This window comes from Stigmatopora argus, chromosome 13 (assembly GCF_051989625.1).
Source record: "Stigmatopora argus isolate UIUO_Sarg chromosome 13, RoL_Sarg_1.0, whole genome shotgun sequence".
NCBI lineage: Eukaryota > Metazoa > Chordata > Actinopteri > Syngnathiformes > Syngnathidae > Stigmatopora > Stigmatopora argus.
In genome coordinates, this window is record NC_135399.1 from 927947 (window position 1) to 1072125 (window position 144179).

At 42.2% G+C, this 144179-nt stretch overlaps 2 protein-coding genes, 2 long non-coding RNA genes and 1 pseudogene across 6 annotated transcripts in view; 1 reads left to right on the forward strand and 4 right to left on the reverse strand.

Annotated features, from left to right (window-relative positions):
• Positions 1 to 30104: 30104 nt before the first annotated feature.
• LOC144087188 (ileal sodium/bile acid cotransporter-like) lies at positions 30105 to 56750 on the forward strand. Its single transcript, XM_077617552.1, has 6 exons — positions 30105 to 30579; positions 30803 to 30921; positions 31317 to 31405; positions 31851 to 32026; positions 33153 to 33310; positions 56214 to 56750. The coding sequence occupies exons 1-6, from the start codon at positions 30185 to 30187 to the stop codon at positions 56405 to 56407; spliced, it is 1131 nt and encodes a 376-aa protein (XP_077473678.1). The 5' UTR covers positions 30105 to 30184; the 3' UTR covers positions 56408 to 56750.
• On the reverse strand, positions 40142 to 41624 carry LOC144086733 (uncharacterized; annotated as a pseudogene).
• LOC144087190 (uncharacterized) lies at positions 42986 to 58350 on the reverse strand. The gene is made up of 3 exons (XR_013304655.1): positions 57425 to 58350; positions 53072 to 53272; positions 42986 to 45946 (listed from the first exon to the last, which is right to left on the reverse strand). It is a non-coding gene; the product is annotated as an uncharacterized LOC144087190 (long non-coding RNA).
• A 10191-nt stretch (positions 58351 to 68541) lies between these two features.
• LOC144086978 (uncharacterized) lies at positions 68542 to 86172 on the reverse strand. 2 transcript variants are annotated; one of them, XR_013304619.1, is made up of 5 exons: positions 85715 to 86172; positions 85552 to 85614; positions 77222 to 77443; positions 74231 to 75064; positions 68542 to 70187 (listed from the first exon to the last, which is right to left on the reverse strand). It is a non-coding gene; the product is annotated as an uncharacterized LOC144086978 (long non-coding RNA). The 2 variants fall into 2 exon arrangements; XR_013304618.1 differs by having other exon boundaries at positions 85552 to 86172.
• A 29600-nt stretch (positions 86173 to 115772) lies between these two features.
• Positions 115773 to 144179, reverse strand: part of efnb2a (ephrin-B2a) — a 60365-nt gene continuing 31958 nt past the window's right edge. Inside the window, exons 3-6 of one of the 2 annotated variants that reach the window (XM_077617784.1) lie at positions 142393 to 142676; positions 135931 to 136023; positions 123722 to 123832; positions 115773 to 120184 (exon numbers count right to left, since the gene is read on the reverse strand). In XM_077617784.1, the coding sequence (XP_077473910.1) occupies positions 119778 to 120184; positions 123722 to 123832; positions 135931 to 136023; positions 142393 to 142676 (895 nt within the window). In that variant the 3' untranslated portion in view covers positions 115773 to 119777. The remainder of the gene's footprint in view (positions 120185 to 123721; positions 123833 to 135930; positions 136024 to 142392; positions 142677 to 144179) is intronic. The other variant, XM_077617782.1, reaches the window with a different exon arrangement.

The window sequence follows — 144179 nt, forward strand, 5'->3', positions numbered from 1 at the left end:
TCAAAAACACAAAAAGACATACAAACAACCATTCATGCTCACACTAATTTTCAGACATCAGTGGTCTGCAATTTTTTTTATCACTCGTGGAGAGCGCCATCTCACGTCTGGGCTTCTTGGCAGCTTACCTCCATTTTGCTGTCCTATCAGCCTAATCATTCTCAAAAGAAATAGGTTAACGTCATTTGGTTGACATCAATTGTTCGATGCTTATGCAATCCGTATATCATTAATATTCTAATAGTCATTAATATGACCCACGCCAAAGCATATTTCATCTGCTGATGGGCAAAACAAGATACATATCCCGTGCACTGAACATGTATGATACTTTAATCCATCTCAGAGAAATCATGCCTATCCTAAATTAATTATTTTATCTAAACTTGCCTAATAATTTGGATAAATGCCATTTCTGCATTGTCTTCATGTTTGATATCATTAATAATTTGGATGATTCCTAATACCGTAATTACTCGAATATAACGCACACTCGAAAATAACACGCAGGTAATTTTGGGCCAAAATAATCTGGAAAAACGCAGTACTCGAATATAGTGCGCACCTAAAATTTCCCGCTGACGAAAATCAGAAATCTTCGTTTCACGATTGTTTTGTTCAAAACCGGATAGAGAAATCTTCAGGTACGAGCGTGTCGAGTGTCGTGCAGTTGGTGGTGTTATGCGTTTGAATTTTAGGGCAATAGATGATACACAGAGTGGACAAACATATCATGTAGACAAGTTATGTTGCAATACCTTTTAGACTTCCTTGAACATTGACTACATTTCAATTGACAATACCATGTTTTAATTCAAATATCTATTGTCATTCTCAAACAAGAAAAGGAACATACAAATTGAATAAATAAATGATTTGAAGATATGCACAATGGAAAAGACTATCACATGCAACAAGGGAATGTACTGCCCCCGCTGGACATATTTCTAAATACAAGTACGTACTACACTACAATGTAGTATTCTACTTTCCAGCTTATTAATGCAGGATTGTGATGTTTGTGAGGCTTGACGGTCTTTAATATGCGTGTATTTTGAATTCAAAGTTGGAAATTGCACAATTTATTTTAGTTATTGATTATAACACGCACCCCCAACTATTGGAATTAATTATATAGCAAAAATATGCGTGTTATATTCGAGTAATTACGGTACTTAAGTCTAAATCGCAAATCACTCTCTTTTTGCTAAAATAGCTAATTGCACTTGTTGAATTGCTATTCTGCTCCAAGCTTGTTTATTTAATATAAGAGCCATTTTTGTAGCTCACTCTTACCACAATTAAAATTTAGAGAAAGTAACCTTCCGCTTAGCCATTTCCTAATTATAAATTTCAGTGTCTAATAGAGGACCCATAATTTGTCACTAATATATCCCAATACTGTCAACTATCTCTCTCTACATCTCTCTATTTCTCCCCCTCCCTGTTTGCGCAGAGGGAGGGGGCCTTGGGCTGGGCTGGTGGGGGCTCTCTCTCCCCTGGCTCCAGGTGATAAAGGAACAGTAAGCGCTATGGGCGACCCCCCCTCCTTTTGTTTGAACAGGGTGTGCTTAGCTTTGGGTGTGGGGTGTCCGCATCTGTGAAGGGGTCGTGACCATTGGACCGAGCCGGCGAGCTTCATGACCAGGAGACATAGCCAAAGAAATGTGTGGGTCGGCTGTGTCCGACGTTTTGTACCACACCTTTTCGATTCTTTCAACTGCCAGGGTGTTCCAAGAACCTTCTGAAAACAGTAAAACAAAGTACAATGAAAATCATCCATGGGTGGATGGTAAGGCCGGAGTGAGTCAATGAATGATTTCCACCGGTGATATACAGACCACAGTCCCCCAGTGGCCGGAGTTTCAGGCTCAAGACGTGACCTATAGATTGTCCCCCACTGTCCACATGTTCGTATTGGTTGTGAACACGGAATCCTTGCACCATTTGGTAAAGTCACTGAGTCCATCCAGTCCACATAAGATGGTAGCTCCATTAGACATCAACAAGTCTCTTCCCATCAAATTCATAGGAGCCTCTCGGGCACCTCTATTCGGAGTGTGGAGGATCCCATGGACCGTAATAATCATCTCCGCCCTGGTAATATTGTCCAGGTGACTGGGCCGGCTGCTGTGGGCCGCCATGGTCCGCCAGTGCCTCGTCCTCCTCCGCGCGTAGGCTGCTGTTGCTGTAGTGGGCCATACTGCTGTGCTTGGGTTGCCGTGGGAACGGTTGTTGCGGTTGCTGCTGTAGACTGGGACAATCACGTGCCCCGTGTCCAATACCGCCACACACAAAACAGTTGCCTTGTTGGCCTTGTCCTGAGTACCTTCTTCCCCGGCCACCGGAGAAACCACGCCCATGACCACAGTGTCCACCATGCATCTGGACCACCTCGGGCCCCACCATAGCTTGGAACATCTGGACGGATTGCTCTATCTTTTCCTGTTTAGAATTTTTCTTTGACCTTCTCGTCATCATACATAGGTTCCGGAAGACCCTCGACAATAGCTGCTCCAATCATTCGTACCTGATGTCTCATGTCAAGCGCGCAGCTCTGTCCACTGATCCAGGCCAAAAGCCCCATCAGCCATGGACTTCCTCCCCTCGCCAGAAGGGGGGGGGGTTATTTAGTGCCACATTTCTAAGAAGGATCATATATCACGCCTCCTCCCTGAGGGCAAAGGGGAAAGGTACCTCCTCTCTCTGTCCAACTACTCACTCCCTCATTTCACTTTTTTTTTAGTTCTGCCTTAGCTGTGACTTCACGCTCCTTTTTCCCTTTTTTTTTTCTTTTTTCTCAATGCTACGGACAAACGCTTTTGACCCGTAAAATGTAAATTTCCTTTCAACGTACAAAATTGTTTATCCAACTCACGTCTAATTTTAGCTTGTCTTTAAAAACCTGTGCTTCTACATCTCCGTACAAACTCATCAATTAATTCCATTCTCCTTCAGCTCACTTCCAAAAATCCTTTCTATTCACTTACAAAACTCTTTTCTATTCACAATTCCCTTTCTATGTTCATCGAACCTTCATCAAACCTTCATCAAACCTTCATCAAACCTTCATCAAGCCTTCCTTATCCTTCATCAAACCTTCCACATCCTTCAAATCGGGACAGAAACCATGCCTCTCCACCCATCGCGGCAGACACAGGCAACCCCCACATCACCAACCCTTCGATCTCCATTCTGCATTCCATTCGTCTGAAGTGCCACAACCTGAGAGGGACCCGAGGCCACTATCACACTTCTTCTCATCCGCCATCTTGAAATCCACCCGTGCGTGTCCCAACCACTTTTTACGCAGAACAATTTTAGTTTTTTAATTTTAGTTTTTACAATTACACCGCTTCCACACTGATACGTAAATCCCAGATTTTAAACCGTATCGAACCACGAGTAGTTCCACATTATTGTAGTTGGTAAATCCCAGATTTTATACCCTACTAATGGACTACTCTTAGTAGGTAAATCCCAGATTTTATACCCTACTAATGGACTACTCTTAGTAGGTAAATCCCAGATTTTATACCCTACTAATGTCCACACTTACACTTTTAAGCCGTTCCGCTCCTCCTTCCTCTTATAATTTAGCGTTGTCAATGTGCAGAATTTGAAAAGGAATCTGCTTACCTTGTTTCACTGTGCACCCAAGAGGAAAGACGGTCGGACGTGTGGCTCCTCTATCAGGTCGTCACCTGGTGTGGACGTGGGTCCCAGACCCGAGTCCCAGACTCTTGTGGTTCTTCTACCTCTTTTGCATCACGTCAGGGTCACCATAAATTGTTGGGAATTTTCTCTATAATTATATTAAAGTTAAGTTAGTAATCTGACTCCAATTTGTGACCTTACCCAACTGCCACTCATCCAACAATTTGCGCGCTCGTTCTGCAATAGAAAGGTATCAGGAAGCTAGCAGTTTCACACACGAGTGGATTTATTCCTAACACACAAATCTAATACATACGACTGGGTCTCAGGTCCCTCTCAGTACAGCTCTATACGTCTCTGTTGCCACCAGTCGACATAGTTCTTCTTCTGAGTTGCCCAGCAAATTAGTTATACTACACAATATGTAAATGACACAACAACAAAGGCATCCTGGCATCATTCTATTGGCTGTGTACACTGCAGTTAACTTTAGCTTGCTCATTGGTCTTTATTCCCCGCAGAATCTCCCCGCCGGTTCCGCCCAGTTGAATTTTTCCTCTTCACCAACTGCCTCTGTTTTATCTCGTCTCGGCACCTGCAAACAGTCCACTCCAACCCCCCCACATCCTGTCCCGTGACCTTCGCATTCCACAGGATGTAGGGACATCTAATGAACTACTTTAAGCTCAAACTGTTATATTCCTTTAGCATCTAAGACCCTTTGCAGGCTGGAATTACGCTGAGCACCTGGGTTCCCGATGGTTGAAGACTAATCCTAAAAGAGTTGAAGATATCTCTGGTAAATCCACATGAATGTTTTAATTCAATGTGAGGAGTTTCCGAATGTGGGGGAAGCATTCATGTGAAGGTCCATTTGTGAGAGAAAGCCAAATCGATAAGATCACGTCCGGGGGACTGCGACAGTAAAACCCTGTAAGTAAATACTAGTCACTAACAGGTGAAGAAACAGAGCGTATTGTAAATAGTAGACCTGCAGGACAAAATTCGGACTTAACGAAGGGGTGATCTATATAAAATGGAGAAAGATGGATATGATGATACCAATTATTGGTTTTTGATGGCAACAAAAAAGGTGCGATAGAAATGCAAAGAAAGTTGAGCGGAGTGGGAATGAGCAAGTTGATAAGAGCGAGGCGGCTGGAAAAACAGAACATGCTATTTTGTTCCAAAGAAATGAGGATGATGAGACAGGTCCAATGGGTCAAAAAGGGGCCTGAAAAGGAAAAAGGTTGAGGGGAAATTATCGGCGAATACAGCAGAGACACAATTGTATCCGTCGTTGCCCCCTCCAACATATGCACCTGGCCATTTAACCAGGTCAGGGGGGCCTGTAGGAGAATGGTCAAAAGCATGGGGAAAAACGTTATCCCCTAGCCTAGTGTGCCACAATCAAGTGACATTTTTGCTGAACAATATCCCATGATCGAGGTTCCTAACCCTAATGTGGATGTTGAGCAGCCCCCTATTATCTTGGTTCATTGAACTTGGACACAGGACGATGTGAAAAATGCTGTAGATGGCGTCACATCGCATAAAGTTAATGTGGCGGAATTTGTCCTACAAATGGAAGACACCAGATGATCTTATCATCTAAACGGGGTGGAAACACAGCTAGTTTGGATTGCCGCGTTAAAGGGTAAGTGGAACACTATTAGGGGGATTGGAATTCAAATACTGATCTTGCCCCATTAGATCATGACAGCCGTGAACTGAGCTTAAGAGTGCGTGACATGATTGAACGGGCAATGAAGAAATTTAAGACAAGAGAAAATTATACCGCTATTGACAGAGCTATGCAAAAAGATGGTGAACCTTTTGAAGAATATAGAATCAGGATGTCGCCGTGTTTTAAGGCCAACAGCGGCATCACAGAAGATCACACTGTGGGTGGTCTTTATCAGGAGCAGCTTAAAAATGTCCTCCATGCTCATTCAAATTATATACAGACGCTCCCCTACTTACGAACATTCAACTTACGAACAACGGTACATACGAACATGTCTGCAAATTGCGTTTAAGTCCAAAAATGTTCGCAAGTCCAATTTTGTATTTCGCGTCTTTTTCGGAGTAGTACTTCTTTCCGCCGCTAATACCGACGCCTGGCGCTGTGAGAGCTCAGCTCACCCAGCATCTACCTTCTTCGTTGCAATGCGGAAGTGCGTGAATGTATCTCCAGTGTGCAAAGAACCTTTTTCATTTGTATCATTAAATATCTCATGCATCCAATATTGAATATGGTTGGTAAAAAGCTAAAGGCTTCTATTGAGGGAGTTGCAAGGAAGAGGCAAGCCATTTCATTTGAAACGAGTGGCAATAATAACGAAGCTTGATGCGCGTCAGAAAGTGGTGAGCGTTGCACATTCAGTACCATTTATAAACAGAAAGATCGAGCAGCAGGACCCAAATATTGAACGTTGCACAAAGTTTGCAAATCAATTGAATGATGCCATACAGTGCTACTGCATCATTTATGATGAAAAAAAAGAAGAAAACTGTGCAATCGTCATTAGGTCGCTTCTTTTGGCCAGTTTCTAATACATAAATCTATCTCTCTCTCTACAGTACTGTACATATTCTCTCCATTTTATTAAATTTTTTTTTTCAGTACAAACCAATGCGTGTTACTTATACAAGCCTTAAACATACAAATGCACTTATATAAACCTTAAATATACTTATATAGGCCTTAAACATAAATTATAATACAAAATATAGCACTAAATCAACTTACAAACAAATTCAACTTATGAACAATCGCTCGGAACCAATTGCGTTCGTAAGTTGAGGAGTGTCTGTACTTAGGCAATGACTGAGAAACATTGGGTGGATAAACCTACGGGTACGCTTGACCAATAAATAAATCAAGCATTGCATGCTGAAAGGGTTCTGAAACAGAAAGGGAAAAAGAATAGGAGGCCCTCCTTGACTGAAGGAGAACATTTGTACCAAGATAGGTGGCAATGGGCATAGGAATGTTACCTAAAAGAATGGGAGAAAAGAAACGAGGAGGTTAAACACAAGAAGGCCTCTAAAAACGTGGCCCAATCTGAGCAAGCATTTGTATTAATGAAGGAACAGCTGGCAGCCTCCAGTCTCATGACTTTCCAGGACCGCAAAGCTGTTGATATGCTTCTGACGGTTGATATGCTCATGGTGGAGTAGGGGGCGTGTGCAATGTTTGGAAATGTGGAACTCAACAACACGACAACCAATGGGTCCCTAACTAGAGCCGTTGAAGGCCTGAAGACCCTGAACCGGAAATGTAGAGGTATTCTGGAGTGGAACTGTCCGCCTGGGCAGACTGGTGGGTTAAGACCTTCGGCAAGTGTAAAAAAATTGTCCTTCTCCGTGGTTATATCAATGGCTGTTTTGCTACTACTTTGACAATGTGTGGGTGTTGTCTTATCCCCTGGTTACGCTCTTTGCTAAAACGATTTATGGTCATCTGTGATCATCCATATCAGGAATACAATTTCTCCCTCAGTTGACCCTCACCAGTTTGCTTATAGAGCTAACAGGTCCACTAAGGATGCTATCACCATTGCTCTACATACAGCATTGAGCCACCTGGAACACCATGGGAATTACGTGAGGATGCTTTTCATTGACTATAGCTCAGCCTTCAACACCATGAAACCGGACATTCTGACTGACAAACTCTCCCACCTTGGACTATCCTCCTCCATCTGCTGTTGGATAAAGAACTTCCTAACCAACCGACCACAAACTGTTAGACTTGGTTCCCACCTTTCTTCCTCCATTACACTGAGCACTGGCTCCCCTCAAGGCTGTGTACTGAGTCCTCTTCTGTACTCCCTGTACACTTATGACTGTACACCAACCCACCAGTCTAACTACATCATCAAATTTGCTGATGACACCACTGTGGTCGGACTCATCTCAGAAGGGGATCAGGCGGCCTATAGAGACGAGGTCAACAAACTGTCTTCGTGGTGCTCAATGAACAACCTCACACTGAACAACACAAAAACTAAAGAAATAATCCTGGACTTCCGCAAACAGAGCACAGATCTGGCCCCACTCCTCATAAATGGAGTTCGTGTAGACAGGGTCCAGTCCTTTAAATTCCTGGGGTCCACGTCACGGACAAGCTCTCCTGGTCCACAAACACCACGGCAGTAGTGAAGAAGGCCCAGAAATGACTCAATTTCCTGAGGGTACTCAGGAGGAACAACTTGGAAACTAAGCTTCAGGTAACTTTCTATAAAGCCACTGTGGAGAGCATCCTGGCACACGGCATCACAGTGTGGTACGCTGGAAGCACGGCAGCAGACAAAAAGGCCATGCAGAGAGTGATTAACACTGCCCAGAGGATCGTCGGCTGCTCTCTGCCCTCACTGGAAGATATTGCCAGCCCTCGTTACCTCAGCAGAACCGGGAACATTGTTGGGGACCCGGACCACCCTGGTCACAACCTGTTCCAGCTGCTTCCCACTGGCAGGCGCTACCGGTCTCACAAAGAATGGACAAAGAGGCTTAAGGACAGCTTCTTTCTCACAGCCATCAGGACTCTGAATTTGCAGTAGCACGACACACAATCCCCTCTGTGTAACAACTTCGGGGTGAGGAAACATGAAGGACGTTGGGCGGTGATCTGCCTCCTGCTGGCTGACTGAAGGCAAGTAAGCAGACAGTGGGAGGTAAGTGATCCATTTTTTTCTTTGTTGGCATCCGTGAGGCAAACCTTTTCGCAGTCGCCGGGAGTGGGTTGCGCTCGGGAGGTGATGCGATGTATCCATCACGGCAGAGTGCCAGTAAGATTGAAGCTACCGTAATTACTCGAATATAACACGCAGATTTTTGCTATATAATTAATTCCAATAGTTGGGGGTGCGTGTTATAATCAATAACTAAAATAAATTACAAATTTTCGATCGAAAAAAGCATTGTCAAACTCACTTTGACGCACGGATTTTACGTCATCTCGTACAGCCGACGCACGGATTTTACGTCATCTCGTAAAGCCAATCGGATGATGTGTTGTGGGAGGAAGAGGAAGTTGACGCATACCGGCTGTAGCCAATCCAATGATTGCTTTCGTTTCCTGTATTTAAGTAGCGACGCGTCATCACACGTCGCCGGATCGTTCACTATCGTTGACTATCATTGACTGTTGTTAGCGGTTGCTAGCGGTCGCTAGCTGTCGTTATTCTGTTGCCTCTGTCCGTATGCGCGCCGCATGCGGCCACGTTTGTTTCCACGCCTTGGTTGATTCATTAAAGGACTCCGTATCACGCTGAATGCCTCGTCCTCTCCTGCTTCCTGCACCACGGTCGCGTCGCACAACGCGGCGCGACCGTAACAGATGCCCCCGATCGCGCTGCGACGACCCAGCGACGCGGCGCGATCATATCAAAACAATCGTGAAATGAAGAAAAAAGGTAAGATTTCTGATTTTCGTCAGCGGGAAATTTTAGGTGCGCACTATATTCGATTACTGCGTTTTTCCAGATATTTTTGGCCCAAAATTACCTGCGTGTTATTTTCGAGTGCGCGTTATATTCGAGTAATTACGGTATTACTTGGTTGGGCTCTTGCTTGGGAAAAGCGCACTTTGTGGAGAAGCACTTTCAATTTTGTCATACGCAGCTGGGTATGATGACAATTAAGCTTTTGTCTAGTCAATGATGATGACAAGCCTAAGTCTGATTTTTTTTATTTTAAATGTTGCAGAGATAACGATTGGCAAGAACAAGCTTGGATAAGTGGGAAATTTAACAATTCTCCAAGTTCCAAAATCTGGCTTAGAAACACATTATGTTTTTCCCTTTGGGTTTGACAAAATGCGTTGGCGCATGAGTTCTTGATGCCCAAAATCTGGTGGGGCCGTTCATGCTATGAAACAAGTGCTGGAATTATGTTCAAAAATAGCACCTCCAAATTATAAAATATCGACCTTTGAGTAATGCTTTAAGTAGATGGGTTGTCTAGGAATAAATGGAATGTGCAAAACTCGAACAGAATACGAGATACTTAATGGCTACCAAAACAAACTTTAGAGGCGGAACTATTGCCACCTCAATTCTGCGTACAAACAGCTAAACTGATAGCATTAATGGAGTTGTATATCTAAATGCAAAACATGGAGGTAAAATGTTTACGAATGGTTGATATACTTGTTTGGGTGTGTGTGTTTCAATGTGTCACACCTTTTCCATTATTGCATTATTGGCAAACAGATAGTTAATCACAGCCACTCTTATGGCAGTCGCTCATGCTGACTGACTAGGGCAACGAACGGCGGCAATTGAACTTCCAAAACAAATTTCTATTTGTAGATGTGTGGCACGTGAATATAATGCATTAATTACCTAGTTACCTCTGGAATGATTATTGCTGATAGGGCAGCAAAGGGGTGAACTACCAAGAAGCCCAACCCGGGATGGTGGTTTACACCTGTGATGAAAATTTACGAGCCACTGAGGTATGGGTAAATGGCCCAAATAGAAAGACTAGTGAGTAGCGCATCAACCTTATGGTTCTAAGATCTACTAATGAAAGCCGGGTGGATCCAGACCTTCCAGAATGTGGAGTATTCCGGGTGTCCTCGAGAATTCGTGGGTTTTCTCCGGGTACTCCAGTTTACTCCCACAAACCAAAATTATGGATGCTAGACTGGTTGAACACTATATTCCCCTGATTAGGAGTGTGAGTGTGAATGATTGTCTGTCTTTTTGTGTTTTTGATTGGCTGGCTACCAAGATATAATCTATCAATCAAATATCAAGGTGGAAAAGAATTTGGAAATTTTAATTCTGAAATCGCCAATAAGCCTTTCGAGGATGCGGCGGCAGATTAGGACAAAAACAAAAAGAAAGAATAATAATTTTGTCAAATGAATTTTTGACGAGAATGCAGCAGCAGTAATCCACATTTGGAATTTAACGTTGAGAAACAAATAATCTGCTCTGCGAAAGGGGAAATTTTGTAACACTGAGGAAAAAAAATTGGTACATCAGCTTACTTGGGTGAGCTGCTTTTAACAAAGCTGGCTTGAGTCATGGGAAGTCCTATGTCTCGACAGAGGGGATTGTGGCCTTGGTACAGTTCCACTACACAACTTAGTGCACGATTTGAAATTCCAAAGAATATTGATTTATAGTGATAATGGCACCCAAATTGTGTTAGCAAAATAATTGGCTGGATTGACAAAAGGTTCCATATCTCGTTATGAAACCACTGTGCTTACATAATGAGTTCAACAGGACAAGAACATATGGAAATCCTATTTAGTAGACCGTACAAAACGCCATTATTCACTGCACAGTTGGAACGGGATGATAAGGCTTATCTGACTGAATACATAAAAAAATCTTTAGGGAAACGCATTGAATTGGGGTTAGCAGAAGGAGACTGTGCTTCTCAACAGGAAACAGGCTAGACCAACGGTGGTGCCAGGAGCCTGGGTGCTCAACCTGCAGTATAAAGAAGAAGCACTAGCACGCCGTAAGAAGGTTCTCTCAGTTGAAACGTTTGAGGAGCCGGGTAAGATAAATTTTCTGACCCAATAAAATGCAACCACTGCAATATTAGTTGGAAATAACTTTTTATATTGGTGTTATTGTCTCCAGATGGTTTCAACGGTTCAAACGTTTCAATTGAGACTAAACCTTCTTAAAAAAGGGTTAAAACAAACAACCAGACGACGGAAAATACGATCGGATATAACAACTCCCTCAATCACCATTCTTCGGGGAAAGTGTTTTTACAAAAGAAAAAAGTGTCCTGCTTGTAAAGAAAAGGAAAAATATTGAAACAGTGTCTATCCTGTTACAAAAGCAGTGAATGACAAGCCAATTTTCCACTGTGCTAACTTTGCCTGTTTGAACCTTACAGGGCATGGTCTGAATCTGGGGGCGGTAGATAGAGACATGGTGTGCCCATTGTCCAAGACAAACTGTGCCACTGATTTCACGTTTTGGCTTATGGTGGTGAAGTGGGGCAAATAAATTATATAACTCCTGTCAAAAAAGACACATGACTAGGTGCTCTGGTTTCACTGTTTTTACCAGTATATGTTTTAAAGTGGAGGAGATACAATTGGCGGCTCGGAATTTCGGTGCGGCTTCATGACGTTGAGCATCATCGAGGGATGGCGATCTGACTTATGGGTTGGTTTGCCAAATTGCAGCAGGAGTCTATTTTTCTGTGGGTTACGCCAAATAAAAATATGAATAGGGTGAACAACATCCATTACAATGTCCAAAAAAGAAATTGGATTTGCAATGAAGGAAGAGCTGAGAGGATCCAGTCTCATGACTTTCCAGGACCGCAAAGCGGTTGATATGCTTATGACGGTTGATGTGCTTTTGATGGAGCAGGGGGCGTATGCAATGTTTGAAAATGTTGCACTCAACGACACGTCCCCCAATGGGTCCCTAACCAGAGCCGTTGAAGGCCTGCAGACCCTGAACCAGAAACGAAGAGGCACTCTGAAGTGGAACTGTCCACCTTCTGGCAGACTGGTGGGATAAGGCCTTCGGCAAATGTAAAAAAATTGGCCTTCACCGAGGTGATATCATGGCTTTTTTGGCTAATACTTTGACAATGTGTGGGTATTGTCTTATCCCCTGCTTACGCTCTTTGCTAGACCGACTGATGGTTGGTGCAATTGCTCTAACAAATTCCAAATTGCAAGGATTGTATCTGTTTATTAGACAGCCTACTGGTGATAACATTGATGTCCAGGATTATGCAAATTATTTAAATGAGTTGAACGAGAATGATTTTGTCCTTCCTTTTTCAGGCCAGATATGCAAGTAAGGTGAATTCTGGTAAAGATCGAGACAACGGACTTCCCCCAAGTTTATTTGTATTTGTCATAATTAAAAAATAAATAAATAAAAGATTATGGGATTACGTACAAATATATAATAACAGGGGGAATGTTAGGGTTATTATTTGCTGATTATATTATTATATATATGCTTGCAATGAAGAACGCTTTGCTTTACTTAGGATAATTAGTATTGTTAGACGTTAAGTTTTAGCATCTGATATCAACGCCTAAAACTTTGTCTTATCTTGTCTAACAATGGCGCATATTCAGCATCGGCGGAGACAGACCAGGGTTGAACGGGTTAATCCACAGATGATTTATTCTTGACAAATTGATCGATACAGAGCTCCTGCCTAAACATAAACCAGCTGAGCGTCTCTGTACCCAGTGGAGGAAGAGAGAGACAACGCCCAAACCCGAGTTTTCCCAGTTATAATAATACAAATATGAATATTCATTAGCTGATTAACAATAAGATGATGACTGCTCCATGACTGTCTTGAAGGGTGTCTTTCTCCTTGGGGTTTTTCCACTCTCCGTTGTCTCTGTATCTCCGCTGGCATTGGAGCTCAACTCCGCTCGCCTCCTTATCCGCTTGGCTTTGTATGAAGCTGTCTGTAATCAACCTCAAAAGTATATCTCATACAAAGAGCCTTCATTCATTGTACAAGCAATATTATAAGGGAACATTCTGTTCACGTGGTTATCGAGCTGAAAACAAGGGTTTAATCATACAGTAGTAATATATAGAAATAAAGCAGCTGTAATAAAATATATGATTAAAATATGTCATAGTCTTCATTAAATTATATGGTTAAAATATTTCATAGTCTTCATTCCCTCTCTTGGTCTCCCAAAGTGAACACACCAACAAACAACACACAGGTTAGTAAGAAGAGAAACGAAGAAGCACTACATTAGTGTATCCATGAACACATGCTCAGCGGGGGGTTCAGAGGGGTCAGTTCGGGGCAACTGAGCATACTGACCTTTAGGGAGTGGTCCCACTGCCTTATCGATCAAACGAACAACCAGAGTACGAGCTAAGGGGATGACGCAACAACCACAAAGAGTAGGTAAAGCAGTGAACATTGCAACAGATATGAGGATGCTGCCCACCAAACCTTTCCAGGCACCGAAACGATTGACCCATTGGTCCCAGATTGAGGCGCCCACACCTGAATGGTCTGCAATCTTATTAGTCAGGGTTCAGAGGCCTTCTAAGGCTTTGGCGAGACGTCCATTTGGAGCAGTGTTAGGGTTAGGGTTAGGGATGGAAGTGCAACAGGCATCACTAAAGATAGCACACACACCACCCTTCTCAGCCAATAACATGTCTAATGCTATACAATCTTGGAAAGCCATGAGAGATGTTGCCGCTAGCTGTTCATTTACCGCCTCAAACGACTCAACAGTGTAATTGCCAAGTCGTTGGACATTGTAATGAACGTAATTAATGCGATCAACATTTTTGTTAGGGTGACCCAAATTAGAATACTTTCGAATCCTGCTGAAACCTGATCAACCAGTTCATACTCATCAGGAATGCCACGTGGGATGCCTATGGCGTCAATATAGGTGGGGTCTGAGTTACCCATCCAGGTGGGTGATGCTCCCTTATTGCAATGCAAGACATCCTACAGGTTGGAAGGTAAGCGTATTTCAGTTATGAGATCCACTGGGGAAACAGAAACCGGAAGCAACAAAGACACCGAAGAACACACACCAGAAGCATTTGTGGGTAATCTATCATACAACTTATCGCTTCCACACCATAACCAGGTGTCAGCTTGGGATAAGGGGTGTGGTACCGTAAAATACATATTTACTACACACCAGTCAGATGTAATGCTTCCCAACGATTTTCCAGTCTTGTTTAATTTGAGACAGGTAAAATTTTGGCGGGCTACTGATTTCCTTATCCTCTTGGGCAAGTGGGAATATGGAATCGTAATTAGAACAATTAAATGTCGGATTGGTGTTTTTTAGGAGGTCCACAATACATTCATTGTCGACTGGGGCCAAAACACTGCGGAGTACGGGTCGAGCACCCATTCACATGAGACAATCATTTTGGGTTTCGCTGGCAGCTTGCTCTGCCATTAACAGCCAATATTTAGATACTGCTGTAATACCTGTAGTCATTCTAAACCAATCGTCCACTGATGGTTCACCATGGATTATACGGACTTCACTCGATTTAGGGGATACAATTGACGGAGTCACCTTGCCAGTTTTCGCCTGAGTTGTACTGGGTTTTTTACACATCCCCACTGCCCAGCTTGGATCGGTATCCAAGGTACACGCACGCAGGGTCAGGAAGCCAGTGGTGTCTCATTCATTGGAGATTGCGGTGTTATTGGAGCCACATCCGTCTGATTGGAGATCGCCCAACAGGAGTAGACATACACATGTGGAGCGATCCTTCAAAAATAACAAGAGAAAAATTTAAAAATGTATCAATAAGCCAAAACATCCTGTACCCCACTTCTCTCTCTTGGACTGGAATAAGCCCAGTCCAGACCAGGAACTATGTCCAGGAACTATGTGTCATGTTTAGATGTATGTGACCTGTCCCCGGGAGAATCAAAGGCCGCCTTTGGAGGATCTTGTGGGTGATCACGTGCAGCTGCAGCAGCCTCCAGTACCTGTGAAGATATACTAGATACCAGTGGCGGGCGGTGCATTTTCTGGTAGCGCCTTCAACGTATCAATCCAACCCTCAAAAACTATTTTATGGCTATAAAACCTCTACTGCAGCTACAGCTGCAACACATAAAAAATAATCAATACATTAATGCACAAAAATGGGGTAAAATCCACTTCCTAGCAGCATTTCATGATTAAATACAAATACTGGAGCTTTTCAGACATTAAAACCAGGCCAGGGGGTGATATTCCCGGGAAAAGACAGCGATGAACGTCAATGGCGTACGGGCCAACATTGCCCGAAAATTGGGTAAAATCCAGCCGAAAACAGCATTTATTGATTAAATACAAATACTGGAGCTTTTTAGACATCAGAACCGGGCCCGGAGTATAATTTCCCCGGTAAAAAGACAGCGATGAACGTCGATTCGTCCATACGTGAAATGACAAAAAATGAACTAAAATTAGGTAAAATCCACTTCCTAGCATCATTTATTGATTGAATACCAATACTGGAGCTTTTGAGACATTACAACCAGGCCAGGGGGGTGATTTTTCCCGGGAAAAGACAGCGATGGACGTCAATGGTGAAACACCAAAAATTAAACTGGGGTAAAATCCACTTCCTAGCAGCATTTTGTGATTAAATACAAACACTGGAGCTTTTCAGATATCAGAACTTGGCCCACAATTGAAATACTATTTAGGAATATAGCCATATTTTACTCACCAAAAATCCTTTTTACACAATATCATCCTCCTTTCTTTCTTCCTTCTTTTTCTTCGAAGCTAATGATGAAAGTCGAGCCTGTACTGTCATATTTCCGGCATAGTCCGTTTTGAAAATAGCATTAAATCAACACAACAATATACTATTTGCTTGTGGAGCTAAGTTAGCGCGCTGAAAGTGCCCCACACACCATTTTCCCGGCTGTAACAGGCTTGCTAGCTTCGGAGTTGACCGCCCTTTCTTAATGATGTCCATTTTTTTCTGGAAAAGTCCGTCTGGAAAATAGCTTTGTGAGCAAACAGAATACATTTGTTTTGGTTTCTGTCGGCCATAGTGGGTGGAGTTTGCGATCTCGGCTGCCTCGGGTACTGCTTTGGCCCGCCTACTAGCCAATCATAGTTTGTGAAAGCAATGACATGTCCCAGCCAGCAAAATGCTAACGCCTATGAAGGATAATTGTGGGGTTGCCAACTCGAAATCTGATTGGTTAAAAAAACAGTCTAGTTTAATGCAGCAGAGCCCGCAAGAACTGATTGTGAAGGCTTTGAGGCAGATCTGATCTGGCAACAAATAATGGCTGAAATGTGATTGGTTAAATGCTTCAATATGAAAACACACATCTGGAAGCAGTGCAACCAGGGGGAAAAGCAATGAAAGGAAGCTAACAGACCATTTGGAATAATAAGTATTGATGGACAAAATATAATATGATTCAGATATTTCTTAGGCCAGCAGAGAAGGCCTTGAAGGCCCTGACGGCCCGCCACTGCTAGATACAAGAGAATGCGTTGAGACCAATATGCTGCATGTGAGAGATCGGGTAACGGAACCTCTTCATATGGGGTGAGTGAGGAACTGGGACCGGGCATCAGTAATTCAAATGGGGCAAATTAGTTGTTTTGTTGATGGTTTGACAAATAGAGAGTAAAGCCAATGGGAGGGCTTGAAGCCAAGACATTTTGGTGCCTTACATTATTTTTGCCAATTTCTCTTTCAATGTACGGTTCATTCGTTCGACTTTAGGTTGGCTTTGTGGGTGGTAAACACAACTAAAACGATGTTTCAGGCCTAACATGCTTTTGACCTTCTGTAGGGCCTTATTGTTAAAGTGAGTACCATTATCCGATCGAATGAGTGCAGGAAAACCATGTAAAGCAGGGGTCTCGAACTCAATTTACCTGGGGGCCGCTAGAGGCCGAGTCTGGGTGAGACTGGGCCGCATCAGGATTTCCACAAGAAAAGCACTGATAAAACTTTCCAACGTTATCAAATATCTTTATTTTTTAACAAAAAATAATGAATTAAATAAATTAACTTAAAGATGAATAAAAAATAAATCAATCAGTAATATAAAACCAAATAATACTAATGAGCATACAGTAGAGATACACTGGCTGGCTAAGTAGAGAAAATGAATTATTTTTATTCCGTTTCAAATGTCTGTATTAACAGCTCTTTAACCTTTAACTTTCTGAACTTGAATGGAACATTGAACATGAAATATTCTGAACACGGCTTCTTTTGCCTACTCCTTGCTGCTAGAGACCTGGCAGCGCTTCTTCTCACATAGTCACATTTGGCTTGAGGGAGGAAGCAGTGGAGACCCTCAGTAGAGCTTGAAGATGCTCATCAGTAAGTCTGGACCTGTACTTGGACTTATTGAAGTTCAAGGTGGAGAAGAGCTTCTCACACAAGTATGTGCTCCCAAAAAGGCACATGGTCCGCTTGAACCTTCGGGAAAGTTCAGGGAAGCTGGGGGTCAACTCTCTCAAAAATTGCCCAAGCTTGTCTGCTTCTCCACTCACCTCCCTGAACTTGGCTTTGAGTGCAGAGTTGCACTGCAGGTCAATGAGCTCCATTTGAAGCTCAGGAGGGGCATCTTGCACATCAAAGGAGAAGGGGTCCGCAAAAATTTGAAATGTGGCTTTGTGTGTCTTGAAGTCTGCAAATCTGTGATCAAATTCCTCCTGTAGCTTCGAAATGGCCTCAACATACTTCTCACCACTGAATGGTGTGCCTGCATCCACGAGAGCCTTGCATGCTGGGAAATGGCAAAGGTTTGTCTGAGAGAGCTGGGCTTTCCATAACACAAGTTTAGTGCAGAATGCTCTCACGTTGTCATAGGCAGCACTGACAAGTTGCCCCTGGCCTTGTAGCTTCTTGTTCAGTACATTAAGCTCATGTGTGATATCAACAAGAAAAGCCAAGTCCATGAGCCATTTGGGATCACTTAGCACAGGATCAATCAACTCACAAACGGCGTAGCTAGCTTTGACTGCTGCATTACTGTCTTTGGTAGCCTTCTTGAAGAGATCCTGTTGCCTCAGAAGACGTGTTTTAAGACTGGCAACCTGGTTGGCTCTCTCATCTCCCTGGTATTTTTCGTACTCCTCAGCATGTCTCATAGTACAATTACGTTTCAAATTGTATTCCTTGTGCACCGCAACTTTTTCAGTGTAAATGAGACACGTCGGGGTGCCCCTGTGTTCAACAAAGAAATATTGCACTCCCCACTTTTCTTGAAACTGTCTGTGCTCATCACCGACCTTTCTCTTCACGGCAGGCTTTGAAAGAGACATCTCTGGGGCTCTGTAATATGTTTTTCCACTTGGAATGAGTCTCGGGTTGATCTTTCACATTCAGTCGCGCGGGTTTGTGGCGCATGTGCACTTTCGCTCTCCGTTTCAATCGCGGAGATGGCTACAGACACTGACACAGGCTGGATCACGGATCATAGCGCCTCATTCAGTTCTATGCTGAGAGCAGCGGAGGAGTGTGCGCGCCGAGCGGAGTGATCGGCCTCACGGCTTCTCCTCCGCCCAGCTGATTGGAGGAATGAATGAGTGAGTGAGCGAGGCACTGGACAGCCAGGCCGATGTCCCGCCCTCCAGAGCCGTATACCTCACCGTGATTGGTTCATTCAGCTCCGAACCAAAGTTCCCTCTAATTTTTTGTTGGTCTGAGCAGAAAGACAACCTCCCTGAGCGCACTGAGTACCAGTGTGAGCGACATCATCGGTACTCGGATGATTCGCCTAAAGACGTTTCGCCGACGGACGTTTGACAGACGGGCAGGTCGCCGAATGGACGTTCCACCGAACGTTCATTCGGCCGAACGGAGGTTTCGCCGAACGTTCATTCGGCCGAACGGAGGTTTCGCCGAAACGGGATTCGAACGCTCGCCCCGCCGGATCGTGTGTGTACAAGTTTTTCAACCTCGGCCCGCGGGCCATATACGGCCCGTTAGGATTTTTAATCCGGCCCGCCGCCAGTGTTGTCCAAATTATAGTAAAAATCAATGTTCGTCTACCATCAATGGCAGTCCGGGAATAAGCACTCTTGGGCAGGCAGATGTAGCAGAACCGAGCCGTAAAATGACAGCAATCGGGTCAAATCCATCCTAAAACAGCATTTAATGATTAAATACAAATACTGGATGATATCGCGATGGAGGCAAAAAAACGTCTATAGACGTCCATTCGCCAAACGGCTCAAAATGCTCTCGAATTCGGTCAAATCCAGCTGAAAACAGCGTTTAATGATTAAATACAAATACTAGTATTTGTATTTAATCATTAAACTAACAAATACTAGTACGACCTGTCCGTCTGTCAAACGTCCGTCGGCGAAACGTCTTTAGGCGAATCATCCGGTCACGACATCATCATTGCTCGCTATCGGCACACCAGTATCACACCTGCCACAAGCAGGTGCATGTCAATGTTCCCTCTAATTTTTCATGTAAAACATGCTGTAAAACAAGAAAAACATGAGTGGACAGAGCTACTGCCACTGGCTGCCACTTAAACGGCGCCATCATGGGGAAAGGGGTAAAAAAAAAAAAAAAAATTTAAAAAAAAAAAAAAAAAAAAAAAAAATCGATCTTTCATATTAAGACGGGGGCCGCAAATTATCGTCCCGCGGGCCGCAGTTGGCCCGCGGGCCGCAAGTTTGAGACCCCTGATGTAAAGGGATATAATGAGTCACTAAACCCTTAATGACTGTTGCTGAGTCCTCCCTAGCACACGGGTACGCCTCCGGCAAATGAGAGAATGAGTATACAATGACCAGAAGATATCTTTTCCCGTTTACTCGTTGTGTCATGTCCGTAAAGTCAATGGTGATCTCAGCCCCTGGCCAGAGGGCTGGATGAATATCACCAGGTCTTGGTTTAAGGGTCGGTTTGGCGTTGAAAAACATACATGTCCGACAGTCGTTGACGTGCCGCCACACAAGAGAAGACAAGTATGGGTGCCACCAGTTAGTCAATTTAGTCATCATCGCCTGGGGGCCTATGTGAGCAGGTGAGTGGGCCTCCGTCAAGAAAGACAGATAATGGTCCCATGGGAAGTACAGGGCATCCCGTGGGACCCACCCATACACCATCCACACGTTTCACAGCACTTGCATGTGCCCACACAGTCCGTTCCTCCTGAGAGGCCGACTGCTGGGCCTCAGAACCACCTCCACAGACAAACTCTCATGCACCGTCTCTGAGTGGTGGTTAAATGCCAATAGAACCAGATTAGAAGGATTATCTACAACGTATCCAGCTACTGATTTTGCTAACTGATCAGTCGCATGATTACCTTTAGCTGTTAAAGACGCAGACTTGAAGTGACCAGGAACCTTAACAATTGCCAATTGGGACGGAAGGAGCATGGCTTCATGCAGGCGCAACATGATATCCCTGTGTGCAATGGGTTGATGATGACACTCTCATCTGTTTCTAACGTTACAGGTGGGATTTTAACATAATGGCCCACATCAAATGGTCCTGATGACCACAATGTGTCCGGAATAGTTTTTGCTAAATCCTCTTTCTGGTGGTGATCAGTCAATTCCTTGCCATGTTCTTGAGTCAAGATTTGTTCTTCCAAAATGGAGGAGTTTAACAATGGAATCTGTGGGTCAATCTGATAAGAGTCATGCATTTTGGAATAAGTCAGTCCTGGGATGTCAGTGGACTGCCAGTCAGTGACTTTAAGAAGTTTCTTGACCATTGGACCGAGTCGGCGAGCTTCGTGACCAGGAGACAGAGCCAAAGAAATGTGTGGGTCAGCTGTGTCTGACATTTTGTACCACACTTTTTGCGATTTATCCAAATCAACATAAGACGCTACACCTTCTGGACCCACAAAGATTTTGGTGGATTTCAACTTCCAGGGTGTTCCAAGAACCTTCTGAAAACGGTCTCGATAGACTAAGTCATCTTCTATGTCATAAATGAAAATCATCCATGGGTGAATGGTAAGGCGGGAGAGAGTCAATGAATGGTTTCCACAGGTGATAAACAGACAACAGTCCCCCAGTGGCCAGAGTTTCAGGCTCAAGACGTGACCAATAGATCGTTGCTACCTCTGAATCTTGTTACAAAGGACACGTCAACCACTCTCCACATGTTCGTACTGGTTGTGAACACGGAATCTTTGCACCATTTGGTAAAGTCACTGTGAGGCCATCCGGCTCACATAAGATGGTAGCTCCAATAGACATCAACAAGTCTCTTCCCATCAAATTCACAAGCGTTCGGGGTGAATGAACGTAGGAATGGAAGAGAGTCTGTTTCAGGTGGGGGATTTCAGTTTGCAGAGGTCAGGAAATAGGCAGAGCTTGAGGAGAACCTGAGAAGCCGACCAAAGTCACGGCTGAAGAGGAGAGACAACTGGGAGCGAGTGGGATGTTCAAAGATGAGTGTGTTGCTCCCGTGTCCACCAAAGCTGATGTTTGTACGTCGTTGACTTTCATGTGAAGCATTGGGTCTGCCGTACCACTGCTTCCCGAGCCTCTCGGGCACCTCTATTCCGAGTGTGGAGTATCCCATGGACCGTAGGAATCATCTCCGCCCTGGTAATATTGTCCAGGTGACTGAGCTGGCTGCTGGGGCCGCCATGGTCTGCCAGTGCCTCGTCCTCCACCGCGCATGGGCCGCTGTTGCTGTGGTGGGCCATACTGCTGTGTTTGGGGACAGTTCCTGCTGTTGCTGCTGTTGACTGGGACAACCACGTGCCCAGTGTCCAATACCGCCACACATTAAACAGTTGCTTTGTTGGCCTTGTCCCGAGTACCCTCTTCCCCGGCCACCAGAGAAACCACGCCCGCGACCACCGTATCCACCATGGAACCGACCAACACCTCGGGCCCCACCATAGCCCTGGAACATCTGGGCCGATTGCCCTGTCTTTTTCTGTTTAGATTGTTTGGCTTCACTATGTAATTTGGAAAGTTGGAGTGTTAACAGAGTAGAGGTCAAATTTTGTGATTCGGCTTTTTCTTTGACCTTCTCGCCATCATACTTCTTACAATGGTGAGACAGGTGACGTTTAAATCTAGGTTCATCACCTGTCAACAAGTCAGGGTCCTTCTTCAACTCTCGACAATAGCTGTTCGGAATAAGGTTTCACTCTCAAATATGCCGGATGGATGGCAGCCGGTGATTTCTATCCAGTCTTTAACACACTTCATCCTCCCACTCCATCAGTGTATGGGAACACGGTTGGGGCCAAGTCATGGGGTCTTGGGAAGGTATTTTTAATTGCCCTAAACAGGGCGTCTGACACCTGGGTCAATGGAGTTTCATGTGGGTGTCTAGTAGTTGCTGCTCCTCTATCATTCGTACCTGATGTTGAGTGCAGGAAGCTGATATGGCCTGTCTCATGTCACCAAGCGCACAACTCTGTCCACTCATCAAGGCCAAGAGCTTCATTAGCCATGGACTTCCTCCCCTCGCCAGAGGAGGGATTTGTTCAGTCAATGCAGCCACATCTCTCCTCTCTCTGTATTGGGCCACACATCCACCTACTCACTTCTCAGTCAATGCAGCCACATCTCTAAGAACAAGAGGATCATATATCATGCCTCCTCTCTGAGGGCGGATGGGAAAAATACCTCCTCTCTCTCACGCCTCCACCTACTCACCTCCCTCCTTTGCCTCTATAGTTATGCCTTCTTAGCTGTGACGTCACGCTCTATTTTTTGCAAACCAATGGACAAACCATTCATATTCCTTTCGCCCTTTTCACCCGTAAAATGTAAATTTCCTTTCAACGTACAAAATTGTTTCTCCAACTCACGTCTAGTTTTAGGTTGTCTTTTACTTTGAACCCCACTCAGAACCTGTGCTTCTACATCTCTGTACAGACTCATCAATTCATTCCATTCTCCGTCGGCATCCTTATCTTTTTCAGCATTCCTTCCAACACACCCACACACATTTTCACATTCTCTCTCAAGCTCTCCTTCCATGTTCCCCAATCCAGTCATCACAAATCACCGGATAAATTTAGAATTTTAGTATATTCAATTCTAAGAATTTGGAATTTTTTATAATCAATCTTAGGAATCAAACATCTGTGGACCCAGTCGTTTCCCTGCTGAAGACATCTTTTAATATGACCTTTTAGGAATCCCAGATTCCCTTGAAATCCCTGATTTCATATAATTGTTTTAATACGACCGTTTAGGAATCCCAGATTCCCTTGAAATCCCTGATTTCATGTATAATCACGAAAATGTTCACTGAACAAATAATCGTATTATATAAATCAAATTTCTACTGTGACTTCTCCATAATTAAAAAATTCCAATGGCAGAATTTTGACAGTAAAGTAACAGGTATTCTGCTTACCTTTTAGTTGATTTCAGGTGCCTGTTAGAAAAGTCACCACAGAAAGATGGTGTCCCAGACTACCCCTTTGATTAATATCACGTCCCCGACGTGCGTCGTATTTTTCTTCGAAGTCCCGGACTCTGGCGGGGTGTCCCAGACTACCCCTTTGATTAATATCACGTCCCGGACGTGTTACGTCCCCGACGTGTGTCGTATTTTTCTTCGAAGTCCCAGAATCCGGCGTCGACTAGTCTTGTGTCTCCCCTCACGGACGGGGTCACCAAAATTGTTAGACGTTAAGTTTTAGCATCTGACTCCAATGCCTAAAACTTTGTCTTATCTTGTCTAACAATGGCGCATATTCAGCATCGGAGGAGACAGACCAGGATTGAACGGGTTAATCCACAGATGATTTATTCTTGACAAATTGATCTATACAGAGCTTCGGGTCCCCCCCAAACATAAGCCAGTTGAGCGTCTCTGTACCCAGTGGAGGATGAGAGAGACAACGCCCAAACCCAAGTTTGCCCAGTTATAATAATACAAATATGAATATTCATTAGCTGATTAACAATAAGATGATGACTGGTCCATGACTGTCTTGAAGGGTCTCTTTCTCCTTGGGATTTTTCCACTCTCCGTTGTCTCTGTTTTTCCGCTGGCATTGGAGCTCCACTCCGCTCGCCTCCTTATCAGCTTGGCCTTGTATGAAGCTGTCTGTAATCAACCTCAAAAGAATATCTAATACAAAGAACCTTTATTCATTGTACAAGCAATATTATAAGGGAACATTCTGTTCGCGTGGTCATCGAGCTGAAAACAAGTGTTTAATCATACAGTAGTAATATGTAAAAATAAAGCAGCTGTAATAAAATATATGATTAAAATATGTCATATTCTTCATTAGATTATATGGTTAAAATATGTCAGTCTTCAGTATACATTACATGATTTGCTTGCAATGAAGAACGCTTTGCTGATTATTATTAGTATATATTTGGACCATCGACCTCTCACACGCTTGTTCACACCGTAGATCTGGAGGACTCTCAATTGTTTTCACTTCGACTTTGCACCAGGGGGTGATACTGCTTCCTCGGATCCGGGGGACTTACAATTGTTTTGACTTTTGACAGTGTTGTCCACAGCCCTCCCTCGGGAAGATCCGACAGACCTTCAATTATTTTGAGAACTGAGATTCATGTTGTTAAATCTTATGTAATAAATAAGCAAGAGAGACATCGATTCGGGAGAATGATCTTGACCGAAGATGCGTGTGGATCGATTCTCTCTTGCAAGACACCAGTTATGAGTCAGATGTCTGTTTTGATTTGTGTGTGCATTTGGGAATGCCTAAAGGGTGAACCTATCAACGAGCAAGAGCGGACGGAGCTACCACTACCGGCTGCCACTTGAGTGGCAGTAGCAAAAACGGATACAGACTCAAGAAAAAGACGTTGTAGAGTTGATAAAACTGGAACCACAATCAGGAAGTCTTTCCCATAATAATAGATGGAATGGTTGGTCTGAAGCGTCGCTTCTTCACCTGGCACTTTTGTCCAGCTCCGGATTTCCAGTGCCATAGAGGTGTTGCTCTTTCTGCTGCGTATTGTTCACAGCTAGTCCCATGTGTATGAGAGTGTAGACATGGCTGAATGGTTCCAAAAAAGAAGTAGCAGAAAGAAGCCAGGCTAACAGAACAAAGAAAGTTGTAAAAACATTAAAGTAAAAAGTATAAAGTACAAAGTAAATTAAAAGGAATGTATTAAGAAATATTAAAATGTAATAAAAAAGATAGAAAGGCTGTAAAACTCGAAAAACAAATAAGAGTGGACAGAGCTACTGCCACCGGCTGCCGCGTGACAGCGCCATCTAGGAAAAATTGGCATAAAGGTACAAAATAGAAGTCAATGGAAAGGTAATTTTTCCTCATGGCTGCTTGCAACCATAGTGACTTCCAGCATGGCTTTGCTGCCGTGGTGGTATTGTCGGATTGACCTGCATTATGAAGTTAGCCAGCAGAGAAGACTGGGAGAGATATGTGGTCTTCGGTGTATGAATGAGAATGTGTGTGAAAGAACCAACAATAAGAATGTTTGCTATATTCATTCATTCATTTTCTGAACCGCTCTACCCTCACAAGGGTTGCTATCCCAGCTGACTTCGGGCCAGAGGCAGTGGCCAGTCGATCCAGAGCACAAGGAGATATACTACCATTTAAACTCAAACTCATACTTTGGGGCCATTTAGTGTCCAATCAGCCTACCATGCATGTTTTTGGAATGTGGGAGAAAAATGGTTTACCCGGAGAAAACCCATGCAGGCTGTGGGAGAACATGCAAACTCCACACAGAAGGACCCACCTGGATTTGAACCTAGGACCCCAGAGCTGTGAGGCCGACGTGCTAACCTTTCAAGCTGCCGGGCCGCCCTGAAGACACATATATATACATTAAATAATCTAAACCAGGAGCAACTTTTTCAGAAACAATCATTTGATGAAATTTCTGTTTTGGCTTATCAATGCTTAAACTCTCTGTACTGAATTTTGAAATAGAAGGAAGGAATCATGAGGCACGTGAAATCGATCAGGATCTTCATCATTGAAACCAAAAAAACAACATTCCCATTGTTGTTCTTGAGTGAAACCTATCTTCGTCATTGTACCTTCGCCTTCGCCTTCCCCTGGAACACTCTCAATAAACAAAAAGCTTTTGTTGGTTTGCCTGTTTTGCCGCCCTCCGCCCTCGAGCATAACAGTAAATGATGTCATTCAATACACGGTCCTAAAAAAAAACTACCAATGAAACCCTTTAAAAATGAAGTGTCCCAATTTTGTATGAAAGATGTGAGAAACAGACAAAAATGAAAAAACCTGATAGGAAATTATTCATTGATGTATTAAAATAAATGTGTTCTATTCGTGCTGCAGTACAGTACAGGAAGGAGGAAGTTAACGTAGCACACGAGCAAATGCACATAATCATATCTAAACACAGTCATACCTCTACTTGCGAATGCCTTTAGGTACGAAATCTGCAGGTTACGAAATCTTTTGAGATGCAAATGAATGCCTTATGATACAAAAAAATGATCCCAGTTACGAAAATGTCAACACATTTCCTATATCTGTTATTTTATTTTGAAATGTTCGCGCATGCACTGCTTCTTGCTTGAGAATTTCCTTGCACTCTACTGGGCTCTCATTGGCTGTCTCACAGCAACCCTCCATGTTTCTTTGACCGCCGTTGTGTGCTTAAATTTATGCTTGGAAGAAGCTGTGGCCGACTGCCTCTGGCGGGCTCACAGTCAACAACAACTCATCATGTTTCAAGATTCTCTTGTTTTTTTTCATCGCCATTATTGGTTGTGTGCTTGAAGTTTTGCTTGCAGGAAGCTCTGGCTACCGAGTGCCTTCGAAGGAACTGACAGTCGAGCCTCATCCTGAACTGCGGCCTGCGGTGGGTGAAATTGTGTTGAGGGATTAACACCGATGGGGCTGGTGGTCAGTAAGAAGGATATTGACGAGTTGGTTGAGGGGCACCAAAACAAACTCTCAACGGAGCAGGAGTTATTGCAATGCTCGGCAATACACGGGACTTCAACCATAAGGCGGCTGAGGAGGAAGCAGCCACCATTCCACCAGCACAAATTGGAAACATAAAAAACGGGGGAGAAATTTTATGAACTTACTATGTTTGCCTTCTGCATTTATTAATTATTAAAAGTCATCAAAGGCAATTGTCTTTAGACCATTTTTTCTCAAAATGTACATCAACAAGCGCCGCCAAAGCACCACTGTCTTCTACAAAGACAGGAAGTTCGTGAAATTTCTCCAGCATTTCTGTTGAAAGACTCGCTGCTTCCCCCTCGTCCGCCTTCTCATTATATTCCTTTTAAGGTCCACCAGTGAGAATAAGAATCAAAGCATCTGTGACAGTTTCAAAATAAAATAAAGGATGGGAAATGTATTGACGTTTCGGGCGGATTTCATAAGTTGAATCTTCTTTTCCTATCTTGCGGCATTTATTTGCATATAAAAAAAGCTTCCGTAACCTGAAAATGTCATATCTAGAGGCATTCCTAAGTAAAGGTATGACTGTACTTTGTTATGATAAGCGATACAAAAGACGAATGGATGAATGAATGAATGTATTTTGTTATTGTGTTATCAATGTGGTCAAAATGACATTTTACTGTTTTTTTCTATATAATAATGATTTGCTAAATTAGATGTTATAGGAATTTGAAGTCAGTTGCAGCTTGGGGATCTCCAGAGCCACTCACTACGAGGTTGAGGTGGGAGCGGGCTGAGATTGTCACACACGAGTGGGGTGAGATTGTCACCTGCCTGGCATGAGCAGTCGAGGTATCACATCTCCTGATAAAACAATTAGGCTTGACTCCCGCCGTGCCACATTCCTGGCCCAGCATGCGTTTCCCCCACCCCATGGGGTGATAGTCACCACAGCCAAAGAGCACATCATCCCCCCCTCAGGGAATGCAATCAGATTCCTTTGAAATTGCATAGAACATTGGACTATTAAAGACAATTATGTCTGAATTCTTCTAAATGCGCTCCAACGACGAGTCCTTACCTTATCATGGTGGTAGGGTTAGTGTGTCCCAGGGATCCTTGGAGTTATGTTGTCTAGGGCCTTGAGCACCTGGTAGGGTCACCCATGGCAAACTGGTCTGAGGTGAGGGAGACAAAGAATGGCTCAGATGACCTCTTATGATGTGTAAAACCATTAAACGGCGTATTATATTTTTTTTAATTATTATTATTTTCGAAGATGGCGGCGTCACACGGCAGCCAGTGGTAGTAGCTCTGTCCACTCTTATTTGTTTTTCGTGTTTTACAGCCTTTCTATCTTTTTTTTATTACATTTTAATATTTCTTAATACATTCATTTTAATTTACTTTGTACTTTATACTTTAATGTTTTTACAACTTTCTTTGTTCTGTTAGCCTGGCTTCTTTCTGTTACTTCTTTTTTGGAACCATTCAGCCATGCCCACGCTGTCATACACGTGGGACTAGCTGTGAACAATACGCAGCAGAAGGAGCAACACCTCAATGCCGCTGGAAATTCGGAGCTAGACAAAAGTGCCGGGAGAAGAAGCGATGCTTCAGAGCAACCATTCCATTATGGGATAAGATGGAAGAGCTGTTGGCGCTTACCAGGCCGGAAACGGAGTCGAGGGGTTCTACTTTGCTAATGTTGATTCTTCAGCTCCAGACTACTGAGGAACTGTGTGGAAGAGTGACTCTGCTTATTTTCAACCTTGGTCACAGTCTGCAGAAATTCCCCATCTTGTGGAAGACTTGCTTTGTACTTTGTGCTTCTTGCTTTGTTGTTCTGAGGCCTTTGCAAATGTATTGTCTAACTTCTAATTATGTGTAACTATGCCTTTCCTGTATCTGCATTCTCACCCTCTTGCTACTGTGACAATGAAATTTCCCGAATACGGGATGAATAAAGTTATCCCATCCAATTAAATGTTAGGAGTAAACATTAATTCATTTCTAACCTAACTACAGAAAAACACTATAGAGAGCCATTGTCTTATTGGAGATGTCCTTACCACTGGAATGGTAGCCTGCTCTCAAAATGGCTGCTCATTTCTCAAGATGCTCAGAAAATGACATAGCATAGATAAAATATTATGGGGACCTCCGAGCAGAGCTTTGGTGGTGCTAGTGTACAGATTGTGCAACGGATGCCGCATGTAATAAACTGTGTAGGCGGTGGGTGTGCTACCAGGAAATGCGATGTCAAATGTAGTAGGTATGCTGTTCAATAATGACAGTGCATGTCTCCAGATACTTTCAGCCGGGAAGGAATACTGAGAGGTGAGATAGGGCAAGCACCCAGCGTATTACTTAAAAGTGGACAGAATTATCATTTCTACTCGTTTTATGCTTGGCCTTTTTCCAGCTCAGTCATATTTCACCACAGGCTAAAGTCTTCTATATCATAGTAAACTGTAAATTAGCCCCCACCCTCCCAACAGCTCCCTCCATTTGTAGGGGATGGCGTGTTCATATAATGTGAAATCTCAAGGAAAAGGACACCTTTCAAAGTTGATATTTATGACAAGGTCATCAAAAGACGTGTCACAGTGTTACATGTCTCAGAATAGTTTTTCTTCTGTCTGTCAAGGAGAATCATTAATCAAATACAAAATTTGTTGCCAAGTAGCTATTAAGATCTTGTAAAAAAAATACTACTGTTAGGTTAAGCCCGTCACCTGTACAAACTGATAACTTATATTTCTAAATGCAAATATGTGGAAAATGTTGGCAAAGCTGCATTTTGACTGATTTAAAAAAAAGCTTAAATGTGCAATGTTGACAGTTGGGCAAATAAAAGTCAAGGTTAGCAAAATAAAATTTTAAGAGGCCAAAGAGCATTTTAAAAAATGATGGTGTAATCAAATTTCAAAAATAACTCTTTATATGCATATGCTTTGAACACTGACCCCATAAACCATAGCAATGGTTAATTTTTTTCCATGCAATTTCCCTGCCCACTACTTTTTTGCAGTTGCCAGCAAGCCATAAAAAGCTGTGTGGGCTGGACAATTTGGTCTCCTTTATCTTATTGGATCAGGTTTTCAGTCCAGTAAAGTTTAGGAATAGCGGGCTGTGGTTCAAATATCTGTCAAACCTTGGCAGTGACAAACATTTTTTCTTCTACTTTCACATTTTCAATATGTCTGTTTTAAAGGAAACTGCAGGACTTGCTGCCTGCCTATCCGAGTCCACATTATGCTCTGGTGTTGATTGCCTTTCTCCAACCACCGACTTTAATGCAACTCTGAGTTTAGTGTTGAGCACTGTGCTCACCATCATGTTGGCTATGGTAATGTTTTCCATGGGCTGCACTGTGGATGCCAAAAAGCTTTGGGGGCACCTAAGGAGACCCTGGGGCATTGTGATTGGTTTCCTCTGCCAATTTGGCATCATGCCTTTTACTGCCTTTGTTTTGTCCATTGCCTTCAATGTGTTGCCTGTTCAGGCCATTGTCATCATTATCATGGGTTGCTGTCCTGGAGGCTCTGGTTCCAATATCATCTGCTACTGGCTAGATGGAGATATGGATTTAAGGTGAGAAGATATCAGGTTCATTTGATAATCTATAGTGATGTAATTGTTTGTTGGGAGAAGCAAAGTTATCTTTATCACATTTAGATGCATGACTGCGTGGAAGCAAGTTAGCAAGGCCATTCCTTTTCTGTAATTTATTGGGCCAGACAGTTGCCATTTTGTGCTTCTATAACAAAATGTCACCAGATCCACATGTAACAATATACTGTATATTTATTTTCAGTATCAGTATGACTGCCTGTTCCTCTATCTTGGCTTTGGGAATGATGCCACTATGTCTGCTCTTATACACCTCCATCTGGACTTCTGCAGACACCATCCAAATTCCTTACGACAGCATTGGTAAATATACACGTTTGTTGATTAATGATCGATAACATACGAGGTCCTAGTTTTATTTATGTCAAAGATACATTTAAGATGGCACGGTTGCGGGTGCTTAGCCTGTATGGCTCAGAGTTCTGTTATCAAATCCCTGGTGGGTTCCTGCTTTCTTGTCGTGCTTTTGCATATTCTCCCCGTGTCTTCCTGGTTTTCTCTGGATATTGAACCCTGGATCTCAGAACTGTGAGAGTCAAGTGTGAACCACTCTTTTAACAGCCCACCAAGATTTCCTAGATGACATAATTCAAATTTTCTTAATTTCACTCAGTTGTCGATGCTATGTTTGGAGTCTAGTATTTTGGTCCCACTAAAAATAAGAGAATTCAAAATACATATAATTTGGCTTTTCACAGGTATCACCCTTGTGGCCCTCCTTGTTCCAATCACTGTGGGAATGTATGTTAAACGTAAATGGCCTCAAATGGCAAAAAAGATCCTCAAGGTAGGAATTTACATTGACAAGAAATAATAATATATTACCAAAACATCAATGGTGTTGTGGTTTATTCACCTGATTTCAGTGCGGGCAGTATGGTGTTGATTCCTGCTCAGTGGCGGTGTGATTTTTATTGAAAATGGTCCCGATGACAAACATTCATTCATTCATCTTCCATACCACCCATCCTCGAAAGGGTTGTAGCGGTTGCAGGAGCCTAACCCATCTGTCTTCGGGCAAAAGGCAGATTACACCATAGGCTGGTCACCAATCAGTTGGAGGGCACACAGAGAGACAGACGGCCACTCACTCTCACAATCACACTGCCACCGAGTGGGAATCGAACCCGGACTGTCCGTACAAAAGTCAGGCGGAAGAACCACTCCACCTCAGATGGCATGATAAAAATGATTGAATGAATAGTTACTGCATATTGTTTTTTACTCTCCAGGTTGGGTCATTTACAGGATTTGGTCTAATTATCATCATTGCCGTGGTGGGTGGAATTCTTTACCAGTCTTCCTGGACCATTGCCCCCTATCTTTGGATAATCGGAACTATTTACCCTTTTATTGGTGTTGGGATGGGCTGCCTAATGGCTCGCTTTGTGGGCCAACCATGGTACAGGTAAGGAGACAGCATATAATATATGAAAATCACAACATTAGGAAATATAAAGAGGAATAAATAAATACAAATATGAAGGGATATTTTGTCCTAACTCTTTAAAAATATTTTATCATTTTTCTCTTTTTTTGCCTACATACATTTGCATACATATTTCAAAGAAAACTGGTATACTGTCATAATTTTTAAAGGGTTTCAGGGTAGTATTTAAGATTATGGGATTAATTGTGCAAATTCAAAAAAATCCAAATTACGAACCCCCCATGGAAAGAATCTATTTCATAAGTAGAGATAACATTGTATTGTCATTCACTTTTAATTTTCATCATTTATAAACACAAACGGAAAAAACAATGGATTTTTTTTCTTTGCCTTTGATTTTCAATTCAAATACTCATTGTCTTTATCTCATTCGCAATTACCATTTGTAATTGCTTTTACCGAAAGTAATCTGTAAATCAAATTACTATATTGGGAAGAGCTTTCCAACTAGGAATAATAATCAATGAATATTTACTCCTATCTTACCTAATGGAAAGTTACATTAGTTTAGCTACAGGGGAAAAAATCTGTATCATGTGCGATCTTTGATATATAGTTTATTTGGAACGATATGGAAAAATTATTTTCACATTAGCTTAGAGAAGCAGCTGACAGGTTGAATGGGTCACCTCAGCCAACTACCCCATCACAAAGGCAATCAAATGTCATCAGTTATTGACTAGTAATTAGAGCTGGAAAGCCCCTCCCAACGCCATTGGATCAGCAAACCATTCTTTCGGTAAAAACAATGACAAAAGGCAATTACCAAAAAAACAAAAAAAGACTAAGACATTGACCCCAAAAAGAAAAGTCAAAGACAAAGAAGAAAACGCCTTGCGGGTTATCCGTTTGTATTTTTCAATGCCAAAGTATACTTGTATGTTTTAATGTAATTATTTATATTTTAATTTTCACAATGTGAATCTATACTAAACAGTTTTAAAATGTATTGCTGTACTAAATTTTTCTAAATAAAATTAATAATTTGTTCTCAGCCAGCCCTTGGATTGTTTTAATATTTTTAGTTCATATTGATTTCAGTTATACCGGTACTGATTTTTAATTCCAACCACCTCTTCCACAGGTGTCGAACAATTGCATTAGAGACTGGTTTTCAGAACTCCCAGTTATGTAGCACCATTGTCCAGCTGTCCTTCAGTCCAGCAGAACTGGAGGTCATGTTTGCATTCCCCCTTATCTACAGCATATTTCAGCTGGTGGTGGCTGTCCTTTTTGTCGGAGGTGAGCGACAAGCAATGACCAGGCTTGCAAGTTTTTTGATGGACTCCTGTGTCTTAGTAGGCTATGTGTACACTAGAACAGATAAGGTTATACAGGATTTTCCATACCCAACATTATAACTAGCCACACAGGCTTTTTTACAGAGTGTCCTTGACAACCCCTACTGCCGCAAGCTTAACTCACATTTTTACAGACTCAGTATGTGCAAGAATAAGGCAAACACATATTAAGTCGACGTTATTTCCACCAAGGGACGAACTGCAGTACATGAAACTGCTGTTGAAGGCTGGCTTCAAAACAATTCAGTCCATGTTGATTGAAAATATCAAAATATTCATTTTTTATCATTCATTTTCTGAACGGCTTTATCCTGACTAGGGTCACGGGGGTGCTGGAGCCTAGCCCAGCCAACCCCGGGCCAGAGGCGGGAGACACCCTGTATCGGTGGCCAGCCGATTGCAGGGCACAACCTTTTTTTAACCACATTCTTTAAAATATGTAATCCCTCATTGAATCATAAAAAGGCAAAAGGGTAATTTTTTAATAGGTTACTTTTTGTGTCACAAGTATAAATTAAGATGTTTTTTCACTATAATTGGAAAAATATTAATTCATCCTATTTTTCTTGTATTATATGTACAGTCTTCCCTAAAATTTTGCGGATAATGTACTCCAGACATCACTGCAATAATTGAAAAACCACTAAGGAGGATCACCCCTATTTTATCTACCATACTTACATGTTTTCGCCGCTTTACAATATCACAAAGTGTATGTATTAAAGGATACACAGTGGTACGCATGCACAAATACTGTAAAATATCTTATCTCATTTTCTGAACCGCTTTATCCTCATTAGGGTCGTGAGGGTTCTGGAGGCAATCCCAGCTGTCTCTGGGCCAAAGGCGAGTGACACCCTGAATCGGTGGCCAGCCGATCGTAGGGCACAAGGAGACAGACAACCATGCACACACACCCATACCTAAGAGAAATTTTGAGTGTCCAAACAGCCTACCATGCATGTTTTTGGAATGTGGGAGGAAACCGGAGTGCCCGGAGGAAACCCACGCAGGCCCGGAGAAGATGCAGACTCCACACAGATGGATATGACCTGGATTTGAACCCAGGACCCCAGAGCTGTGAGGCTGACACACTAACCACTCGCACCACCGGGCCGCCCTACTGTAATATATTCATATTTAAATATACACTAATCCCTTGAACATTGCGGATAAAGTCGACCAGACATGGCCACAATAATTGAAAAATTGCGAAGTAGATCACCCCAATTATTACTACCATACGACATGTTTTCGCGCCTAGACAGAAATACAAGTACAATTACTACCAAGAAGTATATTTATTACATATTACAGCTATAACCATATGAAAATACTGTAATGTATTCATATATAAATTATATATATATATATATATATATATATATATATATATATATATATATGTATATGTATATATATATATATATGTATATATATATATATATATATATATATATATATATATATATATATATATATATATATATATATATATATAAATTATGGTAAATACTTTACATAGAGTAAAAATAGTTCCTCTACACTTAATTTAAATTTTAAAAAATGGTTATTTGGACCTTTAGTCCAAGTCTTTTTCGTCAAATTCAAGAGGCATTGGATCATCGATGGAATCTTCAGGAGGTGCCGTAGGGGAACTGTTCAGGAGCACCTTTGCAAGAGGTTTGCGGCGCACAAAGAAGATATTGATGGGAAGTTGTGTCCGCTGTTTCTTTTTTGATACAAATATGCTTTTGTACAAGGACATGAAACTGTCAAGTTGATTGCCATATTCCATGGCTATGACCATGTTGTCATCAATCTCTGGGACACTTTGCTTCAAACTGTGACCATATTTTTCAAAGTACTAAGGCCACATTCTTCATCTTTATTGCAGTCATTTTTTTGGGGGAAATTAAACTTCCAATTTGCTCTTCCACACCGTCCAGGCGTCAAAAATCGATCCAGGGAGCTTTATTTTTGGATAAGAGCAACAATGTCCACTTAACTTAAGTCCCGGACTTAACTTTTTGTTGCTCCTCCGTGGCGTCCATGCCCGAAGAGCTCTATTTTTAGACAACGGCATCCACTGTAAGGTCACCAGGGCTCGCATTTCTGAAAAAGATCCGCCCTCACAGAGGCTCCCGGCCATCCAATCCGCTCAGAACGTGCCGTTTTGGGATAAAAATGATCTCCCACGCCCGCTGCACGTGATTTTTCTTTCTCAGAGCTGAGTTGAGTGACAGTCCCCTGTCTTCCACTATTTTCTTAGTGGCAAGGAGAAAACAGGGAAGTTTCTTCCACTAACAAGTTTCTGTGTGAATTTTGACATTTTTATGAACTTTTTTATATAATTAATATAAAACATGATGTAGTGAAGCCGCGAAATGTCTGAGAATCATTCAGTGACTACCAACTGACCCAGCTTATCTATGGCTGATTGATGACCCTCCACAGGCATAAATCCCTCATAATTATGGATGATTTTTTTTCGCCAACACATTTTTCTAGCTTGAATTTATGGTCTTGGACATTGTTCTTGGTGGCCAGCCAATCGCAGGGCACAAGGAGACGGACAACCATTCATCCTCACACTCATACCTAGGGACAATTTAGAGTGAGGGATGTGGAAGGAAGCCATAGTACCCAGAGAAAAGCAAAAGCCCGAGGAGAACAATCAAACTCCGCACAGTGAGGACCCACCTGGGATCAAACCCACAACTCCAGAAGTGTGACGCTGACGCCCTCCCTGGCTGCATACTTACAAAAATTAAATTAAAGTGGAAACAATGAGTACGTAATCAGTGACGGAAGTCATTAAACAAGGCCACAATTCTGAATTGTAATATGTTTTATAGAAAATGGCACCAACAATTCCGGCCTCTAATTGATTATCATAAATGACAACATAAGCAACCTGGGCTGGCTTAAGTTAGATGGATCACATCATTGAGTGCAAAGTCTCCCCTTTTCACATTCCTCCTCTTCAGTCACTTCTGCATTTCTTGAAATAGGGGCAAGTATTCTCTGGACCAGCACTTACAAAAAAATTCTGAGATATATTGCACTTGCCACATCCACGTTTATCATACAGATCTCCCTTCTGAAAGATGCGTGGAGGAAGTGTGAGTTTTCCTTTGAGGAGTAGAAGGAGGTTCGGTGTCAACGGTTCATGGTCATCTACATCAGTGGTCCCCAACCACCGGTCCAAAAGCCACTTGGTGCAGGTCTGTCAGAGAAATAAACAAACATTTTGATCCCAGACAGACGTTGCACTATTGACGCTCAAGTATGGAGATCATGAGCCAATGGCGCATGCCACTTCAGGGTTGCCAGATCACAAAAACTCCAAACCAACCGTAAATATAACCCATTCAGTTACACCTATGCATACGCACACTCCCTCATGTGCTTTTCATACAACAAATAAGTGTTGCAACAAGAAACAAGAAAAAGACTGGCAAGGTTTTTTCCCCCAAAATATTCTTATCCTGGAATCTTTGTTCAGCAACACATTTATTGTTTGGCATCACATTTTTTTGTTTCTTAGAGGCCTTTTGATACAGTAGTCATGATGGTACTTGCACACCATAAATTTATCTTCTTGGTCTGTCAAAAGTGCTGCTGTTCTGAACATTTCCAAGATGCCCAGTTGATTTTGATATAGTGTCTGGAATGAGCTGATCAGCAGTATTTTTTGTCCAATGCATGTTCTTAGTGACATAGAATTCCCTGCCATAATCACTTACATTTTCTGTATCATCGCATTCTTTTAGAGTTTATGTCTATAGCAGTTTCAACATCTAGTGCCTCCATTTGAGCCTTCAACTCAATCTGGCCAACAACAATACTCGAGTGAGGTAAATGTAAGAAGGGTAGTACGGTTAGCCTCCTTTGCTCTGTGCTGATTTGAACCTCCACATGATCATGAATAAGAGCTGTCTACTGCAAGCACTTTGTGTTGGATCTGTACTATGTCTTTTGTGTAAAGCAGATGCAGTGTAATCCAGTCGCACATTTTCATCAATGGACTTTACTGGCTGTTTCATCTCGCCCCTTAGAGTGAGATGGTCCATACCAGCCTGTGAATTGAAAGTTTGGAAATTATGTCTTGGATTTATAATACAGTGTTACACTTTAGATTAAAAAGAAAAAAAGTGCTCATATTTACGGAGGTTTGCCTCACTCCAAGTTCGCTGGCTTTCGTTTCGTGTGGTAACAACTCATTGCATGTTTTGCTTCAATTAACTCATTTAGTAGTTTTTGATTAGTCTCTGAGGTATTCCCTTTCCACTACAAGCATGTTGAAATCACTTAACAGGAGTATTCATTTTTTTTTAATTTCCTCTGCCTTTAAGACCAGTCTTGACAAAAATTATTTTCTGAGCTTCATTTGTTTATAAAGTTTATCTTCTCAAGCCTTTATGGTCAATGTGATTTTTGTTTTTGTATTTAAGTCAACATTGCTCTATATATTGCTTCCTTTTACAGACATGTACACTGGGGCAAATAAGTATTTAGGCAACCACCAATTATGCAAGTTCTCCTACTTGAAAAGATTAGAGAGGCCTGTAGTGGACAAACCATAACCATGAGAGACAGAATGTGGGGGAAAAAACTGATAATCACACAGTTTGATTTTTAAAGAATTTATTTCCAAATTAGAGTGGAAGATAAGTATTTGGTCACCTACAAACAAGCAAGATTTCTGGCTGTCAAATAGGTCTAACTTCTTTTAATGAGGTCTAACAAAGTCTCCACTTGTGACCTGTATTAATAGCATCTGTTTTAACTCATTATCGGTATAAAAGACACCTGTCCACAACCTCAGTCTCTCACAATCCAAACTCCACTATGGCCAAGACCAAAGAGCTGTCAAAGGACACCAGAGACAAAATTGTAGACCTGCACGACGCTGGAAAGACTGAATCTGCAATAGGTAAAATGCTTGGTGTGAATTAATCAACTGTGGGAGCAATTATTAGAAAATGGTAGACATACAAGACCACTAAAAATCTCCCTCGATCTGGGGCTCCATGCAAGCTCTCACCTTGTGGCGTCAAAATGATAACAAGAACGGTGAGCAAAAATCCCAGAACCACACGGGGGGACCTAGTGAATGACCTACAGAGAGCTGGAACCACAGTAACAAAGGCTACTATCAGTAACACAATGCACCGCCAGGGACTCAAATCCTGCACTGCCAGATGTGTCCCCCTGCTGAAGCCAGTACACATCCAGGCCCGTCTGCGGTTCGCTAGAGAGCATTTGAATGATCCAGAAGAGGACTGGGAGAATGTGTTGTGGTCAGATGAAACCAAAATAGAACTTTTTGGTAGAAAGACAGGTTCTCGTGTTTGGAGGAGAAAGAAAGTATTCTTTCTCCTCCAAACACGAGAACCGGTCTTTCTATATCGAATTGCATCCGAAGTACACCATACCCACTGTGAAGCATGGGGGTGGAAACATCCTGCTTTGGGGCTGTTTTTTCTGCAAAGGGACCGGACGACTGATCTGTGGTAAGGAAAGAATGAATGGAGCCATGTATCAAGAGATTTTGAGTGAAAATCTCCTTCCATCAGCAAGAACATTGAAGATGAGACGTGGCTGGGTCTTTCAGCATGACAATGATCCCAAACACACAGCCAGGGCAACAAAGGAGTGGCTTCGTAATAAGCATTTCAAGGTCCTGGAGTGGCCTAGCCAGTCTCCAGCTCTCAAACCCATAGAAAATCTGTGGAGGGAGTTAAAAGTCCGTGTTGCCCAACGACAGCCCCAAAACATCACTGCTCTAGAGGAGATCTGCATGGAGGAATGGGCCAAAATACCAGCAACACTGTGTGAAAAGCTTGTGAAGAGTTACAGAAAATGTTTGACCCCCGTTATTGCCAACAAAGAATGGAGATAAACTTTTGGTATTGACCAAATACGTATTTTCCACCATGATTTGCAAATAAATTCTTTAAAACTCAAACAATGTGATTTTCTGTTTTTTTTCCCTCATTCTGTCTCTCATGGTTGAGGTTTCCCATGTTGACAATTACAGCCCTTTCTAATCTTTTCAAGTAGGATAACTTGCACAATTGGTGGTTGACTAAACACTTATTTGCCCCACTGTATTTAGGCATTGCTGTTAGTTCAGTCTTCTTGGTAGAACAAGCTCTCGTGAATGCCTGAAATCCAGGATGACTGTCCTTCAGTTCAAATCTTCAAACATACAAATGCCTTAAAAATAAGATTAAGGACCTTTATTTTCAGTGTCAACTTGAGTGTCTTTTAATATCACCTTCACAAAGACATCTTACAAAATTTTGTGTACTCATCCATCATTGTAGATGTCCTCTTGAAGAGCCGTCTGGCAGGGTGGGCATCAAGTTAAAATGTCCTCAGTTCTTGGCTTCTCCACTCTTGCACACTGCAGCACAGCTCACTTAGCTCTTGAAGCATGAAATATTGACTGTTTTTCTACTTTCTACTGAAGTTAATAAATCCCTTGGATTACATTGGGGAAAAATGTCATTGAATATGTGGCAGGTCATTTTGACCCATACTGTGTAAATTAACTTTCCCCATTTTCAATGTTCAACATTTTTATTGTTCTCCATAAGATGAAAAGAATGTAATTGTGTGCTTTTGGCAGATGTAATTCTTCCATTCCACGCAGCAGGTACTTATTTTACTGTAATCTCAGGGTGGGGCGGGTGCTAGACCTGGCTTTTCTTACGTTTCTTTACACTTTGTATCCAAAGGATCCATTGCAGATTGGTTGGGGCTACATGAGCTTGACCTTTTTAATGATAGTCACAGTTTCAGGGCTTTTAGGTGGCCATGCTCGACTAGGCATCTTAAGAGTAAAAAGTACTTTGCTGAGTTGTACCAGGAAAATGTTGTATGTGAATCTGACTTTGTCTAGATTCTCAACTCCCCCGTTGGTGGAGTTATAGCCAATGATCATTTGTGGCTTTATTTCTTCTCATGCTTGGATTTATCTGTGTGTGTTGTTCTTATTACAAGAACATTTTTGTTTTTCTTTGGGCAGTATGAAACAACTGTTGACTTGTAACTGAAAACAATTGTTAGTCCATGCACAGTTCTGTCCTGCATTTTCAGAATTTCCAAGGGAAGTTCTGTCTTATTTCTTCTGACTGTTACAAACATAATTGGCTTCCTTTTCTGAAGTTCCTCTCCAATAGAGATGGATGTAACGAAGTCGTCACGGACGATGTTATAAACTTCCGGCCCTTGTCTCATGTCCAGCACAACACACAACCCTGTTCTGTCAAAAAGCCCAGCGTCCCCTGAATGGAACAACCTGCTCATCAACAGTAACATCGGGACCAGGATTGTACAACAAAGAGAGAATTTCGACCCATTTATCCCATACATCTCAGATCGCAGCTAACTTCTATTTTACGTCGACCAGCTCTTGTGTTGTGGTTGTCAACCGGGTTAAAAGAGATACCATGTGAAAAATCTCCAGAGATATTGTTGCAGCAAAAAATTACCCTTCCATTCTCTTTATTCCACAAACTTGGAATTACTTCCTCCCTTGACCTGTACACCAACTATTACCAGAATTTCGATTTAAACATGTAAGAGAGTGTGGACCAGTGGCTTCCATTTTTCTTGAAATACACGCTTCCCCTCCATGGTATGGCCAGTATAATCTCTATTGGTGATATGAAGAGCTGAAATGCTGATAAAACATTATCAACTTGTGTGACAGCAAATCGTGTAGGACCGTGAGTCTTTTGGAGGACATTGGAACTAGACAGTCTACCTCAGCTTTGGTGTGGTGATGTTGACCATTTTATGTTACCATCTTTTGATGTCCATGTCCCTCATGTTAATGATGATAGCTGCATTCCTTTGTTCTCAGCTAATGGAGAAATAACCGACCCGTAAAGTAGTGTGGGGCAGAGCGGTCCGGCAGGTGTCAGAGCTGGCCCTTGAAGAGGTGTCGGAGTGGATAGTCTGACAGGCATCCTTAAAGAGGTGTGGGGCTAGCCGGTCCGGTGGGCGTCGGGTGCGGCCCGTGAGGAGGCATGGGGTTGGCCGTTTTGGCCGGCTAGGAGACGGCTGAGCGCCCTGCCCTGAACTGACTCAAGAACTTAAGAAGGATTGTGGGCTGCCTTACCCTGGAATCTCGGAGGGCCGCCTACGTCCTTCAGGGGGGCCAGGAGAGTCGCCGCCGTCGAGGCCCCCACCAGGAGAGTCACCGCCGTCGAGACCCCCGTCGGGAGAGTCGCCACCATCAGGCAAGCAGGAGCGGGGCGAGCAGGAACGTGGCGAGCAGGAATGTGGCGAGCAGGAATGTGGCGAGCAGGAATGTGGTGAGCAAGAACTTGACGAGCAGGATGGGAATAACTGGGGGCCTAGCCAGCACGGGAATGCTGGAGCGTGGCCTCGGAATGGGGGTGATGGGACTAGCCAGCACGGGGGCCCTGGAACGTGGCAACAGGCCGGGGATGATTGGTGGACTAGCCGGCATGGGGCCCTGGAACGTGGCATCGCTACGGGATGACTGGTGGACTAGCCAGAACGGGTGTCCAGGAATGTGGCATCGGGATGAGGATGACTGGTGGACTAGCCGGCACGGGGGCCCTGGAATGTGTCATCGGGACTGGGATGACTGGTGGACTAGCCGGCACGGGGCCCTGGAACGTGGCATCGGTACGGAGATGACTGGTGGAGTAGCCCGAACGGGTGCCCAGGAACGTGGTATCGGTATGAGGATGACTGGTGGACTAGCCGGCACGGGTGCCCTGGAATGTGTCATCGGGACGGGGATGACTGGTGGACTAGCCGGCTAGGGCCCTGGAATGTGGCATCGGTATGGGGATGACTGGTGGACTAGCCAGAACGGGTGCCCAGGAGCGTGGCATTGGGATGAGGATGACTGGTGGACTAGATCAACTTCAGGAGGAAGAACCCACATTTTAATGAACGCGCTTGTCCTTTATAGAAAGATAGAAGCGTATATATATATATATATATATATATATATATATATATATATATATATATATATATATATATCAGTGGCGGGCCGTCAGGGCCTTCAAGGCCTTCTCTGCTGGCCTAAGAAATATCTGAATCATATTATATTTTGTCCATCAATACTTATTATTCCAAATGGTCTGTTAGCTTCCTTTCATTGCCTTCCCCCCTGGTTGCACTGCTTCCAGATGCGTTTTCATATTGAAGCATTTAACCAATCACATTTCAGCCATTATTTGTTGCCAGATCAGATCTGCCTCAAAGCCTTCAAAATCAGTTCTGCGGGGTCTGCTGCATTAAACAAGACTGTTGCTTTTAACCAATCAGATTTCGAATTGGCAACCCCACAATGATTTTTCATAGGCGTTGGCCTTTTGCTGGCTGGGACATGTCATTGCTTTCAGCAACTATGATTGGCTAGTAGGCGGGCCAAAGCAGCCAGAGATCGCAAACTCCACCCACAATGGCCGACAGTGGCAAAAACAAATGGATTCTGTTGCAGATTTCTCTCACAAAGCTATTTTCCAGACGGAATTTTCCAGAAAAAAATGGACATCATGTTAGGTTTAAACACCAGACATTTGTATCACCAATCTGTAAAGAAGGAAATCACAGAGAATTTTAGTTAACTTTATTTAAAAATGAGAGGTTAATGGACTGTCCCTGTCACAGTCCTCCAAAAACACTCTGAAGAAAATCTCCCCCTGCCAATTCTCTTATTGTGGTTTGGGAGTGTCCAAGTTACAGGAAGTTTCAAGCTGATCAAAGGAGAGAAAGATCTCTCCCAGTTACAAAAGGTTCTTTGATCATGACCATATGCCCCTTCAAGATAACATCTTTATAGTCTCCTTCCCGATATCTTGCAACCCTCACAAAACAGACAAACAGACCCCCTGGGGTAGTTCCTCTTTGTTGAATAAGGTGAAACTTTCCCCAGGGAGTCAAGACATCCCCAATTCTATTAACTAACATTTCAACAGTCTAAACTAAAATCAGGATAACTTATTTACAATAATTCCAACATAACCCTCCTGTTTATCCAGATTCTGTTATAAAATATCATCACCCATGACCTCTTCTTATCCGATTTTCGCATCACAGGATCACAAAAATAACAGAAAACGTTACACTCAGAAGTTAATGCCAGAGTCTTTAGCATCTTGGAACATGTCAGGCAGTCCCATGAACTGCATTTCCTCCTCATCCCCAGATGCGTCGGTGTCGTCATCATCCCGTGGTTCGCCTCCAGATGTCAATAAGGCATACATTTCTGATTTGACTGGTTGTATAGCATTTGTTATTAATCTTTCACATAACGCACGAATACAGGGAATGCAACAACATCCACAAGTTGTGAGAATGGCAGCAAAAACAGCGATTGACATTAAAACTGATACAATCAACTGTTTGTATTCGCCAAACATGCTACCAAATTCGCCCCACATTGAGGTGTCGACTCCAGAATGTTCTTTCATCTTGCTGTTGAGGGATCGAAGGCCCTCCAGGGCCTTGGTTAAACTCCCGTCAGCTGCTGTATTGTTAGGGATGAACGTGCAGCATTGGTCGCCAAAGATGGAGCACACGCCACCTTCCTTTGCCAGGAGCATGTCAACAGCAATTCTGTTCTGGAAGGCCATCAAGGAGGTCGCCGACAACTGTTCATGGATGGCTGCAAACCCTTCCTCCGTCCTGTTCCCCAGTCGTTGCACATTGTAATGGATGTAGTTGATTCTGTCCACATTTTTGTTAATAGTACACCACCAACACAGGAATGATTCAAAACCAGCTGCCATTTGGTTAGCGAGCTTATACTCATCTGGTACACCTCGGGGAACCCCGATGCTGTCGATGTAGGTTGGGTCCCCGCCACCCCATCCAGGAGCGGACCGCTTGGCTCTGCCATTCCAGTGGTGAGGCAAGATGTTTCCTGCCACAGTGACCAACTCAGGAGCAGACATCTTTGTTATGGAAACAGGCAGGAGCAATGACACAGATGCACAATAGCCAGTAGTGTTGAATGGCAACCTGTCGTACAATCTATTATCACCACACCACCACCAGATGTCGCTACGAGCTACCGGTTTGAATGTTATATCAACCGTCAACACTTGTTTACATTGTATACTATTAAGTCGTCCCAGAATCAACCCTTTTCCTATTCTCTTAATGCACGTGAAGTTGGCCTGTGCTATTTTCTTTGAAAACACTGGTTTCTCCTTTTCTTCATCCGCCATTGGAAAAACACTATCCCAGTACAAACAATTTTGAGATGGTACTGGTTTGTTCATCACGTCTACCAGGCAGGTGGAGCTCAATGCTGAGGGTATTACCTGTAGCAATGGTCTGGCCCCCATACATACCACACAGTCTGCTTGCGTTACTTGAGCGGCTTGTTCCGCCATTAGGAGCCAATTGTTATCTAATCTAGAAATTCCTGTCGCAAATTTAAACAAATCATCCACCTCTGGTTCAACGTATATTTGTGGCATGTCTGGAAACTTTGATTTCGGCCCAGGAGTTATTTCTTTGCTAGGTTCAACAATTGTGGTAGTGACGTTTGGACAGAACGTTATGGGCACGCATGGGTCTTCCTGATGTTCTCTCCAGACACAGAGCATCAGCCCGTGGCATAGCTGTTTGTTTGTGTAGCCCTTCAATTGTTCGGGCTCGCCGAGTGGCACCTGAGTAGTATTCAAATTTAACAACAAACTGCTTTTTGTTCTTATCAGGGTTACCTGTTTTTTCCACCTAGCCCCTCTCTTGGAGAACCCATACGAACCTCTTGACCACTTCCCAGTTGTAGCCGCCACGTCACCCCACCAGTGACCCGATTTCTTTGCCCCAGCACTGTCCAAGTAAAAATCATACCCGCTCCAATCATTCAGCCGATATCCCCCTATCTTGAAATTTTGGTCAAATGTAATTACTGCCTCAGTTCTGTTGGTTTGGTAACAATAATACAATTGGTAAGTATGGGTATCATCTTTGCTATCTGTCGTTTTGCATGGATTCTTTATCACCTTCCGTGGTATTCTAGAGGGATTTTGATAGTAATGTACCCCTCGTTTTTGCAAATTGAGTGACTTTTCATGTAACAATAAAATTACTACTATTATTATTCCGATTGTTCCTCCCACCGCCAATCCTATTTTGTGTACCCGGGTGAATATCATGCTGGTAGATTGTAATCTCTCCTAATGCCAGACCGGAGCTGTTGATGTCTTCACCGGGTTTGAGATGACTGTAAACTAAAATTACAGCCCCCTTTGTAGTCGGACTTCCTCCGGAGGCGGGTAAAAGATTACAATGCTACTACAGCAGATACCACAGCGCGATCACTACAATACAAATAACGACGGTTAGGTTGAACACAATGATTGAAATCGTTAACTTAGTCATACTCGATAACCCTTTTGCAATGTGCCAGGTGAATCCAGGTATTTCGTTCTGCTATTTTAATTGCCGTTCCTGTGGTTAATAAAACCTGATAGGGTCCTTCCCACTTAGGCGAGTGCCAGTGTTTCTTCTTTATACTTTTAATCAGGACCCAGTCACCTGGTTCAACTAATTGGTCTTCCTGCAACGACACAGATGGCATATCATCATTAGCTTGTTCTGTCAATTCTTTTTGTTTTTGTAGCATTTTTCTCATATAATCCGCAAGATTGCTTTCGTCATCTGTTTCCCAAATATTTTTAAAATAAGGTAATCTGTACTGTCTGCCAAATAAGGTTTCATACGGGGTTAATCCGTTTGTGCTGGTAATGTTTATATGTAGTTTTACTAAGTCTAGGCATTGTGTCCAGAGTCTACCAGTTTCTTTCATACATTTTCTGAGTCTATTTTTTATGGTGCCATTCATTCTTTCCACCAGTCCCGCACTCTGTGGATGATAGGCGCAGTGATGTTTTAAATTGATGTGAAACGCTTGTCCTATCTTTGAAATTATTTGGTTTACAAAATGAGTCCCATTATCACTGTAGATTATTTCTGGAATGCCATATCTCGGTATTATGTCTTTGCATAATGCTTTTGCTACTGTTATGGCATCAGGTGTCTTTGTCGGAAATATTTCTACCCATTTTGAATACGAGTCTATTATTACGAGACAATATTTTTTACCTTCACACTTATTTAGTTCTATATAATCCATATGTATGTGTTGAAATGGATATTCTGGTTTTGGGAATTGACCCCGTTTTGGTCTAAGGTTACCTTGTGCATTGTGTCTTGCACATATTAGACAGGTTCTACAAAAAATTTTTGAATAGTTATTAAATCCATAGGTTGTATATATTTGGTTTAACATTCTTATCATCCCTCCTCTTGAGACATGTGATTTACCATGGCTCAAAATAGCTGCCCATTTGTATAGGTTTTTTGGTAGGATTGGTTTACCTTCTGGTCATATATATATTTGGTTTTTTATTCGCGCGCCTTTCTTTTCCCATTGTTCTTTTTCTTGTTTGGGTGATTGTTGTTGCATTTCTATGAGTATTTTATCATCCATTTTTTGTTGGTCATTTTCGCTATTTACTTCCATGTTTAGAATTGTTATTTCCCCTTGTGCTGCCTGTTTAGCAATCTTGTCCGCGAAGGCGTTACCCTTTGTTATGGGATCGGTACCTGATGTGTGTGCAGCAATGTTCCCTCTAATTTTTCGTTGGTCTGAGCAGAAAGTCAACCTCCCTGAGCGCACTGAGTACCAGTGTGAGCGACATCATCGGTACTCGGATGATTCGCCTAAAGACGTTTCGCCGACGGACGTTTGACAGACGGGCAGGTCGCCGAATGGACGTTCCGCCGAACGTTCATTCGGCCGAACGGAGGTTTCGCCGAAACGGGATTCGCGCGCTTGCCCCGCCCCCGGATCGTGTGTGTACAAGTTTTTCAACCTCGGCCCGCGGGCCATATACGGCCCGTTAGGATTTTTAATCCGGCCCGCCGCCGGTGTTGTCCAAATTATAGTAAAAATCAATGTTAGTCTACCATCAATGGCAGCCCGGGAATAAGCACTCTTGGGCGGGCAGATGTAGCAGAACCGAGCCGTAAAATGACAGCAATCGGGTCAAATCCATCCTAAAACAGCATTTAATGATTAAATACAAATATTGGAGCTCTTTGGACATTAGAGCCGAGCCCAGGGAAGTGAATTCCTCGGTAAAATGTCGCGATGGAGGCAAAAAAATGTCCATATACGTCCATTCGCCAAACGGCTCAAAATGCTCTCAAATTCGGTAAAATCCAGCTGAAAACAGCGTTTAATGATTAAATACAAATACTAGTATTTGTATTTAATCATTAAACGCTGTTTGAACGAACGTTCATTCGGAGACCTGTCCGTCTGTCAAACGTCCGTCGGCGAAACGTCTTTAGGCGAATCATCCGGTCACGACATCATCATTGCTCGCTATGGGCACACCAGTATCACACCTGCCACAAGCAGGTGCATGTCAATGTTCCCTCTAATTTTTCATGTAAAACATGCTGTAAAACACGAAAAACATAAGTGGACAGAGCTACTATCACTGGCTGCCGCTTAAACGGCGCCATCATAAAGAAAGGGGTAAAAAAAAAAAAAAAAAAAAAAAAAAAAAAAAAAAAAAAAAAAAAAAAAAAAAAAATCTTTTTTTTTTTTACTGCGCGCCATAGGATTGCTGCTGCGCAGAGAAGACGAGAGTAGTGCGCAATTGCGCACGCGCGCAGCTTAGAGGGAACAGTGGTGTGCAGTACATTTACATATTGCTAATTGTGTCGGTAGTTGCACGGCTTGTAATAGTTCAGTTAGTAATTCGGCGTGAGTCACTGGTTTTCCAGTTGATGTGACCATACCCCTATTTTTCCAGTGTTGCGCAAACGTTTGAGTGGTTGCAAACGCATATTGGCTGTCCGTATATATTGTGACCGCCTGTCCTTTCATTAATTTACATGCTTCAGTAAGTGCCACTAATTCTGCAGCTTGTGCTGAGAAATGTTGCGGTAACGCTGCTGCTTGTAATATTACTGTTTGAGTTACTATGGCGTAGCCGGTTTTTGTTTTCCCTTTATCATCTTTTTTCGAGGACCCGTCTACAAATATTATTTCTCCATTTTCTAGCGGTGTATCTTTAAGGTCTGGTCTACTTTTACTCTTTTGTTCCGCTAATGCTTCGCAATCGTGTTTTTCACCTTCCTCCTCTGTGGGAATTAGTGTTGCTGGATTGAGCACTGTACACCTTTCTATTTTTAGATGCGGCTGAGACAGTAGTATTGACATGCAAGACAGATGTCTTGCCGGTGACAGAAAACTCATTTTTGTTTGTAAGAGTAGAGCTGAGACCGCGTGGGGAACTTTTAAAACTAATGGGTGGAACAATACCACCTCAGCGCTTGCTGTTACCGCTAGTGATGCTGCGACCACTGCTCTAACACAATGTGGCAGTGCACAGGCCACTGCATCTAACTTTGTGGAATAATATGCCACTGGTCTCAGCTTCTCGCCATATTTCTGAGTCAATACCGATGTCATGAAATAATTCTTACAGTCCACCATTTGTACAAATTCTTTAGAATAATCAGGCAACGCGAGTGTGCTACTACTCACTAGCGCCTGTTTCAAATCGCAAAATGCCGTTTCTGCTTCTGGCGTCCATTTCAATTTGTCTGACATTTTTAGTTCTTCTTTATACATCAGGGCTTGCAATGGCGCTGTTAATTCGGCATAAATTGGTACCCAACATCTGCAGTAATTTGTGAGCCCTAAAAAGGACATCATTTGCTTTTTTGTAAGTGGCTTCGGTGCTTTTAGGATTGCCACCTTTCTTTCTTCTAAAATTGTTCTGCCCCCCGCACTTAACTGATGACCCAAGTATTTTACCGCTTTTTGGCAGAATTGTAACTTATTTCTGTTGATTTTATGACCTTCTTCAGCTAAGTGTTTTAGCAACGCTAATGTGTCTTTTTCGCATTGCTCCTTGGTTTCTGATGCGATTAAAATGTCATCTACGTAAGTCATTATTTGGCTACTTTTTGGCGGCTCGAAGGTTGCTAAATTTGCGTTTAGAGCTTGAGAATATATAGTCAGACTCTCGCAGTAACCTTGCGGCAGTCGAGTGTATGTATAACGTTTTCCTTGGAACGTGAACGCAAACCAAAATTGACTGTCCTTATGTACTGGTACCGAAAAAAATGCATTGCTGATGTCCACTACTGTAAAGTATTTTGCGTTTGGGTTTAGCGAGTTCAACAATGTATATGGATCTGCCACTGTTGGGGATCTTTGAATTACTGCATTATTTACCGCTTTTAAATCTTGGACCATTCTCCATCCATTTGATGGAGCAGCTTTTCTTACTGGGAATATTGGTGTGTTACACGGAGAGTCGACGCATTCTATTAATACCCCTGCTTTGAGTAAGTCGTCTATTACAGGTTTTATCCCTTCTATTGCATCAATTTTAAGTGGGTATTGTTTTACGCGAGGTTTATATTCAGTTTTAGGTCGGATCATTACAGGTTCTGCACCTTTGATGAGTCCTACATCTGTAGGCCCTTTAGACCATAATTTTGCAGGTATTTGTTTTAGCAATTCTTCTTCGTCTTTTGAAAATAATATTTGTCACTTTCGTTTTGGAACTAAGTGTACCCCCGCCTCGACAGTTACTGTCCAAAAAAGCGATTTCCGCCACAGCTCAGTTGACGCACTATACCATGTATTAGGCCCCAAGGGCTCCCAGTCATGTGCTTTCTCCCCTATTTCCACTAGCCTGCCTAAGTCTTTCCACTGGGTGTGTTCGGACTTACACAAAGAGATGTGTGGTGCCGTATGTAATTTAAAAAGGGCTTGTGCCTTTTCAGGCAAGGCGACTGCGGTTGCAGCATCTGCCAACCCGTTTGTATATAGGTAAGTGACCGTTATTCGAGTAGGGGTGACTTTATCGAGGCTTTCCTTGTACTTTAGATCTGGTTTATTTATATACGACATTGTGACATGTAAATTTTCTGGGGACATACGGTCCCCTTCAAACTGCACCGAATTTATTCCCTCTTGTATTAGACTAGTTCCTGTTTGCATCGGTGGCTTGTTTGGAATGTCCAGAGAATAATAGTAATTTGGCTGTCCCATCCCTTGTAACACGAACACTTGTTCTGGTTTATGTCTAATTATTTTCATGCCATCTGACGTTGGCAGAACGGCCAGGCCTAGCCCCACAAGGCCGTCTCTGCCCAAAAGGTTTACTGGACATTCAGGTAGTATTAAGATCGATAACTGGCATGATTTGCCTTTTGGATCCCTAAGCCAGACTGGTTCTGTAATTTGGACTGATTTTGTGGCGCCCTGTGCTGCCCTAACTATTGCGAAATTTGGGCTTGGTTTTAAGTTTGGTATTGATTCCCTGATCGTGGTTCTACATGCTCCTGTGTCACAAAGGAATTTTAATGGTTTGCCTTGTACCCATATTATCACTTCTGGTCTGACCTTTTCTTCGAATAATATTTCGTCTAAATTCAATATTTCATCTTCACTCCCGATTTGATCCTCATATCCCATTTCTTTTTTACATTCCACTTCTCCCTTGTACCCAATTGGTATCTCATCTTTACTTTTGGTAGCCATTTGTTTTGCTACCTCCCGTTCTAGTCATGTGTTATCACGTCGTTGCGGTACGTGGGGAGGGTAGATTTTGCATTCCTTGGCTATGTGGCCCTCTTTGCCGCACGACCAGCAGGCCCTCGGATTGCCTTCGTGATAAGCTCCCGGTTTAAACCCGAGAACTCCCCCGCTGGCCGCACCCTTGCCGCGACCTCTTCCCCTGCCGCGACCTCTACCGTTCGAATACTGGTGGTAATATGCTTCAGTCCCAAAACTATCTTCGTCCCCATAAAAGAAAACTGCTTCTTTCTTTTGCTGTTTTTTATTTTTTATCACCTTTTCTGCATGAAGAGCATGGTTTATGTAATCCCCCAACGTTCCTCCGTTCATTCCTATGTAATGGCGATCAACCCACTGTTTTATTTCTGGCAAAGAATTAGAGTGGAGGGCGTTTTTTAACTGTTGTTTATAGGGGCGCGCATCATTCTCATCATGTTCTAATCCGCTGTGTTGTCTAAATACTTTTTCCATTTTAATTATATATTCTTCAAATGATTCCTCCGAGTTTTGTTTGCATCTTCCTATTTCAGTGTAATTTGACCTTTTCTTATATTTTACTCTGATTCTGTCTAACAACAATCTCACTTGATCATTCAACCCATCTGATTCTGGCGGAAGGATTTTACCTTCGCCATCGGTCGGATTATAAGACCCTTTAACATAGAACCAATCTGATCCCAATTTACACATCCATACTTGTTGTACCTCCATTCCATTTAAATGGTATGAATGTCTGAGGTTTTCCATTCCTGCCTCGCACTCAGCTAAATCTTCCTTTGGGTGTGAAATTCCTTCTACAGCCTTCCTCACATCTTCCTGTGTCCACGTCCTATAAACTCTAACGATGGGTGCCCCGTTTGGGTCACCCGCTTGTGGGTTTGGTAACTCTATCAAAGGATACATGTGCTCCTCCCCCCCCCTTTTTGTATTTTACACCCTGCTCCTTTTGGTGGGGGTGACAGCACACCTTCCAGTCCCGTTACTAACCCTTTTGACCATTCCCCGATGACGCCTTGGGATCTAGTTTGATGTACTTTTGGATGGGTTTCTTTTAGTTTATATTGTGGAGGGGGTGATCCGGAGATCGCTGTTTCGAGAGTAGTCGGTTCTTGTTGCTGTGCTAACATTTGTCTTACTCCACTATATGGACCCACATATTCATTATCTTCCTTCCTGTGATACATGACCTTTTTTTCTCTCTCTTCTCTTTCCCGCCTTTTCTCTTCTTCTCTTTTTTGTTTAGCAACTTTCTCACCCTTCTCCCTTTGCCCTGCTATCCGAAGCCAAAGTTTGGTTTGATCATAACCTCGTTTTTGCATTTTACTTCGTTTTTTGTTACACGATTCTTCGATTTTTTGTTGTAATTCACGAATATCTTTTATTATTAGTCAACCGGTGAACCCATATTTTTTTACCCAATAACGCAAGGATTCCACCGCGTCGGGATCCTCTCTATGGACTATCTTCCAGTCTTTAGACGCGAGTTCCGAGAGGAATTCCTCTTTTTTACTTGTTTTACTCTGTACTTTACCCATTTTTGAATAAAATTTAGTCCCAGTGGGTCTTTGCACCTATAGTGCACTAACACTGGGTTTAGACAACAGGATGTCGATAAATTCCTTTAGTGGTAAACTCACTTCAACCTTTTCAGGCGGAGTTTCATGTCTACATACATCCACTAGAGGTCGACATTTGTCTCCTGTTGTTTGATATGAGATACAAATCACAAAATGGTAAAATGTATTTCCATACACACTTTTTTTACACGTTCACTCCTTTTAATTCGCAACCAAGGCTCCGCCAACCTTTACAGAATTTAATTAGTCTTTTTCAACTAAGGGGGTCTGTCCGCCACGGATTTCTGTTATTGTTCATTCAATACAACCTGGACTCCGCTATCCTTTACAGAATTTAATTAGTCTTTTTCAACTAAGGGGGTCTGTCCGCCACGGAAGTTTGTTGTTTGAATTTTACCTGATAGAGCCTAGGATTCTCAGGGCTTTTTATTTACGTTCTCTATTTTTTTTACTTCGTTCTCATTCATTCCTTTTTTAAATAAAATTTACTCACGATTCTCTGCGTCCTCGGTATCCCTTCAACCTTTGGACCCCAGCCCGTAAGGAAGAAACAGTCCTGGAAAAGGATCTTTATGCTGTGGCCACAGACTTTTCTGGATCTTGCTCACCCGCTGGGATCGTCCGGTATCTTGGAATCCGGCTCGAAGGACCAATTAAATGTTAGGTTTAAACACCAGACATTTGTATCACCAATCTGTAAAGAAGGAAATCACAGAGAATTTTAGTTAACTTTATTTAAAAATGAGAGGTTAAGGGACTGTCCCTGTCACAGTCCTCCAAAAACACTCTGAAGAAAATCTCCCCCTGCCAATTCTCTTATTGTGGTTTGGGAGTGTCCAAGTTACAGGAAGTTTCAAGCTGATCAAAGGAGAGAAAGATCTCTCCCAGTTACAAAAGGTTCTTTGATCATGACCATATGCCCCTTCAAGATAACATCTTTATAGTCTCCTTCCCGATATCTTGCAACCCTCACAAAACAGACAAACAGACCCCCTGGGGTAGTTCCTCTTTGTTGAATAAGGTGAAACTTTCCCCAGGGAGTCAAGACATCCCCAATTCTATTAACTAACATTTCAACAGTCTAAACTAAAATCAGGATAACTTATTTACAATAATTCCAACACATCATTAAGAAAGGGCGGTCAACTCCGAAGCTAGCAAGCCTGTTACAGCCGGGAAAATGTGTGTGCGGCACTTTCAGTGTGCTAACTTAGCTCCACAAGCAAATAGTATATTGTTGTTTTGATTTAAAGCCATTTTCAAAACGGACTATGCCAGAAATATGACAGGACAGGCTCGACTTTCATCATTAGCTTCGATGGCGATAGGAAAGAAGGAAGAAAAGAAGGAGGATGGATATTGTGTACAGTTAAAAAGGATTTTTGGTGAGTAAAATATGGCTATATTCCTAAATAATATTTCAATTGTGGGCCCGGTTCTCATATCTGAAAAGCTCCAGTGTTTGTATTTAAGCTCCAGTGTTCGTATTTAATTACTAAATGCTGCTAGGATGTGGATTTTATCCCAGTTTAATTTTTGCCATTTCGCCATTGACGTCCATCGCTGTCTTTTCCCGAGGAAATCACCCCCTGGCCTGGTTGTAATCTCTCAAAAGCTCCAGTATCTGTATTCAGTCAATAAATGCTGCTAGGAAGTGGATTTGACCTAATTTTAGTGCATTTTTTGTCATTTCACGTATGGACGTAGCAACGTTCATCGCTGTCTTTTTACCGGGGAAATGATACTCCGGGCCCGGTTCTGATGTCTAAAAAGCTCCAGTATTTGTATTTAATCAATAAATGCTGTTTTCGGCTGGATTTTACCCCATTTTCGGGCAATGTTTGCCCGTACGCTATTGATGTTTATCGCTGTCTTTTCCCGGGAAAATCGCCCCCCTGGCCTGGTTTTAATGTGTGAAAAGCTCCAGTATTTGTATTTAATCATGAAATGCTGCTAGGAAGTGGATTTTACCCCATTTTTGTGCATTAATTTATTGATTATTTTTTGGGTCGCAGCTCTAGCTGCAGTAGAGGTTTTATAGCCATAAAATAGTTTTTGAGGGTTGGATTGATACGTTGAAGGCGCTACGAGAAAATGCACCGACCGACACTGATATATATATATATATAGAGAGATAGAGCTAGAGATGTATAGATGTATATATATATATATATAAATATATATACATATATATATATAAATATATATATATATATATATATATATATATATATATATATATTTATATATATATATATATATATATATATATATATATATATATATATATATATATATATATATATATTTATTTATATATTTCAGCAACACGCTTATTTATTTATATATTTATTCATGTATTTATTTATTAACTTACTTATTACCTATCTATTTATGTCTGAAATGCCTTTCCTATTTCTGCATCCTCACCCTCTTGCTACTGTGAATTTCCCGAATACGGGATGAATAAAGTTATCCAATCCAATCCAATATCACAATACCAACCTAAACCTACCACTTAACAGCTAATTAATCATATTAAAGTGTTCACATACATTTTACTACACATAAAAGAGATCAGATTTTTCATACCAGTTTATGACCCAAGATGAGAGAAAGTCAGAACATTGTAGAAAAAAAACAATGATAACAAGTACATTGATAAACATGTAAACTGTAATGAGTCAAATTTACCTGTAACATGATACAACATAAAATCTATACATACATAAAATATATTCATCAAATTGAAATTCTACAGCACAAAAAGAACGAGTATCAATGCACCTTTATTGTTGAAAAATGACAGTAGAAAACAGTGGCTTGCTTGCCCTTTATTCTGTTCTCATTAACAGAAAACCATTATCTTTTCCCTGGTGCAAACACCCGAAGTTAACACACTTTTCTTGCAAATCGAATATAATCATCTGGTTGCATACACTTACATAAATTAAAGTGTAAACAGACATAAACAGTTATGAGACTCATTAAACAATGGAACAATATGAAGTGTAATGTGACTAAGAGAAAAGGTCAACATATTTGATTTTGTTTGATGTTTTGTGATTTTGTGAATGGCAAGCCATTGAAGGAAGTATCCAACAAAAACTCAAACGCATGAAATCAAATGCAGAATAATATTTATTGACAATACAAGAACGCCAAAAAATGCAAGAATAAAAAAGTACAAAAAAACCCAGCTCGACCGAGTCAGCGAGAAAATAAAGGGGAAAGCACTACCGACAAGGATAAGCTAAACGAAGGTATTGCAATATCAATCATAAAATAAATTACAAAGAAAGTAGCACAACCGAGTCGGAAAGAAAACTCGAGATACCAAAATCGCAAAAAAAGTACTCTAAGAAGGACAACCAAAGGTTGGCAAGAAACTCTGACAAAAACGTAGGGCCCACACAGCAGGAAACAAGGCGATAGTCCAACCCTAGGTGATGGTGACAGGTGTCTTCACATACTGGGTGTTTATAACGAGCCACATGTATTGCACAACCCTGCCGATTTGGCAGATGTTTAAGTGTTTAAAACACAAACAAATATGACTGATAGATGCTATGTTAAATGACTGAAATATGTTAGTATGATGAATTGTTAAATGTTTCTTGCTTTTTACTCAACAGGATACCAAGTCTATAAAAAGTCATGTGGTCTGGAATCAGCTGATTCAGACAATGAATCACCATCTTTGGAAGATCACCATACGGAACAAGCAAAAAAGAAATGTCATGATGTGGAAAATAGTGCCTTTGAATTGAATGACAAGCATATGAATAAAAGCAAGCTTGATCACATTGACAGGAACACTCAGCTCTGAGATTAGGTTCTGCTGACTGCAGAATGAACTCCAATGGCAAGGCATATCTGCTGAAAGGCCCTTACTGTTATCATACTGCAGGCTCCGTTTGTGTCCAACTGTTTTACTATATTTAAAATTATTAGAGCCTTTGAATGAAATGAATGGTGAATGTTCATTTTTGTGGAGGGATGTTTGCTCAGAAGAACCATGTTAGTGCTGTGGTCGTGTGCTCTTGATAAGATACGTACAGTATTTCAGCAGTCAAAAGACACAAATTTCATTAGAGCTACTTTTGATGCTTGAAAATATTTTTTGCGGTTTAGTGGAGTGACTTAATTTAATAAACTCATAGCTGATTTCAGACTCCCTTACATTTATTTGACTGAACATTTTGCTAAACTTTTCACTTATTGTATTTTGTAATGAATCAGCCTATTGCAGTCTATTAACTAAACACCTATATGAACACAGTAGGAACAGACCCATTAATTTTTCTTCTTACATTCCACATGAATCAAGAACTCACCACCAGCAGGAGGTGCTTCACCATGGTCCCGGAAAAAAAATAAAAATTGCCAGGCTGTTTGCTGGGACGGTCACGCTCAAACTGGTAGTTGCCGCTACACAATTTTGGTCTAGCCCTGACGTACACCTGCAGCACGCCATTTATGGGTTGGACTTGTTGCTATTTCCTCCGGATAGACACAATGGGCACTGCCCTTTCGCACAAGCATGCTCTCCTAACCGTCTGCAGCATGCTAATTTAGTTTTCGGCAAAACAAAGATCCAGCTTTCTTCTAGCAAGCGGGAGGCCAGCATTACGTATAAAGATAGCCAGTGGGATAACAACTTTACTACGACAATTATTAAAATATCGGATACAGGAAGTTGTATTTACAATTTAGGGATGTCAGAATTCCTTTAATGTATCGTAACTTGGATTTTTTTTCATATCATGGAACAAAATGTTTTCACATTGTTTTTTTTCATATTGGGAACCGGATAATCATCATCAACTTGATGTTCATTACATACCTGTTATGATTTTGTAGTGACATATTTTTTAACTGTTGAAGAGTATGCAGCAGCAGCAATTCCTCCTTCCCTGAGTCACATTCCAAATTCAGCAGTGAGATGACTAAAGACATGCCCTTGTCACAGAGACCTCCTGTCATCAATTTTGCCACAAGGGCTGGTTTCGAGACTCATCTCATCTCATCTTTATCCGCTTTATCCGAGGTCGGGTCGTGGGGGAAGCAGCTTCAGCAGGGAAGCCCAGACTTCCTTCTCCCCAGCCACTTCATCCGGCTTTCCGGGTGGATCCCAAGGCGTTCTCGAGCCAGCCGGGAGAAATAGTCTCCCCAGTGTGTCCCCGTGGGCTCCTCCCGGTGGGACTTGCCTGGAACATCTCCCGAGGGAGGTGTGCAGGGAACATCCTAAAAAAACTTTTCTACTCCGAGCCCCTCCCAGATAACCGAGCTTTTAAGCTTATCTGTACAGAAGAGACCAGACACCCTGTGGAGCCGCTTAATCTCCGGGATCTTGTTATTTCTCTCTTTTGCTCTCTTTCGCTCTCTCTCTTTTGCCCTCTTTCGCTCTCTCTTTTGCTCTCTTTTGCTCTCTTTCGCTCTCTCTCTCTCTCTCTCTCTCTCTCTCTCTCTCTTTTGCTCTTTCACTCTTTCTCTCTCTTTTCCTCTGTCGCTCTCTCTCTTTTGCCCTCTTTCACTCTCTCTCTTTTGCTCTCTGTCTTTTGCTCTCTTTCGCTCTCTCTCTTTTGCTCTCTCTCTTTCACTCTCTCTTTTGCTCTCTCTCTCTCTTTCGCTCTCTCTCTCTTTCACTCTCTTTCGCTCTCTCTTTTGCTCTCTCTCTTTTGCTCTTTCGCTCTCTCTCTTTCGCTCTCTCTCTTTTGCTCACTTTCGCTCTCTCTCTCTCTTTCGCTCTCTCTCCCTTTCGCTCGCTCTCTGCCCCTCTGCCCCCTCTCTCTGTCTCTCTATCTTGTCTCTTTCTCTGTCTCCCCGTCTCCCCGTCACCCCGTCTCTCCGTCTCTCCGTCTCTCCGTCTCTCTGATGAAGCCCTCGATAAGGCACTTGAAACATTGGAGATTCTGACTTCTCAAACTCTTTACACTCAGTTTGTTTCAAACAATAATCAATGAATAAAGCTTTGCTGTTTGCGATCCCATTGGAATTATTTAAATCTATCCATTCATTGCATGATTACTCAAGACTCAATGCGCTGATCCTTTTTTACAGCGCGTCCTCTGACAGCAAACTTTTCAGTCCATTCCTCGGTTTAATCCACAAGGACAAAAACATGCAGTCCCTCTTTGTAGTCCATTGTAGTTCTTAATGCTTCGATCTGAGGCCAGTTTTCGTCTATTTGTTGTGGCGATTTTAAGCTTAATGTTCCTATAGGCTGTAGCCACGCACGGCAGATAGTGGAGCTTTGACGCGCATTACACAAAAGCAAGCACGAGGAGTTGTCCAATTTAAAATTGTTATGAATTCTTTGCTATAAAAAGTAACTTAAAGGTTTATGTACCAAAGTGATAGCCACTAATTTGATCATAGTTTTTGGGCAGAGTCTTCACAACAATGTGTAATAAACAGCAGTTAATGCTGGATGTTTGCTGTATAAACAATTTAGCTGTGTTCTGCCAGTTGTGAAGCTTTTATTAATTTGATCTTTCCTGGCCTGTCTAAACATTCTCAACAAATGTTTAGGTTAACGTCCACGTTAGGTGGAGGCAATGAAGGCTTTAACAAATGGAGTCAGAACGGGAATCTTGCCTTTTCTCGAGCCAATAAAAAGAAAAGGTCATGGAAGCTTCAATAATGTCTTGCCTATATTTTTGTTAACACTTGTTTCACCAGATCTTTCAGAACAAAAAAAAAAGAACATTTCACAAATGCTGACCCCGACGTGATTTGTTCTGAAGTTCATGACTTTCCTTGCAGACTCTTGGGGGACAAAACAAAAAGGTAAGCAGATTTTAATTTCTGCATAATTTATAGAAACATCAACATTTTAGAAGAGTCAGGGGCAATGTTCCCTCTAAGCTGCGCGCGTGCACCATTGTGCACTACTCTCGTCTTCTCCGCGCACAGCAATCATATGGAGCGCACAAAATAAAATCCAACCTTTTTATTTATTTTTATTTTTTACCCATGATAGCGCCGTTCACACGGCAGCCTGTGGCAGTAGCTCCGTCCACTCTTATGTTTTTCGTGTTTTACAGCCCTTCTATCATTTTTTTAATTACATTTTAATATTTCTTAATACATTCCTTTTTACTTTACTGTGCAAATAGAAGAACAAGCGGTGAAATCGGGTGAGAACTGTCTAAATCTGCTGTTTGTGTGGTTGTGTGCGTGTGTCAGTATGTGTGATCATTTGTCTTCAACCTACACAATGGACTATAAATGGAAATTAGCCCTCAGTACAATCTTACATATATATGTTCATTAACATGAATATGAATATGTTCATTAATATGTGCTATCCCTTATTAAATAAATCAAAGCCAAATCATGGAAAAATATTGCATATAATGGAAACTTGCCTATTTCAAGTGACACGTTCAGCAGAAAAGTCATTTGAGAAGTGAGAAGGACAGATGTGTAAAATAAGGTAAAATTTTAGTCGGATTTGTGCATATTCTAATGGCATTTATGAAGATGTTTTATTCACAGATATTTTTTCATTCATTTTCTGAACCGCTTTTTCCACTTTATCACTCATGGGGGGTGCTGGAGCCTATCCCTGCTGACTTTGAGCCAGGGGCGGGGGACACCCTGTATCGGTGGCCAGCCAATCGCAGGCCACAAAGAGACGGACAGCCATGCACACTCAGACCCATACCTAGGGGCAATTTTAGTGTCCAATCAGCCTACAATGCATCTTTTTGGGATGTGGGAGGAAAACTGAGTACTCAGAGAAAACCCACGCAGGCCCAGGGAGAATATGCAAATTCAACACAGGTGGACCGACCTGGATTTGAACTCAGGACCCCAGAGCTGTGAGGCCGACGCGTGAACCACTCATCCGCCGGGCCGCCCATTCATAGATATTAATCATTACATTTTATTATTACTAAATCATTTATGTGTAGTAGACATACACCTGCTTATGGGAGGTGTGATACTGGTGTGTGCCTGCCCATAGCGAGCAATTATAATGTTGCTCACACTGGTACTCAGTGTGCTCAGGCAGGTCGTCTTTCTGCCCAGACACAAAAAATTAGAGGGAACATAGGTCAGGGGAATGATCTGTGATTTTTGTCCTTGTGAAATAAGATTGTCATTGTTGTTCACGGAAGTTGTTTGTTTAGAAAAGTCGCGTCCTGTGGGGTTTGCACTGAAAGTCACTTTTCTATGTGAACTGCCCGCGAAAGTCGCGGACTGTGTGATCGCGCCGGAAAAGCTATATGCTTTTTTGAAATATCCTCCAATGTGCCTTTAGCCTTACACCCATTTCCTACTGTCCAGCTTTCTAGTATCATACTACACTGTTCTGATCCCCAGTCCGAGGGTTTTTGGTATGGTGTAAATTCTCTTCCACATAAGCGCTGGTCCCCCACTGACACTGCGACCGAACCAATGTCTCTTTGTCTCTTTCTAAGTGAATAAGCGCCGATAAAAACCTGTACACTTTTATCAAAATAAACAGGACTGTGTGACCCTTCAAAATCCACAAAATTCAAAGGTACTTATTAAACAATCCGGTTGACTTTCAAATAATGATCGAAGAATAAACTAAACCAAACTACGTGAGTAACTCAGGTCATTAACGTATGCGATAAAGTATGCGATAAAGTACGCGATAAAGTATGCGATAAAGTACGCGATAAAGTATGCGATAAAGTATGCGATAAAGTATGCAATAAAGTATGCGATAAAGTATGCGGTCGAAAACTGTTTGCCTTTCCACACTGTCACCTGTCCCCTGGCTTTTATGAATGAACCATTCAAATCCTGGTTCTCACATGACCCTCTCAGATAAGTCAAAGTACACCAAGGTTCAATAGGTAGATATACAAGAGTAATCCTTATGACCATAAATCAAATACTATTTCTTCTTCCGAATTATTCACAAAACTTACAAATCAAATTTCAATAAATTGAAATCAAAGAAACCTAAATATGGCTCCAACACTCTCTCTGTCTCTCTGACATTATATAATATATATTACATTCTACATGTGTTTTGTGTACTTGTAGAAGGCATTTGACCATGATCTCCGGGGAGTCTCTTGAGCGGTACTCCGGGAGTATGGGATACCGGAATCCCTGATACGCCGGGTCCGGTCCCTGTATGACCAGAGTCTTTCTGCATAGCCGCAAGTAAGTTGGATTTGTTTTCATTGGGGGTTGGACTCCGCCAATGCTGCCCTATTACATCGACTATGTTCATAACTTATATGGACAGAATATCAAGATGCTGCAGTTGAGGGGGTTGGGTTTGTTGCCCTCAGTATTGCATCCCTCCTTTTTGCAAATGATGTGGTTTTGTTGGCTTCAGGCCTCGAAGTCCAGCCCTTACTGGAAAGATTTTGCAACAGTGTTAAGCAGTCGAGATGAGATATAGCACCTTCCAATCTGAGACCATGGTCCTCCGTGGGAGTAAGATGGAATCTCTGGGTCAGGGATGAGGTCCTTCCACAAATGGTTGTTCACAAGTGAGACAAAAACTGAGCGGGAGATCGACAGGCAGATCTGTGCGGTGTCTGCATTGATGTGGACAATCCGTCCGTCTGTCCGTCGTGCTGAAGGAGTAGCGCCAGTTGAAACTCTATTTACTGGTCGATATAGGGTCCTATCCTCATCTATGGTCACAGGCTGTGGATCGTGACTGAAAGAAAAGTACCCCAGATACAAGCGGCTGAAATGAGTTTCATGTGCAGGATGTCCGTACTCTCCCTTAGTGATAAGGTGAGCAGTTTGGTAAACTGGGATAGGCTTGGAGTAGAGCCGCTACTCCTCCGCATCAAAAGGGGCCAGATGAATTGGCTTGAACATCTGATCAGGTTGCCTCCTGGACACCTCCCTAGTGAGGTGTTCTGGGCAAGTATCACCAGGAGGAGGCGACGGGGCCGACCCAGGACATGCTGGGCCGGGAACGCCTTGGGATCCTCCCGTAAGAGCAGGATAAAGAGGCTGAGAAGATGGATGTCCGGGCTTCCCTGCTGCAGCTACTGCCCCATCAAACCAACTTCGGTTAAGCGGAAGATGTTGATGACGAGCCTTTGTTAGTCCCCAATGTTTAAGGCCAATATTTGCAGTGAAAATTGTAAAACAAAGTCGCAGCAATCATACTTAAAGAAACCTGTAGTCCGCCATGATAAGAGCATTCTCACACTTTGAATCAACCTACTCCTGACTTAAGTAGGCATCCAAATGAAACGTAACACTTATGTCCTCCTGAAACCGCATGAAACTGACAACAAATTAATGATACACCTCAGAAAACCAACTAAACATCAGAACACAGATGTGGTGTAAAATTATAAATGACACTTTTGGCTTGTCCCGTAAGGGGTCGCCATAGCGAATAAACATTCAATTTTACCCGGTCCTTTGCATCATCCTCCCCTCTACTAGACACTTTCATATCCTCATTTACTTAATTCATGTATCTTCAACTTTCATGACTGCCTCGAGTCCGCAGAGAGGACAGAACCCAGGATGAGAGGCAGGAAAAAAGCGACAAAAGCGCTGGTGCCCACCTCAGGATTTTAACGAAAAATAATCATACAAAAACGGGGACAAAAGAAACAAAAGTAACAAACTGAGTGGGCGCACCCCGACCGAAGAGGCACTTACTAAATCTCGAACTTGGATCCGTCACTTGAATCTTGCATACCCTCCATGTTTAGTTATTTTCTCTGACTTATGACCCCTTTTTTGTCCCTGGACCTGTGTTTGCTATTCAGATCCACTGCTATCGTTCTCGCCAGCCCTGCCAACGCCTCAGCGACTGCAATTACCAGACCCTTAGATATTCAACGATCAAAAAGTAAAAGTTACTGTTCACTCGCTATGGACACTTTTGTATGCTTTGGGATCCTCCCGTCATAATGAACCTAAACAAATGGAGCTCAAGATGCTTCCATGTCGGGCTCCAATGCCATGCTCTTGATAGGAAATGTTTATGATAAGCTGGACTTTACGTGGCCATGATGATCAGAAACTGGAATTCCAAGAAAACCACGATCCCACATTATCATCCATTTATCACAGTCTTTATTACATAAAACCCTTGTTGATGTCCTTTCAAGTCAAATTCATATCTCACAAATCACCACTGTATCAAAATTAAGTTGGCAACACCCTTCCACTAAAAAACTAAATAGTCCATTCTTTGGATGTACTCCATAGTGCCAAAACAATCCAATGCAACCTTCCTGAAGGGAAACCCCACACACACAAGGTATTACGTTGGTTAATCTGCAGTCATGTTAATATATTTTAATCACAGCTAAAGAGATCAATGATACAACAGACTTAGTTTGTAAAGAATTCTGATATACTGCTTTCTGTGACATTTTCCGCTTGTGGGCTTAGTAATTTACACCTATAATTTTAACGAACATGCTTTCGCATGAGGTAGGAGATGAGAATGGTGGGGGCCAAAGAAGCACACACACATGGCCCAATAACACATAAAACAAGACAATATAGAAACACAAGTGCACTTTTAGCCAATCAATAAAACCGATTTATTTTTCACCTTACTCCTCCATTTTCCAGTTATCGCACTCCATACTCATAAGACTGCAGGACATGTTAGGGCCATAGCACAGTAGCGTGTACGCATAGGTGACAATGTCACATATTTTTAATTATTAGGCACAGCTGCTGCTTTGTGGTTCGTTGAGCGCATGAACAGGAACATCAATGAAAAGATATCTCAGGCTTCAGCTTCACCTACACTCAATTGGTTACAGGCTCTCCCATTGGCATAATGAACGTACGAATGTTTTGGAGTACCTTTCAAGGTTCACAAGGCCTGACGGTCATGTGTGGATGTACTGCTGGTTGGCTGGCTTCATGGTAAAGCCAGCCTTAATCTAAAAAATGGACAGTCCTCATGCTTTAAAAACAACAACAACAAAAGCTCTCTGTCTGTCTACTGGATGAACAGCAGGAAAGCCTGGATCACGAAAGCACTCACAAAGGACTGTTTCTTAAACTGCTTCATCCCGAATGCGAAACTGTACCCCGCTGAAAGGGGGCTTCCCCACTGTGCAGGAGGACTTGAATTGAATTGAATGCCTTTATTGTCATTATACAAGTATAAAGGTCTTGGACTTTGACTGAAACTCCCATTAACCTGCTTTTTTAAATTTATATAAAGCGGAGATGAAGTATTTTCACTGTGATTGGAGTATTTAAAGTATTTTCATTTTTTGATATCTATAAATTATATTTAGAAATAAATACATTGCAGTTTTTTCATATGCTCAGAACTGTAATATGTAATAAATACACTTCTTTATAATTGTACTTGTATTATTGTATAGGCGCGAAAACATGTAGTATGGTAGTAATAATAGGGGTGGGCGATCCAACGTTGCGTTTTTTTTCGATTATCGCGGCCATGTCTGGTCAACATTATCTGCAAAATTTGAGGGATTACTGTAATAAAGACAAATATGTCCATATTTTTAAAAAATAACTTCATATATTAATACGAAAAAATACCATTTGTCTTTCATATGCATCATGAAGCAGAGAATAAGTACGTATACAGCTACACAGTCATTATTCTTAAAAAGAAAAGGGCTTATTTGTATATAGTGTTGGAAAAAACAAAAACAGCCTGGTTAATTTTAATGCATGAAATAGTATTCTAGAACAAAATATTATTGTAACGTCAATTAAAAAGCTGAATGCTGTTTGCTCCACGCGCACCATATTGCTATTCTACAGCTGTAAAAAAAAAGGTAAAATTTCTTACCATTTGACTGGCTATACGGTGTATGTTTTAGTGGCTGGCGTCATCGCTGTAGCTCTAATTATAACAATAATTACAACAACAACAATGCCAACGCCCATAACAATAACAACAACGCCAATACCAACACCAATAACAATAACAATAAATAACGGATGCCTGGGACAATGAGCACTGTAATTTTAATTCATTTCCAGCCTGGGCCTCAGGGTGGCTGAGTGTGTTTGATCCCAAAGGCAAGTAAGTTAGGAAAAGGAAGGTTGAAGGCATATGTATGCAGAGAAGGAGGGGTTGCAGAGAAGCAGAAAGCTATTTAATATTCCAGACCATGAGACTGCTCTAATACCTGTAGGTCCATGAGCATAATGAGATTCTTATTTATCTGAGTGCAGTATGTGTGTGTTTGGTTTCGGATAACTTTCATGTGCTTGTGTACGGAGTACAAAATGGGACAAAATTAAATATAAACACCTTTAAATGAATATGGAAAAGCGGCAAGGCATATTAGGAGAACCAATGTTGAAGGCATTTGTATGCCGAGGAGGAGGAGGACGAGGAAGAGTTGCAGAAAGCCATTTAATATTCCAGACCATGGTTTGAGATGAGAGACTGCTCTCATACCTTCAGGTTTATAAGCATAATGAGACTGTTAATTATGTGAGTGCAGTGTGTCTGTTTGCTTTCTGATCAGTTTCATGTGCTTGTGTATGGAGTACAAAATGGGAAAAAAATAAATATAAATACATCTTTGATGAAATTGAAAATTGTGTCATCAAAACAATTTAATTATCTTTAAATAAATACTTATGGGCTCATTAAAACCATTAATTCATGTTCTGAACCACTTATCCTCACAAGTGTCATGGGGAGTGGTGGAGTTTATCTTTAACATCTGTGAACATAGTGATGTTGAACTGCATGCTGTGGGCACTGGTGACTCCAATACCATTGACCCAGCCCACTGGGACAGTGAAGAGACCGTCTAATAAGATCGATCATGAGGTAAAAGCGCAACATACAATCACAACGCAAGCACCGACACCGGCATCTAGAGAAATACTGGAAGTTGAGGAAATGTGGACTGCTAAAGTTAGGGCAAGTCAAATGGGAAGTTTGGAAGACATTGGTTCGGTCACAGTGTCAGTGGGGGACCAGCGCTTATGTGGAAGAGAATTTACACCATACCAAAAACCCTCGGACTGGGGATCAGAACAGTGTAGTATGATACTAGAAAGCCGGACAGTAGGAAGTGGGTGTAAGGCTAAAGGCAAATTGGAGGATAGTGAACAGGGCCACAATTATCAATGCGTGCAGTGAGGCGTACACTTAAGCTACTTCCGGCTGATAATGCTATGATATTCACTGCTAATGCCACTCAGCGACCTCAATCAGGCGCACATAATGTGGTTACGACTGTAAGGACAAACGATCTGCCTACCAAAATATTTTCGTCTGATGATACAATACCTTCTGCAGTGACTTCAGCGATGGTAACTGAGCTGACCGCAGTATAGGACGGCTATACTCTAGATGTGACAGGAAATGACTCAGACCATGTTGTGGTTCCCATATTTGGTAAAGCTAGGCCGAGAAGTTTTGAACGGGCAAGAAAAAATGGAGGGTATTTAGAAATAAATACATTGCAGTATATGGTTAGAGAAATGACAAGTGAGCAATGTGTAGATAGCATGGTGGCACCAACAAAACTGCCTATTGTGATCCAGACAAAAACAGTTTTAAAAGGTGCAGAAGAACAGAGGCAAGTGTGCAAAGATTCACCATCTCAAGATGATGGGGGAGAACTTTCCTAATCTGGGTTCCCTCTAGTGGACACTGTACTGATCATTGGCGGGTGATCGAAGAAAAGGGACCGGGGAAGCAGTGAAATTAAGGTGCTTGGCCCAAAAGTCCATGGAGGTCAGATTGTCAGTGCGGTCGTAGTCTAAACGCTTTTTAAAAATGTTTTATTTTATCGATTTTCTTTGCTGTTAAGAGACCCATGTTCTTGAAACTCTGGATTAACACTTCCGACGGGATCACTGCACACTAACATTAGCATTTCTGCGTACCCTGTGTTGTAAGGCTGGAGGCAATCATCGGTTAAGTGTGAATGAGGGATGTGGGTTTTCAAAGAAGTCGAGATCCAACCAAGGTTGTTTCTTGTGTATTTTTCTTTGTATGCATGGTATGCCAATTTGAGCATGGGGTTAAAGACACCGCTAAGTTTTGCCCCAATTCGTCCTTCCGCTTCACTGCACGCTGACCTTATTTTCTCTGAAAACAGCGTTTTTGGGAGATACCGGTTTGACATGTTATTGATTGACGAATTCTGGCTTTGTAAACAAAAAACTGTGAAACTTGGCATGGACCTTCTGAACGGCCAGATTCAAAACCCTGCCAATTTTTGTTGAAATCCAGCAGACGGTTTAGTCGCAATCGGAGGATATTGTTTTTTATATTTTATCGGTTTTATTTGCTGTTAAGAGACCCATGATGTTGAAACTCCTGATGAACACCCCTGGCTGCAGATTGCAAATGTGTGTTGAATTTGGTATGGATCGGAGCTGTTTTTAGGAAACCCAATTTTTTCAATTATCGATCGTTGTCTGGAAAATTTCGATACAAAACCTATTCTATGGCATCCACAGACGTTCAAAGCATAACTGTGTTAAATTTGAGATAAATTGGCTTAGCCGTTTTGCAGTCCATAGGGAATGAACAGACACACACACGGGCACACACCCAGTTTGCTTTTGGGGACCGAAGCAGTGAAATTAAACATTGAGCGGCTTGGCCCAAAAGTCTGTGGAGGTCAAATTGACAGTTTGGTTGTAGTTGAAATGGTTTTCTCTTAATCGATTTTCTTTGCTGTTAAGAAACCCATGTTCTTGAAACTCCGGATTAACACTTATGACCGGAGTTTACAAGCATGTGTTGAATTTGGGGTGAATCGGAATATTTTTTTGAAAACCCAATTTTTTGGATTAGCGATCTTCGATGCTAATCGGGGGTGCTTTGACACAAAACCTAGCCTTTGACACTCCCAGACACCTAAAGTATAACTGTGAATTTTCATGAAAATCGGTTCAGCCGTTTCAGAGTCCATAGGGATCGAACAGATACACACAGACAAACATGCATTTATATAATAGTTTAGATTTTAATTTGAAATTGCCCTGAAACAGTTGCTCTCCCATGACAAAGTGCATGTAACATTTTTAACTCAATTTTTGCTTAAATGTCACCTGTGAAACTGCAAAACTTTGAGTATGTGAGGAGCCAAGGAGGTCTGCTAGAATGGTTGACCCACCTTACCTGGAAATTATGTAAAAAATCCTTATTTACAGTACCACAAAAATGGGACTTGCAAACTTCATCGGGATACAGACAATATACACTCTCTCTCCACCCTTCAGTGGCTTTGGTGTTCGAGGGAGGGCCGCACTCCCAAGACACATCTACTTTTAAGACTATATGCAAATGCACGTGTGTCATTCTAGACATGTCCCATAGCAAGGTGTCAGGTTTGCCTTTAGACATTCTCAAATGCACGCACATATAAAGAGGAAAATACACTTTTCTGGAATTCTGACTTGAAGGAGAAAAGCTTCCCAACTCCTTTCTGACCTTACATGTCTTTTCTGTTGTTTTATTAAATTTGAGGGCCCTGATTAGATGGACGTCTCAACTCTAAGGGGAGGGGTGAAAACACAAGTGACACGTCCGGGCGTCCAAGTGCGTTGATACATGTGTAGTAAAAACAGACGAGGACCGAAGCGTCAGGAAGCATAGTGGAGCGTCTGTGGTGGATGCAGGTGCAGTTTCCAGACCAGATTACCAGCACTGCAAGATGTTCTGGCTCCAATTTGTTTTGTCCTCTCCCAGAAGTCCAAGGTGTTTTGGATTCTCTTTTTTTAGTCTAGCCAAGGTTTTCAGGAGCAAAGCTTTTACTTCGTTGCAAGCAAGGTGGTAATAATGCGAGCAAAGCAAGTTTAATAGTAAGGCCAAACGTTCTTTACAAGCAAATTGATAATAATATGAAATAAAATCCTGACATAAGGAGATGAGTTGAGAACAAGAGGTGCGATCTTCTCAACAGTCAGGGACAAAGCAACCATTCCTTTCCTGATGTTAGAAATACAAGATCAGATCATGAAGGTAGGGAAAGTAAAAAAAGAAGAAAAGAAAGCAAAAGACGAGGAAGTGGCAGAGAATCAATGAAACATAATAAGCAAAACAGTAACATAATAAAACTGTCGGATACATGCATTTGTGTACTCTCTAAATATTGCACATGATGCTGAATTGCAAACAATACAGAAATAGGTCTAGGTAGTGTTGTGATAACAATTTTGTTCATCCAGCAGCCAGGCTTTTAGATGATTGATAAAGAGGTTCAGAGATGGGAGTTCACGTATTTGCTATTTAGTACTGAGTTCCAGATATGTGAGGCATGAACACAGAAGATGGTTTGGCCAAATGTACTCTTTCTAAAGGGAATTACACAGTCAGCTCTATCTTGTTGATATGTTGGAGAAATTTTTGTTACACATTCTTGCTGTTATAGTCACGGGCAGAGGGCTCCAAAGCAGGCACACACATCTTGATCGTGGCTGTTTTCTATTTATTGTCAATGTACCAGGCCCGGTACAAGGGAAGCAGCGTGGGCGATTCGGTGAACGTGGTGTGGCGGTCGACAGCCGTAAGGTCCGTACAAAGTCAGTGGCAAGGTACAAGAGACGTATATCAGACAGGTCGGTGAACGTGGCGTGGAGGTCAATAGCCGTGAGCTCTGTAGAAGGATCCAATACGAAGTTCAAGGTGCGTGGGCGTAGTCATGGTCCTAGGGCAATAACAGGAAGTCAGAGATCAGGCAACGTGAACAAAGAGGTAGCGCGAGAAAGCACTTAACAGTGAACTGATTAAGATGATCAAGCAACGTGAACAAAGAGGTAGCGCGAGATTGCACTTAACAGTGAACTGATTAAGATGATCAAGCGACGTGGTCAAATTCTGTAGTTAAGTACCATATTTTCACACCTATAAAACGCACCGTCTGATAGGGTGCAGTCTCAGTTGCAGGAATATTTTCTGTTTTTTGTCAATTCATAGGGCGCCTTGTCAGAAAAGGCGCTACCATGACACTAGGCTAGCGTATGTTATGCTAGCCACTAGCATCGGTATCAAACTCACCATCCATTTCGTCAATTCAATACACAACTTTCATAAAGCTACAAGCAACACAATTTACATGTTCACTAACAACTAAATAAAACCATATGACAATGATTACACGACAACAATAGCAACCACATGGTTTATAAACACCTTTGGAACAAACTGACAAGACATACTGAGTGGGCCAGCCCCCACCTTTTGAGTCCCTGCGGTGAGTGGGTGCCCACCAAACTTCTGAGTCTCTGTGGACACACACATTCTCTGCACAGATGATCAGCTCAGAGTTCTATCTACTCCATGTAATGATAGAAACTATTGAGGATCCAAATTGAACACAAACCAGATCCACCAATGCGCTCTCTGGTATTATTTCAGAATCCAGATCCGCCAATGTGTTTTCTGGTATTGTTACAGAACCCAGATCTGCCAATGCGCTCTCTGGTGTTATTACAGAACCCAGATCCGTCAATGCGTTCTCTGGTATTCCTGCAGGATTCAAATCTAACATTGTGAGATCCGCCATTGCGTTCTCTGACATTACAGGATGCGTCACAACCAACGTTCCCTCTAAGCTGCATGCATACGCAAGTGTGCACTACTCTCGTGTTCTCCGCACACAGCAAACATGTAGCGCACAAAATAAAATTCAACCTGAATTGTGAAAAAAAACACATTACAATTATTTTCTGTGCCATTTTGAAACGCAACTCAGGGAGTAGCAGCCTGTCACTGACATTTGACAACAAATGCTAATTACGGATAAAACTATGACTAACACTGTCTCCAGCCAATGTTATGATGCGGTTCACGTCACGTGTGTTTACTTCAGCGCCATGAGTAAATGCTAATGACATTGGTTGGCTGCGTTTGATACACATTATGCGCAGGTGACTCTGTTTGGCAGGTTTGCACATAGCTAACGGTTCGGTTGGAATGCTGCCAACCCTTTATCATGGCGAAACGGGCCAAAGGAAAAAAGGAATGCGGTTCTTTCAAGATGGAATGGCTGTCGGAGTATGTACAAAGAGAAGAACAAGCGTTGAATTTGGGTGAGAAAGTTCTCTGCCAAACATGCAGCAAAGCTAAAGTTGTAAGCGAGTTTTCCGATGGAAAAATATTGTATATAAATGGAAACTTGACTATCTTCAGTGACACATTCAGCAGAAAAGTCATTTGAACGAGAATGAAAAAGGAGGACCGATGTGGAAGGTAAAATTTATAAGGCAGATTTGTGCATATTCTAGTGCCAATTACAGCAATTCCTTGACATACGAGGAATTTGAGATACGAGTAAAATTCCGAGCAAATAATTATCTTAAGATAGGAGACAAATTTTGAGATACAAGCATTCGAGACAGCCAGGTGGCCAAGCCGCGAGAGGCTGCTTATGATTTCAGAACACTGTCTTTCTCGCTCCATTACCCTTATGCAAAGATCTCTACGAGCACTGGGCGGAGCGTTGCATTTTTTCCGTGTTTTTTTGCGTTAGTCAGTGTAGAATTAAGGGAAACACAATGGATCCAAAGCAAGCTGGTGCAATGTGTGGAGCGACGGAAAGGCGTATGATGACAATCGATATTAAGCACAAAATAATAAAAAAACATTAGTAGTGTAGATGTGACTGAGCTGGCTTGCCAATACGTATGGAGAAGCAGAAAGTTCGCATTGAAAGCCGCGGTGGGATACATTAACCTATTTGCCTTGGTTATTGCACAAGAAGGTTTAAATTTAGTGTAAGGTAAGATTAAAACTTTTTTAAGTGTGTACAGGAATCTTAGTTAATTTAAGTTCAATTTAAAGTCTGTTACGTTACGAGCGGATCCATCAAGCCTCTCTCTCTCCCATCCGCGAACGATTGTATTGAATAATGCCTCATTTTATTATTAAACATCATAACCACCAGTTGTTTGTTACTCTTTTAGTAGATGGTGAATTACAACTAATAAAAATGTTTTTCTATTGTAAGATCCTGTTTTTAGGTGTTTTTTCAGAAGGCAGGCGGGAACAAATTAATTTGTATTTAGTTCATTTCTATGGGAAACGTTGATTTGAGATACGAGTAAATCGACATACGAGCTCAGTCCCAGAACGCATTAAGCTCTTATCTCAAGGTATGACTGTCTCAAGATGGGCGGCCCAGCGGCTGAGTGCTTAGCGCGTCGGCCTCGCAGTGGGGGTCCCGGGTTCACATCCAGGTCGGTCCACCTGTGTGCATTTTTTCTCTCTGGCCGGGCTTGCGTGGGTTTTCTCCGGGTAGTCCGGTTTCCTCCCGTATTCCAAAGACATGCATGGTAGGCTGATTGAAAACTCTAAATTGCCCCGAGGTATGAGTATAAGCGTGAATGGTTGTTTGTCTCCTTGTGCCCTGCAATTGGCTGGCTACCAATTAGTGAGGATAAAGCGGTTCAGAAAATGTTTTATTCATATATATTTAATCATTACATTTTATTATGACTAGATCATTTATGGGTAGTAGACACATGCCTCTCAACTTATACGTTTTTCTCGTATTTATACGTTTTTTTTGATAATTTCAAGTTGTCTGTAACAACTTTTGTACATGTAACATTCTTTTGTAAAACCAATCTTGTTTTACCCATTTCGGCTGTAATCCGGATCGTCTCTGTCAGTGGTAGCAGAGGAAAACAGCATCATCAAATGCTAATATTGTCATGCTTTGAGCATGATATGCGCTCGTGCGTCTGTCACTTACAGTTGTGGTCAAAAGTTTACATACACTTGTGAAGAACATAATATCATGGCTCTCTTGAGTTTCCAGTTATTTCTACAACTCTGATTTTTCTCTGATAAAGTGATTGGAACAGATACTTCTTTGTCACAAAAAACATTCATGAAGTTTGGTTCTTTTATGACTTTATTATGGATTAACAGAAAAAGGGATCAAATCTGCTCGGTCAAAAATATACATACAGGAACACGAATTAGCAATTTTGGTGATTTAGAAAGTTGTGTCAGTGAAATGAGCTTCATAGCATGGCCTCTTAACTTCTTGTGCGTGATTGAGTGACTACAGCTGGTGACTTCTCTGAGGCCATTTAAATAGGGCTCATTTGATGCAATCGCCAACAAACACTACAATGGAAAGTCAAAGGAGCTCAGCATGTATCTGAAAAAGTGAATCCTTGACTTGAACAAGTCAGGAAAGTCACTCGGAGCCATTTCAAAGCAGCGGCAGGTCCCAAGAGCAACAGTGCAAACAATTGTTTGTAAGTATAAAGTGCATGGCACCGTTTTGTCACTGCCACGATCAGGAAGAAAACGCAAGCTATCACCTGCTGCTAAGAGAAAATCGGTCAGGAGGGTGAAGAATCAACCGAGAATGACCAAAAAAGCAGATCTGCCAAGAATTAGAAGCTGCTGGAACACAGGTGTCAGTGTCCACAGTCAAGCGTGTTTTGCATCTCCATGGACTGAGAGGCTGCCGTGCAAGAAGGAAGCCCTTGCTCCAAAAGCGGCACCTGACAGGTATGAATACATGCAACTGCTAGGTTTGATACTGGTGTGCCAATATCGAGCATTTATGATGTTGCTCATACTGGTCCACTATGTGCTCAGGGAGGTTGTCTGTGTGCTCAGACATGAAAAATTAGAGGGAACATTGGTCACAACCGTCATTCCCACTTTAGTCAATTGACATTAAATCTTCTTTGGGACAGTCAGTATTTAAGACAAAACAATGTGTCCTACCTTTATTCCATGGCGCTCTACCATCTGTCACCAAAGAGGTTTGAATTCAGAGCCAGGGGAACAGAGCCATCAGGATTTTGAAGGAGACTGAAGAGTGTTTGTGTTTGAGGGGGACATCCGAGCCACACACTGGATCATGGTCGTGAGCTCCAACACTCGTTCATCAGCTTTGACGGTGGTGGCCAACTTGGTGAAGTAAGCGGTCAAAATCACATGGTGAGGTCCGTCCCAACTTGGTGATGACCAGCACTTTCTTTTTATCTTCTTGACGAGTACCAGGTTGCCTGGGGACAGGACCTACTCTGTGGGAGACTGAGAAGATGTCGGCAGATCATTTGCATTTATCACAGTTCTTTCTTGGAACATTTTGCATAACCACTGAGTGACAGAATCTGTTTCTCCTGTCTCCTCCACCACCAGTCTGAGTCTTACTGTTCCATTGGTTCTTTCAATGAGTCCAGCACTTTGGGCGCGGCAAGCGCAATGATACCTCAGGTCGATTCCAAGATGCCGTCCAATAGCTTGGATCAAGCGGCTCACGAAGTGAGCACAACCATCACTCTAAATGACTCGTGATATTCCATGGCTTGGAATGACCTTTTGCATATGGTTTTGGCAACTGCCCTGGCGTCAGCTTTCTTGGATGGGCATATCTCAACCCACTTGGCAAGCACGTCAATGATCACAAAACAGTACTTGTATGTGCCACTTTGGTCCATTTTGATGAAATCCATGTTCAGAACCTCGAAGGTCCTCTAGGTCCATGTTTGCCTTGTTCCGCGCTTGGGTCGTTCATTGCCTTGAGAGTTGGGTCTACAGCAGGTAAGACAGTTTCTGCAACAAAAAAAAATTAAAGTAGGTTTGGAGACCTCTGGGACTATACTATCCCTCCTCTTGAGACATGGCTCCTCCAATGGCTCAATTTGGCAATCACTTCAAACAATGATCGTGGAACGCATAGCTTGTTTGCATAGAGGCCGTTCTTGTGTTGAGTGGCTCCTTCTGTTTCCCATTGTAGTTTCTCTTTTTCTGGTCCCCTCTGTAAGAAGGTTTAGTCTCAATTGAAACGCTTTCACCTTTTTTGCAGATGGAGACAATAAAACCTATATAAAAGAGTTTCTTTCCAATCAATATTGGAGTGGTTGCTGTTTTGTTTTATTACGTCAGAAAGTTTATCTCACCTGTCTCCTCAAACGTTTCAACTGAGAGAACCTTCTTACAGTGCAAAAGGTGGATCCATAGGCCCCTCTCGGCTATTTTCACGTCTGCTGGTTGGTCAGCAACACTTGGTATGGACGTTCCCACTGTATGTCGTTGGTAGTGCTTCTTCTTTATACTGTAGGTTGAGCACCCAGGCTCCTGACACCACCGTTGGTCCATTTCCTGTTGAGAAGCAAAATCTCCTTCTGCTAACCCAAATTCAATGCGTTTCCTTAAAATATTTTCTTTTTTTTCTTTCTTTTTCTTTTTCAGTGCCCTCAAATTCCCCGTTTTCCAGAGTAGGTTATTTGTTCCTCAAGTTTCACATTTGGAGTACTGCTGCTGCATTTTCATCAAAAATTTCATTTGAAAAAATATTTTTTCCATAATTTGTCACCGCCATCCCTGAAAAAGGGCTTATTGGCGATTTCAGAAATTGATTCCAAATTTCTAAATCCTTTTCCACCTTGATATCTAACCGATTGATTATATCTTGGTGGCCAGCCAATCAAAAACACAAAAAGAAAGACAACCATTCACGCTCACACTCATAATAAGGGGAATTTAGTGTTCAACCAGTCTCAGGACAAAACAGGAAGTCTTCTGTGCAATGTCTTTCCTTTTTTTCCTCAATCTCTCTCTGTCTGTCTCTCTCTGTCACTCTCTGTCACTCTCTGTCACTCTCTGTCACTCTCTGTCACTCTCTGTCACTCTCTGTCACTCTCTGTCACTCTCTGTCACTCTCTGTCACTCTCTGTCACTCTCTGTCACTCTCTGTCACTCTCTGTCACTCTCTGTCACTCTCTGTCACTCTCTGTCACTCTCTGTCACTCTCTGTCACTCTCTGTCACTCTCTGTCACTCTCTGTCACTCTCTGTCACTCTCTGTCACTCTCTGTCACTCTCTGTCACTCTCTGTCACTCTCTGTCACTCTCTGTCACTCTCTGTCACTCTCTGTCACTCTCTGTCACTCTCTGTCACTCTCTGTCACTCTCTGTCACTCTCTGTCACTCTCTGTCACTCTCTGTCACTCTCTGTCACTCTCTGTCACTCTCTGTCACTCTCTGTCACTCTCTGTCACTCTCTGTCACTCTCTGTCACTCTCTGTCACTCTCTGTCACTCTCTGTCACTCTCTGTCACTCTCTGTCACTCTCTGTCACTCTCTGTCACTCTCTGTCACTCTCTGTCACTCTCTGTCACTCTCTGTCACTCTCTGTCACTCTCTGTCACTCTCTGTCACTCTCTGTCACTCTCTGTCACTCTCTGTCACTCTCTGTCACTCTCTGTCACTCTCTGTCACTCTCTGTCACTCTCTGTCACTCTCTGTCACTCTCTGTCACTCTCTGTCACTCTCTGTCACTCTCTGTCACTCTCTGTCACTCTCTGTCACTCTCTGTCACTCTCTGTCACTCTCTGTCACTCTCTGTCACTCTCTGTCACTCTCTGTCACTCTCTGTCACTCTCTGTCACTCTCTGTCACTCTCTGTCACTCTCTGTCACTCTCTGTCACTCTCTGTCACTCTCTGTCACTCTCTGTCACTCTCTGTCACTCTCTGTCACTCTCTGTCACTCTCTGTCACTCTCCGTCACTCTCTCTCTCTGCCTCAATCTCTTCGCACTCCTTCAGCTGCTTTTTCGACACTTTCTTTTCTATGCACTTGCAATAATCTTTTCTTCATGCTTACAAAACTATTTTCTATTCATTTACTAAAATCTTTTCTTCAACATTTCCCTTTCTACGTTCATCAAACCTTCCACATCCTTCAACAGAAATCAAAGGGTGAACTCACGATCTTTCTCGTTCCAAACCTGCCCTGGTTCAGAGGGACCCATCACCAGATCATTGGAGTGGCGAGGGAACAGCTGTTGGGTTGATCCTTTCAATGGAGGGATGGAGGATGTTGTCGATAGTCTTTATTTTGCCCTTCGTCATGCTCCGTCGCTGCTCTGGCAATTGTTGGCATGTTGGGTCCCAGGTATGGGCACCAAAGTATGATAGATCTGTAATACAACTTCAGGAAAAGGTTAAGAAAGAGTGAGATCAATTTAATAGGAAATAGGTTCATTACCAGACTGCAGGATGGGGAGAGAGCTCAAACAGCTGTGAACACGCTCACAGTCTGTTGTCCTTGCAACTCTCTCTCTCCGAATGAACAGTGGGTCAGTCTTTATATAGGCAAACAGGGTAATATTTCTAAGACAGCGATGTAGGACAGATTTTATGCAAACAAAACTTTGGGATAATATGTTAGACATTTGCAGGTTTAACTTTGTGCAAACAAAATATTTTTATAGCTCACACAAATTGCCGCAGCCTATCTTATATTGCGCAACGTGAACAAACAATTACAAAGCAAGTTGGCCACATCGCGCAATACAGGCAAACAATTGCAAAGCCAGTTAACCAGCCTATCTTACATTTCGCGATGAGAACAAACAATTGTAAAGTCAGCAGCCAGCCTATCTTACATTCCACGATCTTAACAAACAATTGCAAAGTCAGCAGCCGGCCTATCTTACATTCCACGATCTTAACAAACAATTGTAAAGCCAGTTTGGCCACATGGCGCGACATGAACAAAAAAATATTAAGCCAGTTGGCCAGTCTATCCCACAATTATTGTAGCGCACTGTCTTTTTTGCTGCATCTTTTTCGTGTATAACAGATATCTATGAGCACTGGGCGGAGCGTTGGATTTTTTTCAGTGTTTTTTTCCGTCACTCAGCGCGAATGCCGGAGCGATCGCTAATACGAGCTATATGTTACTTCTGGTTGGCTGCTCATAAGAACATCAGGGGCACTGGCTCCGCAACTCATTTAGTAATATCTCTGGTTGCAACTCTCTCTTTGTAATGTCTCTGCGAGCACTGGGCGGAGCGTTGCATTTTTTTCAGTGTTTTTTCCCCCTTAGCCTGTTAGCTCCTGTTGGCGGAGCGATCGCTAGTTCAAGACTACTTCTCGTTGGCAAGTGGTCGTGCGTTATCCTACTGTGAGGACATTTGTGTGCATCATTTTCGGAATGTTTTGAAGGGCAAACAGCCCATCGATACTAAAAGTCAGGTTGGAGGCGGGGCAAACAGAGCCAACCCGGCCGGAAGAATGGTATAAAAATGTAAAACAAAGCCAGTGGCCAGTGTATCCCACAATTCCCTCCTGCTGTGACTATAAAAACATCGAAATTTCTAAAACGTGTTTTTAGCGTGTGGGTGTAGCGTGCAAGAACTATATATCCCAGCAGTCACTGCGCACCGGAACCCGGAAATAGACTGCTTCCGGTAGCCAGCGCTATTGCGTTTCGATGTTCATCCATATATAATATATATGCGTCTAAAAAAACGGTGCGTGCTTTGTGTGTTTAAAATACAGAAATAGCACTCGTTACTGACACTGTGGCTAAAAATACGATACACCGAACAGTCGTGAAAATACGGTAAATACAAATTAATTTGTTCCCAAATCGTAACAAATAACTAGTGGTTATTATGTTTAATACTAAAATGAGACATTATTCAGTACAACGCGGAGGGGAGAGACAGACTTGACGAATGCACTGGCAACATAACATAAACTTTAAATTTAACTTAAATGGACATAGATTCCTAAACACACATTTTTTTTAATCTTGCGTTGCACTAAATTTAAACCTTCTTTTGCAATAAAAGCCGATCGGGACGGCCGCCAGAAAAATAAAGTCGAGGTCCTACCCGCCCTCCCCGCCAGCATTTTTCTGTCATGGATATTCAGCTTTGGGACGTCTGGGATCCATCCATTAGAGGGGGCGTACTGTTAGGATTGGCTTGTTATTGTTTTTCCATTGCTTTCTCCCTGAGTTCTGATGTTCGTTACCCTACTCTAGTTTGTCCCTCCTGTCTTGCCGTTGCTTTCGCGCAGCTGCACGTCATTTAGAGTTAGTTCCTGTTTTGTGTATTTAAACCCCACTGATTGTGATGTCATTTGTCAGATCGTCTTTTGGCTGGACTGTTAGTCCATCGAAGGCACTCGGTCACAGCTTGCTCAAAGCATAGCATGAGTTCAAAGACGCAACGATGAACGGCGGTCAAAAGTATATAAGAGAATCTTGAAACATGGAGAGTTGTTGTAGACCGTGAGCCTGTGGAAGGCACTCGGCTACAGCTTCCTCCAAACATGAGTTCAAGCACACAACGACAAACGGTGGTAAAACGGACATATGAGAATCTTGAAACATGGAGTTTTTGTTTTTTGACAACCAATGAGAGCCCAGTAGAGTGTAGTGAATGTGCCAAGCAAGAAGCAATGCATCCGCGAAAAGTTTAAGATAAAATAACGGATATAGGAAATGTAAATGACCTTTTCGTACCTTGGATCTTGATTTTGTATCTTGAGTCACTAATTTGCATCCCAACAGCTTTCATAACCTGAAAATTTCGTACCTAGAGGCATTCGCAAGAAGAGGTTTGACTGTATTTAAATCATGATTGTACTGAGATCCTTCGACCCTTCGTGGCTTCAACTTTTGCGGCTTCACGACATCGCAGATTTTTTTCATGAAGTATTAAAAAAAGTTCATAAAAATATCAAAATCCACGTTGAAACTCGCAAGCGGAAGACAGAGGAAAAATTACGGAAATCAAGGAAATGCTCCTTTCAGCGCTGAAGAAGCAATATACCATAGGAGAATGGGCGCGCCGAATATCATATAAAGTGCCGAGATGCACTAAGTCTTGCCATTTCCTGTTTTGTTGCGAGTGTATTTCACATCGCACACATCACCTCACTCAAGAGCAATGTTCCCTCTAATTTTTCATATGTCTGAGCACACAGACAACCTCCCTGAGCACATAGTGGACCAGTGTGAGCAACATCATAAATGCTCGATGTTGGCACACACCAGTATTACACCTAGCAGGTGCATGTATACATACCTGTCAACCTCGGCCAACTGCTCCCCTTATTAATGATATCAATTATCCGTAATAAGCAATAATAAACCATACAAACGCAACACAGCACATTTTTATTCAAATAGTCTATAATTTTCCCCAAAGTGTACGGGGTGCCATTAGCCTTTTGTAGGCACTAAATTCAAGATTCTGTAGATGTGTCTGGGTAGCTTGCTTGTTGACATGCTATAATTGAAAATGTCAGGTTTAAACACCAAACATTTGTATCACCAATCTGAAAGAAGGAAGACACAGAGAATTGAGTTAGTTTTTACTTGCAAGGAGAGTGCCCGGAGACTGCTCTGTCACATTGCTCCCGCCACACTCTGAGGAAGTCTCCGCTCGCCTTGTCTTTTATTGTGTTTCGGGAGTGCCCTAGTTACATGAAGTTTCAAGCTGATAAAGGGAAAAAGGGGGTTGTATCCCAGTTGAAAAGGGTTTGTTGCATGACCACATGTTCCTTCAAGGTAACACTTACATTCTCTTTCCCCTTCTCCCGTAATCTTCACACAATAGTTCAAACGGGCGCCTGACCCCTGGAGCCGTTCCTCTTTGTTGAATAAGGTGAAACTTCCTGCAGGCCAGGGCGCCCTAAATTATATGAGCAAGCATTTTCACACTCTAACCCAGAAGCAGGATAACTTATAATTTACAATAGTTCCAACAGAAAATGAGCAAGATCTCCTCATCCACTGTGAGCAAGATGGATGGAAAAGCCAATTAATTCATCAGGAAGTGGCTAGGTCTACCACGGTGCCTTTCCGAAATGGGCCTCTTTGGAAGGAATGCACTGCAACTGCCACTGCAGTCTATCAGTCTGGGCTACAGGCAAGAGAAGTCTAGGCTGGTTCTCGAGCTAAGAGAGTCCACTGACCAGTTAGTAAGGAACGCCAACATCACGGTTCCCACTAGCCGGAAGTGGAACGCCCAGGTTGACCAAGCCATCAATAGACTGTAGCATCAGGAGATCATGGGCAGAGTTCAGGCAGGAATAGCATGGCTACGATAGGGAGAAGCACCGCGATTCTGGTCTAGAGCTAACCGTAAGGAGAGGAAGGAGATGGTGGTGGCATAGCTGACAAAGATAGGGGAAGAGCGCTACAAGATGAAGACCATGTCGCAGGAAGCTGGACAACCTGGGAAGAAGTTGTCAACCGAAACATCAGTTGGTCCGACCTGTGAAAGATCCCGCAGGTAAGGATCAGCTTCCTCATTCGCGCAACCCGCGTCACGCTTCCCTGTGCTTGTAACCTCCACCAATGGTTCGGGAAGGAGGAATGCTGCACACTTTGCAACGCTCCCAACGCTAGCCTCCAGTGTAGTTGGCGCCCTGATCAGGTCCTGAGGAAACTAGCCGAAGTGCTGGAGAGACGCCGACAGAGCAGTAAAAATTCACCACCAGCAGAGATCCATGCCAACTTCGTCATTGAAGGGGGGGAAAGAGATACACCAGGCCAAGAGAGACACTAAGGCCCTTTTCCCATGGTCAGGAGTGGGACATGAGGGTTGATCTCAACTGCCAGCTCCGATTCCCCACGGATATCATCACATCACTCCGCCCAGACATTATGGTATGGTCCTCCAAGGCAAGAGCAGTGCACCTCATAGAACTAACAGTAACATAAGAGGAGGGGATTGAGGCCGCTTTTGAGCACAAGAAGGCCAAATACTTGGAGCTGGTAGCAGAGTTCCAGGAAATTGGCTGGAAGTGCACTATCTACCCAGTCGAGGTCAGCTCCCAAGGCTAGGTCAGGCTGTCAAACACACGCCTCCTGAGGGACGCAGGGGTGTCTGGAGGCAGTTTGAGGAAGGCCATAAAAGAGCTGGCATAGGAGGTAGAGAAATGCAGCTTTTGGCTCTGGCTTAAGAGGAAGGACAGGAGCTGGGAAAACAACAGCTAACCCCAACACCGGCTGCAGGAGACAACAGTGATCAGCTGCAGGGGGTGACAGGGAGACTTCTCTGTCACTGCTCCGCCACCAGGAGATGTTCCAGGTTTAAAGGAGCGAAACATCAATGAACGGTGGTTCCTGGCTGATGACCCTGTAGCTGACCCACGGGTACTGGAGGTGCAACAGGCAGCAATGCCAAGCAGGAAAAAACACCTCCCTGTACAACAAAAGGGTCCATACACTTGTGAAGAACATAATGTCATGGCTCTCTTGAGTTTACAATTATTTCTACAACTCTGATTTTTCTCTGATAGAGTCATTGGAACAGATACTTCTTTGTCACAAAAACATTCATGAAGTTTGGTTCTTTTGTGACTTTATTATGGGTGAACAGAAAAAAGTGATCAAATGTGCTGGGTCAAAAATATACATACAGCAGGGCTAATATTTGGCAACATGTCCCTTGGCCATTTTCACTTCAACTAGGTGCTTTTGGAAGCCATCCACAAGCTTCTGGTCCAATCTTTGACCACTCCTCTTGACAGAATTGGTGCAGTTCAGTTAAATTTGATGGCTTTCTGACATGAACTTGTTTCTTCAGCATTGTCCACAAGTTCTCAATGGGGTTTCAGTCAGGACTTTGGGAAGGCCATTCGAAAACCTTAATTCTAGCCCAATTTAGCCATTCCATTACCACTTTTGATGTGTGTTTGGGGTCATTGTCCTGTTGGAACACCCAACTGCGCCCAAGACCCAATCTTCGGGCTGATGACTTTAGGTTATCTTGAAGAATTTGAAGGTAATCCTCCTTCTTCATTATCCCATTTACTCTCTGTAAAGCGCCAGTTCCATTGGCAGGCAAACAGCCCCACAGCATAATACTATCACCACCGTGCTTGACGGTAGGCGTGGTGTACTTGGGGTTAAAGGCCTCACCTTTTCTCCTCCAAACATATTGCTGGGCATTGTGGCCAAACAGCTCGTTTTCGTTTCGTCTGACCATCGAACTTTCCTCCAGAAGGTTTTATCTTTGTCCATGTGATCAGCAACAAACTTCAGTCGAGCCTTAATGTGCCGCTTTTGGAGCAAGGGCAGATCTTTTTGGTGATTCTCGGTTCAATCTTCACCCTCCTGACCGATTTTCTCTCAGCAGCAGGTGATAGCTTGCGTTTTCTTCCCGATCGTGGCAGTGACAACACAGTGCCATGCACTTTATACTTACAAACAATTGTTTGCAGTGTTGCTCTTGGGACCTGTAGCTGCTTTGAAATGGCTCCAAGTGACTTTCCTGACTTGTTCAAGGCAAGGATTCGCTTTTTCAAATCCATGCTGAGCTCCTTTGACTTTCCCATTGTAGCGTTTGTTGGCGTTTGCATCAAATGAGCCCTATTTAAATGGCCTCAGAGAAGTCACCAGCTGTAGTCACTCAATCACTCACAAGAAGTTAAGAGGCCATGCTATGAAGCTCATTTCACTGACACAACTTTCTAAATCACCAAAATTGCTAATTAGTGTTCCTGTATGTATATTTTTGACCCAGCAGATTTGATCCCTTTTTCTGTTAATCTATAATTAAGTAATAAAAGAACCAAACTTCATGAATGTTTTGGTGACAAAGAAGTATCTGTTCCAATCACTCTATCAGAGAAAAATCAGAGTTGTAGAAATAACTGGAAACTCAAGAGAGCCATGATATTATGTTCTTCATATTATGTTCTTCACAAGTGTATGTAAACTTTTGACCACAACTGTAAGTGACAGATGCACGAGCGCATATCATGCTCAAAGCATGACAATATTAGCATTCGATGATGCTGTTTTCCTCTGCTACCACTGACAGAGACGATCCGGATTACAGCCGAAATGGGTAAAACAAGATTGGTTTTACAAAAGAATGTTACACGTACAAAAGTTGTTACAGACAATTTGAAATTATCAAAAAACGTAAAAATACGATTAAAACGTATAAGTTGAGAGGCATGTGTCTACTACCCATAAATGATCAAGCCCTAATAAAATGTAATGATTAAATATATATGAATAAAACATTTTCTGAACCGCTTTATCCTCACTAAGGTTGTAGGGGCTGCTGGAGCCTATCCCAGGTGACTTTAGGCTAGATGCAGGGGACACTCTGAATTGGTAGCAGCCAATCGTAGGCCACAAGGAGACAAACAACCATTCACGCTCACACTCATACCTTGGGGCAATTTAGAGTGTCCAATCAGCCTACCATGCATGTCTTTGGAAACCGGACTACCCGGAGAAAACCCACGCAGGCCCAGCCGGGGAAAAATGCACACAGGTGGACCGACCTGGATGTGAACCCAGGACCCCCACTGCGAGGCCGACGCGCTAAGCGCTCAGCCGCTGGGCCGCCCATCTTGATACAGTCATACCTTGAGATAAGAGCTTAATGCGTTCTGGGACTGAGCTCGTATGTCGATTTACTCGTATCTCAAATCAACGTTTCCCATAGAAATGAACTAAATACAAATTAATTTATTCCTGCCCTCTGAAAAACCACCTAAAACAGGATATTACAATAGAAAAACATTTTTATTGGTTGTAATTCACAATCTACTAAAAGAGTAACAAACAACTAGTGGTTATGACGTTTAAAAATAAAATGAGAAATTATTCAATACAATGGGGAGTTCGCGGATGGTAGAGAGAGAGAGAGAGAGAGATGCTTGACGGATTCGCTCGTAACGTAACAAACTTTAAATTTAACTTAAATGAACTAAGATTCCTGTACACACAAAAGTTTTAATCTTACGTTACACTAAATTTAAACCTTCTTGTGCAATAACCAAGGCAAAGAGGTTAATGTATTCCACCGAGGCTTTCAAGGCGAACTTCCTGCTTCTCCATACGTATTGGCGTGCCAGCTCAGTCACATGTACACTCGTGTTTTTTAATTATTTCGTGCTTAATATCGATTGTCATCATACACCTTTTCGGCACACTACACATTGCACCAGCTTGCTTTGGATCCATTGTGTTTCCCTTAATTCTACACTGACTAACGCAAAAAAACACGGAAAAAATGCAACGCTCCGCCCAGTGCTCGTAGAGATCTTTGCATGAGGGCGATGGAGCGAGAAAGACAGTGTTCTGAAATCATAAGCAGCCTCTCGCGGCCTGGCCACCTGGCTGTCTCGAATGCTCGTATCTCAAAATTTGTCTCGTATCTCAAGGTAAATATTTGCTCGGAATTTTACTCGTATCTCAAATTCCTCGTATGTCAAGGTATTACTGTAATTGGCACTAGAATATGCACAAATCTGCCTTATAAATTTTACCTTTCACGTCGGTCCTTCTCCTTTCTCATTCTCGTTCAAATGACTTTTCTGCTGAATGTGTCACTGAAGATAGTCAAGTTTCCATTTATATACAATAGTTTTCCATCGGAAAACTCGCTTACAACTTTAGCTTCGCTGCATGTTTGGCAGAGAACTTTCTCACCCAATTTCAACGCTTGTTCTTCTCTTTGTACATACACCGACAGCCATTCCATCTTGAAAGAACCGCATTTCTTTTTTCCTTTGGCCCGTTTCGCCATGATAAAGGGTTGGCAGCAGCCCAACCGAACCGTTAGCTATGTGCAAACCTGCCAAACAGAGTCACCTGCAAATAATGCGTATCAAACGCAGCCAACCAATGTCAGTAACATTTACTCACGGCGCGGAAGTAAACGCACGTGACGTGAAACGCATCATAACATTGGCTGGAGACAGTGTTAGTCATAGCTTTATCCGTAATTAGCATTTGTTGTCAAATGTCAGTGACAGGCTGCCACTCCCTGAGTTGTGTTTCAAAATTGCACAGAAAATAATTGTAATGTGTTTATTTTTGTTACGTCCACGCCTGAGACGCTTTCGGCGAGGAAAGGATTAGGACCCAGTCGCGGGGAAGCAGGTGAGGATGAGGCAATTTGTGCTCATAACAACGAATTTAATAACTTAGAAGGGACCTTACAAAACAACAAGGACTTGTGAAATGAAAACGAAACCAAACTGGAACATGGAGAACAAGTGGTATCTAGGAGAAAGAGCGTGGCAGCATTTGTATTTTTGCATAGACTCGGAAACATAGTAATAATAGGGGTGATTTTACTTTGCGTTTTTTTTATTATCGCGGCCATGTCTGGTCTAAATTATCTGCGAAAAACGAAGGATTAGTGTATGTTGCACATAGGTAACCACAACAAGCTATAACTACAACACTAGCAGTTAAACCCTGAAATTTGGCGACACAGTTCTGCCTAAGGAAGCACTGGCAAAGTTATATGTCTCAATCCAACTGTAGGTGGCCTTAAGTGGTCAAAAAGTGCTCCAACGGAAAAGTGAAACTTGGCGAGTTAACAGCTTCGCTGTATCAGTTTACGCTGTCACAAAAACCCATGGAGAACAAACAGCCCATAGTAAGAAACAGTTTCAAGTTTCACAATGATATTTGAAACAGAGACCTAGTTAAGAAAAATCTGCCACAAACACAAATGAATTTGACAATGAAAAACTAGTTCAGGATGGTGAAGATAGAGAAGATACTACAACATGATACTGTAATATGTGACAAGGGGAAAACATCCCAAATATTTCTCAAAGGTAAAGTTGCCAGTCTCTTCAAAATGAAACAAGTTAAAAAGCTAGCAATGTCTTCTTGCCTTATAACATCATTTCACACACCAAGCATGAAAGCAGAGAAAATAAAACAGAAAATGAATGGAAAAAAACATCAGAAAGTGGTCTTTCCCTCCAGCTCCTGTTCCTAGTCAAAAATCTTTGAATGTGATGCGGGAAGATAACTGCAGTAACATATTTGCTTTCTCATTTGTAATCCTGTTTTGCCATGATTTTTTTAGATTAGATCAGAACTTTATTTCATCCCGTATTCGGGAAATTTCCTTGGTTGCAGTAGCAAGACAGATACACAAAACATTGTAGACCGAGGTAAAAAACGGTAAAAAAACGGTAAAAGAATTAATCTTAAAATAGGACCTACTTTGATATTCTTGTCCATATTCCTTTGGATTACTCCGAATAAAAATACAGAGTGGATTAATTATGTATATTATAATCAGCAGCGTTTCATCTATCTCTATCTCTGTCTACCTATCTCTGTCTACCTATCTCTGTCTACCTATCTCTGTCTACCTATCTCTGTCTACCTATCTCTGTCTACCTATCGCTGTCTACCTATCGCTGTCTACCTATCGCTGTCTACCTATCGCTGTCTACCTATCGCTGTCTACCTATCTCTGTCTACCTATCTCTGTCTACCTATCTCTGTCTACCTATCTCTGTCTACCTATCTCTGTCTACCTATCTCTGTCTACCTATCTCTGTCTACCTATCTCTGTCTACCTATCTCTGTCTACCTATCTCTGTCTATCTCTCTATCTATCTATCTCTGTCTCTCTCTCTATCTCTCTATCTATCTCTCTCTCTATCTCTCTCTCTCTCTATCTATATCTATCTATATCTATCTATATCTATCTATATCTATCTATATCTATCTATATCTATCTATATCTATCTATATCTATCTATCTCTATCTATCTCTATCTATCTCTATCTATCTCTATCTATCTCTATCTATCTCTATCTATCTCTATCTAGAGAGAGAGAGAGACAGAGAGATGTAGAGAGAGACTGAGAGATGTAGAGAGAGAGACAGAGAGATGTAGAGAGAGACAGAGAGATGTAGACAGAGAGATGTAGAGAGAGACAGAGAGATGGAGAGAGAGAGAGACAGAGAGATGTAGAGAGAGACAGAGAGATGTAGAGAGAGACAGAAAGAGAGACTGAGAGATGTAGAGAGAGACAGAAAGAGAGACAGAGAGATGTAGAGAGAGACAGAAAGAGAGACAGAGAGATGTAGAGAGAGACAGAAAGAGAGACAGAGAGATGTAGAGAGAGACAGAGAGGTGTAGAGAGAGACAGAGAGATGTAGAGAGAGACAGAGAGAGAGACAGAGAGATGTAGAGAGAGAGACAGAGATATGTAGAGAGAGACAGAGAGATGTAGAGAGAGAGAGAGAGAGACAGAGAGATGTAGAGAGAGAGATGTAGAGAGAGACATGCAGATGTAGAGAGAGAGACATGGAGATGTAGAGAGAGAGACAGAGAGATGTAGAGAGAGAGAGACAGAGAGATGTAGAGAGAGAGACAGAGAGATGTAAAGAGAGACAGAGATGTAGAGAGAGACAGAGAGATGTAGAGAGAGAGACAGAGAGATGTAGAGAGAGAGACAGAGAGATGTAGAGAGAGACAGAGAGATGTAGAGAGAGACAGAGAGATGTAGAGAGAGACAGAGAGAGAGACAGAGAGATGTAGAGAGAGAGAGAGACAGAGAGATGTAGAGAGAGAGAGAGAGAGATGTAGAGAGACAGAGAGATGTAGAGAGAGAGAGACAGAGAGATGTAGAGAGAGAGAGACAGAGAGATGTAGAGAGAGAGAGACAGAGAGATGTAGAGAGAGAGAGACAGAGAGATGTAGAGAGAGAGACAGAGAGATGTAGAGAGAGAGACAGAGAGATGTAGAGAGAGAGACAGAGAGATGTAGAGAGAGAGAGACAGAGAGAGAGACAGAGAGATGTAGAGAGAGAGAGACAGAGAGATGTAGAGAGAGAGACAGAGAGATGTAGAGAGAGAGACAGAGAGATGTAGAGAGAGAGACAGAGAGATGTAGAGAGAGACAGAGAGATGTAGAGAGAGAGACAGAGAGACGTAGAGAGAGAGATAGAGAGATGTAGAGAGAGCGAGAGAGAAAGAGAGATGGAGAGAGAGAGACAGAGAGATGTAGAGAGAGAGATAGAGAGATGTAGAGAGAGAGAGACAGAGAGATGTAGAGAGAGAGACAGAGAGATGTAGAGAGAGACAGAGAGATGTAGAGAGAGAGACAGAGAGATGTAGAGAGAGAGAGACAGAGAGATGTAGAGAGAGAGAGAGAGAGATGTAGAGAGAGAGAGACAGAGAGATGGAGAGAGAGAGATGTAGAGAGAGAGATGGAGAGAGAGACAGAGAGATGTAGAGAGAGAGACAGAGAGATGTAGAGAGAGAGACAGAGATGTAGAGAGAGAGAGAGAGACAGAGAGATGGAGAGAGAGAGAGAGAGACAGAGAGATGGAGAGAGAGAGATGGAGAGAGAGAGAGAGATGTAGAGAGAGAGACAGAGAGATGTAGAGAGAGAGACAGAGAGATGTAGAGAGAGAGACACAGAGAGATGGAGAGAGAGAGAGAGATGGAGAGAGAGAGATGGAGAGAGAGAGAGAGATGTAGAGAGAGAGACAGAGAGATGTAGAGAGAGAGACAGAGAGATGTAGAGAGAGAGACAGAGAGATGTAGAGAGAGAGACACAGAGAGATGGAGAGAGAGAGAGAGATGTAGAGACAGAGACAGAGAGATGTAGAGAGAGAGACAGAGAGATGTAGAGAGAGAGACACAGAGAGATGGAGAGAGAGAGATGGAGAGAGAGACAGAGAGATGTAGAGAGAGAGACAGAGAGATGTAGAGAGAGAGAGACAGAGAGATGTAGAGAGAGAGACAGAGAGATGTAGAGAGAGACAGAGAGATGTAGAGAGAGATAGAGAGATGTAGAGAGAGCGAGAGAGACAGAGAGATGGAGAGAGAGAGAGATGTAGAGAGAGAGACAGAGAGATGTAGAGAGAGAGAGACAGAGATGTAGAGAGAGAGAGAGACAGAGAGAGAGACAGAGAGATGTAGAGAGAGAGACAGAGATGTAGAGAGAGACAGAGAGATGTAGAGAGAGAGACAGAGAGATGTAGAGAGAGACAGAGAGATGTAGACAGAGAGATGTAGAGAGAGACAGAGAGATGGAGAGAGAGAGAGACAGAGAGATGTAGAGAGAGACTGAGAGATGTAGAGAGAGACAGAAAGAGAGACAGAGAGATGTAGAGAGAGACAGAAAGAGAGACAGAGAGATGTAGAGAGAGACAGAAAGAGAGACAGAGAGATGTAGAGAGAGACAGAAAGAGAGACAGAGAGATGTAGAGAGAGACAGAGAGGTGTAGAGAGAGACAGAGAGATGTAGAGAGAGACAGAGAGAGAGACAGAGAGATGTAGAGAGAGACAGAGATATGTAGAGAGAGACAGAGAGATGTAGAGAGAGAGAGAGACAGAGAGATGTCGAGAGAGAGACAGAGAGATGTAGAGAGAGATGTAGAGAAGAGACTCAGAGAGATGTAGAGAGAGACACAGAGAGATGTAGAGAGAGAGATGTAGAGAGAGAGACATAGAGATGTAGAGAGACAGAGACAGAGAGATATAGAGAGAGAGACAGAGAGATGTAGAGAGTGAGACAGAGATATGTAGAGAGCGAGACAGAGAGAGAGACAGAGAGAGACAGAGAGATGTAGAGAGTGAGACAGAGATATGTAGAGAGAGAGACAGAGAGAGAGACAGAGAGAGAGACAGAGAGAGACAGAGAGAGACAGAGAGAGAGACAGAGAGAGACAGACAGAGAGAGAGACAGAGAGAGACAGACAGAGAGAGAGACAGAGAGAGACAGAAAGATGTAGAGAGAGAGAGATGTAGAGAGAGACAGAGAGATATAGAGAGAGAGCGAGACAGAGAGATGTAGAGAGAGAGAGAGATGTAGAGAGAGAGAGACAGAGAGATATAGAGAGAGAGCGAGACAGAGAGATGTAGAGAGAGAGACAGAGAGATGTAGACAGAGAGATGTAGAGAGAGCGAGACAGAGAGATGTAGAGAGAGCGAGACAGAGAGATGTAGAGAGAGAGAGAGACAGAGAGATGTAGAGAGAGAGAGACAGAGAGATGTAGAGAGAGAGAAACAGAGAGATGTAGGTAGAGAGAGAGAGAGAGAGATGTAGAGAGAGAGAGATGTAGAGAGAGAGACAGAGAGATGTAGAGAGAGAGAGAGAGACAGAGAGATTGTTGGAATAATGATTAAAACCTTTTAAATCATTATTAGTAATATTTAATTAAAAAAGGAAAAACATCTTTCAACATAACTGCTTACAACTTCGAAGGAGATACCTTGTGACTTCGTCTCAGTCCACAAGGCATTCTGAATTGCAGTAACTGAATCATTGTATTTAATCGCGACACTCGAAAAACATGTTTATGTAATCTAGAAAAACAACAGTGCGAGAATTGCCGAAGTGAGCATAAAAGTTGAACAAGGCACCCAAACAATGGCGTGAGGAATTGCATAATATTTTCATTATAAGGTAAACAAAGTAGTTTAAGAGTCCTTGTAGATCCTGGAACTTGTATCTGGGGAAGGGTTGAGGCGTATCTTCCAGCAATCAGTCCTCGGAGCAAGGACTCAGTGAATTGTTAAGTCTCTACCTGGAGCCAGCTGTCCTGGAGAGTGACCTTGGAGTAAGCGTTTGTCTTCGTTGAAAACACATATTAATTCTAACTCTAACATAAAAGCGATCAACAATATATATATATATATATATATATATATATATATATATATATATATATATATATATATACATATATATAGTTACACATTTAGGATGAGCATTACTATTCCTAATAAGCAAATATATTGATTAATATAGTAAGCCTGTATATTATAAGGCTTTATATTCCTAAATAAGCATTGCAAACACATTTATAATAATGATTACTCCAACAGAGATGTAGAGAGAGAGAGAGAGAGATGTAGAGAGAGAGAGAGAGAGATGTAGAGAGAGAGAGAGACAGAGAGATGTAGAGAGAGAGAGACAGAGAGATGTAGAGAGAGAGACAGAGAGATGTAGAGAGAGAGACAGAGAGATGTAGAGAGAGAGACAGAGAGATGTAGAGAGAGACAGAGAGATAAAGAGAGAGACAGAGAGATGTAGAGAGAGAGACAGAGAGATGTAGAGAGAGAGCCAGAGAGATGTAGAGAGAGAGACAGAGAGATGTAGAGAGAGAGACAGAGAGATGTAGAGAGAGAGACAGAGAGATGTAGAGAGAGAGAGACAGATGTAGAGAGAGAGAGACAGAGAGATGTAGAGAGAGAGACAGAGAGATGTAGAGAGAGAGAGACAGATGTAGAGAGAGAGAGACAGAGAGATAGAGAGAGAGAGACAGAGAGATGTAGAGAGAGAGACAGAGAGATGTAGAGAGAGAGACAGAGAGATGTAGAGAGAGAGACTTAGAGATGTAGAGAGAGACAGAGAGATAAAGAGAGAGACAGAGAGATGTAGAGAGAGAGACAGAGAGATAAAGAGAGAGACAGAGAGATGTAGAGAGAGACAGAGAGAGACAGAGAGATGTAGAGAGAGAGAGACAGAGAGATGTAGAGAGAGAGAGACAGAGAGATGTAGAGAGAGAGAGACAGAGAGATGTAGAGAGAGAGAGACAGATAGATGTAGAGAGAGAGAGACAGATAGATGTAGAGAGAGAGACAGAGAGATGTAGAGAGAGAGACAGAGAGATGTAGAGAGAGAGAGACAGAGAGATGTAGAGAGAGAGACAGATAGATGTAGAGAGAGAGACAGAGAGATGTAGAGAGAGAGACAGAGAGATGTAGAGAGAGAGACAGATGTAGAGAGAGAGAGACAGAGAGATGTAGAGAGAGCGAGACAGATGTAGAGAGAGCGAGACAGATGTAGAGAGAGAGAGAGACAGAGAGATGTAGAGAGAGAGACAGATGTAGAGAGAGAGAGAGACAGAGAGATGTAGAGATAGAGAGACAGAGAGATGTAGAGAGAGAGACAGAGAGATGTAGAGAGAGACAGAGAGATAAAGAGAGAGACAGAGAGATGTAGAGACAGAGAGATGTAGAGAGAGAGAGACAGATGTAGAGAGAGAGAGACAGAGAGATGTAGAGATAGAGAGACAGAGAGATGTAGAGAGAGAGACAGAGAGATGTAGAGAGAGACAGAGAGATAAAGAGAGAGACAGAGAGATGTAGAGACAGAGACAGAGAGATAAAGAGAGAGACAGAGAGATGTAGAGAGAGAGACAGATAGATGTAGAGAGAGAGACAGAGAGATGTAGAGAGAGAGAGACAGATGTAGAGAGAGAGAGACAGATGTAGAGAGAGAGACAGATGTAGAGAGCGAGACAGATGTAGAGAGAGCGAGACAGATGTAGAGAGAGAGAGAGACAGAGAGATGTAGAGAGAGAGACAGATGTAGAGAGAGAGAGAGACAGAGAGATGTAGAGATAGAGAGACAGAGAGATGTAGAGAGAGAGACAGAGAGATGTAGAGAGAGACAGAGAGATAAAGAGAGAGACAGAGAGATGTAGAGACAGAGAGATGTAGAGAGAGAGAGACAGATGTAGAGAGAGAGACAGAGAGATGTAGAGATAGAGAGACAGAGAGATGTAGAGAGAGAGACAGAGAGATGTAGAGAGAGACAGAGAGATAAAGAGAGAGACAGAGAGATGTAGAGACAGAGACAGAGAGATAAAGAGAGAGACAGAGAGATGTAGAGAGAGAGACAGATAGATGTAGAGAGAGAGACAGAGAGATGTAGAGAGAGAGAGACAGATGTAGAGAGAGAGAGAGACAGAGATGTAGAGAGAGCGAGACAGATGTAGAGAGAGAGAGAGAGACAGAGAGATGTAGAGAGAGAGAGACAGATGTAGAGATAGAGAGAGAGACAGAGAGATGTAGAGAGAGAGACAGAGAGATGTAGAGAGAGAGAGAGACAGATGTAGAGAGAGAGAGAGACAGAGAGATGTAGAGAGAGCGAGACAGATGTAGAGAGAGAGAGAGACAGAGAGATGTAGAGAGAGAGAGACAGAGAGATGTAGAGAGAGAGACAGATGTAGAGAGAGAGAGAGAGACAGAGAGATGGAGAGATAGAGAGACAGAGAGATGTAGAGAGACATAGAGACAGAGAGATGTAGAGAGAGAGAGACAGAGAGATGTAGAGAGAGAGAGACAGATGTAGAGAGAGAGAGAGAGACAGAGAGATGGAGAGATAGAGAGACAGAGAGATGTAGAGAGACATAGAGACAGAGAGAGAGACAGAGAGATGTAGAGAGAGAGACAGATGTAGAGAGAGAGAGAGAGACAGAGAGATGGAGAGATAGAGAGACAGAGAGATGTAGAGAGACATAGAGACAGAGAGAGAGACAGAGAGATGTAGAGAGAGAGACAGATGTAGAGAGAGAGAGAGAGACAGAGAGATGGAGAGATAGAGAGACAGAGAGATGTAGAGAGACATAGAGACAGAGAGAGAGACAGAGAGATGTAGAGAGAGAGACAGAGAAATGTAGAGAGAGAGAGACAGATGTAGAGAGAGAGAGACAGAGAGATGTAGAGATAAAGAGACAGTGAGATGTAGCGAGAGAGACAGAGAGATGTAGAGAGAGACAGAGAGATAAAGAGAGACAGAGAGATGTAGAGAGAGAGACAGAGATAAAGAGAGAGACAGAGAGATGTAGAGAGAGAGACAGAGAGATGTAGAGAGAGAGACAGAGAAATGTAGAGAGAGAGAGAGAGAGATGTAGAGAGAGAGAGAGAGATAGATGTAGAGCGAGAGACAGAGATGTAGAGAGAGAGACAGAGATGTAGAGAGAGAGACAGAGAGATGTAGAGAGAGAGACAGAGAGATGTAGAGAGAGAGAGAGACAGCTGTAGAGAGAGAGAGACAGAGAGATGTAGAGAGAGAGAGACAGATGTAGAGAGAGAGAGACAGAGAGATGTAGAGAGAGAGAGACAGATAGATGTAGAGAGAGACAGAGAGATGTAGAGAGAGAGAGACAGAGAGATGTAGAGAGAGAGAGACAGAGAGATGTAGAGAGAGACAGAGAGATAAAGAGAGACAGAGAGATGTAGAGAGAGAGACAGAGAGATAAAGAGAGAGACAGAGAGATGTAGAGAGAGAGACAGAGAGATGTAGAGAGAGAGACAGAGAAATGTAGAGAGAGAGAGAGAGAGATGTAGAGAGAGAGAGACAGATGTAGAGAGAGAGAGACAGAGAGATGTAGAGAGAGAGAGACAGATAGATGTAGAGAGAGACAGAGAGATGTAGAGAGAGAGCGACAGAGAGATGTAGAGAGAGAGAGACAGAGAGATGTAGAGAGAGACAGAGAGATAAAGAGAGACAGAGAGATGTAGAGAGAGAGACAGAGAGATAAAGAGAGAGACAGAGAGATGTAGAGAGAGAGACAGAGAGATGTAGAGAGAGAGACAGAGAAATGTAGAGAGAGAGAGAGAGATGTAGAGAGAGAGAGACAGAGAGATGTAGAGAGAGAGAGACAGATGTAGAGAGAGAGAGACAGATGTAGAGAGAGAGAGACAGATGTAGAGAGAGAGAGAGACAGAGATGTAGAGAGAGAGAGACAGATAGATGTAGAGAGAGACAGAGAGATGTAGAGAGAGAGACAGAGAGATGTAGAGAGAGAGAGACAGATGTAGAGAGAGAGACAGATGTAGAGAGAGAGACAGATGTAGAGAGAGAGAGACAGAGAGATGTAGAGAGAGAGAGACAGAGAGATGTAGAGAGAGAGAGAGAGATGTAGAAAGAGAGAGAGACAGATAGATGTAGAGAGAGACAGAGAGATGTAGAGAGAGAGACAGAGAGATGTAGAGAGAGAGACAGAGAGATGTAGAGAGAGAGACAGATGTAGAGAGAGAGAGAGAGAGAGAGAGACAGAGAGATGTAGAGAGAGAGAGACAGATGTAGAGAGAGAGAGAGAGAGACAGAGAGATGTAGAGAGAGAGAGAGACAGATGTAGAGAGAGAGCGAGACAGAGAGATGTAGAGAGAGAGCGAGACAGAGAGATGTAGAGAGAGAGACAGAGAGATGTAGAGAGAGAGAGAGACAGATGTAGAGAGAGAGCGAGACAGAGAGATGTAGAGAGAGAGACAGAGAGATGTAGAGAGAGAGAGAGACAGAGAGATGGAGAGAGAGAGAGACAGAGAGATGTAGAGAGAGAGAGACAGAGAGATGTAGAGAGAGACAGAGAGATGTAGAGAGAGACAGAGAGATGTAGAGAGAGAGATGTAGAGTGAGAGACATAGAGATGTAGAGAGAGAGACAGAGAGATGTAGAGAGAGAGGCATAGAGATGTAGAGAGAGAGACAGAGAGATGTAGAGAGAGAGAGACAGAGAGATGTAGAGAGAGAGAGACAGAGAGATGTAGAGAGAGAGAGACAGAGAGATGTAGAGAGAGACAGAGAGATGTAGAGAGAGACAGAGAGATGTAGAGAGAGAGATGTAGAGTGAGAGACATAGAGATGTAGAGAGAGAGACAGAGAGATGTAGAGAGAGAGACATAGAGATGTAGAGAGAGAGACAGAGAGATGTAGAGAGAGAGAGACAGAGAGATGTAGAGAGAGAGAGACAGAGAGATGTAGAGAGAGACAGAGAGATGTAGAGAGAGACAGAGAGATGTAGAGAGAGAGATGTAGAGAGAGAGACATAGAGATGTAGAGAGAGAGACAGAGAGATGTAGAGAGAGAGACAGAGAGATGTAGAGAGAGAGAGAGAGAGATGTAGAGAGAGAGACAGAGATGTAGAGACAGAGACAGAGAGATGTAGAGAGAGAGACAGAGAGATGTAGAGAGAGAGACAGAGAGATGTAGAGAGAGACATAGAGATGGAGAGAGAGATACAGAGAGATGTAGAGAGAGAGAGACAGATGTAGAGAGAGAGAGAGAGAGAGATGTAGAGAGAGAGAGACAGATGTAGAGAGAGAGAGACAGAGAGATGTAGAGAGAGAGAGACAGATAGATGTAGAGAGAGAGACAGAGAGATGTAGAGAGAGAGACAGAGAGATGTAGAGAGAGAGACAGAGAGATGTAGAGAGAGACAGATGTAGAGAGAGAGAGAGACAGAGAGATGTAGAGAGAGAGACAGAGAGATGTAGAGAGAGACAGAGAGATGTAGAGAGAGACAGATGTAGAGAGAGAGACAGAGATGTAGAGAGAGACAGAGAGATGTAGAGAGAGACAGAGAGATGTAGAGAGAGAGATGTAGAGAGAGAGACATAGAGATGTAGAGAGAGAGACAGAGAGATGTAGAGAGAGAGACAGAGAGATGTAGAGAGAGAGATGTAGAGAGAGAGACATAGAGATGTATAGAGAGAGACAGAGAGATGTAGAGAGAGAGACAGAGAGATGTAGAGAGAGAGACAGAGAGATGTAGAGAGAGATGTAGAGAGAGACATAGAGATGTAGAGAGAGAGACAGAGAGATGTAGAGAGAGAGACAGAGAGATGTAGAGAGAGAGAGATGTAGAGAGAGAGATGTAGAGAGAGAGACAGAGATGTAGAGAGAGAGACAGAGAGATGTAGAGAGAGACAGAGAGATGTAGAGAGAGACAGAGAGATGTAGCGAGAGAGACATAGAGATGGAGAGATACAGAGAGATGTAGAGAGAGACAGAGAGATGTAGAGAGAGAGAGAGAGATGTAGAGAGAGACATAGAGATGGAGAGAGAGATACAGAGAGATGTAGAGAGAGACAGAGAGAGACAGAGAAATGTAGAGAGAGACAGAGAGATGTAGAGAGAGAGACAGAGAGATGTAGAGAGAGAGACAGAGAGATGTAGAGAGAGAGAGTCATAGAGATGGAGAGAGAGATACAGAGAGATGTAGAGAGAGAGAGAGATGTAGAGAGAGACATAGAGATGGAGAGAGAGATACAGAGAGATGTAGAGAGAGACAGAGAGAGAGACAGAGAAATGTAGAGAGAGACAGAGAGATGTAGAGAGAGAGACAGAGAGAGAGACAGAGAAATGTAGAGAGAGACAGAGAGATGTAGAGAGAGAGACAGAGAGATGTAGAGAGAGAGACAGAGAGATGTAGAGAGAGAGAGACATAGAGATGGAGAGAGAGATACAGAGAGATGTAGAGAGAGACAGAGAGAGAGACAGAGAGATGTAGAGAGGGACAGAGAGAGAGACAGAGAGATGTAGAGAGAGACAGAGAGATGTAGAGAGAGACAGAGAGAGAGACAGAGAGATGTAGAGAGAGACAGAGAGATGTAGAGAGAGACAGAGATGGAGAGAGAGATACAGAGAGATGTAGAGAGAGACAGAGAGAGAGACAGAGAGAGATGTAGAGAGAGAGATGTAGAGAGAGAGACATAGAGATGGAGAGAGAGAGATACAGAGAGATGTAGAGAGAGACAGAGAGCGAGAGAGAGAGAGAGACAGAGAGCGAGACAGAGAGAGAGATACAGAGAGATGTAGAGAGAGACAGAGAGCGAGAGAGAGAGAGAGACAGAGAGCGAGACAGAGAGAGAGAGACAGAGAGCGAGACAGAGAGATGTAGAGAGACATAGAGACAGAGAGAGAGACAGAGAGATGTAGAGAGAGAGAGACAGAGAGCGAGACAGAGAGCGAGACAAAGAGATGTAGAGAGAGACAGAGAGCGAGACAGAGAGAGAAAGACAGAGAGAGAGACAGAGAGCGAGACAGAGAGATGTAGAGAGAGACAGAGAGCGAGACAGAGAGAGAGAGACAGAGAGAGAGAGACAGAGAGCGAGACAGAGAGATGTAGAGAGACATAGAGACAGAGAGAGACAGAGAGATGTAGAGAGAGAGAGACAGAGAGCGAGACAGAGAGCGAGACAGAGAGAGAGAGATATTTAGAGAGAGAGAGACAGAGAGATGTAGAGAGACATAGAGACAGAGAGAGACAGAGAGATGTAGAGAGAGAGAGAGACAGAGAGCGAGACAGAGAGCGAGACATAGAGATGTAGAGAGAGACAGAGAGTGAGACAGAGAGAGAGAGACAGAGAGCGAGACAGAGAGCGAGACAGAGAGATGTAGAGAGATACAGAGAGCGAGACAGAGAGAGAGAGACAGAGAGCAAGACAGAGAGATGTAGAGAGACATAGAGACAGAGAGAGACAGAGAGATGTAGAGAGAGAGAGAGACAGAGAGCGAGACAGAGACCGAGACAGAGAGATGTAGAGAGACAGAGAGATTTAGAGAGAGAGACAGAGAGCGAGACAGAGAGCGAGACAGAGAGATGTAGAGAGACAGAGAGATTTAGAGAGAGAGAGACAGAGAGCGAGACAGAGAGCGAGACAGAGAGATGTAGAGAGACAGAGAGAGAGACAAAGAGATCTAGAGAGACAGAGAGATGTAGAGCGAGAGACAGAGAGATGTAGAGAGAGAGAGAGACAGAGAGAGACAGAGAGAGACAGAGAGAGACAGAGAGAGACAGAGAGATGTAGAGAGAGAGAGACAGAGAGAGACAGAGAGATGTAGAGAGAGAGACAGAGCGGTGTAGAGATGTAGAGAGACAGAGAGATGGAGAGAGAGAGACAGAGAGATGTAGAGAGAGAGACAGAGAGAGACAGAGAGATGTAGAGAGAGAGACAGAGCGGTGTAGAGATGTAGAGAGACAGAGAGATGGAGAGAGAGAGACAGAGAGATGTAGAGAGAGAGACAGAGAGAGACAGAGAGATGTAGAGAGACAGAGAGTTGACAGTGTTGTAATATATTAGTGACAAATTATGGGTCCTTTATTAAACACTGAAATTTATATTAGGAAATGCCTAGTTAAAGGTTATTTTTTCCAAAATTTTAATTCTGGTAACAATGAGCTACATATAATGGTTCTTATTTTAAATAAAACCGCCTTCTTGGAGCAGATAGGAATTCAGCTAGAGCTTTAGCTATTGGTTTTAGCAATATGAGAGTGATTTGCGATTTAGACTTAAGTATTGAGAATCATCCAAATTATTAATGATATCAAACATGAAGATAATGCAGAAATGGCATTCATCCAAATTATTAATGATGTCAAACATGGAGAAAACAATGCAGAGATGGCATTGATCCAAATTATTAGGTAAATTGTACCTGACAAGTTTAGATAAAATAATTAATTTAGGATAGGCATGATTTCCCTGCGATGGAATAAACAATACATGCTCAGTGCACGGGATATGTATCTTGTTTTGCCCATCAGCAGATGAAATATGCTTTAGCGTGAGTCATATTAATGATTATTAGAATATATTGGATTGCATTAGCAACAAACAATTGATGTCAACCAAATGACGTTAACCTATTTCTTTTGAGAATGATTAGTGCTGATTGGACAGCAAAATGGAGGTGAGCTGCCAAGAAGCCCAGACATGGGATGGCAGTCTTCACCAGTGATGAAAAATTGCAGACCACTGATGTCTGAAAATGAGTGTGAGCGTGAATGGTTGTTTGTCTTTTTGTGTTTTTGATTGGCCGACCACCGAGATATGATCAATCAGTTAGGTATCAAGGTGGAAAAGGATTTAGCAAATTTGAATCAATTTCTGAAATCGCCAATAAGCCTTTTTCAAATGGATGGCGATGAAAAATTAAGGACAATTATTTAGTCCAATGAATTTTTTTTGATGAAAATGCAGCAGCAGTACTCCAAAGGTTAAACTTAAAGTGGAGGAACAAATCTGCTATGCAAAATTTAGGAGCACTGAGAAAAACAAAAAACAAAGACAGTGCATGATATTAAATTCCAAATTATTATAGTGATAATGGCATCCAAATTGTGTCAACAGAATATTTGACTCCATTGACAAAAGGTTTCATATTTCGTTATGAAATCATTGCGCCTACATAACGAGGTCAACCGGACAACAAAATATGGAAATCCAATTTAGTGGAATGTACCAAACGCCATTATTCACTACACGATTGGAGCTGGATGATGAGGCTAATCTGGCTATCTGCGTAAAAGGAAAAACTTTAAAGAAACGCATTGAATTTGAGTTAGCAGGAGACTGCTTCTCATCAGGAAACATGGAGAAGACGCACGAGCAACCCAAAATGAGAATGTCCGTACAAGTGTTGCTGACCAACAGCAGACATGAAAATAGCGGATCCACCTTTGCACTGTAAGAAGGTTCTCTCAGTTGAAACGTTTGAGGAGACAGGTAAGATAAACTTTTTGACGTGATCAGACGTAATGGCAAGCACTCCAATATTGATTGGAAAGATTATTGCTCGAGGAGCAATGCGATAAACCATAAGGAACTTTTTATATTGGTTTTATTGTCTCCATAAAAAAAGATGAAAGCGTTTCAATTGAGACCAAACCTTCTTACAGATTTTTAAAGTAAACAATTAAAGATAAACTTCAATGGATACAAATGTAACTAGATTTTATTTTATGCCTGCCTATTGAAAAATATTGATTAACAAAGTTTTATAGGAGATGATTGGCAAACTCCAAAGACAACGGAATGTTACATTTGATAACTTGAATGAATTTCAAACAACTGAGTTTAATATGCAATGCGATACACATTGTTAAATGAATTGGGACTTGATTAGTATGCATTTTATAAGTAATGGGCTTTAATTGCTCTAAAAGACACAGTTATGCTAAAAATATTAACCCTGACGAACAAGGGGTGGTTACATTTTAGTGGGTTCAATTCTTTTCAGAATTATAAATGTGTGCATTTGTTTCTGGATATTAATTGATGTGAATGTAACTATTGCAGAAAGCAGGAAAGCTGTTTTCTTGAGGAGAAAGCAGCCTGGTTTGCTTTTTATATTTTTCCTATTTTTAGTATGATTAGTTAATTTGTGTAATTGCAGGAAAGGAAAAAAATATGGTTTTTGATCTTAACAAGGAAGCAGTGATCAAAATAGAATACCAGCTAGCATATTTAATTTTGACTAATAAGGCATTTAGATTTTCACAAACTATAGTGATGGAATAAGTAAGATTGTTGCGATTTTTGTTCATTGGGGTATTAAGCCCAACCTAATAGCTGTCTGCAGAGGTTGAGCACGTGTTGAAGACAGCGACAGAGTGCGGCAGCTAAAGAAGCAGCAAAGACACTTGCTGCACATTATGCACAGCAACACGGGCTGAGCCGATCTCAAGAACAGTCTGCAGACGACCTGTACACAGCGAAAGGCCTACAGTGCCTACCAAAAATTTTATTCCAAATTGAGCCATGGACAATGTCTCAACTGGGGGATTTATGGACATGGTACAGCAGGTGTTCCATGTCCCACAGGTCTAAATACCTACTTTAAATTTTTTTGTAGGAACTGTTTAATTTGTTGCAGACATAATGTGCAAGATGACCTCAGGTCCAAACGAGGCCAACGTCCAAAGGGACTGGTAGAGCAAACAAATGGTACGATAAAACCAAGACTTGGGAAGGCCATGGGGGAGATAAAGAAGCCATGGCCAGAACGCCTAACACTGGTAAGATAGTCCCAACTAGCTCGGGATTAACACCTTTTGAGATAGTTCTTGGAAGACCATTCCAACTTCCTCTATGGGAAGGTGAACCATGACAAGAGACTAAGGGTAAGGCAGATCTACTTACAGAGTGGATGGTAAAATGTTTGGAGAAACTTGTCCAAAGAACATGTAAGCTGCCGTGATCCTTTTGTCTATTTTGCAGGAGGTGGTGAAGCCAGGTGACTGGAACCTGATCCGAGTCATAAAAAGGAAGTCCTGGTTCTCTCCATGATGGGAAGACCCATTCGTGGCCCAACCTCCACAGTGGCAAAGATCGCTGCAAAGTCAAAGTCGATTCACCAACCTCAGGTCAAGGTAGTTCGAGACACAGGTGACTCTGAGTAGACTGTAAGTCGGACGGTGTCAAAACCCTTGTCCGTGAACAACTCATCTGACGTCTACTCACCTGCCACGAGCACCCCTCACTTAACCTTGAGCTCCCATAGACTTTGCACCTCTACACAGAAGCCACAGTGAAAGCTGTTGCCACCCACATTACAGTGACTGGACTGTCAGTGACAGCCTGGGCGTGTTTGAACGCCCACAGAGACTCGAGTTCGAAAACAAGATGGTGACATACTCCTATCAAAGAGGAGAGTGAAGTGGTATGGAAAGAAGAATCTGGAGAAATACTATGGAGAAGATGTGTGGTATAATTTCATGGTGTTCCAGAAGAAACTGATTGTTGTGAATGAAAGATGTGTGTAGCCGTATACCCAATTCCACAGGTATCCTGACATCCTGAATTCACTGGGTCTAGGCACCACACTTAAATCTGCAGTGGTGCAGATGAGATGCATTCCTTTTAAGGGGAGTGAACATAACAGTAAGATACAAGAGATCAAAATCAGTGCAAAATCAGTGCAATTCAAACCATGTGATTCAATCTGGGGTAGTGATGTTCCTGGTGACCATAAGTTGTGGTCCACCCCCCAGAAAATCATACGGTTGCTACTTTCCCAACTTGGGGTGGATAAAGTTACGCTTCGTGTAAAGACATTGAACTATTACATGAGTGTTCATTAACCAAACTGTCAAAGCCCTTAGGGATGTTGCAGGACCGGATGGAGGTGTGTGTGCCATGATGGGAGAACACTGCTGCCCCTTCATCCCAGACGAAACCAGTCAATTCTGTTTAAATTTGCAACTCCCTCACTTGCGATTTTGTTACTGTTCTGTATTTTTTCGGTGTGTAATCCCCTGTATGAAAGTTATGATTCGAAACACTATCCAGCACACGCTGGTAGCTTACAGTGACATACAGTATCACCACATGGCAAACCAAACTGGAGATTCTCGCGCTCTTTCGAAGTATGACGAGTCTCAGTATGTCGAGTCGTCCGGGTAATTGTACTTGTCTTGACTTAAAAATTGTGTTCGCTCATTAAGAGGGACGCAGAGGATTTTTTCTCGACTGACGCTAAATACCTCGAGTTTTTCGCCTCTGCCTTGACAAGTGATTTTATTATTTTCCATACCCCTTGATAAGTAACTGTTGATGATGTTTGTATTCTAGAACCTGGAGGGGAGGGATACAAATTGATGTGTTTAAAGAAAATTCTTTCGAAGTAACTACAGGGGGAAATGTGGAGTACGGAATGTATTCTTATGCTTTTTATTAATCAATTGGTTTATTTAGTGAAGTCAGTAGAATAGAATTTTGCATGGCCTAGCGGAAATTTCCGTCCGTGACACCTATGAGTTAGGGGCGTGTCATCTACCATGACACGCCCATTTCTTTGTTCACAGTTTCCCGCCTAAAGTTGGTACCTATGTCACATGACCCTTTGTCAATAAAACTGGTGGATCTGTTGGAGGCAGGCGGGGGAATTCAAACTGGTCAGGCTGGAGGATAGACACATCTCCTGGCGCTGGCTGCTCTGACTCCCTCCTTCAGCTGAAGCTAGATAAAACTCATCACGGCTGACTCTGTGTGCTTCCTCTAATTCGAAATTATTGGATGTTTATCGATTAGTTCCAACAAAAGTAGTAGTAACAGTAAGTACTACTGTAATGAAATTGTAAATCCAGAAATCCTACTCCAGAAAATTTACACCAGCATAGAAAACGTTGAGATTAATCTTTGAATTAAGGTTCTCAGCAAATCATTTTGAATATATATTTCCTAAAATAATGGGAATTTATTTAAAATTAAACTAGAAGTAAAAGTGTTCGATGGCATTTTCAGGTATTGTTCTATAAGCCCTCTAGTCTGTCCAAGGCACTTAGAATTTCACATGTCTTCTAGTGTTGTTTTTTTCTCAGTGTCAGACATCAATCCCCAGCTTTGATAAATTACATTGCGTGTCCAAATGGCTACTACTTTAAACGCAAGGATAAAATCAAAAATATAAAAAATTGGCAGCACATTGTAGTACGTACTTGTATTTAGAAATATGTCCAGCGGGGGACAGTACATGCCCTTGTTATTCCTAAATGAATGTTATCTGTACGGGCCGTATATGGCCCGCGGGCCGAGGTTGAAAAACATCTACACACACGATCCAGGGGCAGGGCGAGCGCGCAAATCCCGTTTCGGCAAAACGTCCGTTCGGCGAACTGTCCATCAGCCAAACGTCCGTCGGCGAAACGTCTTTCGGCGAATCGTCCGGTCACGGTGCCTCTCAGGTCCATCAAGAAGTTATTTTTTTATCGCCATCAAAGCTAATGCTGAACGTTGAGTCGTTCCAGTTGTATTTCTGGCATACGTTTTTATTCTATTTAGGGCTGAAAAAGCAGTGGACACGGGATGGTCACTGCCAAACACACTAATGTGTACAGCCGCCCCATGATCTCACTCAGATTTTTTGGAAGTCAAGTAGATCAGTGGGAGATTTTCCTGCAAAATCATCTAAGGCAGGGGTCACCAAACTACGGCCTGCGGGCCGGTTACGGCCCGTCAGCACATTTGGCCAGGCCCTCTGAACAATACCAGAGATGCTATCGGATTTATTTCCTATTTGGAAAAACAAAATTTTCCAGAATTTTTTTTTCCAAAAAAAAAAAAAATCCTAGGCCCGCTCTGTCAAAGAGAGAACGGAATAATGGCGAAAAAGTTAGGTAAGAGAAAAATTGATTCAGAATGCAGGGTATTTAACCTGGAGTGGACAAACTATTATTTTTTTGTTCAATGCAAAGAAAAGGCTGTTTGTCTCATCTGTCAAGAGACGGTGGCGGTATTCAAAGAATACAATCTTCGCCGACACTATGAATCCCGTCACAAAGACAAGTACGATAGCTTGCAAGGCCAAATATGAGCAGACAAACTCAAAGCGAAAAAGTGAACTACTATCTCAGCAGAATACATTTGTACGCCAAGCTCAGCTGAACCAGGCATCCGTTCGGGCCAGCTTTCGAGTTGCTAAACTGATAGCAAGCAGCGGTAAGCCTTTCACTGACGGAGAGTTTCTTAAGAAATGTATGGATGCTGTCGCGGAGGAGGCGTGTCCTGACAAGAAAGATGCATTTAATGCCGTAAGTCTGTCGGCGAGTACAATCACCAGACGCGTTGAAGAAATCGGGAGTAATATATATGCCCCGCTGCAGCAGAACACGAAAGAATTTGACTTTTTTTCATTAGCACTGGATGAAAGCACGGAAGTGCAAGACACAGCGCAACTGCTCATTTTTATTCGTGGAGTTAGCGCAAACTTTGAGATATGTGAGGATCTGGCAGCCCTCCAAAGTCTCAAAGGGACTACAACGGGAGAGGATATTTTTGACAAAGTGTGCCAAACCATGGAGAAGTTGGACCTGCACTGGTCAAAGCTAGCTAGCATCACGACTGACGGGGCTCCTAGCATGGTGGGCGAAACTCGCGGTCTAATGGGACGCATGAACCGGGAGTTGGAAAAAAGGGGTCTCACCCCCCGCTACGAGTCCACTGCCTAATTCACCAGCAAGCACTGTGCTGCAAAGTGTTGACGTGAGAGAGATTCTGCTCTGACAACTGAGCTGAACTTTTATCTGTTAAGATTGTGCATGGCACAACAGAAAGTTAATGTTCCATGGCTTTTTTTTCTATGAAGAACCCAGAGAGAGTTATTAAGTTATTATTTATTTCATAAATAGTGTTATTTATTTCCTGTTTTTTCTGTGAAGAACTCAGAGAGGGTTATTTAGTTATTATTTATTTCATTAATAGTGTTATTATTTGTTTCCTGACTTTTTTTCCGGTAAAGAACCTGGAAAGGGTTATTTGGTTATGTGTGGCTTTCTGGAAAACAATAAATTTTTTAAGCTCCCCTACGATCGTCACACTTTTTCTGTTACAAATTGACACCGGCCCCCCATCAGCGAAGGGAAAGGTTATGTGGCGCTCACAGGAAAAAGTTTGGGGACCCCTGATCTAAGGCATACATTACAATCAGTTCTGTTCTTAGCCGAGGCAAATCGAAAAGTGCTCCGTGGCTCTGCGTTAAGCGTATAATCCTGGCATACTGCATTAGTGTGGTACGCTGGAAGCACGGCAGTAGACAGAAAGGCCATGCAGAGAGTGATCAACACTGCCCAGAAGATCATCGGCTGCTCTCTGCCCTCACTGGATGACATTGCCAGCCCTCGCTACCTACACAGCCAGGAACATTGTCAGGGACCAATACCACCCTGGTCACAACCTGTTCCAGCTGCTGCCCTCTGGCAGACGGTACAGGTCTCAAAAAGCAGACCAATAGACTTAAGGACAGTTTCTTCCCCACAGTCATCAGGACTCTGAACTTGCGTTAGCACAACACACAATCCCTTCTGTGCAATAACTTTGGGGTGTGCAATAACAATGCACAATATCTTAGATTGTGCAATATTTTAGAATTTACCTAGCCGGGATGTGACTTTTCATATTTTTATATTACTATTTATGTTTTTTTTACTGTGAAAATGCACTTTGTGGAGTAGCAACACCAATTTTGTTATACGCAGCTCTGTATGATGACAATAAGGCTTTTGATTGATTGAGAAGGATGCATGTGGGAAAGTTTTCTGGTATTCCCGAAACGAGGAGGGAGAGAAACATCAGTCTTTCGTGGTCTTGAAATCTGGTCCGCGTCTGGCAAATAATATTGTCCAGAATCCTGTCGTGGAGTTGATGGAAGTGCGCGCGAAAATCTCACGCTTGACTTCTTTCTGCGCTTAGAGCACCCGCACTGCGTTCGTTGGCCTCGTAGATTTCCTCATATCGGCTCCTCTCACGTTCAACTGTCACAAAACTCCTTTACTCTTGCAAGACAAAACTGTACATCCAGTTTGTTCTTCTGTAGTATTGAAAAGAGCACGTTTGAATGCTCAAAATTGCCATTAAATGTGTGAAGCAACAAACAAAATTCAAAATCATCCATACGTGCTTTAAATCCATCAGCACACCGCACAGACTACTCGTCGTACTCGTCATGATGCTCCAGGATGTGATGAAACAGTTCCTTTTTAGCAGCTCTCTTCTCAAATACTGTATTGACTACTGTTGGATTTATTATGGGATGTTTATAATATTACTAATAAGGATTTAAGGGTATTAATCATTATTCCAACATTTGGTCCTTTGAGTAGCCGGGGTCAACACACCGATAAGGAATCCAGACGCTGCGGTTCAATATCTGGAGTGACCGTGCACGGCGAGAATCCCTTTTCCAGGCTGGATTATTTCTCAGCAGCGCCTGGATTCTGGTCGGTTGAAGACTATCCATTTTTTGGAAGCATCTATCAACATTTCTGGTGAGTCCGTGTGTGACGTCTGCATATTGTTGACGGGTTCCAAATGCGCGAAGGGCATCACACGCGATGGCCTTATTTTGAGAAATAAGGCTCGCGTCCTGGGGATGGCGATTTTTAAAACCCTGTGAATACTAGTCATTGATGGGTAGACACGTGTGTGGTCTATAAAATGTGGTAGTCGTCGTTGTTTTGGTTGTGTGCATAGTTGTTAAAGCCTAAGGAGGAAACAGGAGGAAAAAGAAAAAAAGGTACTACGAGGTTACACACGAATCCACTCCAAAATGGGTGGCTCAAACATTAAAGCGGCTATTGACGACGCTCCAAAGATGCGTCTTCCGTGTAAAGATTGGAAATGTGTTGAAAATCAGAGCGCTTTTAGAATGGGACATCTAAACTTATTGATAAAATAAATATGGTTTTGCTAGCTTAATATGCATAAGATATTGATACTACGGGATAATGTACGAACTAATGCATAGAGGTAATATATATGTATAATTAATGAATGGAGATAGAAGCGACACGGCTTGTTCCACAGATACTAATTATTGTTTTTGATGACGAGGCGGGGAAAGGCAAAACGTGCTGTTTTGTAAATGATAGCAGTCCTTGGCTGGTTGATAGGAGCGAGGCGATGGGCTGTTTTGTTCTAATAACAAGACAGGCCTGCTCAAAATGATTTGAATGAGGATTTTGAACATGAGGATGTTGAGCTAAATTTAATGGAAACACTGGAATTTGATTTGGTTAAACCAGAGATCACATTTTTTGTGAATGGAATTCAATTGGAATTTTTGTGTGATGCTGAAAGTTGTAAAACGGCATTTAAAATGGTTATTTCCAACTACTAGACGTACTTTGTTAATAGTACCTAAATGTACTGTCAATTTAATGGAATGAAATGGCTTATTGCGGCTTATCTTGGTTTTATCCCGTACGCTAGCGGGAATGTTTTGGTAACAGTCGAAAAGAAATACAAAACAACCAATTGTTTAGCGGGGTTGCCAAACCTGCATTTTTTGTCATACTCTAAACTGGTCAAATAATGCGTCGGCTGCGGGGGAGCGCGGCTGTCTTGGCTGCTGAAGGCGAAGAAACATGTGGACCGTGTGGCGGCTGATTTGACGGGGTTAGGCATTCAGTATGCGCGCGACCGCACGAGCGACTAAATTTTTTTGGACCCCTTCCGTGAAGACATTACAATAATTGGCCTTGGGGGTGCTCAAGCAAACTTGAGGGCAGAAATGGGTTTTGCTATGATATAGTTATGCTTGCAGCATATTGTGATTATGGGGTCTTGGCAAAATAATTTGATATAATTGTTTATCGGGAGAGGAATTAATTTAGTCTTCTCTAAAAAGTGTTATAATTGTGCACAGGAGGTGAAGCATTGTGGGCAGAAAGAAAAAGAGGTCGCTTAGGAATGTCAACATTGATAAGCTGCTTCGCAGCATTCGTGAAGGTCACAGTTATTGGATTGGATAACTTTATTCATCCCGTATTCGGGAAATTTCGTTGTTCCAGTGGCAAGAGGGTGAGGATGCAGGAATAGGAAAGGCATTTTAGACATAAATAGATAGGTAATAAGTAGGTCAAGAAATAAATACATGAATAAATATATAATTAAATAAGCGTGTTGCTTAGCACATATATACATACATACATACACATAAATGTACATGCATGCATACGGTAGGTCTTAACACAGCCATTTTTTTGTTAAAGAGCCTGACAGCTGATGGGAGGAAGGATCTGCGGAAGCGCTCCTTCCTGCAATGAGGGTGCCGCAGTCTATTGCTAAAGGAGCTTCGGAGGGACTCCACAGACTCATGCAGGGGGTGGGAGGTGCTGTCCATGATGGACATCATCCTGGTCAGCATCCTCCGCTCTCCCACTTCCTCCACAGAGTCCAAAGGACAGCCCAGAACAGAGCTGGCCCTCCTGACCAGCTTATTCAGCCTGTTCCTGTCCCTCTCCGTGCTCCCGCATCCCCAACAAGTTACAGTTAGCGGCTAAGAGCGCGCTTCCGTTGAACATTTCATAATAAAAGAAGCTGGGTTTCCGCAATGACCTTCGCATTTATTTTTTGGATTTAATCAGGAATGTCTTTCGAGGTGATAGAAAATCTGTTTAGCAAAGATTGATTTGGTAAAAGCTTTGGAATTGGGAATAGCGCAAGATTGCCATTTTTTGACGAATTTGTGGATTTCAAAGGGCTCTTAATTAAAGAGAGCTAGTTTTTGGAGGATAAAAGGATATTAATACTGTTTTTGAATGGTTGAATTGTTCAAAATACTTTAAAATAGGAGATTGGCTGGTTAAAGAAAAAGGAATGGAATTTTTTTTAGAATATTATGGCATGTTGGTGACAATTTGTGGGTCCTTTATTAAACATTGAAAATTGTATTTAGGAAAGGCCTAGTAAAAGGTTGATTTCTCTAATTTAATTATTGTAGATTTTTATTGTGCTAACAGAGAGCTATAGGAAGTAGCTCTTATCTTAAGTAAACATAGTATGAGGTGATTTGCAAATATATATTAGGTATTAAGAGTTATTTGGTTGTTAAAAAGATCAGACATGAAATTAACGATGCAGAAATGGCATGAGAAATTCAATTCCAAATTATTAGGTAAATTGAACCTGGCTGGGGTAGATAAGATAATTGATTTAGGATAGGCATAGTTTCCCTAGAAGAAACATGGAGTGTTTTTAAGTGCACAACAGACATTCCCTGTTTGGCCTGAAGGGGGAAATATGCTTTGGTATAGGTCATATTGATGACTATTGGGACGTTACTGTCTATTGCTTTAGGGGCATACAAATTAAGAATTTAGCCAAAACTTACTGCATTGCAATTATGGGGTTAATACACCTAACTGTTACGGTGATAACGATTCGCAATAACAAGCTTAGATAAAGGGGAATATCTACAACAAATTCTGGTGGGGCCTTTCATGGTGTGAAACAAGTGTGAAACAATGTCTATGTTTCAAAAAAAAATAACATTTCCAAATTATAAAATATCAACCTTTGAGAAATGCTTTAAGTAGATGGGTTGACTAGAAAGGGCAATTCGATAGCATTGAAAGGGGGTGTACCTTAATGCAGAACATGGGGGTAAAGTGTTTACAAAGGGTTAAAATACTTAAAGGGGTTTTTACAAACGGTTAAAATACTTAAAGGGTGTGTGTGTGTGTTTCAATGTGTCACAACTTTTCCGTTATTGCATTATTGGCGAATAGATAGTTAATCACAGCCACTCGCATGGCAGTCCACATGCTGACTGATTGGGGTAAGGGGCGGTGGCAATTGAACAAATTTCAATTTTTAGATATGTGGCACGCGAATCTAATACATTAATTACCTAGTTTCTTCAGGTATCAACCTTGCGGTTCGACGATCCACTAATGCGGGGTGGAACCAGACCTTCCGGAGTGTGGAGTATTCCTGTTGTCCTCAAGAATTCGTAGGTTTTCTCCGGGTACTCCAGTTTTACTCCAACAAACCAAAATTATGGATGATTGGGGGAGCACTCTAAATTCCTTGATTATGAGTGCGAGCGTGGATGAGTGTCTGTCTTTTGTGTTTTAATTGGCTAGCCACCAAGATATATCAATATTTTAATATCAAGGTGGAAGATTTCTGAAATCGCTGATAAGCCTTTCGAGGATGGCGGTGGCAGAGTAGGACAGAAACAAAAAGAGAAAAATTTCGCCAAATGAATTTTTTTGATTTCTGCAATGGGAAATTTGGGAACCTGGGGGACTAAAAAGAAAAGACTTATCTAGGAGGGCTGCCATTTTGAGTCATGGTAAATTTCATGCCTCAAAAAGGGGGAGATTATAGATTCAATCTATATGCAGATATAGGGCCAAAACACGGGCGATTCCCCCTTATGTCAAGCTACAAAAGCTACATATCCATTTCAAAGGATACATATGGATTTTATAGAGAATATGTGTGGTACATAACTAGTCCTAAAACAGATTGGGGAAACCTTGTTGCAGAAACTGGTCTAGATTGGCAAGCTTGGATGACACACGAAAAACCATCAGGCCTTTGATAAAATTAACCCATCGGTGAGGGCATTACAAATCATTATTCAGATCCTTGTCTGACATTTTTCCTAAGTCCATGGGCAGGTGGAGAAGACCCTTTTTACAAAATTCTACATTTGTGTCTCAACAACAATGACCATGTCTATGGAGACGGCAAGAAAATCGTCAGAGATAGAAACACCCGGATCCGCCATAGTAAAATTAAAATCTGAGATGACCAGAGATGATGAATTCATTTCCGCAACGGGAGGCGGTAAGAAATAATTGGTTATTGTTGATGGAAAATGCAGCTATTATAAATCAAACCTGTATAACATGTAGGGGGCCAACCTCTCTTAAGAGTAGTACCCGCGCAAATTACCCCTGATTGTGTAAAGGAGAAGATGTAAGCCAAAGTGTGAGAATTGAAATAATGTATACCCTGTTCCAAGACCAAAGGACAAAGCTAACTTTTCAACACATGTTGTGTTTGATCATTTTACCTGCTTAAACCTTACAGGGCATGGTCTGAAGCTGGAGGCGATAAATGAGACGTGGTGTGCCCACGTCCTAAAACCGACTACACCCTGATACCACGTTCTGACCTATGATGGTGGTGGGGTGGAGATAAATTATACGACTCCTGCTGAAACGCGGCAGGACTTTGTGCCTTGGGGTCACTGCTTTTACCAGTGTCTGTTTTTCCATCTACAGTGGAGGAGATACAATTGGCTGAAATCCAGTATGATGGTGGGTCCCTCCCGACGGCGTCGATCGGTATGGAGAGAGGGAGATCCAACATACATTGATGCGATTGGCATCCCCGGGGCGTACCAGATGAGTATAAGTTGGCTAATCAGGTCGCAGCAGGTTGGGAGTCTATTTTTCTTTTAAGTACCCCAAAACAAAAATGTGATAAATTACCTGCATTACAATGTCCAAAACCTTGGAAATTATACTGAACAGGGATTTGTGGCGATAAAGGAACAACTGGCAGCCACTAGTCTGATGGCGTTCCAGGATCGTGCAGCGGTTGAAATGCTTCTTGAAGGAGCAGGGGGCGTATGCAATGTTTGAAAATGTTGCACTCAACAACACGTCCCCCACTGGGTCCCACACCAGGGCCAACGATGGCCTGCAGACCCTAAACCGCAAGATGAAAAAGCATCCTGGAGTAGAATTATCCGCTTGACAGATTTGTGGGATAAGGCCTTCGTACTAATAATGATTTGGCCTAATCTGTGGCATTTTCCGTAGCCATTTTTGCTACAATTTTGACATTATGTGGGTGTTGTGTTATTCCCTGCTTAAGATCCTTGATAAGCCGACTTATAACCACTGGGATTGCCCCTACAAATTCTAAATTGCATGAATTATATCCTCTGCTGATGAAACGTACTGAGGGGAGCAGTGAATTCCAGGAGCATGGTAATTCCGAGAATGAATTGGGCGAAAATGATTTTGTTTCTTTGTTTTTCAGACCAGCCGAACGAGTAGGGCCTAAGCGGGTAAAATTAAAGCAGCCAACGGAGATATCCCTCTCTTCTTGGATTTGCCATAAAATGAATAACAAACATATAATAAAAGGGGGGAAATGTTGGATTTATTAGGGGATGTTTCTATGTTTTGTAAGCATTTTTAATAAGTAATAAGGCTATGAATTAATTCATGATGATATTATAGATGTATGCATTTTAATTACTTTTGTATAAGTGTCTTTAATTTGAGACTGGGACAAACTCGAGGTCACCCTGCTCCAGCTTGTTGACATAACACCTCAAGGACTGTTACTGGGAGATAGACCTCGCAACCCAGACACCCAGATGCAAGTTCGCAATGATCTACGAAGGACTCATAAATTGTTTTGTCTGGGACGCCGGCAGTTTACCTTATAAAGAAATTATTATGCTTATACTGCAAATTATTACACAGGTGTTTTGGTTTCAATCTAATAATGGCAATTGTTTTGAATCAGATTAGATTGAAATGTTTTCAGTTATGTGCAACTAAATACAGAGAAGAGGAGACTGCACGTCAGAAATGCTCAGGAAGGAAGGCGCGTTCTGAGTATGGCTCCTTGCAAGTTGTAACCAGATATGTGAAATATGTCTTCCAATTTTAATTAAACTGCCACGTTAGTGCCACACGAGGCAGACGCCACTGGCAGATATCGTCCAGCAGCTGTGTGCGTCGAGGTGATCTCGAAAAAAATGCAGCAAAGCCATTAAGATGGTCAAACAATATCTTGCATTATTTAAGCTTTGCCGCCCCCTGAGTCAGTACTAAAGCTAACAGTGTTCTCTCATGAACTTCAGCCTGCACCCCATTTAATCCAGAAGACATGACTGCTGCACCGCCATAACACTGTGCCACAACTTTACCCAGACATTCATTTTCCACCAAAAATTGAATAAGAACTGCAATGCCATCGGCTCACTTCCCACGGGTAACATTTTCAAATCTGACGAACCGCTCCTTGACAGCTTTGCCTGTGACATAACGCAGAACCAGTGCGAGCTGTGCTGCATTACTCGCGTCTGTCGTCTCATTCACCATTACAGAGACAAACAGTACTTTTTTTTATTTCCCTTCTGATCTCTTCCTGTCACTTCAGCAATAGCAGTGATCAGGTCGTTTTGTATTTCTCCCGACGTGCCACTAAACACTTTATTAGTGGACAGGTGGTAATGTAAATCCATGTTTCTCTCAGCAATGAGAGAAAGAAGTTCCACATATATTCCTTTGTTTGGGGATGCAGCGCTTTCATCGTGTCCCCGAAATGAAAGTTCCTGCTTGCCCCAAACAAATTACAGTCTATCAAACTTTTTAAGATTCCCCTATTTTTCTTTACTTTTTCGTTGTGGCGCTCCGTTTCCCTGCGCACTTGCTCGATGAACTGTAACTCCTCTCAGGTTTCCCCAGAAGTTTTGGAGAGCACCATTGCTTGTAAGTGTCCGGCAGTGCTTTGGTGTCTCGTTGCTGCTTTGGTTAAACAAGTCAAATTTGCAAATCCAGTGTTGCTCCAAACACCATGTCGATCGGTGGCAAAGAGTGTTCCTTGGAGCCCGTGAGCCAGGGGTAGCGCTCGTAGTTATTGAACTGAAAGTGGCGGACAAACCCCTTTCCCGGTTGTAAAAGGGTTGCTAGCTTCGGAGTTGACCACCCTTTCTTAATGATGTCATTTTTTTCTGGAAAAGTCAGTCTGGAAAATGGCTTTGTCAGCAAATCTGCAACCAAATCCATTTGTTTTCCTCCGTCGGCCATTGTGGGTGGAGTTTGCGAGCTCTAGCTTTGGCCTGCCTGCTCTATCACTAGCCAATTATAGTTTGTGTGAGCGATGGCATATCTCTATGCCTGCGGCCTTGGTGTCACCAAATCGAAATCTGATTGGTCAAAGCAAGTTTTATCGACGGTTGCTTTATGCAGCAGATCCTGCAGAACTGATTGTGAAGGCCTAAAGGCAGATTTTTGACCCTGGCAACAAATAATGGCTGAAATGTGATTGATTAAATATGAAAACACACATCGGGAAGCAGTGCAACCAGCACTAAAAGCAATGAAAGGAAGCTGACAGACAATTTGGAATTATTTATTAAGTATTCATGGACAAAATATAATTAACACCAGTCTGTGATACAGATATTTCTTAGGCCAGCAGAGAAGGCCCTGAAGGCCCTGACGGCACTCCACTGACATATATACATATAGCATCTTCCGCTTGCTACTTGAACTTAGCGCTGGAGATTTTTTTTTTATTATTTGTATTTTTTAAAGTTCATAAAAATGTGAAAATCCACGTTGAAACTCGTAACAAGAAGCCACTCTTGCTACTAGGACTCAGCACTGAACAATTTTCTTTTAATTTTTTTAAATAGGGTGACCCAACTTCGCGGTTTTTCGATTGTCGCGGCCATGTCTGCTCCACATTAACCGCGATAATCGAGGTATTACTGTGTGTGTATGTATGTACAGTGGGGAAAATAAGTAGTTAGTCAATCACCAATTGTGCAAGTTATCCTACTTGAAAAGATTAGAGGCCTGCAATCGTCAACATGGGTAAACCTCAACCATGAAAGACAGAATGTGTAAAAAAAAACAGTAAATCATATTGTTTGATTTTTAAGGAATTTATTTCCAAATTAGAGTGGAAAATAAGTATAATAATATTTGGTCACCTACAAACAAGCAAGAGTTCTGGTGTCAAAGAGGTCGAACTTCTATCGAGGTCTCCACTCGTTACCTGTATTAATAGCATCTGTTTTAACTCATTATCGGTATAAAAGACACCTGTCCACAATCTCAGTCTCTCACACAATGGCCAAGACCAAAGAGCTGTCGAAGGACACCAGAGACAAAAATGTCAACCTGCTGAAGCCATTACACATCCAGGCCTGTCTGCGGTTCGCTAGAGACCATTTAGATTGACCAGAAGAGGACTGGGAGAATGTGTTATGGTCAGATGAAACCAAAATATAACTTTTCGGTAGAAACACAGGTTGTCGTGTTTGGAGGAGAAAGAATACATGCATGTGTATGTGTAGAAAGAATACATGCATGTGTATGTGTATATATACACACATACATATATATATATATATATATATATATATATATATATATATATATATATATATATATATATATATATATATATATATATATATTTATATACACACACATACACACACACGTACACATTTTTCCCCACACATCCCTTTCTTGAAGGGTACGGAGAAAAGGGGTACAACCACTCAGCAACCTTGAGAGGGCAATGAAAAAAAGGTTTTGGGGAAAACAAATCCATTTATATATAATACTTGGTTGCATACAAATTGGATTAAAATATTTAAAAACAAAATAAATATTCATGGTACATACTTATGGTACAAATATGCAGCAGTCAGTTTGGCATGTTTTTTCCAAACCAAATTACTATGGAAACAGTGCAAATGAGGGAGGGAGGAGGGAGGAGACTTTCCATTGAGCACTAGCTAAAATACATTTGCAAAAAATTCAAATTTTATACAAAATCTTTTACTTTTAGGAGTTGTAAAAAATGTTTTGTTTGTTCTCATCAATATTTACATAAGCTATTTACCAAAAAGTTGTATGCTCTGTTTTTAAGTGTTTCATTTTTTCTGAACTTTCTTTTCTATTTAATTTCAAAAAAAGGTGAATAAGGCTATTGTAACACCCCAGGATTCATTAACGATACAAACAACAATGAATTTACAGTTTTTTACGAACAGAAAAGAGGTGCAAAATTTCTGAGTCAAGTGACCAAAGGCTGAGCATTCAAGCAAGGCATTCTACAGGAACCTGACGTGCTTTACCTCACCGACTTGGCAAGTCTCCCATAGCCTCTTTTTGATATTCAATCAAATCTGGTCCATGTTCGGAAAGTTAATCAGGTGACAGCAAACAAAAGGACACATTATTAAAAGAAAAAAACAGTAAGATTGTCATATTCTGCTGCTGATACACAGCAACTAATAAACATGTTTGTCATGTGTCTTTTATGCACCTTTTCTTACATATCTGATCGGTTATACATTTGAAATGTAAATTTTTCACAGCTAAACTTTTGTGCAGCGGCAAAACAAAAATAGTTGAAATAATATCCGGGGAATAGAATTAATATCAGAGTTGGTTAGAAAAAAAATTGCATATTTTCTGAATTTGTGCCCTCTTAGAGGTAAAAACCTCATACTGGGATTGGCTTTTTGGTGAAATTTCATGTTATTCATGAGAAAGATATGGCACTATACACGCAGAAAACAGATATGATCGTAAGCTGAAGATATGTGAAATAATTGTAATAACAAATGTCAACAGTCAAACATACACACAAGAAAAGATAACATGACGGATGTGTTGTGAAGAAACAAGGGGTAATGTGTATTCATGAAATTACTATATACTACAGTGAGCGGGTTAAAGAGAGAGCTACTCTGCTCTATAAGAGCCAAGGGTCCCTATTTCCTCACCTGGCCCTGCTTCCCCTGGGGATCATGAAATTGCCGGACTTGAAGCATATCAAATAATGAGTATCTAGGTTGCATAATGTGCACATATACAATGATATATTACTACCTCTTTCAATGTCTGTACTTTATGTATACAGTGTATCATAAATAAAATCCCATATTTGGATTATTTATGAGATTTAATTATGTGCCCTCCCAGTCAAACGTTTGCACACTAATTCTCACTATATAGCACTGAGTAAAGTTTTAGCTGGTAAAGTACTTCATTTTGGCACCTGGAAATATGAACTCCAATGAGGATGAAGAAGAGTGAATATCTGCAAGACGTGAGAAGTATTTCCCAGCACCGGATCATCTTATTTGGCCCCAATATGCCATGTCATCAGATGTCTAGAGTATACAATTAGAGTACCTACAGTAGACCGGTTTCAAGCTGCTATACTAACCAGTGCTGTTGAAGGTATGTTGAGCTTTCTTCACCAAGTGTAAAATGACAACATTAAGGAAAATTGGATTTCTTATTGCCCTAAACAATTTCACACTTGAAGCCCAGGTTTCAGAGTTTAGCTGAGTTCTTACTTTTAACAGTACAGGATACATCTTATCTCTGATTTCTCCTCATCATGCCTAATCACTGAATTGCTAAGAAGAGAGCAGGTTAGAGAACAGGGTTAGAAGAGCTGCTCTTTTTTTAAATGTATTTTAATAAAGCCCTGCAACTCTTTAGGCATATCTTTGAACAGACCGGACATGCGACCATCCTCTCTCTTTGCCTATGTCTGAACGTACTTTGTTTCCCAATTGCATTTGAATCTTACATACGACATATGGGGTGCCAAAAAATGAATACAGGCTCAACGTGCACAAAACTACACCGGTATATGAAAACATCATGGGATCAAATACAAAAAGTATCGGTACTGGGTGCTATTTTCAAGTAACACGTGAGTAGTCGAGGCAATACGACAAAATCCATAAAAAAATCCCAACTGTTTGTATCGATGGATGTTTTCTGTAGTGGGTGGGGGCTGCCAGTTTGGTTAATATATGTGAGTAAATCTAAGTCCCGCAGCGGATGGGTGCAAGAATGTATCCCCTTTTCTTTGTTCACCTTGTTCTCTTTTACTTTCCCTGCTATCTCTTTGCTTCTTTACAGCTCACTTTGGATTTTTTTCTAGCATGATGTCACATAACCCCTTTCTCTTACAAATAATTTTTCACATCCATACAGCCATGTGTTCTTCCCGTGAAAGCAAAAGAAAACAAACACTTTCATCACTATAAACTCTCTGACCTCACATATGACGCTCTCTAATATTCTAGCCACAAGAAAAACAAGAAAAGGAAAAAAAATATTGGGCGGAGTTCATCCTTCCCTCCCTTACAGCCCCAAAAAATAGCAGCAGAAGCAAATTTTGTAGCCTCTACCAATCTCAACTGAATTCGTTGTGAATATAACAGAGGAAAATGGTATAATCTATGAATTACAAAAAAAAACTGAAAAGGATCAGAAATGAAGAAAGAGCATGGTTGTGTTTCCAGACACGGAGACTGTGCCAGCTAAAAAAATAATCCTGCCCTTCTCTGCCATGGGATTGGTCCAGTAAGTCACATGTTTTTAATAGTTCCTCTTCAGACTTTGTAATATATGTTGGCAGGGCTCTGTGGTGGCATCTCTTGGACAATGTACACCGGATGGCCATAATCACCACTGACCTTCTCGTAGTGCGGGCAAAATACACTGTCAGCAGTTCTGAGAGGGATGATGATGTCGCTGGGCTCAGAGCCATTATTGTTCCCACCACTGCTGCTTCGCTTAGGCGTGGCCAAATTGCTAAGAGACAACGTAGCTCCATGTTGTGGTGAATGCTTGCGCTGATGCCGCCGATATTTGAGCAGTAGCAGCACCAGCATGATGATGATGATGATAAAGATGACACTGCCTGAGGCAATACTGACAAAGATGGCCACTCCAGAACCTACAATATTAGATGACTTTTCCCCTGTGTTGTTTGTATCACTTTCCCTGGATGCTGCACCTGTCGAATGGAGAAAGAGAAGCATTAGGGTCTAAATTACAGGATAAGCCTTTATATAGTATGAATCGTACACGTATGTATTTGCCTTGTGTGCTACCAAAACCGGCTTCTAAAAGTTTGAAGTTTTAGTAGTGAAATGAGGCATGGAAAGGAGTAAAAATGAAAACTGTTCAAACTGAGATAGAATTTAACTTATTCAGTGCCAAAGGCATGTTAAAACTCAGCATTTTTCATGTCAAAGATATATTTTTAGATCTAATATTTCTTCATGGTCATTGATGCAAGGCTGGCTGAAGCCGATATAAATTCAAAGTTTATAGACGATGTTACCTAGAGAAAATCGCAGGCAAAAGGCTGCAATGAAACCACATTTCATATAAATTAAGATCACTTTCGCCTGCACGCCATACGTCATAATGTATGAAAATGGCGGCAAAGAATAGGCTGGAAATTGGAGACATACATGAGAAGTATTTTACAATCACATAAGGAATCTACAGTGGTAGCCCTACTTCCGAAATCAATTCATTCCAGAAGTGGTTTCATAAGTTTGATTTTTACATACCATATTGACTTGAATATAAGCCGCTTTTGTCGGACCAAAAATGCTGACTGACTCGAGGGTACGGCTTATATGCGCATAAAAAGTCGCCATGCACAAAACTCCAAGTTGACAACACCATAACAGCATAACGTCATGACGGCTGATACGGTAATTTATTTCAAAACAGAGAAAAGATAAACAGATAAAACGCTAAACAAAATTTATTTTGACGTCTTGTTCAAAAGTGACAAGTATTGCAGTAATATGAAACATCGAAAGAATTGAGATATTTTGACATTAGAAGCAATATGGCTGCCACAACATCTTAAACTTCCGGTGAGAAAATTTTAATTTCTGTCATTAGAAAGCATCAGGTTCTCATCAAGATAGGCTTATTTCTTTTTCCAAATTGAATAATTTGATATTTTGCAGAGCGGCCCGGTGGTGCGAATGGTAAGCGCATCAGCCTCACAGCTCTGGGGTCCTGGGTTGTGTGGAGTTTGTATGTTCTCCCCGGGCCTGCGTGGGGTTCCTCCGGGTACTCCGGTTTCCTCCCACATTCCAAAAACATGCATGGTAGGCTGATTGGACACTATAAATTGCCCCTAGGTATGCGTGTGCATGGTTGTCCGTCTCCTTGTGCCCTGCGATTGGCTGGCCACCGACTCAGGGTGTCCCCCGCCTCTGGGATAGGCTCCAGCACCCCCTGCGATCCTAGTGAGGATAAAGCGGTTCAGAAAATGAGATAAGATGAGAGAGATATTTTGCATTTACAAAGACAAGCATATTAACTTCCTTATGTTATTGACCCTAATAATGTGCTTTTGATTCATACAGTATCTCAGAAATACCATGTGATGATTTACCACGAAGCAACACCTCATTACCGCTGGAAATTCGGAGCTGGACAGAAGTGCTGGGAGAAGAAGCAACGCTTCAGACCAACCATTCCATCATAGGATAAGATGGAAGAGCTGTCGGCGCTTTCCAGGCCGGAAACGGAGTCCAGGGCTTCTACTCTGCTACTGTTGTCTTCAGCTCCAGACTACTGAGGAACTGTGCGGATAAGCTTGGAAGAGTGACCCTGCATATTCTCTACCTCGGTCCCAGTCTGCAGTCTTTTAACCCTCAAAAACACTCTCAATAATTAAAGACACAGCATATCAGAGCTATACAGAGGAAATGCCTGGCATGACTGACAACACAATGCAGGTGTGAACGCTTGGAAAATGGACTGAAGCCATGGATCGAACACAATTTAACAGCTTTGCTAACGGATTACTAACAGATTGCTAACGGATGGCCAACATTGTAGTTCGGGCAGACAGCTTGTGCTGTCTTTAGAAATAAAACGCTAGTGCCAAGCCTAACATACGCTAGCGGATAACATAACACATGCTAGCGGCTAGCATAATATACATTAGCCTAGTGCATACCTGTCAACCTCTGCCGATAACTGCCCTTATAAATGATTATGATTTTGAAATCATAATCATTTATAAGGGCAGTTATCGGCAGAGGTTGACAGGTATGCTAGTGTCATGCTGGTGTCATACAGGACAGTAGAGAGACTTGACAGACGCACTCGTAACATTATGTAACATTATATAAACTTTAAATTTAACTATACGCACAAACTTAAAAATAAGTTTTAATCTTACGTTACACTAAATTTAAACCTTCTTGTGCAATAACCGACGCAAATATGTTAATGTATTCCACCGCAGCTTTCAAAGCGGAACTTCCTGCTTCTCCATGAGTCAGAACCAAGTGTTCGTTTCGTTCAGTTAGTTTTTTTTTAAATTATCGAACCAGTCACGACTCGCTTAGAAGGGTTTTGCTAGTGTCTTTTTCAGATGCTTGCTTTTAAGTCCATGTAGATTCCGCTGGCTTTTTCGCAGATTATCGACTCGGTCACGCTATCTCCAGTAAAAAAAAATGCAACCTGTATACCCAGTGCTCATAGATATCTTTATGCGAGGTAGATGCGACGAGCAAGACAGTGCGCTGTTATCATATACAGCCTCTTGGCCACCAGGCTGTCTCGTATGCTCATATCTCAAATTTGTCTCGTATCGCAACGGATATATTTGCTCTGAATTTACCTCGTATGTCAAATATCTCGTATGCTGGGGCACTCGTATGTCAAGGTATTACTGTACTATAAAAATATACCAACTAGCACAGTAGCAAGCTACCCATGCAATAAATTGCATTTCTGTTCATTTCTGATTCAAATGAAACATCAATATCATTAACACAGTTTGATTCTCCATTGTGAAGCACATATCTGGCAGTCCAAAGGGTTAGAGTACGTTGTGCAATTTAATATTTTGATCATGGTTGCAGTCCCGTGTTTGTCCACCATATTGCTCCTTTAATTAATAATAATAATAATAATCGGACATAGGCCCCATCCTCATCATCAATGCTATGATCTTTTTAAACAGCTCTTGCTTGGTGTCCATCCTATCTGGCAATCTCTCGATGTATAAAAGTGATTCATCTGTGGTTGTAGTGAGGTAGGAATTGATATAAGATTGCAGATAGCCTAAAGCAGGGACCATTCTGCTGTTGTAAACAGAGATTACGCTGCCTCATACTCTGCTCCTGTCCATATGCTTCTGCTAGGAGGTGATTTTTTTTCCATGGATAGTAAGCCCAAAAAGATTCTTATTTGTTTTAAATGACATTCGAATGAACAATATCATGCACTCTTGCAGATGTTAGTTTTAATTCTGTTTTTTTTTTTTAATAAATTACAATAACTAAACATTCCTGCAAAAGATAGCAGACGATGCATTTATTTTCTTCAAAACGTCACTTCAATTACGGATTTATGGCGTATATGCGAGAAAATAAGGGAAATATCAAATGACCAATTGTTGTCCTTAACTTACAGCACTTCCTTTGTACCACCAAATTGTTTTTATAAATTTGCCACTCACTTATCACTTTCACAGGATATAAACTGCAGCCTAGTATGAGTTCACCTGGTTTCTCTAGCACTTCATTAGTTTTCTGGTTGTCCTTAATGTCTGGGTGCTTGGGATAGTAGGGAACCCTGGTAGGGTGGTCATTGGATGGAATAGGGTCAGCAGGATCTGAAAAAATACAATCAAGACTGTTATTATATTAATTAATTAAAATGAATAACAAGAATGCAAAAACATTTTCTATTTGTGCTAGTGCATAAGTGCAAGGAGGAGGCTAACGTTAGGTAAGAGACAAAACACACTAACAAACACAAACAAATTAGGAATTCAAGACAATTTAGCAATAAACAGCTGCATTTTGCAGGAATACTTGACTCAGTCACTGTATGTCCTGCAATTTCTTCCTCTATCCAAAGGAGTAACAGTCTCAACATCTCGTTGTTCAGTGACAACCTTTTTGTTTTTTAAAGAGACAACAGTAGAAATTTCGCTATTGTCACAATTTTCACTGTTGTGGAGAAATATTTGTAAACTCTGCAAAATGACCATTGTGTGTGCATGCACGCAAGAACTATCTGAGGTCTTGTCCTGTGGTTGGTTGCAATATTTTTGAGTTTGGCAATTTTTTCCGTGGAGCTCCTCATCAGAGTTCATTAATGTTCTCCTTAACAGTATAAAAGTAGTGGTACCTACCTCCAGTTACGAATGTTTCCACATCTGAAACATTCAGGTTACGAAAAGCCTCAATGGGAAACCTTTTGTTTAAAGATAGTAACAAAAATCCAAGTTATCTGTATACAGTGTATTGTTTTCTTTAAATGAGGTGCTTTCCCATCACTTAGTAAGTAATCTGCGTCTCCATGACACTGGCAAAGAGGTTAGCACGCTGTAGGCAGACAAGAGAGCCAGCCCATGAAGACGTAGCGGCCACCTGCGTTCGACAGGAGTGAATGGCGCCAGTCCAACCCAAAAATGCTGCGCTATATCGCATGCTAGAGCTTTCCTGGCGTGGGTAGCGGCCACCGGCGGAGCTCCCTTTCCAGACACTTTTTCTGGGACTAAGGGGGACCACATCTGGCCGGGACAAATTTTCAGATTTGTCTGCCTACTGGTAACCAGCAGGAATAAAAAGCCACTGAAGGCTTCTCAGATTTGACAGTGGAGCATGTCAACACACTGCTCGAGAGCTACTCAACCCCTCCAATTGATGAGGACCTCATCGAAATGATGCAATCGGAGAGTGAGGAAGAAGAGGGAGCAGACAACAATGAGGATGAGAATGAAAAAATGGTCTTTAAGAAATCTGCAGATCTTCAATTTCGCACGCAGTTTGCAACAACGGGTCCAGGAGATTCATTTGTAGTGCGTTCACTGCGCTGGATAGGTTTCTTGTGCGCTGAGTGTGCGACCAGTCCGCAATTGCGCAGCTTAGGGGGAACGTTGGTGGGTGTTATGGTGGGCTTATGGTTAGCGCACCAACCTCATGGTTCTTAGATAAAGGGTGGGTTTCCTCCAAGCACTCCAGTTTCCTCCCACAACCCCAAATTATGCATGCTAGGATGGTTGAACACTCTATATTGGTTGTGTTGGCTTCATCAGGCCGTGATCTCCAACTCTCGCTGGAACGATTTGCAGCCGAGTGTGAAGCGGTAGGGATGAGAATCAGCACCTCCAAATCTGAGACTATGGTCCTCAGTCGGAAAAATGTGGGTTTCACTCCCGCTCAGGGATCAGGTTTTTCCCCAGGTGGAGGAGTTTAAGTATCTTGGGGTCTTGTTTACGGGTGAGGGAAGAATTGAGTGGGAGATCAACAGGCGGATCTGTGGGGTGTCTGCAGTGATGCGGACTCAGCATCGGTCCGTCGTGTTGAAGAAAGAGATGAGCCAAAAGGCGAGCCTCTCTATTTACCGGTCGATCTGCGTTCCCACCCTCATCTATTGTCACGAGCTGTGGGTTGTGAGGGTTAGGGTCGTGACCGAAAGAACGAGATCCCGGGTACAAGCGGCTGAAATTAGTTTCCTCACCAGGATGTCTGGATTCTCCCTTAAAAATAGGGTGAGCCGCTACCCGGACATTTTGTCGCCGGACAGTTCGTCGACCGGACACTTCGTCGAACGGACAATTCGTCGCCGGACACTTCGTCGCCGGACACTTCGTCTCCAGACAGTTCGCCTAACTTTAACCACTAACCTTAACCACTATTAAAGAAGACAAAGGAAATTCACATATTCTTTATTAAAGAAAATAAAACAGCTAAAACTCGCTCAACAACACAAACACATTAACATTTGGGCGTGTGCGTACTAAATGGGCTTGTCTCTAAACACACTACGCACGAAACGGGGTTCCTACATTGAGCGCTCCATTTTTAAAATAAAAGGCAATAAATAAAATTATTTTATTAAAAAATTTATTAAAAAGAAGACAAAGGAAATTTGGTTCCTCGGGGAGCACTGAGTGACTTCACTAAATTACTATTAACTGTTTGGTTTTTAATCGCGAATTGATGTGGCTACGATTCTGACTAGATGCTGACTAGATATTTGTTATGAAGTATGCCAAAAATACTGTATCTCTGACTTTGATATAGACGCACATGTTCGATTTTAAATCAAGCAATCTATTGTCCTTTCAAATAGCAAATTCTATTTACTCTATTAATAGGAGCGAATGGGCCTGTTCTTAAGATGGCCGACAAGCGACGACGTCTAGCTCCGTTGCCTGACAACGCGCATCGGAGATCTAGTCTGTATACTCGATACCTATGGGAATACCAAGTTAAAAAAAGAAGACAACGAAGAATGTGAATTTCCTTTGTCTTCTTTTTAAGAATTTTTTTAATAAAATAATTTTATTTATTGTTTTTTATTTTAAAAATGTTCGCGAGTCCGGCGACAAGCGACGACGTCTAGCTCCGTTGCCTCACAAGGCGCATCGGAAATCTAGTCTGTATACACGATACCTATGGGAATACCAAGCAAAAAAAAAGAAGACGACGAAGAATATGTGAATTTCCTTTGTCTTCTTTTTAAGGATTTTTTTAATAAAATAATTTTATTTATTGTTTTTTATTCTAAAAATGTTTGCGAGTCCGGCGACAAGCAACAACGTCTAGCTCCGTTGCCTCACAAGGCGCATCGGAAATCTAGTCTGTATACACGATACCTACAGGAATACAAAGCAAAAAAAAAGAAGACAACGAAGAATATGTGAATTTCCTGTCTTCTTTTTAATATTTTTTTAATAAAATCATTTTATTTATTGCCTTTTATTTTAAAAATGGAGCACTCGTGTGTAGTGTGTTTAGAGACGAGCCCATTTAGTACGGACACGCCCAAATGTTAATTAATTAATTTAATGTTTCTGTTGTCAAGCGGGTTTTTGCTGTTATATTTTCTTAAATAAAGAATATGTGAATTTCCTTTGTCCTCTTTAATAGTGGTTAAGGTTAAGCGAACTGTCTGGCGACGAAGTGTCTGGCGACGAATTGTCCGGCAACGAATTGTCCGGTCGACGAAGTGTCCGGTCGACGAACTGTCTGGTCGACGAACTGTCCGTCGACGAAACGTCTGGTCACGGCTCGGCCATTCGGGAGGGGCTCGGAGTAGAGCCGCTGCTTCTCCAGATCGAGAGGAGCCAGATGAGTTGGCTCGGACATCTTAACAGAATGCCCCCTGGACGTCTCCCTAGGAAGGTCTTCCGGGCACGTCCCACTGGGACGAGGCCGCGGGGCTGACCTCGGACACAATGGGGAAACAAAGTCTCCTGGCTAGCCCAGGAATGTCTTGGGGTCCTCCTGGAAGAGCTGGATGAAGTGGCTGGGAGAGAGAAGTCTGGGGTTCCCTGCAGATGCTGCTGCCCAGGCGACCCGACTTTGGATAAGTGGAAGAAGATGAGATGAGATGAAACAATAATAATCTGCCTAATATTATTTGGGTTGTTACCGTTATCTTCATACAGTTAATAAACGTCTATGTAGGAGGCAGGTGCATGCTGTTTTATTATTTATAACACAGATTTGATCCGGGGACCCTGTCAAATTTAAAAAGGTTATACAGTGGTACCTCTACATACGAGCAGCTCTACATACAAGAGGCTCGAGATACGAGGAAAATTTAGAGCAAATAATTAGCTCTAGATACGAGAAAAATTTCGAGATGCGAGAAAGCCAGGTGGCCATGACATGAGAGGCTGTTTATCATTGGATTGGATTGGATAACTTTATTCATCCCGTATTCGGGAAATTTCATTGTGGCAGTAGCAATAGGATGATTAGACAGAACAACAAAGTACAAAGCAAATCAAAGTAAATGGCATCATTGAGAATCACCAAATCAAATCATTTAGACATTAAAGCAGCAAAAACACAAAACGAGCAAGTGGACGGAGCTACCGCCGCCGGCTGCCACTTGAACGGCGCCAACTTGATTGCTAAAACGGATATAGACTCAAAAAGACGTTGTAAAGTTGGACAAAACCTGGAACCACACACATGAAGTCTTCCACAAGATGGGGAACTTCTGCAGACTGGGACCGAGGTAGAGAATATGCAAAGTCACTCTTCCAATCTTATCCGCACAGTTCCTCAGTAGTCTCGAGCTGAAGAAAACAGCAGCAGGGCAGAACTCCTCGACTCTGCTTCCGGCCTGGTAAGCGCCGACAGCTGTTCCATCTTATCTACGATGGAATGGTTGGTCAGAAGCGTTGCCTCTCCTCCCGGCACTTTTGTCCAGCTCCGAAACTCCGGTGGCACCGAGGTGTTGCTCCTTCTGCTGCGTATTGTAACAGCTAGTCCCATGTGTGTGACAGCGTCGGCATGGCTGAATGGTTCCAAAAAAAAGAAGTAGCCGAAAGAGGCCAGGCTAACAGAACAAGGAAAGTTGTAAAAACATTAAAGTAAAAAGTATAAAGTACAAAGTAAAGTAAAAAGGAATGTATTAAAGAAATATTAAAATGTAATTAAAAAAAAGATAGAAGGGCTGTAAAACACGAAAAACATAAGAGTGGACAGAGCTACTGCCACTGGCTTCCGCATGATGGCGCCATCTTGGAAAATAAATGAAATAAATAAAATAAATAAAAATAAATTTTAAAAAAAGCGCACTGTCTTTTTTTGCCGCATCTCTTTCGTGTATAACAGATAGCTACGAGCACTAAACGGTTTCTTCACACGAGTTTCTCCTACACATGGACCAGAAAACGCACAACGCGCATGCACGGGCAAAAAGAGGGCTTTCTGGGTAATGAAGTATACTCGTGCACACAACACCGATAGCCAATGGGACCCTTTCTCAAAATAAAACTTCATTACCCACAACACAATCAATACGTGGGTAGGCTGTTATTCCTTCCTTAGCCTGCTAGCTCCCGCGATCGCTCATTCAAGACTACTTCTCGTTGGCAAATGGTCATGCATTATCTTATTGTGAGGACATTTGTGTGCATCATTTGCGGAATATTTTGAAGGGAATACAACAGCAAACAGCCCATCGATAGCGAACGTGAGGGTGGAGGCGTGGCAAACAGCTAACCCGGAGAAGAAAGGTAAAACAAATTAAAACAAAATTAGAATTCAGTTTTGTGTAAAGTTACATTAAACGTATGTTTGATTGTGTCTGTATATATTAATCCAAGTTAATTTCAATTTGTTATTTTCGGTTATGAGTGCGTTGCCGTAGAACAAGTATTTGCCCCCTTCCTGATTTCTGTATTTTTTGCATATTTGTCACACACAGGTTTCAGAACATCAAAACAATTTTCATATAAAACAGAGACAACCCAAGGAAAGAGAAAATGCAGTTTCTAAATGATGATTTTATTTGTCAAGGCAGAAAAAATTACAAACTTGCCTGGCCCTCTGTGAAAAAGTAATTGCCCCCCTATGTTAAATCTAAAAAAACTGTGACTCACAATTGTAGGAAAGCGGAGTTCAACTTCACAGGCCACACCCACAACTGTTTACCAACACGTGTTGAATCAAGAAAACACTTAAATAGAATATGAGAGACAAAGTGAAGTAGGCTACAAGATCAGAGCATCATGCCACGATCCAAAGAATTTCAAGAAATGCGAAAAAATGTGAGGGGCATCTATCATTCTGGAAAAGGTTACAAAGCAATTTCCAAGGCTTTGGGGCTCCAGTGAATCACTGTCAGAGCCATTATACGCAAATGGAGAGAACTGGGAACAGTGGCACACCTTCCCCGGAGTGGTCGGCCAGCTAAAATCACTCCAAGAGTGCGACGACAACTCATCCAGGAGGTCACAAAAGAACCTAGAAAAACACCAAAAGAACTGTAGGCCTCTCTGACCTCAGTTGAGGTCAATGTTCATGACTCTACTATAAGAAAAACACTGGCTAAAGCAGGCATCCATTACAGAGTTCCAAGGAGAAAACCATTGCTGTCCAAAAAGAATATAAAGACTCGTCTGTTTGTAAAAAAAACCTGATTAACCTCCACTTTTGGAAGAACATTCTATGGACTGATGAGTCAAAAGTTGAACTTATTGGAAGTTGTGCGGCCCGTTACATTTGGCGAAAAAAATGGCACAGGATTCCATCAAAAGAACACTATACTAACAGTGAATCTGTATATGTATGTACCGTAAAACCTCTATTTCAACGGCATGCCGTTCTATTTTTCAAACTTTCCCCCGTAGTGCCGTTCAATTAGAGGGTGCCGCTCTATTTTTCGACTAGCTGTTCAGAGTTTTGAGAAGATGCGGTAAATTTTATGGATGAAAAGAGAAACCAGGTAACATATACAGTGGTACCTCTACATACGAGCTTAATTCGTTCTGGGACTGAGCTCGTATGTCGATCTTCTCGTAACTCGAGCGAACAATTCCAATTGAAATGAACTAAAAACAAATTAATTAGTTCCAATCCTCCGAAAAACAAACTTAACCTATTTTTTTTTACCTTCTCCTGGCCGGGTTAGCTGTTTGCCACGCCTCCACCCTCACGTTCGCTATCGCTGGGCTGTTTGCTGTTGTATTCCCTTCAAAATATTCCGAAAATGATGCACACAAATGTCCTCACAATAGGATAACGCACGACCACTTGCCAAAGAGAAGTAGTCTTGAATGAGCGATCGCGGGAGCTAACAGGCTAAGGAAGGAAAAACGCAACAGCTCAGCCTACCCACGTATTGATTGTGCGTAATGAAGTTTTATTCTGAGAAAGGGTGCCATTGGCTATCGGTGTTGTGTGCACGAGTATACTTCATTACCCAGAAAGCCCTTTTTTTGCCCACGCATGCGCGTTGGGCGTTTTCTGGTCCATGTGTAGGAGAAACTCGTGTGAAGAAATCATTCAGTGCTCGTAAATATCTGTTATACACGAAAGAGATGCGGCAAAAAAAGACCTCTCATGTCATGGCCACCTGGCTTTATCGCATCTCGAAATTTTTCTCGTATCTAGAGCAAATTATTTGCTCTAAAAAAAGTCTAAATGTTCCTCGTATCTCGAGCATCTCGTACATCTCGTAGGTAGAGCTGCTCGTATGTAGAGGTACCACTGTACATATTTATTTAACAAAAGGCACAAATACAAGGCGATTACTGGTAAGTAATTACAAATTCACTGGTGAAAATGAAGTGACACGTCGCTGTTGTAGGTGTCCTCGTCATTTACATCACCTTCCGCATCAGCGTCTATCGAGTTTCTGAGTGAGTTCACGATCATCGTCGCCAGCATTGGCTTGCGCTTGCTGGACAAGTTGGAAATCGGGCCGTCTGACCTGAAACAATGGATCTGGCAATCCTTTGAGCCGTGGAGAGCGTTGGTTATTCTGCATCCATTGAACGACTTGATGATTAGATCTTTTGGCAGATGATCCCAAGCATCGACAATCCATTTCAAATAAACTTCCATTGTTGGTGCTCGCATGTTGCCGAATTTGGTGTAGTTCTTCTCGCCATTCAACATCCAGTTCTCGTAGAACTGTCCGACATTGGCCTTGAATGGGGCGTTTCAGTAGACCTCGGGGGCCTGTATAAATTTGGTGCAGCCTCCTGGAATCACGGCCACATCAATATGGAGCTTCTTCAAGTGCTTCTGGGTGGCATCGCTAATGTGACAACAGTATGAATCCCAGGCAAGAAGGCACTTTCCATCCAACCACCTTCTCAGGTTGAGAAAAACCTATTTCACCGGCATGCCGATCTATTTTTCAAACTTTCCCCCGTAGTGACGTTCAATTAGAGGTGCCGTTCAATTAGAGGTGCCATTCAATTAGAGATGCCGTTTAATTAGAGATGCCATTCAATTAGAGGGTGCCATTCTATTTTTCAATTCTTCCACCAAAGTGCTGTTTTATTAGAGTTGCCGCTCAAATAGAGGTTGTACGGTGTATATATATATATATATATATATATATATATATATATACATACGAGTGCCCTGACATACGAGCAATTTGAGATACGAGTAAAATTTCGGGCAAATATTTATCTTGAGATACGAGACAAATTTTGATATACGAGCATACAGCAGACGCAAGAGGCTGCTCATAAGAACATCATGGGCACCGTCTTTCTGGTCGCAACTCCCGGTTGTGTTATGTCTCTGGTCGCAACTCCCTATTTTAATGTCTCTATGAGCACTGGGTGGAGCGTTGCATTTTTTTGCATGTTTTTTCCCCTTTGTCAGTGCGAATGGCGGGAGGAGTATATACTACTCGTTGGCAAGCGGTCGTGCGTTATCCTATTGTGAGGACATTTGTGTGCATCATATTCGGAATATTTTGAAGGGAATACAAAAGCTAACAACCCTCGATAGGTTGCATCTGAAAGTCAGGGTGGAGGCGGGGAAAATAGAGCCAACCCGGGAGAAGAAAGGTATAAAAATTTAAAACAGAATTAGAATTACGTTTAGTAGAAGGTTAGATTAAACTTATTTTTGAGTGTGTCTGCATCGTAATCCAAGTTCATTTAAATTTGTTTGTTATGCTACGAGCGCGTTGCCTCGTCACATATACATTTACATATACAGTGTAGACCAGGGGTCCCCAAACTTTTTCTTGTGAGGGCGACATAACTTTTCCCTTCTCTGATGGGGGGCCGGTGTCAGTTTGTAACAGAAAAAGTGTGACGATCGTAGGGGAGCTTAATTTTTTTAAATTGTTTTCCGGAAAGCCACACATAACCAAATAACCCTTTCCAGGTTCTTTACAGAAAAAAAGTCAGGAAACATATAATAACACTATTAATGAAATAAATAATAACTAAATAACCCTCTCTGAGTTCTTCACAGAAAAAACAGGAAATAAATAACACTATTTATGAAATAAATAATAACTAAATAACTCTCTCTGGGTTCTTCATAGAAAAAAAAGCCATGGAACATTAACTTTCTGTTGTGCCATGCACAATCTTCTCCCTTTGCTCTGAAGTTTATGCACGACACCACAACCGTCATTACAGAATTCCACGTCAACATTTTGCAGCACAGTGCTTGGTGGTGAATTTGGCAGTAGACTCGTAGCGGGGCGATGAGACCCCTTTTTTCCAACTCCCGGTTCATGCGTCCCATTATTAGACCGCGAGTTTCGCCCACCATGCTAGGAGCCCCGTCAGTCGTGATGCTAGCTAGCTTTGACCAGTCCAGGTCCAACTTCTCCATGGTTTGGCACACTTTGTCAAAAATATTCTCTCCCGTTGTAGTCCCTTTGAGACTTTGGAGGGCTGCCAGATCCTCGCAAATCTAAAAGTTTGCGCTAACTCCACGAATAAAAATGAGCAGTTGCGCTGTGTCTTGCACGTCCGTGCTTTCATCCAGTGCTAATGAAAAAAAGTCAAATTATTTCGTCTTCTGCAGCAGCTGGGCATATACATTACTCCCGATTTCTTCAACGCGTCTGGTCATTGTACTCACCGACAGACTTACGGCATTAAATGCATCTTTCTTCTGGGGACACACCTCCTCCGCGACAGTATCCATACATTTCTTAACAAACTCTCCGTCAGTGAAATGCTTACCGCTGCTTGCTATCAATTTAGCAACCCAAAAGCTGGCCCGAACGGATGCCTGGTTCTGCTGAGATAGTAGTCCACTTTTTCGCTTTGAGAGTTTGTCTGCTCGTATTTGGCCTTGCAATCTATCGTACTTGTCTTTGTGACGGGATTCATAGTGTCGGCAAAGATTGTATTCTTTGAATACCGCCACCGTCTCTTGACAAATGAGACAAACAGCCTTTTCTTTGCATTGAACAAAAAAATAATCGTTTGTCCACTCCAGGTTAAATACCCTGCATTCTGAATCAATTTTTCTCTCACCTAACTTTTTCGCCATTATTCCGTTCTCAAACAGGTTGCAGTTTTAATATGCTTGAATAGTCCGCGATGGTCCCAGGGCTCCGCCCTCACCTGCGATCGTCCAGATGTCTCGGTAACACTGCTCGTGCATGCAACGGTGGACGTGCCCGCATGCATCAAAGGGAAACACTCTCCCCGCGCGTGTCACCAAAGAAGCAATGCGAAGCCCCGCTTCACTGGGATGATTTGTGGGCTCAGCAGGGGTGCAATGAACCAAACACAAGATTAAAACGTCCCAGTCTTCAAGGCCAAATAGGAAAAAAAATCCGATAGCGTCTCTGGTATTGTTCAGAGGGCCGGTCCAAATGTGCCGGCGGGCCGCATCCCAAAAAAAAAAAAAAAAAAAAAAAATCCGATAGCGTCTCTGGTATTGTTCAGAGGGCCGGTCCAAATGTGCCGGTGGGCCGTATCCGGCCCGCGGGCCGTAGTTTGGTGACCCCTGGTGTAGACCTTGACGTACGAGCACCCCGACATACGAGCATTTCGAGATAGGAGTAAAATTTCGAGCAAATAATTATCTCTTGATACGAGAAACATTTCGAGATACGAGAAAGCCAGGTGGCCAAGACATGAGAGGCTGTTTATCTCCAAGATGGCGCCGTTCACGCGGGAGCCAGTGGGAGTAGCTTTGTACACTCATGTTTTTCGTGTTTTACAGCCCTTCTATCTTTTTTTTAAATTACATTTTAATATTTCTTAATAAATCCCTTTTTACTTTACTTTGTACCTTATACTTTTTACTTTAATGTTTTTACAACTTTCCTTGTTCTGTTAGCCTGGCCTCTTTCGGCTACTTCTTTTTTTTGGAACCATTCAGCCATGCCTACGCTGTCACACACATGGGACTAGCTGTTACAATACGCAGCAGAAGGAGCAACACCTCGGTGCCGCCGGAGTTTCGGAGCTGGACAAAAGTGCCGGGAGAAGAGGCAACGCTTCTGACCAACCATTCCATCGTGGGCTGTCGGCGCTTACCAGCAACAGAGTCGAGAAGTTTGCCCTGCTGCTGTTTTCTTCAGCTCCAGACTACTGAGGAACTGTGCGGATAAGCTTGGAAGAGTGACTCTGCATATTCTCTACCTCGGTCACAGTCTGCAGAAGTTCCCCATCTCGTGGAAGACTTCCTGTGTGTGGTTCCAGTTTTTGTCCAACTTTACATCTTTTTGAGTCTATCCGTTTTTGCTACCGAAACTCGTAGCTCGTTTTGTGTTTTTGCTGCTTTTCTGTCTTAATGATTTGGTCATTCTTACTGATCCCATTGACTTTGATTTGCTTTGTACTTCGTGCTTTTTGCTTTTGCTTTGTTGTTCTGCAGCCTTTGACTGTACTGTCTAACTTATAACTATGTCTTTTCTTGCTACTGTCACAATGAAATTTCCCGAATACGGGATGAATAAAGTTATCCAATCCAATCCAATCATTGTAGCGCACTGTCTTTTTTGCCACATCTCTTTCGTGTATAACATATCTACGAGCACTGGCCGGAGCGTTGCATTTTTTTCAGTGTTTTTTTTCCGTCACTCAGCGCAAATGGCGTAGCGATCGCTAGTACTAGGAGTATATATTACGTCTCGTTGGCAAGTGGTCGTGCATTATCCTATTGTGAGGACATTTGTGTGCATCATTTTCGGAATGTTTTGAAGGGAATACAAAAGCAAACAGCCCATCGATACAGAAAGTCAGTGTGGAGGCAGGGCAAACAGCCAACCCAGCCAGAAGAACAAAAGGTATAAAAATGTAAAACAAAATTAGAATTAAGTTTTGTGTAAGGTTAGATTAAATTTATTTTTCAGTGTGTCTGGATCGTAATCCAAGTTCCTTTAAATGTGTTATGTTATATTACGATTCACCGGTGCAAAAAGTCTTTTTATTTTACAATTTCTGTCATTCCCTTGGAGTGTCTTCGTGTAAACTGGACCTGAGATACACTTCAATGTAGTAATACTCACTTTGTCCCACTTTCATGATCATCTTCATGGACTGGGTCTTACATACTCCCCCCTCCTGGTTGTCAATACCCTCTCTCGTGCCATTTGATGTAGCTACAATGGAGAGAAAATAGAAAAGAAAAAATGTTACAATGATCATTGCAGTCATATGTTAGAAAAAAATGTTTTTTTGCATCCTGTATTGGTATGTGTGCCTCAGGGTTTATCCAAGGCAAAAACAACCAGTTTAGAAAGACAATGGGACTACTGATAACCTACTATTAAGACAAAATGAGTCTTTATTAATGAGAGTTTCACCCCATCATTTCAGCTTATCCTTACAGAGGGAATAAATGACGTTAAGATAAACATCAGGATTTGTGCTTGTAATACATGAGAATGTGTTGATGAGTCCTTAATGCAAAATGAGTTGAAGAGTTGTATGGATTGTTCTATATTTAGCTACTATTGATCTAATGGTAATTTAGGGTTTAGTATCTTGCACAAGGACACTTTGACAGAGGGCAGTTGGTTTCCAACCGCCAACCCTCTCTACCAATAGCTTCCCAAACAATTACGTACGGCAAACCCATTTCACAATAACTTGGTACATATCATTTATTTAAGTTCACTAAATGTAATCCTATTTGCCAGTAACTCAAACAGTGTGGTGGTTTCAAGACACCGAGATGCCAACCTCTTGATTAGCTTGCTTTGATCTCTGTTGTCTCTGGTGGCTGTTAAATAGGACTACAGTTGATTGGTTGGTTTTGTGGATCAGGCAGGAAGCAAGGACAAGGGGCAGGGGAGGGTGGTCTATCAGGTCAGTAACATAAAGGCTAACAAGCTGACTGGGTTTAGCAGCTTGGCTTCCTGCCAGAGCACACTACTACATATGCCTCCAACAATTCTGGACCCCTTGCTTCCTCTTCCTCCAGTCCAAGATCTTTCCCCTCTGATTAACAACACCACACATTCACTAATATGTTAAGAAATATTTTTTGTTTGTCACCCCTCCTCATGAATACCTCTACATGTTCCAATGGCATTGCAACACATTTCCAATGTATTTTTTCTACCAGCATTATATGATAGATCCCTACAGAAAAATACTAATCCCAGCTGATTTAAAAAAATGCTTTCTTTGCTCCATTTCCCTCTTGTTTTTCATTTGCTTTGATTTACTATAGTGCTAGTGCTATTCTGAGCACATTGCCCTCACAGATTTGGGGTCGGATATGTGTGGATTTTGTCTGTTCTCTCTGGGCTTGCGTGGGTTTTCTCCAGGTTCTCTGGTTTCCTCCCACATTCCAAAAACATGAGGGTAGGCTGTTTGAACACTCTAAATTGCCCCCACGTATGAGTGTGAGCATGAATGTTGTCCAGCACTTGTGCCTCTGTGTTTATGAAATAAAACAAAAGTCTGCTTTGATTATTTTCTTTTTCTTTCTTGTTTGAAAATGACAATTATTGCAATAATATGAACCATCTAAAGCAGGGGTCACCAAACTACGGCCCGCCGGCACATTTGGACCGGCCCTCTGAACAATATCAGAGACGCTATCAGATGTTTTTTTTTTTTTTTTTAAATTATTTTTTTGGATGCAGCCCGCCGGCACATTTGGACCGGCCCTCTGAACAATACCAGAGACACTATCTGATTTTTTTTCCTATTTGGCCTTGAAGACTGGGACGTTTTAATTTTGTGTTTGGTTCATTGCACCCCTGCTGAGCCCACAAATCATCCCAGTGAAGCGGGGCTTCGCATTGCTTCTTTGGTGACACGCGCGGGGAGAGTGTTTCCCTTTGATGCAGGCGGGCACGTCCACCGTTGCATGCACGAGCAGTGTTACCGAGACATCTGGACGATCGCAGGTGAGGGCGGAGCCCTGGGACCATCGCGGACTATTCAAGCATATAAAAACTGCAACCTGTTTGAGAACGGAATAATGGCAAAAAAGTTAGGTGAGAGAAAAATTGATTCAGAATGCAGGGTATTTAACCTGGAGTGGACAAACGATTATTTTTTTGTTCAATGCAAAGAAAAGGCTGTTTGTCTCATTTGTCAAGAGACGGTGGCGGTATTCAAAGAATACAATCTTTGCCGACACTATGAATCCCGTCACAAAGACAAGTATGATAGCTTGCAAGGCCAAATACGAGCAGACAAACTCTCAAAGCGAAAAAGTGGACTACTATCTCAGCAGAACCAGGCATCCGTTCGGGCCAGCTTTTGGGTTGCTAAATTGATAGCAAGCAGCGGTAAGCCTTTCACTGATGGAGAGTTTGTTAAGAAATGTATGGATACTGTCGCGGAGGAGGTGTGTCCCGAGAAGAAAGATGCATTTAATGCCGTAAGTCTGTCGGTGAGTACAATGACCAGACGCGTTGAAGAAATCGGGAGTAATGTATATGCCCAGCTGCAGCAGAAGACGAAATAATTTGACTTTTTTTCATTAGCACTGGATGAAAGCACGGACGTGCAAGACACAGCGCAACTGCTCATTTTTATTCGTGGAGTTAGCGCAAACTTTGAGATTTGCGAGGATCTGGCAGCCCTCCAAAGTCTCAAAGGGACTACAACGAGAGAGGATATTTTTGACAAAGTGTGCCCAACCATGGAGAAGTTGGACCTGGACTGGTCAAAACTAGCTAGCATCACGACTGTCGGGGCTCCTAGCATGGTGGCTGAAACTCGCTGTCTAATAATGGGACGCATGAACCGGGAGTTGGAAAAAAGGGGTCTCACCGCCCCGCTACGAGTCCACTGCCAAATTCACCAGCAAGCACTGTGCTGCAAAATGTTGACGTGGGATTCTGTAATGACGGTTGTGGTGTTGTGCATAAACTTCAGAGCAAAGGGAGAAGATTGTGCATGGCACAACAGAAAGTTAATGTTCCATGGCTTTTTTTTCTATGAAGAACCCAGAGAGTTATTTAGTTATTATTTATTTCATAAAAAGTGTTATTTATTTCCTGTTTTTTTCTGTGAAGAACTCAGAGGGTTATTTAGTTATTATTTATTTCATTAATAGTGTTATTATATGTTTCCTGACTTTTTTTCTGTAAAGAACCTGGAAAGGGTTATTTGGTTATGTGTGGCTTTCTGGAAAACAATAAAAAAAAATTAAGCTCCCCTACGATCGTCACACTTTTTCTGTTACAAACTGACACCGGCCCCCCATCAGAGAAGGGAAAAGTTATGTGGCCCTCACAGGAAAAAGTTTGGTGACCCCTGATCTAAAGTATTTCAACATTGCAAGTTCTCCCAGAGAGAATGAAGGTTCATTGGACGCCTATGACAGTCGATGGCAGCAGCCGATGTGTTAAATGAGTGCTCTTATTTCTCCCAGAGAGAATGAGGGTTGCTAGAATTTGTAAGTTTTACCGCTTCAATAAAAACACCTTCTGTGATTGTGCTTTGTCTTCTTTTAAATAAATTGACAGTAGATGGCAGCAGCCGATCATTTGGGCGACCAAAAGACCGGCGACCAAATGACCGCACACGCAAGCACATCAAGGTAGTCTTATTTCTTTTTTAAAATAGAATAATTTAATATTTTGCGTTTACAAAGACAGGCATATTAACTTCCTTATGATATTGATCCTAATAATGTGCTTTTGATTCATAGAGTATCTCAGAAATATCCCTTGTGATGATTTTTCTTAAGATTTTCCCTTCAAAGTAACACATTTGTATCAAAAACGTATCTTGCATAAAACATGATAAGAACTCACTCTTGCCTGTAACTGCTCGCTCAGGGCGTCGCCATCTTCCCTAGGGTGTCGCTGTCTTTCCTAGTTAAACGTGCTCTGACTAGCCAGACGCGAGTAGGCTTGATAGATGTGTTTTGTGTTCGTAGCGTTTACCATGTGCACATCCGAATTGTTGTTAAGGCTGACCGGAGGTCCTGCGGTCGATCGCTCAAATATCAGCCTTGATACCTGAGCAATGTGTATCCCATGCTGTTATTGCACCCACACATCCTGTACATACTGGTCATGTGAATTAGCTTTTGAATTGATAATTTCCCGGCCAGTCGGCCGGGGATTCGGCCGCCCATGCCCGTGTCGTCGGCCGGGGCTTCGGCTGCCCATGCCAGCGGCGGCGGCCCGTGCCTGCGGCATCGCCGGAGTCTTTGGCAACCTGTGCCCGCGGCATCGGCCGGGGCGCCGGTGGCCCGTGCCCGCGGCGTCGTCCAGGGCTTCTGCGGCCCCTAACAGCAGCGTCGGTCGTAGCTTTGGCGCCCTGTGCTTGTGATCCGGCAGCAAGCGAGGTCTGCCTCGGAAGAGCCAGCAACAAGTTTTTGGACACCGGAATTTTTTATTCTAAAACGAAATGAAAATGCCAGGCTTCACACAGATCGCAAGTGTGGGGATGCTGCTGGCTGGCTTAATGGATAAGCCAACCTTAATCACCAAGTTTGACCATGCTTTAAAAAACAAGAACAAAGCTTATGTTTTGACAGATTTGTTTATAACAGACAATGGTGTTTTTAAGTTTTTTGTCACCTGACATGTTTAGTCAGGCAAGTGCAGTAATACCTCGAATATCGCGGACAATGGACCCATGGCCACAAAAAGACAAATGACTTGGACTAAAAGTGTCATTTACCTGTTTTTTGGGCTTTATATTATTGTGGAATATTGAGGCACCCGTTATTCTAGCTAACACCTACTGTGTCAGATAGCAACATGTGTTCATAAGCCAGGGTTGGGATGGCCTTAAAGATATCAGACATTCGCCAGAACGATGACGAAGGAGGGCAGATGTCCTTCAAGCTCTCACTGTACTGTGCTCAGACGTCAGACGCGATTGCGAAGGACGGTGGGTCCTTCACTGTAATATGCTCAAGCTTTAAAATACGCCAAGTTTTTCAACAAAGTAGGTCTTGCTTCCTAAAAATAGTTCATGGGTTCAGTGAACCCACCTATGAGCATTCAAGCCAATTTTGTGTTGGAGATCAATGTCATGTGGCCGATATGAGAACAGACTAAACAATAAATGTAGGTAGTAAAATATAACAACACTCTAGGAGTTAAAGTTACCGTGTGCGCGTAGGTTGCTGTGCGCGTGCATGTGTGGGAGAGTGCGTGTCTTTGCCAGCTGAGACGCAAATTAAGGAGTGAAGCATAACGATACACACTGTAAAACATATGATATGCTTCAGACTGTGTAGAAACTAAAAGTGTCGAAAACGTAGTGTTGAAACTGTGAACGGACGCTGTTGTTTGAGTGGTCACTTCTGGAACGGTAAACACACATTCGATGCTGTTTAGTTTGTAATATTGGAATTTGAGCAAAAGCGATGTTTGTAATATTGGAATTTGACAAAAGCGATCATGTTGCTCTGTGGCGGATTTGGTAAGGACAGCTTATTTAACTGCAGTGGTGTTTTCCTTGGGCGTGCAGCCGGTGGCGATAAGCGATCAATTCCTTCGTGAATAGATGCTAGAGAGCAGTATAGAACATATTATTAATGTGAAGAAAAGATTATTGACTATTTGAAAGCGTGGGAAAGGCAACTGAAGGTGGAAATATTTTGTGTGCACAGAATGGAACTGAATAGTGGGCGGGGCAATGGAGAGTGTATACCGGGGGGCGTGACAAATCACCCTTTCCTTCACTTAATTATTAGGCAGAAGAGAGGAGTCTGCTGTGTTTTATTTTTGTGACCATTGCATCACTTGAGAAGAATTTGAATTAACCTTGACCACTGACTAATGTGTTTAAATTGAAATCATTTTGTCTCAGCAGTCCACTTGATGTATTGACATTAAACGAAGCTAATTAATTTTGTCTGTTGGCGAACCTAACATTTATTGTATTTATTGGTCATTCGAGCTTGGGAGTCAATATGCCGAAGTACCCAGAGGCTGAGCCGATATCTGGGAAGAACGAGGCAACGGCAGTTAAGACCCTTTTAATGGGCTGGACTTTGGCTCGGCACCTGGGTACCCAAGACTGACATCTAAAAGAGCTGAAGACTTCGCTCTCTCTGTGTCTGTCTCCGTCTGTCTGTTTCTCTCTGTCAGTCTCGGTCTTTCTCTCTGTCAGTCTCGGTCTCTCGCTCTGTCAGTCTCGGTCTTTCTCTCTGTCAGTCTCGGTCTTTCTCTCTGTCTGTCTGTCTGGTGTTTTTTTTATCAGAGGGTGAGAATGAATTAATTTGTATCACAAAATATTACTGTACTTGTATTTTTGTAAAGATGCAAAAACATGTAGTATGGTATGTAGGTATAATCAGGGTGATCCAACTTTGCGGCTTTTCAATTATCGCAGCCAAGTCCTGTCTAGACTGTTCAAGAAATTTGAGGCATTACTGTACCACTCAAGAGGCCCTCACTAAACCACATCAAAACTTCCCCCAGGATGTTAAACTGTCAAGTGAATATCACAAAAAAGGTATAAATAGGTTGTTTACAAAGTCACAAAATTAATCTGAAAATTGAGGTTATCACAGTGCAAATATTCCTCATACTTACAGATGATAAAATAGTCATTTCCTCTGGTGAACTCCAATCCCCAGAGATTGGGGCTGAACTCCTGAAACTTGAGGGTGAACTTTACATCCTGATCAGGCTTGACACAGTTGAGGAGCGGTGTGTCAGCCTTGGTAATGGAGCAGCTCTCCATCTGCTCCCTGGGCACCAGGTACACCTTGTAATACTCCACTCCCTCGCCCACTCCACCCTCCACTCGGGGGCACACAATGTCTAATTTATCACCAATCTGGGGGTAGAGTACCACACCATATCCTTGCACGAATCTGTGAGAAGCAAAGAAGAACAAAACCATCGTATTATACATTATGCAAAAATCATTGAGTATTGTAGTTTGCAGTGTTATCAAGCTTGACTTGTCAATTTCATTAATACAGTAATACCCTGAGATGCGAGTTTAAAGTGTTCAGGGACCGAGCACGTATGTCAGTTTACTAGTATCTCAAATCAATTTTTCCCTTAGAAAAGAACTACAAATTAATTCATTCTCACGCTCCTTCAAAAACACCAAAAACAATGGATAAATATATTTTTATTTGTTCTAATTCACCACCTACTCACAAAGTAACACATACCTATCAGGAGGTTATGATCTTTAATACAGTGGTACAATGAGATACGAGCTCAATGTGTTCAGGGACTGAGCTTGTAGGTCGATTTACTCGTATCTGAAATCAACGTTTCCCATAGAAATGAACTAAATACAAATTAATTCGTTCCCACCCACTGAAAGAAAAACACCCAAAAACTGGATTACAATGGAAAAACATTTTTATTGGTTGTGACTCACCATCTACTGACAGAGTAACAAATAACTAATGGTTATGTTTAATAATAAAATGAGGCATTATTTTATACATCTGGGAGTTCGTGGATAGGTGAGAGAGAGCGAGAGAGTCACTTGACGGATGCGCTCGTAACGTAACAAACTAGTTATGTTCCCATAACTAGTGGTTATGATGTATATTAATAAAATGAGGCATTATGTTATACAACGGAGAGTTTGTGCATGGGGGAGAGAGATAGAGAGAGCGAGAGAGTCAGTTGACGTATGCACTCGTAACGTAACATAAACTTAAAATTTAACTTAAATGAACTTACATTTCAATAAACACATTTTAAAAAAGTTTTACGTTACACTAAATTTAAACCTTGTGCAATAACCAAGGCAAAGAGGTTCATGTATTCCACCGCGGCTTTCGAGGCGAACTTCCTGCTTCTCCATACGTATTGACGAGCCAGCTTAGTGACCCGTACACTACTCATGTTTTTCAATTATTTCGTGCTTAATATCGATTGTCATCACATGCCTTTTCTTCACACTACCCTTCATTTCTTTGGCTTGCATTGGATCCATTGCATCTCTATTAATTCTGCACTGAATAATGGAAAAAAAGGTAAAAATGCAACGCTCCGCCTAGTGCTCGTAGAGATCTTTGCACGAAGGAGATATGGCAAGAGAGACAGTGCAGTGAAATCATAAGTAGCGGCCTGGCCAACTGGCTGTCTCAAATGCTCGTATCTCAAAATTTGCCTCGTATCTCAAGGTAAATATTTGCTCAGAATTTTACCCGTATCTCAAATTCCTCTTATGTCGATGTATTACTGTACTAAAATGTGACATTATGTAGAACAGACAGACGGTGGCGGGTTACAGTGGAGTGCGTGGAGAAGTTTAGGGCAAGAGAAAGACTTGATGGCGCTCGTAACATAACATAAACTTTTGTTTACTTAAATTAACTTATATTACTATACACACTTAAAAAATC

Excerpts from the sequence above, each read along its gene's own strand:
- LOC144087188 (XM_077617552.1), top strand. The coding sequence starts at position 30,185 with ATGTCTGTTTTAAAGGAAACTGCAGGACTTGCTGCCTGCCTATCCGAG. Across the intron at positions 30,922-31,316 it reads AATTCCTTACGACAGCATTG|GTATCACCCTTGTGGCCCTC; the intron begins GTAAATATACAC and ends GGCTTTTCACAG. Across the intron at positions 32,027-33,152 it reads GTGGGCCAACCATGGTACAG|GTGTCGAACAATTGCATTAG; the intron begins GTAAGGAGACAG and ends CCTCTTCCACAG.